Below are 144,179 nucleotides of genomic sequence, written 5' to 3'. Positions count from 1 at the left end.
CTCATCCGAGAAGCTTCTTCAGTTCTTCCTGTTGACAATGTCTGTGTGACTGGGGCCTTATTCACGTTATCCTGAATTGCCATATATCACATCATGGAGGACAAGTTAATGTCACATGGTTAGCTTTTTCTTTCTGTTAAGAACAGAAAGACTACAAAAAATCTTCCTGTGCTCTTTGCAAACTGTCCTGACAGTGTAAAAGGACTGCAAAGAATTGTGGCTTATTCATGTGTTACTAATGACCACAGTTTAATGGCATTATTTCTTTGCAGTAAATTATACACTAATAAATAATGAATCTCAAAAGGTGTAATATTTTCCCATAAAACTATAAAAGTACGGGTGGGAGTCTAACTCAGTGCATTGAGCAGGCGACCGCATGCCATGCCTTTCCTGTCCTCTCGTCACTGTGTCTATCAAATAAAAAGCTGAAAAAGGCCAAAAAAACTAAACTATAAACGCACACACAGAAAAACAGTTGCTTGAATAACCTGTAGTTACACTTTGCTAACAAAACTGCTTTGTCCATCTATGAGCTTTTGGTGTCCTTGTTTACATAGTTTATTAGTTTGCCTTTTTTTCACTACATGAATACATGAACGTGCAGAAGCTTGAGAAACTCCAAATGCGCAAACTCTGCAGCTGAATCTTGATCTACAACAGAGTTAACTTTAGACCTATCAGCAACAAAGTCAAACTAATCTATATTTTTTAAAAATGAAAGAAAAAGGAGATGGTTTCAATTCAATTCAATTTTATAGTGCCAAACCACAACAACACTCACCTCAAGGCACTTTATACTGTAGTGTAAAGAATAACAGTGGGAAGGAAAAACTTCCTTTTAACAGGAAGAAACCTCTGACAGAACCAGGCTCAGAGAGGGACAGCCATCTGCTACAGCCGGCTGTAGGTGAGTGGAAGGAGACAGGACAAAGAGACACCGTGGACAAGAGCCAGAGTTTAACTAATGATTCAATGCCAAATGGTGTATAAATACTGAGAGTTTTTAACCAAACTAGGAGAATAAGCAATAAATATTTAGATTAAGGGTCTTATTGTTCATTAATCACAGGTTTCAGTAAACACCACTTTCTGTTCACAGAAGTATTCTTGAGCACAAAAACCAACCACAGTTATGGCTTTCTGTTACCATAGTGATTAGATTTAGACTATGATGTACTCATTTACATAGAAGCCATCAGCCATGTAAGGCATTGCTGGGTAAAAGTACTTTGCACATGGAGACCAGAGGATAAAGCCTCTCTCTGCTGGGTTTAAAAATTTGCAGTGTATGTTGAAGCTCTGGACTAAATCCTGGATTATTGAGGCTAATAAGGAGAGGGAGCTAAACCCATCCGACTTGCTCGTGCACAAAAAAAACGATCAAGTCAAATTTGGTAAAAAAGCAAAGGAGAGTGGAGAACAATGATAAAAGGGGAAATAGAAGGGAAGGAAGAAATAGAGAATTATGTTTTCAGATAAAACTCCATTGAGAGTCCGATGCAGCTCAGCTAATCAGCGTCATGACTACAAAACAATAAGAGGTTCATGCCTGACATGCATCTCTCCGAGTTGGGGTGAAAAGATAATGAGTTTAAGGAGCATCTGGAGTGATGTGGATGCTGTACCGGTGTGTTGATGGCAAAGAGGAAGCTGAAGACGAAGGAGAGGCTGTCAATTTCCTGGTTGGCCTACACTCCTACCCTCATGGATGGATGGATGCATATGAAGATATCATTTTGAATCTTTTTTATGGTTATGCATTTTACAAATTCACAATGCTGCCAAAAACAGCTATAATTTGCAACTGTGTGACATTAACAATGTGTTTATTAATACACTGTATATGTTTATCCTTACACAAAATTATTAAACCAAAATGAATTCAGTTAAACAAAACAAAAAAATCCACCCCAATAATGGTAAACAGACACATTAATTATAGAAACTTGCTGGTTACATAAAAGGTCAGTTCAGGCAAAGGATGTCACTTCTCATTGATTTTCAGCTCTGAGCAGTGATGACATCCTATAATAAAACTGTCTGATCCTTGTCTCTTCATCAACATCTTTCACTTGCTTATAAAAGCAGAACTATAACACACATCATAAGATTTGTGTAGCATGTTTTGCAGGCATGTCAAGATAAAGATGGGGCATGATAAAATAGATAAACCAGTGGAATATAATAAATGAAATATAAGACAACAATTCATAAAATGTCAGATGCCAGGCTTTTAGTATATTTAATCAGAGATGGCAAACGAGATGAAAGCAGAACATAAAATGAAGAATAGAAAATAATACTTTATCTGGGGAAGCACAGTGCTGTAATCATTGTGTGGTGGCAAGAAGAATGTGAAACATTTTTATGAAACAAACTGCAAAACAATATAAAACTTCTCAAATTCCCAAAAAGTTAATAAAAACAGAATGAAATGATTTGTGAATATCATAAACATATTTCACAGTAAAAAGTAGAAGACATATCAAATGTTTAAACTGAGAAAATGTGCCATTATAAGAAAATCATTTTGAACTGACGACAGCATCACTCCCCAGAGAAGTTGGGACAGGGCGATGTTTACTACGGCGTAACATCCCCTCTGCTTTTACCATCAGTCTGTAGACGTCGGGGAACTGGGGAGGAGCTGCTGGACCTTTGGGAGTGAAATGTTCCCATTCTTGTCTGATATAGTATTCTAACTGCTCGGCAGTCCAGAGTCGTCTTTGTCATAATAAAATGCTTTTAATTGGTGAAAAGTCTGGACTGCAGGTCAGTCAGGTCAGCACCAACACATGAAGCCAGTATGCGGTTTAGCATGGCCAAATACTCAAGGTCTTCTCTGAAAAGGCCTTGAGTATGGATGGAAGCATATGTTGCTATAAAACTTTAAACCTTTGATCATTGATGGTGCCTTTCCAGATGTGCAAGCTGGCAATTCCATAGGCACCAATGGATCTCTATATCATCAGACAGGCATTTGAGCCAAGCTCCTTAATTCAAAGATTTGGCATCCATGTTTTTCAAAAGAATTCAGATTTCAATTTGTCTGAACACAGAGCAGTTTGCCACTTCACTTCAGTCTATTTTAAACGAGCTTTAGGCCAGAAAAGACAGTAGCATGTCTGGCTATATTCATTCATATATGGCTTCTTTTTTGCATGCTAGAGCTTTAACCTGCGTTTGTGGATGGCGCAGTCATCTGTTTTCACAACAGTGATTTGTGAAAGTGTTCCTGAGCCCATACAGTGATTTCCTGGACAGAATCATTTTTAATGCAGGGCCTCCTGAGGGCCCAAACATCACAGGTGTCCAATCTTGATTTCTGGCCTTGTCTCTTGCAGACAGAGATTTCTCCAGATTCTCAAATTCTTTCGATGATATTATGTAGTGTAAATTATAAGATCGTTATAAGAATTATAAGAATTATGAGATCGTTAAAGTTTTTGCAATTTTATGTAGGGAAACAGTATTCTGAAATTTTACACAGCATCTCAGATTTTTGGGGGGTTAGAAAGATAGAAGGAAAGTAATTGGAGAAATTAAATAACTCTTGGTAATACTTGGTTGAAAACTCTTTGCTGGCAATGACAGCCGAATTCTTGAACTTATGGAAATCACCAGATGCTTGATTTCCTCTTGTTTAATGTTATGCCAGGCCTTTACTGCAGCAGCATTCAGTTGTTGTTTATTTGCGGGCCTTGCTGTCCAAAAATGTGGCTTCAACAAGTGTAATGCTCAGTTGGGTTAAAATCAGGTGACTGACTTGGCCATTCAAGAATATTCCACTTCTTTGCTTTAATAAACTCATTGGTTGCTTTAGCTGTATGTTTTGGGTCGTTCTCCATCTGTATTATAAAACGCTGCCCAATCAATTTGACTGCATTTAGCTTGATTTGAGCAGACAGTATGTCTCTGAACACTGTGCTGTGTCACATCAGCAATAAACACCAGTGTCCCAGTGCTACTGGTGGCCATGCACACCCAAGTCATCCCACTGACCTCCGCCATGTTTTACAGATGATGTGGTATGCTTTGGATCATGAGCTGTTCCACGCCTTCACCATACTATTTTCCTGCCAGTCTGGTAGATGTGGATCTTGGTTTCATCTGTCCAAAGAAAGTTTTTCCAGAACTGTCCTGACTTCTTTGACTGACAAAGTTTGACTGACTTGAGCACAGCACCTTAATCCAACTCCAGGCTTTTAATCTTTAATTGATAATGACATAATAAAGGAATTGCCCAAACCTGCACATGAAATAGCCTTTGATTCAAATGTCCAATTACCTTTGGTCCCTTTAGGGTTGCACATTTTGTGGTCTCAAACTCTCAAACCCTTCATTCAACTTAAATGTGGACACCCTCAAATGAAAACTGTGAGTCTACACATTATGTCCATGTACATTATATAACTATAACTGGAATATGTTTTAGGAAACAAGTAAAACAAAGCTTTAGATGCAGGTGTTGCTGTCCAAATATATATGGACCTAACTGTATAACATTAGCTGTTCTCACACATTTAGTTCACGTTTTTTTATTCCTTGTTTATCTCAGACATGCCACATCTTAAGCCTCTTAAAATGGGAAACTAAATATTTTAAAAAATGGTTGTAACTCCTAAACATTTGATGCACAACTTGTACTTTCCCAGATCAGGTTTACACCAGGCAGCATGATGGTGGAGTCAACAATCTCGCCTTTCAGCAAAAAGCTTCCTGTTTCATATCTTCTGTGGAGTTTGCATGTAGCCCATGTGTCTGTGTGGGTTTCCTCCCACTTCCTTCCAGAGCTGAAAAACTTGCTTACTTAAAGTGTATAGAATAAAGTGCTGTATGAATGGACTGCTCAAATGTGACTTGTAGTCTAAAGCAGCGGTCCTCTGGACTGGTTTATGTCCGACAATATTTTTACGGACTGGCCTTTAAGGTGTCACGGATAAATACAACCAAATAAAACCAGTAGTGGTACCAAACAAAAGAAGATTTATTCATAACACACGGGAATAGACCCATGGAAACCGAGCTAACAATAAAAACGATTAAAAAATAACGCTAAAAACCGATAAAACCATGAATTTCACACCCGAGCCTGAACCCTCACGGCCCGGCACCAAACAACAACAGACCGGTACCGGTCCGTGGCCCGAGGGCTGGGGACCGCTGGTCTAAAGTCAGTAAGGCTGGAAAAGAGCTCTGTAAATGTGAGTATATTACATAGTTTAAAAAAGAAAAATAGACGAAAGTTGACGGTTCTCATAGTAAATTTGAAAAACAGTGGCACTGACATTGATTTACGGGCTTACTTTACATTAACATTACCTTTGCTGCTGTATCAGTTACTGTATGGACCACTTTGTGAATTCAACTGTTTTTTGTTTGTTTTTTTGCTTCCGTACTTCATCTCATCGCATCTTAAATTGTTGTCTCTTATTCTTCCTCTCATCGCAGTCTTTCTCAGCAGCAACCCTCTGTTTAAACATCAATAACATTAAAAGGAATTCCTAATGTTGACATTCAGCTTGATCAAAGCCTGAATGAATGCTGTTCATGGCAGTCTGGATCAATTAGTGAAATTCAACACTGTTTACTCCTTCCAATTACTTCCTGGGCCCTCAGAGAGCAGTATCTCAGGAGAAAGGGTAATTTGGATCACGGGAATGAACATTAGAGCTGCTTCCCTGCTGTTGAAATCTAGGTAAAACTGCTCAGTGCCTAAAACAGTCACTTGGAAAAGTTTTTATGGTGTGAAAAGAACATACAGGCAAAACCTTATGCTGTTTACTTGCAGAAAACATCCATATGTCCTGATTCAACATTTCCTTGGTGGATACAGTTTAGGCATTCAGCACTAATGTTTTTCCCTCTGGTTCAGGAAGCACTGAGAGTCATCTGAATCAATAGGACAGAACCTGTTACTCCCCATTAGCAATGCTGTGTATGTATGAGCACTAATTAGCCTCCATTACCTTGGATAAGAGCTGCACAGAGAGGAGAGCATCAAATTTTAATGAGCCTCTTGTAGCCGCACTGAATATTTGCTGTGTTTTAAGTGCAGCATCTACTGTAACTCTCTCTCTCCGTCTCTCTTTCTCGCTCTCTCACTCACACACTGCTGCTGCTTTCAGATAAATAAGCAAGTCAGTCGATACAAGTGATATTAGGTTAAGGGAAAACATGATGTCCACTTAAGTAGGCCTGTTTGTCTCTGGCTCTAAGCCACTTGTAAGATACACGTATAAAAACACTGGTTGAGTTTGAAACAATCGTGCTTGCTCTCTGGTGCTTTTCGTATTATAATCCACTAAATGAGGAACTGGATTGGAGTCAAAAAACACAGAAATTATTCTCACCGAGCCAATCCATTTTTGGATATCTTTGGCTAACCCATGTAACAAGTGTAGAAAAGCATAAATCCAACTGTTAAAGCTGAAGAAAGTTTTGGAAACATGTAAAAGCACCTAAAAGTTTAATCTATTATCTACTAGCGAGGAGAACTGGACATCACTAAGTGTTGTATCAGGCTGATGAGCCCCAAACGTTTACTGGATGAGTCACGTTTTTATATTTTCCTGATTTTGGTTCTTACCCCTCTTCCTCTATGATACAGATTAAGTGCAGAATTCTTGCTTTTTCTTTACTCAGTGTAATCTTTCATGCTGTCAGGTGGGGGACATTTGTGACAAGGGAAGTCAAAAACAATAAATTCTTGTCTTTGTAACTTTTCTGTAGCGAGATGGATTGAAATTGCCTTTCTTTCTATTTCATGCCTTGTTGAAACACAGAATAATATAAGCATCAGTTAACAAAGCTCCGTTTCAGTCTATTAATATCAGGGTGATTTCTGGTGCTAGTGCTCATGCACCAATAACTTCTCTCTCCTGCTTAAAAAAAACAATACCATAGTTCAACTGTGCAAGGAGTTTGTCACAACATGTAGCTCCCTATGAGAGAGTCAACTAAAGTGGTGCAATCATGGGACCTTTATGTCAGCATGGAGGAGTTCTGGGTGGATAGATGGGTTAACAAAAACCAGTAGAGTTCTTTTTTTCCCAGCATTGAAGAATGAGTCAGTGTTCACTTCTAACCATGACTGTCCACTAGTCTGTGTGTTGACGAGTCATTGGGAGACCTAAAAACGACTACTGATGTGATATCTTTGCCCTCTCTCACCTCAAGCTCTCATTTTAACCCAAAGAAAACTCACCAGTCCTGCTTTGCTGACTGTTTGATCTGCTAACCTGCAATAAAGCTGTTAAACTTATACCTTTCGTGGCCTGTGTTTGAGTAAAGACGCTGTCTGAGCCATAACAACGTGTTTCCTGTTTCAAGCCACAGTCAGCTTTTATTTTAACCTATGTCGTTTTATTTGAACTGTAACAATGACAACAAAGGACTTTAGTTTTAACCCACTGCTAATTTTATCCAAGTTGTTTCTGTGTTTAAGTCTATCTAAACTGAGACATAAATAAAATGCAATATCTAACTCAGAAAATACTCCTTGCTCCTCCTACCCGGCTTCCTGTTGCATTAAGCAAACAGAGTGCCATAGATTGTTTTCTTGTAATTGTCATGAGCACAATACATTTGCTAAAATTCACCAATGAGAGAAATGGTACTGTGCGATATAAGGCAGGCAGAGAATCAAGAGGCTTTAGTGGTTAAATCTAGCATGGAAAAAAAGGTTCTGCTGTTTGACAGAGTGCAAGAATCCAGGAAGCTGAATCCTTTTTAAAAAAAGAAAAAGAAAAAAGAGCCCAAGGCGACAGCTACAAATGTCATGTTTTGTCAGACTATCTAAAACAGACCAAAACACAAAGGCCATACGTGCACAATGATACAAAATAGAGAAGTCCTTGGATTTCCAAGTCAGAGATTCGGAGATCCCTTGGAGGGTTTACAGTCCCTGATAAATGATTCAGATTCTGGTGATCATTTCAGCACAGGGATAATAGTGTTTTCCTTTATTTTGCCTTTTAACCTAAAGGGAAAAGTAAATACCTCCTCATTTATGAAAAATGACTAGCATTGCAGATTTGCTGAAAATAAAAAATACTGAGCACATTTTATTTTCAGCTTTTTCAAATATCTGATTGCCCAGCCATTGAATTGTACCATCTTAACCCAATTTCTCTGATTATCAGAATGTATGTGATGCAGTTAAGACTGATCAACTAAAACTCAGTTTACTTTAACTAATCTCTATAATTCCCCATCTCTAACTCTATAAGACTTGTGATATTTGAGGCCTCTGCTATGGAGACTTCTGGAGTGTTTGATGAGGATCTGATGAACCCTCACACAGAGCCACACACACTTCAGACAGACAGAGCGTCTGCCTCTTGGGTCGCTAATGGACACAGAGAGCAGCAGAGATCAATACAGCCAGACGCGCTGCTGTCGGAGAGAGAGAGGAAGAGGAAGTGGTCTAACAGGAGCAGATTAATGAGTTCTGGTGGTGGCTTTAGTTAGTATTGTATGTTGTCTCCAAGCAGCAACGTCCGCAGCTAAAAAATTATGCTAATAAGAAAATACCAAGATATGCACCCATGGTATTGATTTGAAAATACTACATCACCTCATTCTTGAGTTATAGCATTCACAAACTGTGGTGTCCACGGTGCCCAACCTTTTACAAAACTCAAAAAATTAAGAGCCATCATTTTTGTCTACATAAAGATCAAAACTATTATCACTATTACCATTTTTGAAAACACCATTTTGATTTTATCTAATGTAGTACGATTCTATTCTTAGAAACTGCAACAGGTCATCCAACTAATGAGACTGTTTTTAAGGCAAGACTCTAATCTGTACCCACCTGAATTAAGGTTTGCGAATGTGAAAATGATCAACTACGTTTGCAAACAGCATATCAGGGGCTTACTAACCAAGCTTGCTAGCCAAGTGTGCTAGCTTGGACTGTGCTAAGATAGCTAGCACAGTCAGACAACTGTGCTAGCTAGCTTAGCCGTTAAAGAAAAACAAATACAATGGCCACAGGCAAAAATCCAAACTCAGTGCTATATAACAGGAGTTAACAAACAAACACCTACATCCATCCATTGAGTGAATTGAACATAACTAAAACTTTTTAATTCTTAACCTGTATCATTAGTAATCAAGGTATAAAAATCTCATTTCAGTTGTTAACCAAGACTACTTTTTGACTCCTGTAGGTTTCTTTTTCTTTTTTTAATTTATTTATTCATATGCCTTTAAAACATTTAATACTTAACCTACTGTCCTCCTTCAGTGCTTCCTCTTGTCATTTAGCTTTTTGCAATCAAGTAAAGTTCAACACTGCTTGTCTCTTAGAGGCCTGAAACTTGTTTTCAACATCCAATTCATCAGTGGGGGGAAAAAAGAGAGCGAGAACCTCCCAGATTAGCTTTTTAATAGCCTGCAAACCCCTTAATTTAATTTGTTTGTTGAGGAGACAGAAGCCCGTAGGAGGACTGAGGCTTTGAGCAGCAGTGACACGTACAGTTCAGCAGGAGATTTTGACCACCAAACAGTTTTCCGGGGGAACATTAATTATCTTCATATGCCAGTGCACCCTGCTTGTCTTATGTATGGCTATCAGAGAAAAAGATGAAAGTCATTACTCTGAATGATGAGTTTGTGTTCGCCTGGTTTACACAGGAGTTCAATTACAGCACATAGAGCTACTTTCAGCTAATGTTTTCTGAAGACAAACAAACCTCCAACTTAATGAGCAGCTCGCTAGAACAAATTTGAACTAAATTGAATTAGGCCTTGTGCTGATGCGGCCCGAGCTGAGCGTTGCACAGGCTCGGTCGTTCGTCAGTGCCACAGAAGTGATGACATTAACGTGACTTAAAAAACAAAACTCGCCGTGTAACAAGCTCAGGACCTAGTTATGAAATGCGCAATATAATTACGAGTCATTTTAAATCTCATGACAATTATTGTTAGCTATTATCAACCACACAAAGCAGCAGCCACTTTACAGATGGACTGGAGGCTACTTCCATTTGTCACTGTCACACACACACACAAAGAAAAACATATACACACACGCACACACACGCAAACAGACATCAATAGGCATGTACTCACAGCTAAAAGGATGTATAGTGTAATACACAAAACCTAATTTAGCGTTTTGTGTGGCAGGCTCATTTACTCTGAAGGCCAGCAACACAACAATCCTGGATTTGGAGGTGACGAAATTTTGGGAAAATTTTGGTTAAATAGTAGAAAGTTTCTTATTTTTAGGCTGGCGAAAACAAAGAATGGTAGAATTGTTGTTCTGGTCAATAATGAACTAAACAGTATTTATAGACAAGCAGAAGTCAACATAAGACCAACATTTTCATGCATACAGCAGTTTGACTGACAACCACATAAATGTAAATCTGCATGTAAAACATTTCTATTTATTTCTGATATTGTTGCGAGCCAAGCCGGCTAAACAACAGCATCTGATAATGGAGTCTGCAAAAGCTGAGTGCAGATTTGATAAAATTTGAAACTGGTTAAAAGGATACCCGTTTTTATTTTTAGTGATTCTTCTAACCATGACTGTAACAAAAGGTTTCAAACGAGGCCTTAAACCTGGTGTGTGTTCTCCTCAGTACTAGCCAATACATAAAAATGAGGCTTTCATGAAATCACTGAATAAACATGTATTTGAAAAAGAATGAATTTACAGTTCAGTATTGAATATTACATAAACTACATACATACATAAAAAGTTTAGTTGACTCTTTTTAAGGTATGCCCCAATAAATTTACTTTAGTAAGTTCATTATTTTAAGTCATAAATTGGTTTTTAAATGTTTTAAATGTAATGTTTCAAAAAGAAATAAAAGCATCAGAAAACAAACAAATAAAAAACACAATTTGTTAAATTTTGTGCACAATGTAAGTGCAAGAACAACCTGTCAGCAACTGATAAAAGACAAAGATAGTTTACTTTTTTTGTCTTTTCTTAGATTCTAAATCAGGCATTATGTCAGACTAAAGACGAATATCCTTAAAGTTGACTGCCATGTAACTGAAATAAATAAGTAAAATTAAATGATATTTTCTTAGAAGGACTTAATGTGCTATTTAAGTTAGTAGGGATGTTTTTAAATAATTAAGTTTACATTAATTAATTTATTTAATTAATTGAGTGTTTGGGTTTACAAAGAGGAAACATCTGGATAAGTGTGCCATTTGTATGGGCCTTATTTCTCCAGGGGTAGCAGGGGTGATTTTAATGTTACTGCCCTGGTCAGTCATTTTAACCAAGACTGGAGCACATATGGGTGTAAATGTCCACTTGGGAGTGATAATTAAAGCAAAGTCATAGTATTTGATCAATTTAGTCCTTTTAATTTCGTTTTTAGCCACCCTGTGTTCCTTTCTTTTTCTTAACATAATATAGTTTCCTCATGGTTGCTTTTAAGCCCACTCCAAACGAATTTGCAATTAGAGCATCTGCCTTGATTCTTTTTTTAAATGTGCAAAATGAATACAGAGAACTTGACTTTGCTAGTCCTCCTTTTATTTAAATACCATTAAGAGACGGTCTTGTTTTTTTTGGGGGGGGGGGGGGGTTGTAAGGCAAGAACATCCTCCTCTATTTTAGCAACCAGTGTAAAATTTGGCTTTTATGTGAACAGGAAACAGAGTTGTTCTTACCAGACCCATATAGGCTTATTTAAGGAACCAAAGAATACAACCCCCCCCCGACAAACTCATCAAACAGGCTTTTTTAATGTCCTTTGCAGGTAAATACCGTCCTCCCCTGGCCTTAACTGTTTTTCTGAAGTGCACAGGTCCCTATAACAAAGAAGAGATAAGATTTGTGGTGGAAATATTTCAAGCCCCAGCTACTACAGAGGATGCTCGGCACAACTAAACCAATTTTCAGGTTGTTGTTCAGAAAAATCTTCGCCCAAACTGAAAAACTGGAACAAAAGGAAAGCAGATAAATCTCTTCCTTTGAATCGTATTTGATCCGTCCGGTTAAGAAGCGGGACTCGCAGTCAAGTTCCTCTGTTGATGTCAGCTCCTTCTCTCCTTCACATTCCTGCTGCCTGTCACTGTGTTTTAAAGCAGCCGGGCTCGCTATTCAGTGGCTCTCATTTACACATTTTTATGTCTGCATTATCAGACAACTTGATGAGCGAAAAAACTGTGATTAAACACAGCTCATAAATTGTATGTGTTAACCAGTCAAACAGTAAACCCCGTTCTGCTGCAGTGATGAATCAGTCAAATTGCTGCTATCATCAGAAATCATCTGACGAATCGAACCTGCAGTAAAAGAGACTTTGCGCTGATCTCCGGGTGGTCTCTTTTGGCTCCAATAATGTCAAACCATTGCATTTTCCTCTGGTCTTCTGTGTACTCTCAGCCCTGATCTCTGTCTTCATATCTGCGTTTACCTGTGTCCTGTACATTTTTACCTGTGTCCTGTACATTTTTACCTGTGTCCTGTACATTACCTGTGTCTTATACATTTTGTACAGGACACAGGTAAACAGAATTTGTTTCATGCAGATCTTAACACAAGCTTGTCCTCTTTATTTTGAAACCACAAAGCAAACACACGCACACACAAAAAAAACCCTCACAGACATTTATAACTGCATCCATGGATACTGTCGACTAGGTAACAGGAAAAAAGCTTGATCACTGGTTTGTTCATTACAGAGGAGAGGCATAGAAATGCTTTAAGAAATAGCATTGAGGGTTGTTTAGTCCTATTAATGTAAATTCTGGTAGTTTATTTAATGTTCTTTTTTTCAGCCCCTCCAAAAACAACAAGACCCCAGAATACATTTTTAAATAAATGAAGAGCAATCATTTTTGAAGTGATCTCTCCATCACTGGGGGCTTCCTGCAGACATCCTGTGTGTGTAGGTGTGTGTTTTGTTGGTGGATACACTCACCTTCACCCATTTCCTTGACCCAGTTTCAGCGCTGTGTCTCTGCTGAACCTTTTTTAAAGCTGAAATCCCATTTAAATCCCCTCCAACCCCAGCCCCCCAACATCACTGACCTTCTCTATTGCTCCTTCCCACACACACACACACACACACACACACACAGAGAGAGAGGGAGAGAGAGGGGGGGAAACAGGCACTGCATGTTGTCCTCGTTCTGCCTGGCTTCACCAAAGAATTTGGACAGAACACTTGAATTATTCAGTATCACCCCTCCTTCACACACACACACACACACACACACACACACACACACACACAACGCTGCTCCATCTTCAGGTCTTCCATAGTTCTGAAGTAAATTAAACTCAGGGTAGAAAAAAATATGAATAACTCCACGGATTAAAGTGTTTTTGTCTGTTCACTTACATTTTTAAAAATCTTTTTACGCGTCCTCTTTCTCTCTCCGTTAAATGACAGAGTACATGCACGAGAGATTTTTGAGCTAAATTGTCGAGAATGTTATTTAGCTGCATTATATATGCAAAATTAGAAATATATATATGTGTGTAGCATTAAAATGCCTTCCACAGCTTGTAGAGACACAAAAATGAATGAATACATAATTCGACACAATAAAGATGCTCATTACATGCGTAATGGTGACAGTTATTTTGTAAGCCTAAAATAATGTCGAGCTGGCAGACCTTGGCAGAGAAGATATAAAACCACATGCTATGAATAACTATGAATTAACATAATTAGTCAACTGAAACTTTTTTGTTTTAGTACTTAAAGTTCCTTCTTTAGAAAGTGCTTCTCAGTTAATCAAGTATGCTTCTCCAGAGCTTTTTAAATACAGCAGCCACTCTTAAAGTGGCCCGCAGGTGCACGAGAAGATGACCTTGAAGGAGAGACGGGCCAGATTTAAATGAAACAAGCTCTTTGATTTCTTTGGACCGTTTCCCTTTAGATCACCTCCTTTGAAAAGGAGTTGAAAAAGTGCTTTGATATCTTTCTCTAAAGGAGATCACTGTTGTTCCTCCTTGATGCCCGTCCGGTTGTTTTGAACTGACATTGCTACAACAAAGAAAAAAATCCTTAAACAATCAACCTGCATGATGGCGCGTTGTGTAAGTTACAACAACTTGGTTTTCCCTGGAGTTGGAGGGGATGCTGTGAGCAGCATGTGGGGAAGGGGAACCGCGTAGCATTGAGCCTGTTTGCAAATTTGAAGATCATTGGTCGAGGCAGATGTTGGTGTGATTTATCTCTATAGGAATAGAATTGTATTGAATTAAATTCACTGTTCTATTTGTTACATCAGTGGATTCATCAGAGACAAATATAATGGAGCTAGCTGGTTAGTATGCTAACTTCACAATACGCTGAGGTCTTCAACATAAATGCAGAACTGTTCTTTCTTTAATCATTTTGGTTAAATTCTGAATGCTTACTGAAGAATCATAAAATTTGTTCTTAAACATATCGTCAGTTTTATGATTATAGATCTAGTTTATCAGCGTGTGTCACACTGCGGTCTGTTGATCGTTTGGTAGACCCCCAGAAAGATACCCTCGGAAACAAATATCACCAGTCACATAAGAAGATTCCTGTCATCCAGAGTCTGTTATTTAGCTTTTCTTGTGTGGTTAACATAGATCACACTGCTTTAAATCCCCATACTTTGAAACAACAGCGGACCCAAATGAACCAGAGAACAGGCTCTTAGTGTAGTTATTCATGGTAATCCATATTAGTGGACTAATTTTCATTTAAAGCCAAAGTGAAAATTTTGTCTTAATTTGGAAAAAAAAGGGAACATTCTCCAAGCACTTTGGGAGTTAGCTATACTCGTGCTGTTGTGCTGTCTTGTCATCTTTGTCCCTTGACATGTTTTTTTCTTTCTTTAGTGTAACTCTCTCTCTCTGTCTCTGGGTTGTTATTTTGGTTTGGTTTCTTCCCCTAGGCCAAGCTTATCAGACAGACCCTGAAGTATTGACGCCAAAATCCCAGTCTAGTTTCTATGCACTGCTCAGCAGGTGGCTACACACACACACACACACACACAACACACACAGAAACAGATTTCAATGGTGATGTCCTAAGGGACAACAGCAAAAGAAAAAAATATAAAAAAATAATACCACTGCAGCCTCGCTCATATGGAATTAAAGAGCTTTCCATCTTCTGTTTCAGATTCTTCTTTAACCTCCAGCTATCCTTCTAACAAGACAGATTTTATAGCCTGTGGTCCATCTTAACAGGCACACACACACACACACACACACACACACTCACAGATACCTATTAGATTAATGTTTTGCTGTGAAAAGCTGCACTTCACCCCTGGGCTGATGAACGTTCTGCCAGCTTATGGCTCAAATATAATTACATTTACTGTAGAATATAGGAGCAAATGTTTTTAATTCTTAACACAGAACAGCTCCAAGCTACAACAATAGTTGTGTTTCATGTCAGGCTCTTATACCTTCAGAGCTCTGACATAAGCAGGGTTGTGAGGGTTAGAAGGAGAGAGCAATGAGCCAAATGTGTAAAGAAAAATTTCATGTTTGAGATTTCTTTTTGTCCGGCTTCAAATTTTCTTTCCTTTAGTTGCGTGGCATTACTTCATTTATGTGGAGTTTTCTGTTGTACAGTCATGGTAGTGGCAGTTATGTTTTAGGACATGATAAAATAATTTTAAAATCAAGTAAATACAACCTTAAATGAGTAAGAACATGACTTAATTAATACTTAAATAATAAACATTAAATATTGCAACGTCTTCATCAATTAAAAATAAAATTGTCAAAATGTAACCATTGTTAGCAGCATTACTCCTAATTACTATGAAAGTAATAAGGGTGCACTTTTTCTGCATTTTGGTTTAGTTTTGATTAATACACGAGAAATTACTGATTAATACATGAGAAGTATTGCAATATGTCATATTTTGTTGTTCTTGTGAGGTTTTATGTACCTAATTTTGAAACCTGCTATGTGATCGTTTCTGCAAGTCAAAGACATATTAGTTGTTTTTCTTTGTTTTCTTGTTTTAATCATTTTTGCTGATTTATTCAAGTCCTGAATATTAGTCATTATACAAGAAAAGCAAGTAATGTTGCCAAGCCTGCATTCAGAAAATACAATGTGTTCATATGCATCTGAGAAGCAGATGGTTTTATATCCTGATAGTGTCTTTCTTAGAGCTGTGGCAGATATTCAGGCAAAGATACCAAAATAAAAGCTAACTACCTGTGGCATTTATTCAAATGAATTACAGATGGCACAGAGGAGATAAGAAATCTGTAGAGTCTGTCTGGTGTCCTCATCTAAACACAGCAGTGTTGGCGAACAGTTCAGAGGAGATGAACTGTTTGCTTTCAGTACTGCTACAAAGGATGGTGCAGGTATCGTAACTGTCAGTACAAATCAATAAAGATTCCATATGTTAGATTTTTCTTCTCGCTTTTCTTGAAATGACAATATCAATAATATATTGTTTTATTGTTTTGCAGAAAATGCAAGAGCCAATATAGCGTTAAGCTGAAAACATAGAAATAAATATATGTAATAAAATCAGCAGTTTAAGTGCCTGGTATAAAAACCACCCACAAGGCTCATTACTTTTAAATAGCCCCCCCTTTTTTTGGTCCATTATGCCGCTTTTTACCACCTCTACAGCTCTGCGCCAACAAACTGTTTGGAAAATAACAATGTTACCTCTTTTACACACAGTGCTTTAGTGCAAGTAGTTTTTTTTTGTTGTTTTTTACAATTGCTGGATAAATGAGATTTAGTTATCTGACACAGTATGAGGTAATATGCAGCAAATGGTTGGATGCATCTGTTGTTTCAAAGCAGGTACAGAGGAGCCACCAAACTTTATTACATTTAAGAACACCACTCATTAATTGCTCACTGGGTCTACTACGGTCTAAAATTTAAGGGGAGATCATCAATCATCTGTCTTCCTTTACCTCGATACTGATACACCGTATGCCGCAATCAGTGCTTTCTATATTTTCTATTCCCAAGAGAGACTTCCGTGCCAGGACCTCAAGCAGCAGAGGAATTAGTAAGAGAGGAGGACGATACATGAGATATGAACCGAAAGACGGATGAGAGGATGGAAGGATAGATGGAGATGGAGTACAGACAGGAGGTGAGGAGGCGGGAAGCAGTTTGGGAGCTTTCAGACTGCACAGCGAAGAGTTTCAGAGGGGCAAATAGGCATGTGTGTTCAAGTTGTGTCTATCCATGTGGGAAGCTCAACTGTGTGTGTGTGTAGGTGCGTGTGTCTACAGTATGTGAGTGGGTGGATACAGTATGTGCAGTAAGGTTTGTGGTTCACAGAAGTCTGGAGAAAAGCTGCAGAAACACAAAACCAGAGAAAATTATTTTAGAGTATTTGAAACAAAATTGTGTGTGTGTGTGTGTTTTTAAATACAACCACACATGCTTTGCTTTCAGGCTGGTTTCTGCTTGACATGACCTTCAGTGAAGAGGGAAGCAAAGTCTTCCGGTAACATGATGTCATCTCTGAATAAAACATGCCGAAGCAGAGCAATAGTTCTCCACTGGAAGAATGATCTCATCGTTTTAAAGCAAAAAAAAAAAAAAAAAAATCTTCTGCTTGGCACAAAAAGATTTTAACACCCCCGTCATCACACCGTATCACATCTTCAAATATACTGTGACTTCATTTAAAATGCATTTAAAATGCAATAGCAACTCGCACACACTTGGACCCATTATGCACACACATTGTAATTGCAGAATGACTCATAACCCATCATCAAAACTTAATGGTGCACTCGCTGACTGTGTCAGACATTTTTAAAGGGTTCAACAGCTGCACCCGATCTTTGAATGCATGCCCATGGGTGAAGTTAAAAAGCTAAAAATGCTGTTTCTAGTCTTCATGCTAAGCCAGACTTTTGTCCTGTATATCAATCAGACACACGTGAAACATCTGCTGGTATTATTGGAGACATGATGTTTAAATCTTGTCCACCTTCCTATCCTATACAAACAGTATTAGTTGTTTTCGCTGGCTGAATTTTGTTCGAAGGCAACTTTTTTTTCCAGTGAAACAGGCACAGATGGTGGTCGGGGTTGATGGTGGGCTTGCAAAGCCCTGAAGAGACTGGACTGCAGGTGAGTCCCTCCAGTGGTTCAGTGTTAAATAACCCATTCTGTCCCTCATTACGTCAATACATTTCTGTGAGCAGTTAAATACCATATTTTTTGGACCTTAAGGCGCACCAGATTATAAGGCGCACTGTCGATGAACGAGTCTGTTTTCATACATAAGGCGCACCGGATTATAAAGTGCATTAAGCGAAACAAAACAGTCAGATAAGTCAAACTTTACTCAACTCATTCGTCTTGCTTCCTCCACTTCCGTACCATTGATTGATTAATGTTGAATTCTCTCGCAGCTGCTCCATTCCCATGTTGTTGCAGTATATTAATGACTAACCTGGTATTGTGGATGGATTATCTCAGTTGTTCTCCTGACTGAAGTTTGGTCCGTTTACAGCATCCTGCCATGCGATTGCATTTGTCCCTAACCTTCGGGAACCCTCATGTTAACTTTTATCGAGTGGAAAAAAGTTAGCGTTCATCCTCCAGCTTCACTGTGTTTATGCTATGCTAACATAGCTGTGTCGCTAGCGATCACGTAGCACACCATTACCAGCTAGCCCAACTTCAGTAACCCTACAAACGTCACTGCTGTTTAGGTTTCTGTCTTCATTTATGTTGGAAGTGATAGCAGAGCTGTACGTTTTCATTTTTTCAGAAATCTCTCATTCAGAACATGCTATATCATGTTTAGGTGGAAACTAGCGAGCTAACTTCCTGCTAACTTCTAACTCCATTAAATTTAATAAATTCTATTTTCATGGATGCCTGGATGTTAAACTCAATTGTTACACCTGGTAAAGCAGCAACACTGATCATTTTATTAAAGATGAAAGAATTTAGACAGTTTTTAACTCTCAGTGATGCTGCAGTGTTCGCTTGACTTTGGGACCTGAAGAGGACGGCATTTTGGACCCAGATTACTCTGCGAGGCTCCTGACTACGCTAGCCGTAATGCTCCGACAATCCATCAAGCGGTGCGGCTTCGTAGCTTACCAAAGTCGAACTCAAACATTTTTTGACAGATTTATGAGCGCCATGTACCACATAAAATCGGTTCGAGGTCAGTAAGCACAACCAGAATTCATACATAAGGCACACTGGATTATAAGGTGCATTGTCGATTTTTGAGAAAATTGAAGGATTTTAAGTGCGCCTTATAGTGCGGAAAATATGGTAATTGAAGTCACTAATAATGTGGATAATGTGCTGTGCGTATTATAAAATAGAAAAAATACATGTTCACTTGATGTATTGCAGTGTGACGGTTAGCACTGTCACCTCATAGGTTTGAATTCGCAGGCTGACTGGTGCCTTTCTGTTGCGCTGGAGTTTATATCGTCTCCTTGTGCCTGCGTGGGATCTCCAGCTTTCTCCTATAGTCCAAAGACAAGTATGTTAGGTTAGCTGATGATTTGAAATTGGCTATAGGTGTGATCAGTTGCCCATGTTAGCCCTGCAATAGACTGGCAGTCTTTTCAGGTCTTACCCTGCATTTAAAACCTCTGACAGCAGGGATATCCTCCAGCCCCACGGTTGCCCTGACCCTAATCATAGGAAAATGAGTGGGTGGATATATTGTCGATATGCTTAGTGTGAAAGTGTTTATGACTCACCTTCTGAGTACTGGAAGTGTTTCTCATTATATAAAAAAATAACTCATGTTTGCATTTCCTTTCAATGTATTTGTTGTTCATGTTTATTTAGAAAGGGGTGACATGTGAACTGCAACTAATAAAGAACAATTTGCATGGCTTTGTTTGGGAGAATATTTGAAAGAACAGGGGAATTGCACACCAGTCCCTCTTTCTAGTACCACTCACACGCACACACAAAACCAGTAATGACCATGGAAGCATAATGTGCAGCCAGCTCGCTCATTCTTTCTGCAACAATGGCATCATAAAATTATCCATGAGTGATTTGAAATCATCCTCAAGCCCAAAACTGTGCAGGTGCAAACAGACTGAATGTTTACAGCACCACATCATAACAAATTTTAAGAAAGGGTGAAGAAAAATCATTTAAATTTTCCGAAAAAAAGTCATTTATGCTTGGAAAGTTGGCATCTACACCTTCTCAGTCATTTTCATCGCTGATCATTTTAATCAAACTAATGAGAGCAAAGAGGAGAAACTGAACATGCAGTAATTACAGGAGAACATCAAGACCTCCTGCGTGCACACCCCGAGCACAGGAAGTGACACGTGAGAGCAGGCAGTGGTTAATTACTATTGGTCCTCCATTGCTGTCCCACCGGGCGTCAGCCTCTGTCGCTCCCGATGCTAAAATAATTAATGCTGTCGCCGTCATACCCGGTCCCTGTAGCCATGGCAATGAGAAGATTTTCCCCCAGGAGCCCTCCCGGTTGTCAAGCAGCAGTTAGTCAATGAGGAGAGTCAGTGAGTGTCTGCATATACCGTTCAGCAGTGATTGTTCTGAGTGATTTGAGGAATGGCTTAAAGCTGCAGGTACCAGCTGGCTTCAGTGAAGTCAGGTTCTTTGTCTTTTAGAAGGCAATTTGAAAATTTGAAACAATCTACTGCATCTTATTAGCTAAGAATCATCTTGGGATGCAGAATGAGAGTCAAAGCAAAAGATCTTTCGACTCAACTCACTGAGTTTCCAACACTCAGCCGGATACTGATTGAAAACTGCTTTCAACAGTCTGTAACAGTCCTGAAATGAAATACTCCATGTAAGCACTGGATACTTTGGATTTTACTCCTGTGTTTTAGTTTTATTATGCTTCCATTATATTTACAGTGATAAAAGACAGCTTTCAGGCCAAACAGTGTAACTGTGAAACCTCCATTTAACCTGGCTTTTGACCAGCTTTGTTCTCCTTTGCTGATTAATAGTTTTTAAAGGACCTGAAATTAAAAAATTTTTGTGAGCTTTCAGTCCAAAACTTCACCACTGTGAAATATTATTGCGAAGTTAATTGGATTCTTTGTCAGTGCCAGACGAAAAGATTTTGTCTGGAAAATCTGGCCTGCATTGTTGACGATAGCTGAACACAAAGAGAAGTCTCATTCAGTGAAGTTTCTGCTAAAGTTTACAGGATCTTGTTCCTTCGCTACTGCAAATTAACACATCAGAAAGAGAAACCTTCAGGAGCAGGAACAACAGTTAGGTAAACCTAACTTTAGCTTGTTAGCTGTCTTACAGGAGCTACCCATTCATTTTCTTCTATTTATCCATTTTGGGGTTGTAGAGAGAAGGGTGGAGGGAGGGTGGGGAGCCTGTCCCAGCTATCACGGAACAGGAGGCAGGGTAGACCCTGGACAGCTTCCCAGACAAACAATGTTCACATCCACACATAGATAGATTTATATATTTTGCTTCACCTTTTATTCTTCCTCTTCATTGCACCTGGCTCAGTTCGGCTGTCTCAGTTTCCCCATTGGTGACTCTCTGTTAACCTCCTGAGCCCCAGCGCCTCCTCCTCTTCATTACAGGCTTACCCTGTAAGCAAAAAGGCTCCTTTATACTCTTTTATTTGTTGGAAATAAAACCTTGTTTGCCTGACTATTCTAGCCTTCTGTGTACCTTGTTAAGCTGTGACAATGGTGCCAGGGCGTCAGGCATAGGGAAACTACAGTAAAAGGAGGTGCAGTTATATATAGCTCCATGTTAATTGCACTCTTTTCTCATTGTGTCATGCATGTTATGGGCTTCTGCACACTACATCAAGATCACCCCACCATCAGTTACATATATATATCTGTGGTGCAACATATATATGCCGCTCAGTAGGTAAGAGATCCTGTTTCTGAACCATTACAAGATGTATTTAAACTGCTCATCTACTGTCTGCACTTGCTGTGTTACTGCCTCCAAAAGATTGTTATACGTCGTTGCTTCTGTGATCATTTTAGAGAAACTGAGCTTCTATCCTCTTAACACCACTGCCAAGACAAAGCCTTCCCACACCAAAAGTGGACAATGGTGCCCACACTGACCGAAGACACTGCAACATGTTCTCAAGAGAGCGTCTCCAGTCTGAGTCACATTAGCAGCTCTTGTTCCGTCTGTGATAATCTTGCACCATTTCAAGTCACATTGACTGTCATTCTTCTTCCCCACAGTAATCTCCTACAATCTTCCCATGATGTCCTCCATGTTGTCCTCTTCCTCCTCTGCTTTCATATCCGTCAACTGCATTAGCTTTTATGGATTGCACTGAAATGATTATACGGCCAAACAATTTGTGACAATGCACTTGAAAAAGATTATAGGATACATGACAAGCGCATGTGTGTGTGCGCATGTGCACGTGTGTGGATCAGAAGTTGTCCTGTGGTCCTCTGTTTTCTGCTGGACCCTCTAATCCTTTTAAATCGGCTTTGTTAATCCCACTTTCTTCTCACAGCGGCCGTGACTTCATGCAGGCACATACAAGCGTTCTCACTCCTGTGCATGCGAGCTGTGTTTTCTTCACGTTTCAAAACGACCTTTTTAGATTTGTTAGTTTATAAATAGAGAGTTCCCTCTTTTTATATAATATACATGAAAAGTACTTGATGGAAACTTGTACGTATGTTCAAGCACCAAAGGTTTTCCAGCAGAACATTGTATTATTTAAAAAAAAGAATTACATCATTCTAAAGCACAGATCAGTCAGTTATAACACTGAACAAAAGTTTTAGGTAGTTCACCTGAGGAGGATTCTAACATATCACACAATACCAACACAAAGAGATGGATTTTTAAAAAATCTTTTTAATTTCATTTTGAAGCATGACAATCCCAGAAGTGCTGTTAAAGTCTATCTTCAGCTACATAGAATTAGAGATCTGTCAGCAGATATTATCTAACTGTCATGGACAGGAGGAGAGAGGAAATGAGACAACCTAAATCCACTGGAAGAGCTGCTAAGTGCTCCTAAACGCTTAAACTCCCTACCTGCCAAAATCTTGAAAGACTGAGCAAAGACGCACCAAAGCTGATCTGTGCTGTTTTTAAAGGGTGGCATCGAATAATGGTAAACAATCATAATTTTGTAAAAACCATTCATACCTTTATGATTAACTTTTACAAACATAGTTAATTAATGTAGGTTCAGAAACAATATACTGATTGTTAATGACCACTAGTTAATAATAACACTCAATTATGGTTCAGTCACAGTGGAGTAAAAAATTAAGATGGCAGCCTCCCTGTGCCCATGACTGAACTGATCTTTTTGGGTTTGGCTACCAATTGTAATTATCTTTTAATTACAAGGTGACTCCACAGATCGGATTACCAATCACGAGTGATTACGATCACTTTTGGACAGACTGGCGAAAGGTTGGCAAATAACTGCCTAATCTAATATACAAATGCAGACTGCCAATAAAAGATAGATAGATAGATAGATAGATAGATAGATAGATAGATAGATAGATAGATAGATAAAATCAAGGTTGTTTGTGGAAGCATTTCTGTTCCAAACTTTACAAATCTGTTGCTGTTTACATTAAAATGACTTAATTTTCACCTATTTATCACAGTGAATTGAATTGCAAACAATGCACGTTATTGGCAACCCAATCAGTTGCAGACTGATTGGAGACTAATTCTGGCTTATTGCCCTTTTATCATCATCTTGATGCTCCAAAGTTACTTTTTAAAGACTGAGTGGTCGCAGACCTAGTCTACGAAGCAACCATATCAAAGGTAGTGAGATCGCAAGTTCATTGTATATGGTCACAGTAATTTTGGTCATGCTCTGCACTTCCTAGTGCATTTTGAAATAAGTTTTAATTTGTTATCTAAAATTATTCTTAGTAAGCTTATTTGCCACTGCAGCGATATCCTATACTTGATGTACTGCACCTATAAGATGATGCGATGTGATCACATGTCAGAGCCCATGTTTTTAGAGCTCTTGCCATAAAGACAAAGCATAAGAAAGAGAAGAGCAGCCATGTTTTAAGAGACAGAGAAACACTGTTTCTATGTGTGTGTGGCATCTTTTTAATTTAGAGTCTGTTAAAAGTGTTAAGACTTTGGAGGAAAGAAACTTTTTTTGGCATTGAATGTATGACATGGACTAAATGGACGCCATCACCAGCACTCACCAGAACATGCACTCACACGCCACACTTTTCCAGTGCCATGTTCAAAAGCATGCTTGAAAGTCATCCATGCAATTAGCCAGACATCTAGCCATTACGACATGTCATCAGGAGCAAGAAGAACAGCTTGTAATTATGAGCTTCTTAATATATATATATTTGCTTATTTCCCTTCTGTGAGACAGTTCTTGTGCTACCACGGGGATTTTTTACAATTTTATTTTAGTTTTTAAGTTTTGCAACTTTGCCCTGTTTCACCTTCACCAAATCACTCTCAAATATTCCCTGCAACTCACCCACCGCCCCCTTCCCAAAGATCTGTTTATGAAGGCAGAGTCTTTGAACCCCAGCAGTCTTTATAGTTCAGAGGCTGTGAGGTGGCAGCTGATAATGTCAGTGCTAATGATACTTCAACCTGGTAAACAGTCAAAACACTTCGGCACTGCCAGCTCACTGAGGCCAAGGTGGCGGCGCTACTGAATTCTAATTTCGGAGAAGTTAGGTGGGGTGAATGTTTGAAGATTGCAACGAAAGAAGGGGGTAGTGCTTTCAGAATCATAAATGTATTCATGGGAAAACAAAGATGAATCAGACAAACAGCCCAAAGTTGCGATGCTTTTGAGTTGCTGCAGAAGTGACTAGAGAGAGTGTAACCCCAGGGACAGAAACCACGGGAAGCTCCCTTTTTCCAACTCAAATCCTGAGGATTGAAATGAAGAGAGAAAGGAGATTATAATGAGAGCTGTGTTTTGGGGGGATTTCTTTGCATGCAGCTGTGTCCCGTCTCCGGCTCCTGCCCCTGTGAGGGTAGAAGCTCGCCCTTAAGGGCTGAAGGTCAGGGGGGGTGAACCTGCACGTCCCAAATTTTACAGTCTGTAGAGGATTCACTGTTATTGTCAGTTCATGCCTTGGGCCCTCTACACACAATCGGTAAAATGAGCAGTGTTCACCACAGGGTGTGTGGAGTCATTTTAGGTCACCATTGTGCGGGACTGACGCGGCGTAGTCATCCTTCAAAGATCATGTTATGAAACAAAGAAAAACCTGTTTTGTTCGTCCTGCATGACATGAACCCAGCGTCTCATTGACTGTGCATTAAAAGCTGTCTCAGATTCAGGTCAGAGGTGAAGATCACTGAACACTGAGTGCAGTGGTGAGGTGAACTTATTTGCATTGGAAAAAACAAAACAGCAGATGAACCATGAAGTAAACCTGATTCTGCACAGAGAGCATCTCAGTGAGATGTTAGATTTTTATTGGTGCTTCTTTGATTTTTTTGTAGCTAAAGCGCTGCTCAAACTTGTGACATATCCTGTATTCAGTCCTACTCCTCTTCCTCTCTGACTGCTTAGTTCAGGTTCTTTGTCTTTCGAAGGAATTCACCCTTTTCAGCTGCTTCCGTCGGTCTTCAGAGATGTCTTCCTACAGGCTGCTGCTGCGAAGCTGCTATCTAGTTATTTCAGGTTTCTGGATTCGCTGTGTGTATTTCTGCCTCATATTTATCTACAGTCAATTTATGCCACGATTTAACCTAGTTTTCTACTCCCATGTTAGTTCTACTGTTCTTCACAATTAGTGTTCAACACTAACTGGCTGTTAGTTAGCAATTAGCGTCCTCTCCCACAGTAAAACGCTCTGGTAATAACTGTTGGTGTCTTCCCTCTCTCCCATCTGAAAAAATACATAAATACATCAAAGCAATTCAATTAGATGCCCACGAAACACAAAAGAGAGATTATAAAATTAAGCAAATAAGGCTTCAGTAAATAGGCAAGTTCATCACAGGCTGGGTAATTCGGAGTATTTTTGAATGGATTTTGAATCCAACCCTCAAAGTGTTGCTGACTTGCTGCTGTCCTGCCATCCTGTTCTAAAAAATAATCAATTAAATAATACAGTGTAAATATTAAAATCCAATGTGTGATTTAAGTCATCCCTTATTTATTTTTAGGAGCATATTCAATAATGTAAAATAAGCTGTTGTTAAAGACTCAGTGTTTTATTCTTATTGGGTCTTTTGCACATTGTAAAGCAGGTTGCATGAACTCTCCAGCCTCAACCCTAAAGTGATTGTGCAGCTGTAAGGTCTACACCAGGTGTCCACATGAAGCTCTTTCCAAATGATTTTGAGCTCCATTTTTGTGAAATGTTATGTCTGTCATGTGAAAATGGTCAGACTGCAGCAGTTTCACATGCTTTCGTACTCAGATGGAGGAATTTTTCTTTGATTCCCATTTACAAAACTTAAATAGGCCGCACGCAATGCCGCCTTCAGACGGTGCTGCTTTTATGAGAGCTGCACTCATTACCCACAGACCCGATTAATAATGATTTATCTCCCGCTCCTGCTCGCAGGTTGAAGGATTCACTGTGTAGAAGAAATCTGAGAAAAGACAAATACATAAGGGCAAATAAATAACCTGCCAGAAACACACGAAACTGATAAGAGACACAGATTTAGTGTAAAAAAAGTTAAAGTTATGGGTAATAACGGTGCTTTCAGACTTTCAGAGAAGAAAATGTCAACATATTTGCAGCCTGGGGGCAAAAAACCCAGATCAAGAGCTACTGTCTTTTTATCTTCCAGTGCAAAATGCAAACACTGAAGCGGTTGGCAGTTATAGAGCAATTAGAGCGAGGATAAATCAATACCTCGCAGAATACGACACAGTGAAAAGGTTTCCTTTCACACAAGCCATGAAGTATTACGCTAGGTTAAGAAAAATATTTAGTGATGAGAGATGTGAACTGTAGGTTGGTAATTACGCTGGAGGGAGCTCACGATCAATAATCCCTGTCAGAACTGTTTATATAGCAGGAATACAAATATGTGCCAGTAACATGTTTAATGCAGAGTTCTGATCCTGGGTCAGGCCACGTGCTTATAATCAAATGCATTTGATTAACCGATCATCAGCGTGATCAGTTAATACCTGTGAGCAGCTCTGTAAAAACACAGGTTTTAGCAGTTTGCTGATCTGGAGCATTCAGGTGTGTGTTAACCAGTGTTGGGTAAGTTACTTTAAATTAGTAACTTAGTTACATTACTAGTTACTTCTCTAAAAAAGTAACTCAGTTACTTCAAGTTACTCGTTACTTTCAAAGTAACTAGTTACTAGGGAAAGTAACTTTGGTTTTACTCAGAATTCTCTTGTTAATGTGTTGCTTCCGTAACTGGATACCCAGCAAGATTGTCAGTCTTCTAGCTTGCTTACTTGCCACAAGTGCACTGTGCCACCTACCAATAGAAAGGAAAAAATAATGTGCACATTTCCACGAGAGAAATCCCACGCCTGGACCGTCGTTGACCGCCGCCATGATTCTAGCCTGCTTTTTACATCCAACACAAAAACTGCAGTCGTGGTGCTTTTGATTGTACTCAGAACTTGGAAATTCTGCCTTCTGAATAGGAAGATGTAGGTAACACCAGACTGCAGATGAGCTGCATACAGAGCTGGACTGGGACAAAAAAATCGTCCCGGGCATTTTGACTAGAGACCGGCCCATCATTATAGGAAAAATCATAAAGCCTTTGAATGAAAACAAACACTGCTGTGACAGTGATGTACACTGTTCTGATGGTATATATGTATCAATCTATCAATTGTTTGTTGTAAGACTCAGATAATTAATTTTTTAAAGCGAGACATTTTAAATGAGAATAATAAAGAAAAGTATTTCCTTGTCCCCCCCTTTCCCTGTTAATGCCCTACCTGGCCCCCTGGCAACACTTTGCTAGACCCGCCCCTGCACAGTTACCAGCTGTCAGCTACGTAGAAAAGGATCCTGGTGTTATTTGTCTCTCAGAAACAGCTCATAACTTCCCTTCAACTCATCCATGTCACCTAAAAGGTAAACCTGTTTCTCCATCACCTGTTCAGCTCTGATGATTCAGTAAGGACATCTCCTGGTTTCATCTTCATGTTTCCCTCTCACCAGATAACCAAACCGATATCATGACCAGCAGCTTTACAGCTGTGGCTCCAACAAACATCAGCTGATACTAGAAATTAATATTAAATAAATTCTAACAACAGCTGATCAAGCTTAAACGTGCTGCTGTTGTTTAACGCGACATCCGCTGGTTTCATCTTTCTGGCGCAAAGTGGGCGATAAATAAACAAGAGAGAAAAGCCGATCAGCTGATCATTGATCAGTTTCGTGATTGAAGTAGAAACGGGAGAGGAGAGAATGAGAGAAGAAGAGGCAGCTGTGCAGCTTCAGCTTTGTGTCTTTTTCATTGTAGCTGAAGTCCGGGACAAACTGTGTTCCTTTTCACCTCAGTACGAAACGCGTAATATTTTCTCTGAATACGAGACGATTCTGTTTTTTACTGGACGGTTGGCAACTCTAATAATTAACCGTATGAACAAAATAAAGTTCAACATCAGTAACATAGCACCCACCCAGCTGTATAGAAACTCCGTCATGCTAGCTAGCACGCAGTACGAAAATGTCAGCATACCGAAAATAAACTCCACCTAAACTTGGTTTATATCTGACCCAGATAGACTGCAGGTCATAACTTCTTACCTGAAGTTCAGTTCACCTGACACGCGGACCGGCGGCCGCTTCGGGTCTCTCCTCTTGCCTCCCTTTTCCTTCATCCACCTGCTGGCCTCCACCACTTGCTAATGTTATTGAATCTGTGGAAGCTCCGCGATATCCACCACACAAAGTAACGAGTAACGAGCCTATCTAAATCCCAGTAACGAGTAACGCGTTCCTGGTTTTGGCATAATAACTAGTTACCGTGCTCGTTACCACAATAATAACGTAGTTACTGTAACGCGTTACTTAATAACGCGTTAGTCCCAACACTGGTGTTAACACAAGGCCACCATCTTCCCACGAGCGGACATCCCAGCAAATACACCCCAAGGTCAGACCGTGCAACAATCAGAAAAACTACAAAACCAAATGAAAAGTCACAATATCTCAGACTCTACAGGCCTCAGGTAGCATGTTAAGTGTTAAAGTTCATGGCAGTACTGGTTTGTTTGGAAAAGTTTCCAAGAGGACGTCTCTTCTCTCTACTGAGAAGATGGCAGCACAGCTTGGGTTTGCAAAGTTGCATCTGGACATAACAACAAGACTTCTGCAACAAATGAAACCAAAGTGGAAAGTTTTTACAATTATTGCACAGTGCAAAAAACATACAGTCGTATAGAAAACCATTACTTCCAGTTATTGCTGCTAAAGCTGGTTATACAAGCTATTGAATCATGGGAAATACCTAGTCCTGTGACCACTGGGACTGCATAGATGATTGGTGCTCATAATGTCTTGTTTGGCAAGTGGTTACACCCACCAACCTAAAAAAAATAGATTACACCTTAATTGTTTGATTTAAAGAAGCAAAACTACAAAAATTGTGTCTTTGTTTGATAAATTATGGTCCCTAACTGTACATCAGCAGGAAACACAGTGGCACCATGTAAAAAAAATAGTAGATGGAAAAACAAGACTTCCCATTTTCAAAGAAAAAGTAAGTCTGCAGAAAGATTTTTCTTTTTTTCCACTTAGTTTTTGGACTCAGTATGAGTATAAAATGATAACGTGACCCTGCAGCCTTCACAGTGCAGCATGTTGGGGCTGGGAAATGGGGGGAGTTCTGTGGCATTTTGTTAAGTTGGTGATTGGCCACAGCGGGAGCTGATTGATTCAATTAAACCAACACCTGCTGTGACATATGAACTCCATTCTAGCTATTCCCAGCCAAATGGTAATTATGTTGCATGTGAGACACACACACACACACACACATTCCTTATACATCAAAATTATTTTGAGAACTTACAATATAATCTCTCTTTCATTGTTTGCACTGAAATAAATCAAGCTCATACACTCGAGTAATCCTTATAGTTGGTCCTTTTTAACCGGCTGCACTGTTTCTTTCGGTTGAATTAGTCTGACAGCACAGACAGAGAAATGTTACAGCTGACAAAATTTTGCTTTTTTTGCTTTTTATTGGTGCAATGCAAATGTTAACCTTTTCCAAGCACTTGATTTATTTAATGAAGAAACGTTTCCCGGCTGTACCTACTACAGTCAAATCTAAACACGTGTCTGTAGCAGGCTGATATTTCTCCCTACTTGCTTATAAAACAGGCAGTAATCATAAAGGATAAAGCCGGTATTATTTTTCTGCGTTTTCTTGCTTTTAACAGGAGCTCCTTTCATTCAAATATAATGCACCGGATGATATGTAACATTATTACGTGGATGCTAATCTGCTGCTAAAAACCCTATAGATTTTAATATTGCAATAACAGTTTATTAAAAACAGCCTATATTAGACATTAGGGCTATGTCAAACGTGGTGAGCGTGTTCTTATCCACTGCTGTGGGACTTATTCATTAGCTTGTAATGTGTTTGGGCAGTAGTTGAGCTCTGTGGCAGAATTGGGAATTAGCTATATGAGATAAGAGAAGATTACTGTATTGTCTCTGGTAGGAGAAAATCATCCTGCATTGGGCAACAAAATACACAGCAACAAATATCAAGACAAAAACTCCAAATGGGTACACTTTCATTAAAAACAGACCTTAGAATAAATAATTAATATCCAATAATTACCTTAAAGCCTCTTTACTTCTCTGTTGTTCAGTCACAGGCTGAACTCTGTTTCAGACTTTGGCTATGCAGGAAACACTCGATAACAAGATCATTGTTTAACTGTTATAAAGAGATTTGTTGATTAAAAGGGGTAGATTTCAAAATGAGTTAAAATATCACCCTGATAGCACTTGAATACTAAAAGTACTCCTTGCAATGCACATCTGGGTGTTGCTATTTTAAGCTTTAAGTGAAGTGAAGGTGGTACTTCCACCTCTGCAAATAATTTTCGCACACAGGTGAGGATTGCACCAAAGGTCTGAAAATAATGATCACCCTCTCAATATAGGCCACATTAGCATCACATTAACCTTTGGGAAGTGTGTGTGTGTGTGTGTGTGTGTGTGTGTGTGTGTGTGTGTGTGTGTGTGTGTGTGTTCAGAAAGAGTTTGAGGAGAAAGGGGTCAAATATTTTTCTCCTCCTCCTCTCTTTACATCTTCTTCTACACACATACCTTTATTACTTTCCTCTTTTCTAATTTATTTCTCTCCTCCTAATATTCCTCTTTTATATAAAGGTTGACTGAGTTAAGCCCACAGTAATGGCTGACTGACACTTCTGTGGTCAGTCATTGTGGAGCTTTGTAGAGATGAAGCTACGTAAAGTGGTTGATGAAGTTTCCAGCAGTCATGCTTTTTGGTGGTGATAATAAACTTTTGGTTCCTGGTGTTTTACATGTGATGCCATCCATGATCCAAATAAATAAACTTTTTTCCCTCCTCCTGACCCAGAAGGAAAAAAGTGTGTTTGTTTAGGTTTTTTTTTAAACATTTGTCCCTCAGGTTTTTGGACTCTCTCACACCCATTTATTACAACTATGATGATTATTGCTTATACTGAAGTAATGGCTGTTTCTCTCAATGACCCAGTCACGCACTGTGACATTAAAGTAGCTCTAATTTTCATGGTAGTTTCATTTTCAACTAAAAATCCAAAACAAACACATCACATAAAAGTTTTAAATTGATTTATATGTCAATATAAGGAAATAAGGATTTGATCCACAAGCAAAACCTGACTTGGTGGAGAGGAAAGTTTAAGCCTCATCTTAAAATCTCCTGGACCCAAATTGGGAGCCGATTCCAGCGGTTCCTCCCACTCTAGTTTTGAAAACTCTAGGAACTCCAAGTATCCCTATATCCAGATCCCATTGGGATAATATGATCCTTTGTAAGTGAGAAGAAGCATTTTTAATTCAATTGTGAATCTAACAGGAAGCCAGTGGGGGAAGAAAAAGCTATCATGGGGGAAATATGATCTCTTGTTCTAGGCTCTGTTAGTGCTCTCACTTCAGTGTTTTGAATCAACTGGAGGCATTTCAGGGAGCTTTTAGAACAGCCTGATAAATAAAAAAGAAATGCTACTGAACAACCTGAGAACAACACCTAGAAACTGTTATAGCAGTGTGTAAAATTGACTATTAATTAAAAGCAGAATATTGTACACTTCTTTAGGAAGCCTGGCATTCAGATGGGTAGATATTGCCGGTAGGCACCACAGAAGCAACATGTTTACCTCCCTGGATTTAATGAAAGCCATGCAGAGCCCTGTACCAGTCATCTTAAATGAACAACAATAACAAATAACGGCAATACCTGAAGATTTTATGTCGCAATTGTATTCATTACTTGTTTTGAAAGCTGACTAAATATAATTTGGATTCATAAAGTTTGAAGAAGCATGGCTCCACAGGTGTTCTTGATGTGTAAATACTGCTTATAATGTAAGAATCTGTTTCTCTATAGCTGTGCCAAGAAACATTATTGAAAGCAATAGTGAAAAATGTATTCCAATATCAAACCACTGTGTGTGAAAAAAGTGTCACTACTGTCAACTATTGGATCATGGCTACCAAAGCTTGTTTACTTTTGGTAGCCATGAACGACCGTGAACAACCTTCAGCCAAGAGAGGCTGAAGGTTGTTCAAACACACCATTTTTTAAGTGAAACTGTTTGCTGAATTTAAAAACACCTTTAAACCCAAATCTGAGTTTATTTTTCTTTGTTTTGTACAAAAAACTGAAAAGCTTGATTCTAAATATATCCTTGCTGCCATTTCTTTCTGGGTCTCACTTTTCTCTTCATGGAACATCTAGGGAGTGATTACACCTCCATCTCTCTCTGTCAAACTGAGACTCAAAGTCACACCCTAGTTTCACACACGCACGCATGCACACACACACACACACACACACACACACACACACACAGAGGGGGATGTCAGTATGTTTCTGGTGCAATGAACTGTCCTTGTGTGTCTGACTGACAGCTATCTCACTGTCAGTAAATATGGGATTTATGGAGTACAGTAACTGGCCTCGGGCGCCACATTAGACTATATTAATCCATCACACATTTATATGGCTGCAACTGACAAAATAAGGCAACGTGTAAAATTCTTTTTTTGCCCTCTGGCTTTAACTCAATCAATAAAATGTTCCTTTTTTGTGGAAATCGGTTTAAGGTTGATAGTTTGATTTAGAGAAAAAAAAGATTGAACATGAACTTCACACTGCAACAGCTGAACATGGTGTAACTTTGAAAAATCTCATCAGACAGTAGCATTAATCACAGTCGCATCAGTTTATCCAAGATGAGATGCGATGTGGAGTCATTTCATGTTTTTCTTTTTTTTTTTTCTTGTGAATTTCACTGTGTAAGTTTTTGAAAAATCGCTCATATCTACTCTAAAGTAGTGCTGTCAGCGTTAATCTTGTTAAAATGACGTTAACGCCATAACTGCATTAACGCAGTAAATCTCTGTGAGTGAGTTAGTACGGATCGTCCGGTGCGTGGGGCTGCACGGCGCTAGCATTAACGAGCTAACCGCGCTAACGCGTTGATGCGGTGCAGCCCCACGCACTGGGCAATCCACGCATACTCACTAACGGAGATTTGCCATGTTAATTTGGTTATGGCGTTAACATTATTTTAACGAGATTAATGCTGACAGCACTAGTCTAAAGTGATAGCAGACCTGAATGTCACCTTCAGATGGAAACTAGCGGGATAACTTCTTGCTAACTACAAACACCATTAAACTTCATAAATCCTCTTTTTTGTGGATGACTGGGTGTAAAACATTATTGCAACAGGAGCGCAGCCACACTGAACATTTGATTAGAGATGAAGGAATCTGGGCTATATTTAATTGTGATACCACAGTGTTTGCCTGATTGTGAGAACCGAAAAGAGTTTGCACCTGGAAATGGCTAAAAACGTCAGACTTCAGAGGTGGATTGGCCCCACCCACCACCCATATTGGCTATGTGAAAGAAAATGGATGGATAATTTTTATACCTTCTTTCACCTTTTAAACAAAGAAATATGCACATGAGAATCATAGCAGAATAATAAAGACGTATTTTATGGATGAAAGTATCAAAGTTAGAGCTCCTAATGCTTCAGTTCACGTGTTTTCTGTCCTGTTCCCAAATCCAAGTAGCCAGCCATGAAGTAAACCTTTACAAACATTTATGAAACAATGGATTGTTCTAAAGAGCCCATTTGAAAATTCTACTGTAATAGGATGCCAGTGTTGGGACAAGCCAGCAGGGGCGATTTTAGCCCATTTTTGGGGTGCTTCAGCACCCCCAAAATGAATCAAAGCACCCCCAAAGATTTCTTACTTTTTTTGGACAATATTTGCTGTCTGTGTGACACACTGCTAAAAATATAAAAACCATACAGTACTTGGTTGAAACATAACATTTTAACAACAAAAGTATAGATAACACCCCCCCTCCCAAAATGGTTTGTTCCAGCTCGGCTCTCCCTTACTCTGGCTCTAGCTCTGTTGCTGCCAGAGCGGCAGCAGACGCAGCGGAGCGGAGGTGTAAGTGCCTGGCTTAAAACAGGACATATTAGCTGCATTTAACCTTCAGTTACTCTTTATATAGTTAGGTAGCAGTCAGGCCATGTTTCTTTTTAGCTGAAAAACATTACACCAGGTAACCTGCAGTGTTGAAAACATGTTTTCCGACAATGTTTGCTGCCCTACAGTCCGTCCTACTCTGTAGTAAAATCAGCGACATTTGACCGTCCTGTTGCTCCCATTGAAATTTATATAGCATATTTAAAATCTAAAACTAAAAATTGTCCGTAGCCTACTGTTGTTACCACTGTCCTGTTTGAAATGGATACTAACTAGCTAACTGACTGGATGCCCATTAACCTTAAAACTACGGTTGTGTGTGTGTGTGTATGTGTTTGTGTACAGAGAGACAGCCAGGTTCATAAGGGATATAAGGAAGTTTTTTCAAAAAAAGGAGCAACATTCAGGTAAAAGTGTAAAAACAAATGATCCATCAATAAAGGATAATGTTGGATCAGTGTTTCAATATTTATATCTTTTATTAGATGTTCATGTGGTTTGGTTATTTGCCTTTTGGTTGAAAGTACACTGAGAGAGGACTTTTTGTTAGTGATCTTAATAGTATTTTTTCATATTAATGTAATTTTTCATCTAATTGAATCCAATCTATTTGTGTATGATTGTCAGTCCAAAGAGGGAGAGAGGAAAGAGGGAACGTCAGGAGAAAGTACAAGGTCAGGAAGAAGCAGGTAAGAAAACAGACAGGGAACAGTGACAGGCAAAACAGAAACTATTAAACTGACAAAGAGAAAAAACCTGATTTTACTCACACAGTCAGGAAGTTGTGTCCTCCCTATATTAAAGCTGCTATACAGAAGCTGCAAAACAAACTGGGTTGAAACATTTTTGACCCTCTTTAACAACATTCCAACATTATCATTGATTGGGGAGATTAAAATTAATGATATATTTTTATGTGGTTCAGCCACAACTCTACTAAAACCTCAGCCAGTAATAGGTGGGCCAACTTTTGGACTGTCCAGTTGTCTGTATGACTGTCGCAGTACAGTATCAGAAAGTGCCAAACAGCCCTGGTGGAGTGAGGAGCTGTAAAGAGAAGCAGAGTGCTCTGTTTATATTCTAAAAGTGTTTTAAGCTTGTTTCAAAGATTCTGTACAGCAGCTTTAAATGTTTTCCAAAAGCACACATACACTTATCAGTGTTTCTCAAACTTTTTACAGTGTGTACCACCTGAGAAAAATGTCAAGCTCTCCCAAGTACCACTATGAAAGCATGAAACTCATAAATCTTACAACACAAAATTAGTATTATTAAATTAGTAAAATTAGTATCTGCAGTAAAGATTTTTATTTGTAATAATTTATTCTGTTTTGGGAGTGTTTTTTATGTATCTGTATTATATTATACACACACATTAAAAGTGAATCTCTGTCCAAATGCACTCAGTTTACTTCTTACTCACTATGAGCATCATTCATTATTCTCCCCCAGTAATTAAGGTTAGGATATGTTTTTTTTATTCCAATCCATTCTTCTTTTGCAGCATTTAAATAACCTTGATCAGATTTGATGGTTTTGTTACAGACTTTTCAAAAAAAGTGTTTTGCCTTTCTTTCTCAAATGTGGGATTAAATTGTGTTAAAATGTACAAAACAGTGATGTCATGTTTTGTGATGAGGACCCAGGCACAGAGAGACTTGTTGAATTTAAGAATCTTATGATTTAAGAAAGAAATTTGCAGACTTGCACAGAGATGGTAAATTATGATGACTGATAACGGAGATGAAGACAACAGACGATGAGGACAGGGAGGAACAGGGGTTTAAATGCACCAAGGAGACAGTCAGAGAGAACTTGGGACAACTGGAGACATTTAAGGATGCAGGGACTGACAGAGACAGGGAAGAAGTCTCATTGTGACGTGTAAAGTTTATCTTGCCTGGCTGGGCAGCTCTCTGGGTGCTCAGCACCCCCAAAGCTCTAATCCTAGAATCGCCCCTGCAAGCCAGAAATGTATTCCCTTCTAGAGATTCCACGATCGACTGTAAGTGGTAGTATTGCAAAGTGGTAACATATAGCAACTATAACTCAGCCACAAATTTACAGAGTGTTGAGGCACATAGTGCATAAAAGTCGCCAACGCTCTGTTGACTCAGACCTCTGGCATTAACATCAGCACAAACACTGCGCCCCAAGAGCTTCACGGCATGGCTTTCCATGGCCGAGCAGCTCCTGGAGGTGTAATGTGTAGGTGGCCCAGTACTTTGTCCATGTAGTGTATCTTGAATGCTCATGCTGCTATTACATTTAAAAACTGCCATTCATTCATGTGTCTGTGTGCACGTCTGTGTATGTGTGTGTGTGTGTGTGTGTGTGTCCATCTTCCCTCCTCTCTTCTCCCTCACAGTTTTAAGCCAGTGCTGAGCCACTAATGGAGGACAAGCCTGTTAGAGCAACACGCCATGCTATACTGACAACACACAAGGGATACACACACACACACACACACACAGAAAAAAAGATATCGCAGAAAAATCCCCCCAAATACGGAGGACATATAAATGCAGACAGCAACTATTTACTTCTACAAGAGCTGCACACAAACCCGACTACACAGCCTCACACGCATCCCAGCAGAGTACACCACCATGGCAACAGCCTCCAAAGAGTTAATCTATTCAGCGATGCAGCAACCACCTCTCAGTGCGAGCAGTGCGCCCAATTCTACCTTCATTTGTTTGTCAGTCCTCCTGAAGGTGACGAGAAACCAGCAGAACAGACGTTTCATATGTTGTTCGAACAGCAGCATCATACAGCACAGTTTTATTCTGAGGAACAAAGTTCTTCACACCACAGGAAGATGGGCACCGTTATAAATGCTGCTGAAGAAATTCACGATGTGTAGCAGCAGTGTGAAAATATACATGTAGGCTTTGAGACACTGTTGCAATCCTTTAACACACATCACACATGAACATATATGCGCATTTAATGCAAGTACTACAATGAGAAAAATTGATTTCACACTACCTTTTTTTATTTTTATGTTTTGCCATGTCATGTGTATGTTTCCATGGACACCAGGACAAACATTTACCTCCAGATCATCAGTTATTTGTTAAAGGTCATTTTCTAATTTTAACTTGAAATGCCAAATTCAATATCTGACTTCCACAGTAATGAAAAACTCAGTCATCATCAGAATGACTCATCAATGCATTCTCGCTTTTGTCCTATAAAGTGTCTGTTTACCTTTGTGACAGTCATAGCTTACTCAAATATAACTGGTCAATATATGATAGTGGACTATAAACGGAAACCAGGATGTTTACGGCTCTGTTGTCAACCGGTTCTGCATTTTAATATGCAGACATCACCGTATAGCAATTATCATCATCTGGAAAACAGGAACTTTGCTTCAGTTACTTCCATGTACACACACTAATTCTACGATGGAGACGGAAAGTTTGGATGATGTCTTCCCTCTTTAATGCTCACAGCTCCAGGGAGGGAAATGTGGGCTTTCTTTGAGGTGAGAAACAATAAGTTGCTCTTTCTATTCTTTTCACAAGCCTGGCCAAAATTTATTTCTGCCCATCTGACACTAGTTAGGACCTCAGGGTTTCAGTACACTTTTATCTCTGAGATGTGGGATGCTAGACAGTTAAAAAAAGGGGGGGTAGTGACAGAAGAGGGGGGAGGAGGGGGGAGGCGAGTAGGAGAGAAAGAAGAGAGGATGTGAAAAAGGAAGGAGGGTTTCAGACACAGCAGTGTGTTAACGGGAGCCAAGCATGGCAAATTGGACTGAATTTTCCGCCCGTGTGATTTCAATACACAAACCCAGGCGTACATAACCATGTTTAATAAGCGCCGCGCTAATGCATTGTATAATCTTCTCTAAATTAATATGTTAGACACAATTGCCTGGTAATTAATTTCTGTCACAGCATATCCAAATGAGAAGATTTATTCAGATCTGTCAATCATAATCTCCGGGGCCTGAGGCAGATTATTGCCCAGTGCAATGTGCTTTTGCAAGGATGATGATACGGTTATATGTGGTGGTATATGTCCAGTATGTATAAACATCCATTACCGGGGGTTTTAAAGAGCCCGTGAAGTGGGCTGGTCATCAAATGAAGGTCATTGTGGTGACGGGATGAAGGGAAAGGCAGCAGCCTTTTGTTTTATGGCTTCATAAAGAACATAATGTCTCTATGGGCTCCTTAGCCATCCAACATCCACCCACCATTCAGTTTCATGGCTTTTCCTTTCCCACACTTGTGTTTCTTCCTCATTGTTTCCTAAGATTCCCTTCAGATAAAAACGGCAGCTACAGTCCACAAAGAGATAAGCTTCAACACTCACATATTTTCATTTCTGCAAATGAAGTCTTAAGTCTTTCTGCCCTAAAGCAGTAACTAGTGAATAATAACAGAGGGTGAAGGAAACTTACATATTCACTTTATTGTTAAGTTTTGTGAGATTTGGGAGGATTTCTAATCCGCCTAAGTGCTGTTTTGGATTATATTGTGTGGTAATTTCTCAAAAGACAATTTTTAACTTGGCCTCTTTCCTCAATATTTTATATATATTGAGTGATAGGAAATCATACTTAATTGAGCTTTCTATAGGTATTAAACAAGAGGCACTCCAAGAGTGCAAACCACCGCTAAGGCATCTCACTTTCTGAGCAGGATTTTCTTACTACTACGACACTTACTATACTGTGTGTAATACTCAGTGTTGGTCAAGTTACTTGCAAATAGTAACTTGACTATTTGCAAGTAATAGTCAAGTTACTATTTGTCTTCACAGACAAATAGTAATTAGTTACTAATTACTGATTACTTCACCAAGAAAGTAATCCTGTTACTTTACTGATTACTTATTTTCAAAAGCACGATACACAACCTGAATAGGTTATAAAGCAATGGACCTTTCAGCCCAATTCTATTTTTTCTGTATAATCCATCATATAAAATTGAATCAAATTAAAATTTTAATTTTAAAATTTTAAAATTGTTTTATTAGTTTTAATCTTTTACCTTTATGCATCAAGCAAAAATTAACTTTGACTTGAAGAAATTTGTTTAACATTTAAACCTATTTTCTACATATTCCAGCATATAAAATAAAATTTTTTTGGTTTACACTCACTCTTTCAAATAGATGCAAGTAAAACAGTAAAAAAATAAATAAAATAAAAGATTCAGTCCTGTTGCTCTTAAATCTATTGTCACCTGTTTAGCAGAAGTGGGCCCGGTGGAGTTTTGCCACAGCAGTCATGTCAGTGGGGGGATCTGGGGGTTTCTCTGTGAATTTCACATTCCCGTGGCAGCGTGCTAGGTGCTTGCTCAGATTTGAAGTTTAATTTTTCACCGCAGAAAGAAGTTTTCTTCCCACACAGAGTGTACAACAGACGCTAATGTTTTTGTCACTTTTTACAGACTCAAACTCAAAGTAATGTGAGTACTTCCACGCTTTAAACGCTGCATGGTCGTACTCTCTCCCGCATATCCACACGTGTGTTGCTGCCACGGACGTCATCGTCATGAGACACTCTCACAAACAAAACCACAGTTTCGTAACGCAGTAATGCAGCATGCTTACGCAAAGTAACAGTAATCTAATTACCTTTTTTGCGATAGTAATCCTTTACTCATTACTTGAAAAAAGTAATCGGATTACAGTATCACGTCACTTTTAACGCGTTACTGCCCATCTCTGGTAAGACTGTATTTTGTATGTTTTCATTCTGTTTTCTTTGTTCTTTTTAAAAATACCTTGAGAAGTTTGTAGTGCAGTAAAAATCAGATAAGTGTAGCATGACTGATGTTTACCTTGATTACACAAAAATTATGTAGGAGAATGTAATGTAGGTATTGATTTATAAAACTGGGCATGAATAACGAGCTTATTATGTAACATTTTACTGCAGTATATTTCTAACTAAATATAGCAGCTCATTGTCTTTGTTTTGACCATACTTTCGTATTGATGCAACACATTTTGGGGTCAACTTGTCAACTCATAAGGCACACGTGAAATAGAAAGCTGAAGTCAGAGGTCAAATGTGACATGATGCCCAGATGTAAACTATAATTAAATATTTAGAATCCCCATATACCAGGATCATTTCCCAAATGTTGACAGTACAAACAAAGGTAGTAAGACTTTTAAGCATAATTTTGAAGATAAAAGACATTTTATGAAAGTTTGATTGTATTTGACCCCAAAGAAGAGGTCAGAGGTCAAATGTAACGTGATATTTTCAATCTTTATCCAGTAGAATCATAGTTTCTAAGTTGTTTCTAAGTTTTAAGACTTTCTTGTCAAGTTTTGACCAATAAAACATTAAGTTGACCTTGCAGACCTTGGTGGATATAAGCCAAATTTGAATGAACTGTAACTATGACCTCACTCTACACCCCAACAAAGTTTTATCAGAATTCATTTAAAACGTTTTGAGCTATTGTGTTTACAGACAGAATACTGCGCATGCATGCAAACACTATAAAAAGAAATGTTCGTCTTCGTGGAACTATTTAATATATTACAACCAGACTACAGAAATGACCTTGAACTTTTACTCCCTGCATGCTCCAAATGTTCAGTTATAACCAATTCAGGCTGAAGGCTAATCCAGAATTTATGCTAAACTCTCTGTTCGCCTTTCTGTCTTTCCCTGTTTTTCCGCATGCTCAGCTACATTACCAGCAGTTGTCTCACTGCTTTACCTATGAGTTGTTTTTTTTCTCTTTTTTTTTTAGCAAACATTAAGTCACTAATAATCGCAGTGTTAAGGGCAATTTCTCTCACCAAGGCAGCCAATCATGTCTGAGAGTAAACATTCTGCAGAGACAAGGACTAAACTCGCTCATTTAACTTTAATCACTGTGCCATTATTTGTTATGCTGGAATGATTATAATTTTAATTGTCTAATATAATTGATCAATTAATCACTTGGGTTAATCACCGAGTGAATCTAATTGTGCTGCTTCTGTAGATGTGAGAATTTTCTTTCTTTTTTTTTTATATGTTTTTTTTTTTCATTAATGCAATATACGTTTAATCCACTGGGGATTGAAATAAGACCAAAACGTGTTTGGGGTGGGATTTATTGACTAAATCACTGCCTGCCTGGTTTTAAACCCTCTAATTGGTAATGAATGCATGGTCATGGTCCCCTCGTGCACCCGGGGCCATCTTGCTTTCCTTTTTTTCTCCCCCTCCCTCCTGGTGTTGCTACTCACCACTTCCTGCTGGATTCCTGGTTGGCACAACTGCTCATCATCATCTAATCAGCTACCTGCACTATGTGAGGACTTTTCTTCCACCCACTCTCTGCCTAATCGTTGTGGAAATCGTCACCGGCAGCAACTTTTAGAGTCGCCTCATGTTTACTTTCGAATGTGAATAAAACATTTTTAAGTCTAGCAGTTCTGGCTCAAAACCTTAACAGCCCTATTTAATAGTAACTAAGCTGAAAATAGGCAACAGACAACTGTTCCCCAATTGCTAGAAAATGATAGTCATTGCTCCTGCTGTGCATAATACTCTCACACACACATAGCCAAACAATATATCACTTTTTAACTGTTTCCACATCCCTGGCGCTTGCATACACACACATACACGCGTGCACACACAAACATGCACGTACACACAAGCCTGCAGGCATGTGGTTTTTCTTTATTAAAAACCAGAAAGCACAATTAGCTGCAGAATATGCTTAACCCTGTATCGCTCCCTCAGCTCGAGGATATATTGCTTCTTCTTCTCCATTATTAAAAAAATAACAGATGAGCGGAGGAGGGGAGCAGACAGGAAATATCACAGTTTCATGTTTAGCAAGTGGAGGCTGGGAAATGTGTTGTGGTGGAAAGACTGCACGTGTCCATATAGTATAAGGCGCAGGCATTACATGTGAAATATGACAATGAAGACAGTTATTGCTCGACCGTAGAGGTCCGTGAGCTACGGCGGTGTCTGCCCCTCACTGACTGACATGGAAATGTGTATGTGTGACAGTCTCATGGCAGTTTTTCAACCTGATGTCGTATCCCTGAAACTGCAACCATTAAAATGGTGTCATTTCTGCTTCCACTGGCCTGCTTTCCGCACTTATACTGTATTGTGCATCTTTTTTTTTTTGCATAATCAGAGAAACTGCATTTTGTTTTATTAATTATTAGAAATTAGACATTGAAAATTTGTTTTTTTCATAAACAAAATACAGCAAAGTGCATAAAAACGCTTCTTCCACAGTGAGTTTCCGTCCTGTCTCCCTCCCCTTCCCCTCACCCACAGCCAGTCGCAGCAGGTGGCTGCCTCTCCCTGACAAATTTCTATCTGTTAAAGGGGAGTTTTTCCTTCCCACTGTTGCCATGTGCTTACCCATAGGGGGTCGTCTGGTTGTTGGGTTTATCCTGCAATATAAAAGGCCTTGAAGCAGCTGTTGTTGTCGAGGTTCTGCTGCATGGCAGATAGGATATGGACGCAGGACTCGGAAAACAGTAGGTAAACTCAAAAAGCAGCTTTAATGACGAGTACTTTCAAACAATACAAATCAAAAGCACAGCTGGAGTAAGGGATCCAAAACTAGGAAACTTAGGGGAAGCACAGAACAAAGGACCACACAGCCTAGATGGATGATGTGACAATGAACAGAGGGGGAATATAAACACACCAGATAACGAGGGAAATGGGGAACAGGTGAAAACATGGCTCAAGACAATTAACCTAATGAGCCAGATGGGAAGTAAACATAGACACGAGACTTAGAAAACAACCACTGTCAAAATAAACCAGGAAGTAACAAATATGGAGTAGGAACACACAGCACAATGCCAGTATACACAAAAGGAAACACTGGTGAGAACTGGGAGCTCCAGCCAAAAACATGGCAATAATTAACAAAACAGCTCTAAATAATCCTCAAAAATTCTAATAAAAAAAACAAAACCACAGAACTACAGAGACCCTGGGACCATGTCAGCTGTTGTGTTTTGGCACTATGTGAATAAAATTGAATTAAACTGAATTCAAATAGAGACAAAACTTTACTTCCCTAGATTAATACATAAAAAATACACAAATTCCACGTTTCTGTCACATTTACTCCATAACTTTGTCTAGAACTCTCTTAATTATGCAGTCACATTCTGCATACTTCTTTTGCCTTTAATTTAGTGGCACCCAAAAGGAAATTTAGCACCACAATCTGTTCATCTTAGTGTGCCCAATTTATAATATTGACAGCAGTGGAAAGAAAAAAAAAGCATTTTTAATAGATGATAGATCTGCTGGAAATTCTGGAGAAAATTCTCTCTGCATTTGACTGAAAAGATAATTACACACACACAAACCCACTGCCCTAAGTTTGGTAAGTAGTTAAGAAAATTGATGAGTGGATGGATTATAAGAGTAAAAACATATGAAGTCAAATGTTTTTGAATTAAAGAGTCATTTTTGGTTTCTTTTGCTGTTCACTAGGCAAAGGCGCTCATGGCTTGTTTTGAAGCCTTCAGACCACCTTGTTGCTCACGGTTCACAGCTTGTGGTTTCACCCCAGGTTCTCTCTGGTGCACAGAAATGTTCTGCTGCATCGTGATGTTTGGTTCAGTGATCCAGCTGTGACTCTCACAGCAGAACATGGTGTCTGTGTCGCCTCCTTCTGCCAGAGCCATACAGACAGCCATGTTTGTGCGCTATTTGGTGTGTAGTCCACCTTGAATCGGGGAGTTTTTTGAGATGCACTCCACTCTGCGGGGAGGAGGACTGTGTGTGTGTGAGGAGTATCCCAGGAGAGAGAAGAGCACCGAGACCTCAGGCCCACCCCAGGGTTATACAAAAATCTGTTGCTCTAGTTTTTCATTCTTAACTTTTTCAGGCATGCTCTGATTTTTTAGATTTCTTTTGGCCATTTCCCAACTTTGCCAAGATAAAATTATACAATAAGATTAGTTGAAAGAAGATAATTGTTGATCTTCTCATTTATTTGCTGCCGGTTTCTTGAAGTTTCTTTAAAAAGACTGGCATTACTTCTGGCAAGCTAAGCTCACAACCAGCTCACATTAAATGGTGGCAGGTTAAATATCTCCCATAGGGAACACCATTTAAGCTACTTTAGCCTATAGATGATGGACGTCTGAAAGATACTTTGCAACCCACCTACATCCTAATCAGTGTGATATCTGCTGTCATTCATGCCTGCTCTTTGACATATTTAGGTCTTAGTATTTGATTCCCTGTCTCTGTCTCTTCCTCTGGAATAGGGAGGTCCTACAGCCGATCTATACTGCTAAATATAAATTACTGCTGGTGGAAATAACAATCCTCTTTTCACTATAGTGTGACTGAAATGACATCACAAATACAGACAGATCGTATTGTATCATTTAAAAGGTAAGACACTGTGCTGATGTGGTCAACTACAGGATATGTTGGCTCTCAGTTTTTCTTCTGTATCTTCCTAAATGGGCTTAGAATAGAAAAATGCTTTTCACGAATCCTGAGCGTAAATGTCAGTGTAATTTTGGACATTTAGTGTTTTCTTTGAAATGTTTGTTTCCAGGATGGAACGATTGTACAGGATACATCTTTAATGACTTTACAAATCAAAACTTGGGTAGACAAGTTTGAATTTATTTTAGATTTTCTATCATTTACACAGGATTAAAATTATACATGCAGGCTCTAATGTAACACCTCCACTAATATTTGGTTCAATGCTAATTTGAGGTGAAGCTGAAGTATTTGGAGGGAGCCATCTTTGTCTGACAATAAAACTTTTCTTCATGTGAGCAGCTGCAAATTTTAGTCGTGTTGATTTTGAAGCAGAGTCTTCTTTCTTGGGCTGCACTCGCTTAGTCCATGGTGACATAAATGGTAAATGGACTGATTCTTATATGGCATTTTTCTACTCTACCTGAGCACCCAAAGCACTTTGAACAACATGCCCCTTCACCCACTCACACCTACTCATACAGGCACTGTTTTTACATGTGTAACTGCTTTCTATCAAGCATTCTCACACATTTATACTCCGATGGATGCATCGCAGAGCAAGCTGGGCTACAGCCACCCCATATAAATATAAAACTCACTTTACAGTGGTGAGTGACGGTGGTTCTCCAGCAGTTTCCAATTGATGGCAGGCTTGAGGCTTGGTGGTTTCTGGGTTGTTCCTGAGCATCCTAACCAATTTCCTCTCATTTGAGGGAGACAGTTTGGGTCTTTTTCCAGACTCAAACTGTCAAATATGTTGAACTAATGATCGCAGAGTTGTTTAGAAACAGCTTCCAGAGACCTTCCTAACTTGTGTAAATCTACAGTTCTTTTTCTTAGATCTTTCTTGGACTTTCCTTTTTTTTTGCAATTTATGCAAAGTAAACTAGACTTTGGCCCTCTCACCACAGTGTTAGATATGTAAATATACCTTCTTAAAGCATGGGGCTTTACACCAGCCAGCAGTAGGCTCTTGGATGAGTGATGAAATGTCAATAAAGAAAATTAAAAGGTTCTTGTTGCCTCAGTGCAGATCCTGCAGCAGCCACCAATCAAAACCCTGGATCAAATTTTTACCTTCCTCACTGACATCTTGATTATTTCTGCTTCTTCTTTTTACAAATGCACTCTGAGCTTTCAGAGCTTACCCGACAGCGGTGGTGTGAGAGCACAAAAGTTGATTTGCACCATTGTGACAATAGTGCAGGTACCAGTCTACTGAATTTACAACTACCAAGTGGTCAGTGCGCGTCCTGCCTCCTGCACGCTCCACCCAGATGGCACTCTAGCCTAAACCAAAAGGAATCCTCCCAGTAGTGAGAAGTTGAATGACAGGAAATGTCTTTTCCTGTGCGATACATTTTAGAACAAGAAACTTTGGACAATGACGGTTCTCCTGACATTTACCAGTGAAAACACAAGTAACTACCAGCATGGAGGCTTTTCTGAGTTTCTAAAGGTATAAAATGAATGTGAAGTCAACATAAATGTCTAATGCAAAATCTTAAAATGTTTATTTTTTTAGACTTACTCTTCCTCTGATAGTTTTGTAGTTCTGTATTTTTTAATCATTTAAGTCTGGTAATGATTACAAATGTCATCCTTGAAAGCATGAAGTTCCAGTGCAGTGAAACAATCCTTTTTTCCTCCTTCCCCTCCCATTACAATGCTTTTTGCCAAAACAACACAATAATAAGATTACAACACTGAGTGTGTGTGGAACTAGGAAGCAATGCCCAGATTTTAAAAGGCTGTGCGTAGGCAAAAATGCAGCCCACACACACACACACACACACACACACTTTCTCTCTGTTTTTTCCTTTGTTTTCTCCTCTTATGGAGCTTGGTAATTTTAGCCAGAAACTGAAAACATGAAATGTAACCACTTAGATTCATCTCGCCACTAAATGATTTCTCTCTCTTTTCTATTTTCTTTTTCTTTTTTATTCTTATTATTTTCCATTTCTTTGATTTTCCTGTTTTCTGTTGTTCTCCATCCTTTTTACAACAACAGAAGAAGAAAGCAAAGTGCAGCTGTAACTTTAATGGTAACAGTACAGGCAGCAGATGTGGTGAAAGCAGCATTGAGTTGAAGTGATTCAAAGTAAACATGGTAATGATTCTTTTATTCTGTTGTTTAATTGCATGCAAATCTTCTGAGGGCATCTTATAGAGGGTCAGTAGTATATTGATCCATACTCCTCCACCCCCAGCCCCCTGCTCTCTGACTCCTGCTCCTTCCTCCCTTCCTTCAGTGGCAGGCAGAGCTGTGAAAATCAATCGGGAAAGTGTCCTGAAACAGCTGATCTAGAAGCCATCTGGCCCTCGTATTCCTCCGAGACGAGCCGCGGGTCTCCAGAGATGAGACACGCCGAGAAGAAGCGGGGAGAGAGCAAGAAGACGCACAAGCGCACAAAGCAAGTGTTAACTGGATGCCACGTAAATCCTCACTATGTGGCTGTTACATAAGAAAGAGAACAGGTGGAAGCAATCTAAGCTTATTTCAGGAACATTTGATCTGGCCCTTCACTCATTTAGCTGTGGGATGAGCATGAAATCGATTTAGTGGAAAATAACCTGCTCTACTGGGATTTCGATTTTGCACTATTCTGTCTTACCATGACTTAGATGAACACGTTCAAGTAATTTTGCATGATGTTCTTGTTTCAGCACACTGTCCGTCAGTTTCAGATCATTCCTGACTCCTTCTTTATCAGAGCCAATCTTTACATCCATGTTTGGATTTCAAATTTCTGACCTTTAGTGACCTCAGTGTTATTTATTAAGGCTGATTATCAATCTGTCACATTTACATGCAGTCAGGGGTGAATCTACAGGGGGGCAAGGGGGGGCAACTGCCCCTCCAGTAAAGCCCCCTCTTTACAAGGTAAAATACTTGTAAAAACTAATTGCTTGTTTGTCCAAAAGCCTCTTATAGTTTTCTTTTTCTTAGAAGAGATAATGATACAATAAATAATTTTAAAATGTTTTTGTGGATATTTTGTTGCCTCCATTTACATATAGGGGATTTTTACATACTTCTCTGAAGTGGTATGTGCCACCCTCCCTAGACATCTTGGCTCTCCTTTGCACCACATTTTCTAGATCCGCCACTGCCAGCAGTTACTGTCATTTGTCACAGTAGCTAGAGAAGAAGGAAAATGGAAGAGAAGTGGAGGAACTGACAGGAGGTAAGTGATGGAAAAACAAAGAAAGAAATTAAACAGAGAAGAGAGGAAGAATGTGACAAAAGATCCAATCATCCTGTGAGAAAAACTGCCCATAGTGGTTTTATAAAACGGTGCTCCCCATCAAACACTTTCAGAGCGTGGAAATTATTTCTGCCATCTGATCCTTTAAAAGCTTATAACAAGTCAAGCGGATCTCGTCTGTCGGATCCTGAAGCCTGAAGACAGACAGTTACTTCAGTTTTCAATAGTAATAATAAAAAAAGTCAGTCATATCAAATAGATCACAATGAACATTAGACACAGAAACAGTAAAACACCATTTATATTTGATTATGGGTTTTTTTTTCTCTCTCTAAGCTCTTAAATTTACAAAATGATGCTTTCAGAGCCTTCACGACTCATTTTTATAAATATTACGTTTATTTTATTTTATTTATCAAATTTGGTTTGATTTCTCTAAATCTATCTATCCACAGGGTACTGCGTGCTCCAGCATATTGTTTCAGAAGTGATTTACATATAATTTGCACTATTCATACCCAACTAGAACAAGTTGCTGGAGGAGTGGCCTAAGGTTCACCTGAAGCCAATCAGAATACTGCATACTGAATAATATTTAAAGCAAGCAATGGCTGCAGCTGGGTGAAGAGGTTTGCATAGTGGTTTTATGGAGTCTCGTCCAGTCTTATGTTCAGGACCTGATGCTGCACAGGTGAGACTTATAGAGGAGGTATGGATGCACCATGTGTTTCAAAAGCTGCATACTCTCCTGTAAACACTCAATCAAAAATATCTTAGGAAGGGAAACTGAAGTGTAGAGTGCAGGCAAAGTGTTTTTGAAGAAGTGCGTGTTAAACTGTGAAGGTTATATTCATTGTGTGGAAAAAAAGTGTAAAATGTAGCTTTATTTTAACTAAAAAAAACAACAACATGTAAACTGATCAGGTGGGTGGATGGCGCTGAGCTCTCCCCTCTGCATCAGTGCTCTCTGTGTAGACGTCGCCACATGAAAACCACATGGAAGCTTCTCTGCGGTGAAGCTGTCACACCACCAAAGAAAATACAAACACACACACATTTTTATTTTCACACCTCATCCCATTACTCATGCTAGTTCCACTTCTTTCTGCAGTTTCATAGGGCGGCTTACATCATGTTGTCACTGTTTCCTCGCAGCGGCGGTGGCAGCAGCACTCGTGGTTTCTCTACTCTCAGCTTGTGCAGTCTGTAATGACTGAGAGTGGAATGCTGGCGCTTTTATATAGGCCTCTAAAAATAACTCACCCCTCACTTCCATCTACAGCCGGACTGACAGCCCGCTCCAGCCAATAGCGACTCTGAATCCCCTGAATGCTCCGCCCCTCTCGCGCTTTCTCCTCGCCTCCTTAATTGGACGCCAGTGACATCATCAACCCTATTTACCTTATAAGGTCACGCATGAAATTGACTGACAGGTGGCTCCTCCTCTGCTCCCCTCCCCTCTCGCACCGGTCGCTTGGAATTGCAGCGGGGTCCAGTCTGCTGCTGGAGGAGCAAACCTGGCAACCTGGCAGCTTGTACTGAGACCGATTGGCAATCTGGCAATGCGGAAATAGATCTGGCACCCCCCAAGCCAGGACTGAGGAGAGAGGCGTGACAGAGCGAGCGGAGAGGAGACGGGATAGCACTGACAGAGATCAAATTAGCAACTCTTCTTTCCCTCTCAGCTTTTTGTTTTTCTTTTTTTCATTAAAGTGCTCAGGTGCGCTCATCCGCACCAGTTTTGGGCTTTTTTAAATTTTTTGTTTTGTTTTTGGGGGTTTTTGTTTTCTAAAATTTGTTTCTTTAATCTGTCAAGTGTGAGGAGAAGAAAGAAGAAGTGCGTTTCTATCGTTTGGATTCTGGACTTCTTTACTGACTTCTTCTTTTTTTTCTTTTTTTTTTCGAGCATGGATGTGTTGGCGAATTACAGTATTTTCCAGGAACTCCAACTCGTCCACGACACTGGTTATTTCTCTGCGATGCCTTCCCTGGAGGAGAACTGGCAGCAGGTCAGAGACGATGCGTGTTTCTCTTCTTTTCCGGGAAACTGACGGGCTTAGAAACTGGGATGCGTGCGCTGGGTTGCTGTTTTCCGCGTGTGCCTGTAGTGTTTTGCACCAGCGGAGCGCTCATGAGCGCCAGCGAGAGCCCCGTGTAGTTGCGTCTTTTTTTTTCTCTTTGCTCACATGGAGCACGGCGAGGTTCGTTGACAGGAGAAAACACGCACACGCATGGGAAACAGGCGCGGGTGGGGGGAATAAGCATGGAGCTTTACGCACTAATAGCACTAATAGCCAAACAGTATCCCCCCCCAAAAATGCGTAAAAACCCTCTAGTCATACCAATGATCCCTTCCATTCTCTTTAACCACACTTTCGGCTTCATTAAAGCATCTTATTAACCATTTAAAAGCAGAAGCATGACGCTATTGCTCCGTGAAATCCACCGCTATGATTTTGAACTTAAATGTGAGAAACATGTGGCCACATCCTGGGTATGCATAGTGCCAACGTTTGAATGCTGTGGATGAAACTCTGAAAGTGAAAAATGTCGCTTCCGTCTAATTTTTGCTTGTAGTTGTGATGATGATGGCTTTTTTCCACGAGGCAGAGAGAAAGGGATCGACATTCAGTTTGTCAGATGAGAAGCAGATGAGGATGCTTTACCCTTTTAAAGTTACTCCAGTGTTGTTTTTAACGCTAGACTGAAACGTCTGAGCGCTCTTATGTAGTTTTAAAATTGACTTTTTTTTGGTAACTATACTGGGAAACCTTGATTGATCTGCGCTGTTGTAGACTGTGGGCAAAATTGTAGGCTGTCACTGATGTAACTGACAGGGTCAGACGCGAAGTGAAGGTGAAAGTGAAATTTGTGTCTTTGCAGTCTGAGCCCATGATGGAACATTTAGGTGTCTGAATCCGAGAGCGTGATGCCGCTTTAGTGTGGCTGACGTGATCGATGGATCAGATATGTTTGGACTAACACGCACACGCGCACACACACACACACACTGGAGGAGAGTGGGGAGCTGTGGAAAATGGACACATGCTTAATAGCAAGTGACTTGTTCTTAAATAATATATCCACATCTGCCACTGTTTGTTTGCAGATAATCCTGTTGAATTATGCATTATGCACGTCACCCTCTATAGAACATACAGTGGACCCTTCATGCGAGCCCGCAGACTATTTTATAACATTTTTATTCAAACGTAAAACCTTCATTTTCATAGCATGAAACAGATAAAACGCGATTTTCTCTGCGCGGAGTACGTACAGCCACGCGAGTTTTGTGGTCTGTGGGTCCACCAAAAAAATGAAACATGTACCACATCTTTCATTTTTTTCTGTTTCACACACAGAGGCGATGTTTAAAAGGCTAAGCAACACAGTATATTGTATGGGTCATGTTTTATGATTTGCTAACCAATCACAGGGTGATATTTTCACTTAAGTTTTCCCTGCTTGAACTTGAGAAATGGAAATTTCTGTTAATTGGAATCCACCTTACAGCCTCTTGTAAGTGTGTGGAGTGCCTTTATATGAAATCTAATGTTCAGTAAATCAGTCCATCAAAAATGCCCCAGTGGACCCCTGCATGGCACAGTCTACTCCGACAACGCTGGTTTGCTCTGTTTCATGTATTTGAGTAGGGCTGAACCATGATGATTCCCACGGTGCTGAATGAAGCCCAAACTGCGGTTCTCCTCTATGACTGTCTTACTGACACAAATTCACAATGTCTCATCCTATTTTTAGTGCAAACAGCACACACTTCCAGCCACAGTAACCTATTTTTTCTGTCTGTTATATCGTTAATTGATTAAGAGTGTTGAGGAGGAAAACTAATTAGGACTAGTCTGGTGAGTTGGAGCAGTCTTTATTCCTGTTTGCTGGCCAGGCCAACGTGTCTTGGACACCTGAGTTATTGATTTGCTTGCAAATATTTGCTTGGATATCTGGGGCAAAAATAAAAAATAAAGGTTAATACATACATAAAACACACACACACACAGCAACAAAAGCAATACCATCTAGGGTAAATAAAATAGTTGCCACACAAAAAGAGCTGACGCTGCCCTCTGCTGAGCAGTTTTACCCCCTCCCAATGTACTTCACACTGGGGTAAAATTTGTACTGTTTGTTGTTTTTCTTTGCCATTGAAGTATATGTGGTGTCTTCATACCAAGAATCATAGTTACATGTTCATTCTTGTGTTAAAAACTGAGCATATGAAAGTCCTTAACTGTACGTGCAAGGTAATGCACACAGTAATCAGGTTAATTAGGGTGATCAAGAGATTTTTTTTTAAAGCTTTTCCAAGACAGAAGCGCTAACTTGATGCTAAATGCAACAGAAATGTAGTCTTTCATTACTTAGCTTACAAGACTTCATATCTACAGTATTACTGAGCCAGTCTAAAGCAGACTCTTCTAATTAGCTCGCTCCTGTTATGACTAGTTAGCTTTGAGCAACTTCCTGCCAATCAGCAGGACTGGTTAGTAATAACATATAAATTAATCAGTAGGGTTTTTTGCAGTGATTGTTCCAAACATGCTTAGCCTAGCCTATCACCAATACTTAAGGCAAAGTTGCCTTCCAAGTTATCAAAGTTATAACATGTACATGTCTCATTAGCTTTAAATACTGAAGTCTCTTGTAGTTAATGAGCAAATAGCAAGCTACGTAGCTTAGAGCTACTTTTTGACGTACAAAGCAGTTGCTGTTGTTTTCTTAGCAGGAACATTTTAAATGAAAAGAAGGCTAACTTCAAGCTTTTTCTTTTGGTGGAAGCTAGCAGTTTTCACCTGCTCACAGTGTTTGTGCTAAGCTATGCTAGCAACCTCCCTGACCTCTCTCTACACAGAACACACAGAAACAATTGCAAATACTATTTTATGCCTCCAGGTAAGACATTCAAACAGCATCCAAAATATTAAGAATTTATTTACTTACCCTGCGGCTGTGTAGCCGTACAAACAGCTATGTGAGAGTTCATATTCATCAAAGGGAGCGTTTTTGATTGAAAACTCGGTTTTCATTGTGGAAAGCGCTGGGTGATTATGGATGGAAGGCCAAAGCTTCGAAAGAGGGAGGAAAGAAAATGTAAATGTGTTTTTGTCGAATTTATCTGCACAAGTGGCGACGCAGAGGGGAGAAAGACAAACATACACACACATAAAGCAGGCACACCCACGTTTTTTTTTTCCACTCTTGTTCCTTCTGTCTTCTTCTATCCCCTTATTCACTCCATCACACACACACACACACACACACACATACACACGCTTGGCTGGCATGCACTAATGGAAAGCTGTGGTCTGGCAGGACTCATCCCGCCACTTTCGACAGTAATTGGCCGTTTTCTGTCAGATGGACGGAACAACACACACGCACAGACACACACTCAGGCAAACAACACACACAAGGAAGCAGATTTGTGGATGTCATTTATCTTTCCTGACTGTCCCTGTTCCTGGTCTTTGTTTCCTCATACAGGCCTCTTTTATCAGGCTCTTTGCATCATGGCTAAACATGTGGAAAACACACTCTCGCTCTCTCTCTCCTGCCTATCCGCCTTAGTGCCTCTGACAGTATTGAGCCCATGGTCTGTGTGTAATTGCTGCATCTTTGCAGGTTTGGGATGATGTGATGGGCTTTAGGGATTTGTGAGTGTGTGCCGAGTGGCTCAAGGATCAAATAGCAAATGCAGGCTCCCCAATTAGATGTAATCCATTTATTTCAAAGCAAGGCTACGCCAAAATCTGATGAATGAGGGGGAAAATGGACACAGTGAGAAAAGAAGGACGACGAAAGTGAACCCTGGAGCAGACGCTTAGGTTTCATGTGGTTACTGTAAATCTGCGTTTACAGTCTAATACGCTATGTCGACAATCTTTGCAGGTGTCAAGCCTATTCCAACGCCCAACGGTGCTTTTAACTGGCCGACTCGCACGGTCTCTTTCCCATCTCATCCCTTAGTTTACATGCTCTGTGTGTCCATAATTCCTTTCAGGCTGATTGATTTATTTGCTGTGGTACCATTACAGCACTATGCTGGCCCAGCAAGCTCAGTGTCACTGAGATACAGTGTCTCCATTAGGCCAGTCTACAACCCGGTATCTTTTTCAGGGATGCTGTCTGCCAGTGTTGCGCCTGTGTGTGTAGATTTAACCATGAAACATAGCTTTGTCCAATCAGTCGCTGCCTTTTCAAAATGAATCCTCAGAAATCTAACCTTTGCTTGCCTTAATATGAAATAATAAAATTCAGAAGCAGAGATTCAAATCATAAAATGTATTAGCAATACTCGTGAACATCAAAAATCACGTCAGTAATAACTGACCGAGTCGGCTCGAAAACTTGTCTTTCTTCTCATCTTCTCGGTAACCTGTTAACCTACTGCATGGACCATTACATGAACCCCTTTTTCTGTCTATGTCTCTTTCTCACTCCCATCTTTGTCTCTCTGTGTCTGCCTGTGGCTTGGGGCAGGCCCGGGGAAGTTTGACAAGATAATGAATTGCCATGCATGCTGCAGTTTTTCACATTTCACAGCCCAGTAACTCTGTATGTGGCGGTGGAGGAAAGAATGGAGGGGACGGAGAGGCAGCGAGACACAGAGTGAGAGGAAAGGATGAGAGAGACACCAGAAGACAGATAAAGTGCATAAAGGCAGATGAAAGTTAGTCAGAGAGAAGAGAAGATGTTTGTCCATCGCCTTTCTGCTCTCATCTTCTTTTTGTCTGTGTCATTTCCCGGCGTGTGTTAATGCAGATACACACACACACACACACACACACAGTTATGTAATTGTATGTGGAACACAGCTGCTTCCTCATAGTCGCAAAAAGAAGATGAGTGAGAAAAAAAAACAAAGGAATGAAGAGAAAAAGACAGAGACAACAGAACAGAGAAATTTAGCTGTGGCTTGTGTAATGCCTGATTCAAATGTCGGAAAATCTACTTTAAAAAAAAAAGCCACTTAAAATGGAATTCATAAGTTCTATTCAATTCAGTTTTATTTATATAGCGACAAATGACAAGAACAGTCACCTCAAGATGCTTTATATTGTAAGATAAAGACATTAGAATAATACAGATACATTGATGAGCCCCGATGAGTAAGCACTTGGTGACAGTGGGAAGGAAGAACTCCCGTTTAACAGGAAGAAGCCTCTAGGAGAACCAGTTTCAGGGAGAGACAGTTATCTCTAATAACCGGCTGGGGGAGTTAGAGGAGGGAGACGCACTGTGGAAGAGAGCCAGAGATGAAGAATAAAAATTGTGATATTTTGGTTACAGCTTTTAATGCATAACATTAGTTAATGTTCTTTTGTCCTTACAGTTCATCCCTTTCACCTCTTTTTCTCTTTTTAGGCTAAGCTTACTTATTAACACATCTTAACCCGACAGTGTTTTGCTGTTCATCCAGCATCCATCCTTTAGTCTAGAGGGAAACAGATCAGGCATTATGATCACGTGCCTAACATTGTGTTAGTCCCCCTTTTTGCTGCCAAAACACCTCAGACTCCGCAAGGCATGGACTCCACTAGACCAGTGAAGGTGTGCCAAGATGTTAGCAACAGATCCTTTAAGCCCTGTAAGTTGTGAGGTGGAGGCTCCGTGAATCGGACTAGTTTGTCCAGCACATCCTACAGATGCTCGATTGGATTGAAATCTGGGGATTTTGAATGCCAAGTCAATACCTCAAAGTCATTCCTAAAACATTTCTGCTTTGTGGCAAGGTTCATTATCCAGGTACATTATCATTAGCTTTCCACAGTACTCTTCATGGAATGAAAGGGGTACATGGTCTGCAGAAATGCTTAGGTAGGTGGTACATGTCAAAATAACACCCACATGGATGGCAGGACCCAAGGATTCCCAGCAGAATATTGCCCATAGTATCACACTGCCTCTGCTTCCTTGCCTTCTTTCTATAGTGTGTCCTGGTCCCAGGTAAGAAACACACTTGCTCTCGGCAGTCCATATGATGCAAAAGAAAACATGATTCATCAGATCAGGCCACCTTTTTTCATTGCTCCGTGGTCCAGTGTTGATGCTCAAGTGCCCAATGTTGGTGTTTTCAGTGGCCAGCTTGGGCATCATGACTGCTCTGTGACTATGCAACCCCATAAGCAACAAACTGTGATCCACTGTGTATTCTGACACCTTTCTATCAGAACCAGCATCACCTTTTTTGACAGCTTGAGCTACAGTAGCTCATCTTTTGAATCGGTCGGTACAGCCTTCACTCCTCACATGCGCCAGTGAGCCTTGTGTCACCAGTAGGTCCTGGTGTACACTCTTCCAGTTCCAGTGGACCAGACCAGAATTCTCCTGTGATGGAAGATTGTGTTACTGGAAATTAAACCAAAAGCAGCTGTGACTTCCACGATATATAAAACGTGATCGCTCCAGCTGAATTGTGTTAGTGCTTCTGTCAATTTTCATACGTCTCTTACACTTCTTTTTTTGACACCTTTGCTGATATTGTAGCTGTCAGAAATATTTCACATCTGCAGCTACAACTTTTAGAAGCACCAGACTTCATCGTGTTAATGCGAGTGTTTCCATTCCTAACTGAAACTTGCCATGCTCAGACTGATTGGCAGAAGCCCTGTTTGACTTCATTTTTCATCCTGGCGACTAGTCGAGGCTGACCTACTATTAGCCCTCTGCATGCTGGGATGGACTACCCGGGAATTTTATGGTACAGCGGCTGTGTCTGTTTGCGTAGGTATTTGCCTATGCAGAAGAGTTGTTTGCAGTCCTCCAAAAAACCAACAGTGCGTAGCTCGGCATAGATGATGCTGTGCGTTTGGGTGAAATGCTGATTGGGTGAAAAAGTGACACTTTTCGTTGTTCTTAACACTCCGTTTCACTTCAGCTCTTCTCCTCAGCTGGCTGAAGGACCAAAACCATCACAGCACAGTTGTTTGTGACAATACGCTGGTGTTCTGCAAAGAGTGGAAGGCAAACATGTAAAATTTGAAAGCAGATGATTAAAAGGAACACCGCTATGAAAGTCTGACACAGTCACAGTTAGGAAGTACTTGCAGATATTACAATCCAGTGACCGGCACAAATCAGAGAAGCATTTAAGGCTGTAACAGTAAACAGAGGCATTGAGACACAAGCACACTGCTCCACTTCTTACAGTGTGGAAGCTGGTGCCAATTCTGCCTTCAATATGAGCCGCTCTAATCACTGCATTCATTCACTTTCGTTTTTATCGTGCTCCAAACACACACAGTTATTGTCTTTTCCTCATAATTTGAAATCACTCGAGTCAAACACACACACACACACACAGGCACTTGCCTGGGAACCCATAATTCAGTAAGTGAATAAGGCATTCAGTCTACGGTGGCAGAGATTAGATAAGAAAGTGAGCAGTCAGACTGCCGCGGCAGGAAAGCAGAACAAATGAACTGCACTCGTGATGGAGAGAGCTTATACTGTGAAAGCCATAGCCCTGATCTTTCAAGATGAGTGGTTTTCTATGGAGGGCAACTCTCCAGCAGTATTCACCATGGAGCGCGATTACTACAGTTTACAAGGAGATTTACCCATTCATATCTCCATGCTTCAAGCACACAGTGGGAATGTGCTATTGTGTAGTGAATCATCCTATTATATGTCATGTGTTGCATATATATCGATTTCCCACTTGCTTTTTTGTGGTATTTTAGGATCGGTTCTTGTCTGCTGCACTACCTGCCTTCAGATCTGAAGAGCTATCGGTTTCCTGTGGCTCTGGTGGAGAGAGCACTGGAAGCAGTGGGAGACTGGGTGCTAAGATGCTAAGTTAACAACACGCTTTGCAGCACTGAAGGTGCTAAGATGGTACGCCTGAGAACAGCCTGCAATTTATAACCATTTAAATTGTATATAATTGTGTTGTGTAGGACATCAGAACTAAGAAAACAAAAGCTGATTATTTAAATAGACCCCATCAAATTAACTGTACTGATGTTGTGTCTGGTTCCCATTGCCTTCTCTTACAATTTCTCCTGTGAATCGTGAGCTTACATCTATCATCATTTAATTATAGCTTGATCTGACACCTGAAAACTTTATGACTCCATCCTCAGTAACTGATAGCGCTGTTATCTTTCAATAAGCAGATTTTTACATTAGAAAAATATGTCAGTTTATTTGCAAAGCAGCTCTTTCTGTCAGATGCTTAAATGGATTACAGGATACAGTGTATCGCAATAATTACAATAAGCAGGTCTGTTTTTTTAGCTTCTTTCCTTTCTGCTTTTAGAATGGAGTTTGCAGATAAATGCACTTGTATTCAGGACGTTATTTGAAAATAGAAAAAACCCAGGAGGGTCTGATTTTATCCGCTTTTATTAAGAGAAGTCCTCGTGGTGATCACAGGCTGAGCTCGGGTGAGAGGCACTCTCACACGCACACACACACACACACACACAGGTGTGTTGTATTGTGTATATGTTTGTGTCTCCACATCCTGCTGAGCTAGTGTTTGCAGACCAATTGGCTCAGGGATAAAGACTTGTGACCTGGCATCCATCCAGGCCTCTTATTCTCTACTCAGCCATCTCTCCTTCTCTCTCTCTGCCTACCCCCCCCCCCCCCCCTCTTCCAGACGCCTCTTTGTTTATGCACATTTTGAATTTGCACATTTAAAATGGAAGTGCAATGCTAGGATTTCGAGGAAATGCCTCACTTTTGCGAAAAGGGTTTTTCCGCTGGACCGAGGTGGAAAAGTTGATAAAGTTGTCATATAAAGGCAGACATAAACCTATTTTTCCAAATAAACAATGACACTCTAGGGCCAGCTTCCTCTTCCCCCTTTGTTCTTCTGTTTTTTTCTCCTTTATTACTACAAAAGTGGAACGTTGGTAGAAATCCCAAAAAGAGCAGCTAACAAAAACATGCCGTGTTTGGCCAGAGGAAGTAAAACATGTTTTGCGCACTGAAAGCAGCAGCACTGAAATGTCATGATCTTCCAGAAGTGCCGCTGCAGCTCTTTTATAATGTGATTTTCTGGGAGTCTCCCTTTTATTTTAGCCAATAAATGCACAAAATTTCATATTTTACTTTTGACTGTATGGCACTATTTTCCAGATTTCTTTTTAGTTTCTAGCCTTTAGTTTGTACTCAGCCTCCTGGGTGCTCACATGCAGTGAGTGTGTGTTTGTGTGTGTGCGTTTGGGCAATGACATCATTCCTAGTGTGCAGAGGATGTTGACAGTGGCTGAGGAAATGAGTGTATGTGTGTGCTAGCTTGCCAAGGCCAACAGCTGGCAGTACACCATCCAGGAAGGACTTACACATGCATGCATCGCCATTGATTTCACAAAGATTTCATATAATAGAGTGAAGACTTACACCAAAATATGTCTTTCAAATGTGCCAATAGATTTTTTTATTAAATTGTAACTCAGTCTGTTAGTTAAAAAAACCCAACAATTTATGAAGTTATGTAAGAAAACAATTCTCACTTTGGGCCCAGAATGTTCCAAAAAAATATCCCTCAACAGATGAGACCAGCAACACTAGCCTGAACCATTGATGCACGACAGGATGGATCCATTCTTTCAAGGCTCGTCAGAGAAAACACTGGTTTTGCCCAGTTTTTGTTCTTAAGTTCTTAAGAATCGTAACCTCAGTTTCCTGTTTTTAACAGGAGTGGGACCTGGTGTGGTCTTTTGCTGCTATAGTCCATCTTCTTCAAAGTTTGACATGTTAAGTGTTGGTTGTAACAAGTTGTTATTTGAGTCGCTGTTGCCTTCCAAGCAGCTCGAAGAACTCTGGCATTGACAAGACGTTTTTTCTCCAGAAAACTGCTGCTCACTGTATATTTTTTTTTTTGACTTTATAAACCCGAGAGATGGTTATGTGGGAAAATCTCAGCAGATCAGCAGTTTTGGAAGTACTCTGAATACTGAAATACAAGCATGCTACGTTGAAAGTCACTTAAATTGAATAGTCTTCCCCATTTTGCTTGAATATAGTCAGATTTACCCTGATTTATATTAAATCGATTATACGCACTTTCAGTTACTCAAAAGATCATCACAGGTGGCCGTTTGGCTCCAGCTTTGAATATGTGGACTCCAGCACGTTGAATTATTTTATCTGACACTGAGGCATGAAACAGCTGGAACAATGGAGGAGCAATAACAGAAGAAGAAATAAGAGTGTGCAGTCTTTTTATTTTACACAGAGACCACGAATTGGTGTTATTCCTATTGATTTTACTTCACTTCTCTGCAAACCCCAAATCCCACCTACACCGGCGCATTGGAGTGACTACACATCAGTGTCAACTTATGGACTATATCTACACTTGTTCGCTTCTTTTCACAAGTGGACAGCTGCGATCCATGGCCATTTACGCCTTTGTCAGTCACGTGTCTTTAAAGTACCCAGCTGACCACTTATGTTCAAGGTCAAAGGGCACCATCCTCAGTTACTGTATGTTGTTGTGCCACCAATCAAGCTCAGAGACGGCCTGGCAAAAACTAAATGTTTGAGACTAATGTACATGTGCAGGTTCATCCAGCTGTTGAAGGAAAGTCCTTTGCAACAACCACCTCGGTTGGTTAATGACAGATTATTCCCGACATCTTCTTGTTCGGGTTTCACCAGAGCACATTAGAGTTCATCACATATCTCTGCCATCTGACATTTGTTTGTTGCATATGAGGGTGGCTGGCAAAAATCTATTAGCATGATTTCACTAAAATAGTATATGAATGGCACATTTATAGCAGGGCAATTTTTAGTCCAGATTAACAACATATATTTGAACATAATCTGAATAGAACTGTTTTTTAGAAACTTTGTAGATAAAAAAATAAAACTAAAATATTAAATAGTTAGCAAACCCCACTTAAAGCCACTGTTAAAATGTGTCCGTATGAAGTTTTTATTAGGGATTTCAGGCCATAATAAAGTATACCAGCACAGCTCTGTGTGTGTGTGTGTGTGTGTGTGTGTGTGTGTGTGTGTGTAGGTATGACTGTGATGTCTGTGTTGAGGCTGAGACAGAGTTGAAGTGGGGACGGATCGTGCGAGGGTTTCGGTGCGCCTTTATGCATGCATGATTGGTGTGTGAGTGAGTGCGCAGAGCGGGACAGTAAATGGGTCAGATGCAGTGGAGGGGGATGACCTTGGGAATTTGTCTTGTTTTTCTTCACGACTGTACTCTTTGTCTTGGGTTAGGGCTGGGGGGGTTGGGGGGTGTGGTGGGAGGTAAGACAACTCAGAAACAATAGATGCACCAGAGCTACGCAAAGCTGACTGAACTGTTTCCACAAAGCTGGAAACATGTCGACTGTGTAGAACTGTGTGTTGTAGCATTGAGATTTCCTTTAACTTTGAGTACAGTGAAGAAGAGACGCAGACCATCGTTTCACAAACTGAAGATGGGGTTTCACATCTCAGCAGTCTTGTTGTGCTGAAGTAAATCTAAACCCGGTCTCATTCTCCCTCTACCTGCTTTTACTTTAAATTACAGCTAAATAAAACTAAATAAAAAAAACTATGAGTACATGATTTCAATTTCATTTTAAAACAGCCGTGTTGGCTTTTTTTATTTCACGTTTGCATCTTCTCAAATAACTACTAAACATGAACAAAAATCCAGAGCCATCAATGTAAAATTTCTGAGTCATTAAGTTGACTTCTTGTCGTTACCATGTAATCATGTTTTGAATGATAATGTTTCAGTTTGGGACTGAAATATAACTGACTGGTTCATTTAGCAAAGCTTAATCATAGACTATCATAGACTGCATATAAATGATGGGCAAAGACTCGGTGATGTCACCCCATTTGTTTGTGAACTTTGTGTATTAACAACAAATGGAAGCATGCTTGAGTAACAAGGCACATCCATAGACTGAATGGATGCATTGTCTGATCTGCTAATTAGTGCTAACGTATAAATAATGCTAGAAGAGCAAAAAATTAAACATTTGCACATTTAACTCAAATTAGCAGCTTGCTAGCAACCAAAGCAATCAAGAAGAGGGTTGCTTTTTCATGCAGCACTGTAAACCTCTAACTAGTTTCATGCTAGTAACTGCTAGCAACCTCCAGTGTGGAGTGCTAGCACACTCCACACTGGAGTTACCAAGGTGTTACAGACCAGTCTCCACGTCTGTGTCTTTAAGGCCTAAATCTCTACGTACCAGCCAATGTGGGTTAAGCAAATATCAAAAGTAAATCTATTCATAATAGTGTTCGAGCAACACCATTTTTCAGTGTTCGTTAAAAATAGCAGGCGTTGAATCGGGCCAGCTGTGCTGCTGTAAGTGGACAAATACTTGTGTTGTCTGGTGAAACACTGCAATGCTTGCTATAAGGGGATATGTGGGTCGCCAGCTATTTTAATCCACAATGTTGCCAGGAATACCTGGGGGAATAGACAAGTGCTGCAGTGTGTGTGTGTGTGTGTGTGTGAGTACATGTGTACCCAATCCATATATACATGTGCATGTAGACGGCCAAGGACAGAGAAGAGACAGGCAGTTTATGTCTGAGAAAACGTGTGGAATTAGAGGAAAGTCTCTTCATTTCTTCATTTTTAAAATGTGTCAAATAAGTTTACAGATGTTTTAATGATGTGCGTACATCCAGTGGTAAGGTTTTGGAAAATGGGCTTATTTTTGCTGTTTTATGTTCTTATAAGCTTTTCAGTTTGGGGCTGTTGGTCTGGTTAATATGGAAGAGGATTAGGGGCACTGGGAAAAAAAAAACTGGGAACGTCTTTTTGTTTTCTTCTTTTCCAGAATCCTGAGAAAAAAGTCAGAATTCTGAGAAAAAAAGTCAAAATTCTGAGATTAAAGTCAGAATTCTGAGAAAAAAAGTCAGAATTCTAAAAACAAAAGGTCAGAATCCTGAGAAAAAAGTCAAAATTCTGAGAAAAAAAAAGTCAAACTTCTGAGATTAAAGTCAGAATTCTGAGAAAAAAAGTCAGAATTCTAAAAAAAAAAAAGGTCAGAATCCTGAGAAAAAAGTCAGAATTCTGAGAAAAAAAGTCAAAATTCTGAGATTAAAGTCAGAATTCTGAGGAAAAAAAGTCAGAATTCTAAAAACAAAAGGTCAGAATCCTGAGAAAAAAGTCAGAATTCTGGGAAAAAAAAAATCAAAATTCTGAGATTAAAGTCAGAATTCTGAGAAAAAAAGTCAGAATTCTAAAAAAAAAAAGGTCAGAATCCTGAGAAAAAAGTCAGAATTCTGAGAAAAAAAGTCAAAATTCTGAGGTTAAACTCAGAATTCTGACTTTAATCTCAGAATTTTGACTTTTTTTCCCCAGAATTCTGTAGAAGAAAAAAAAGACGTGCCCACGTTTTTTTCTTCCAGTGGCCTTAATCCACCTCCATAGATTAATCATCACTGAAAGTTAGAAAATAAAAGCATACTTTCTTTTTTTTTGCTTTTTTATCTATAGATCAGTTAATCAGTGAATATAATCATTAAATCAATCAGTCCTATTTTAAAAGAGTCTTACCAGTGTAGACCAATGTAGCAGTACTACAAGGTGTTACAGCGAAAACAGCTTGGAGCCAAAATTATGACCCAAGATGGATTTTCTGATTCATACATGACCTCTGTTTCCATCCAGATCAAAGGAAAATTAACTTTGATGCCAACTGAAGACATGATGTGTGTGTGTCTGAGTGCAAGTGAGGGAAAGAGGGAAGACATCTGAATTATTCAGGGATGAACTGCAGGACACAGGAAAGTGGAGAAACAGAGTGTTTCTCTTTTACCCCCAAGACTTTGTAATATAGAGAGGATTTTATCAGCCTGGTCTGTAAACCACACAGACACACACACACACACAGACACACACACACAGGCATGTATGAGTCATGCGTACACCCGCCTGGCTTTTCCAGCAAGGCCAATGAGATCACTGACTACCTCAAAATACAAAAACCTCTGGAGGTAAAAAACAGAGACAGAGACCCCAGCGAAGAAAAGAAAAAGTGTGATGACAGTAGCAGCTTCCCTGGAGTCATAAATGCACACACACACTCACAATCTCATACATGTATCCTCCCTGATGGCTTTCTAGTGAAAAACTTTCCTCTAACATTAAACCTGTAGCAATAACTTTTATTGTTAAAGTAGCTGCCATGTAAAAGAGAGAAACATGAAACCAGTGCAGTATGGATAGACTACTTTAAGGTGTTTTTATTATCATTAATAATCAGCAAAACAGTATTAATGTTCATTTTTAATGCCTTGATCTCATCTGTGTTAAAAGGCAAACACCCATGGGTAAATGCAAAATGCAAAATCTTAACAGGTGCTGAATGAACAAAAACCAATCTATCAGCGCTCCAGCACTCCCAGTTACATATAAAATGTATTTAATATACTTTGGCAATAAGAAAAGATGTATGCGTTTCCTCAGAAAGCCCATGGCTGAATTTACATGGACACATCTGTAGCAGGGATGCAAGTATTAGCATTAAGAAGGCTCTTCATTCTCCCAGGATGAGGTTTGAAATATCTTTTTCATGTGTTGAGATCCTGCTGGTACTAGTATCAGTGCAGAAAAGAAGCTTTCTCGTACACAGTACCTGAACACAGAGAGTAACGGGGGAAAACTAAAAGCTGAGCGAAGAACCCTAACAAACCCCCGTGGGCACCAGGGCTCCCTGAATCGTTTGGGAAAATAATGTGAGTCACGATCTCAAAGGAACTCACCACCTGTGCCCTCCACACCCATCATTAAAACGCTTAATATGGAGTTGGTGTTTATGACACTAAATATCTGTGCTTTTGTTTTATTCAAAACCCGTCCCAAAGCAAGAATATTCAAGTTACAGCCAACGAGCAGAAGGCTGATACTGAAAACAACCCGAAAAGAGCTGAAAACAGTCGTTCGCTATAACTGGTGCATTTAAAAAACGAAAGTAAAAATAGGAAAATGAAAAGTTTCCTCCGCCTGTCAGCGCAGTGAAAGCAGAATGGAAACACGCTGGATGTCTCGGCGTGGTAGGTGGTGGTTGCTCCGCTGTTGCAGCACTTTGGTGATTTTGGTTAATTTATGCGCTCTGGGATGAGATTCTGATAAAAATCTGTTTGGAGCTTCTTGAAGTCGTAACAGTGTTATAAATGATTCAGTGCGATAAGATGTATTGTTTTTGAAGCTCGTGGTGTTTTTAATCTATCCAGTCTGTTACCCACCCCCACCCCTGCTCACAGTTTGTGCTGTAATAAAGCAAAAACAACATCATGCTTTATGAAATTGTCTGACATCATGTTAGTGATTACATATTCAGGTTCAGACCAACTCAGCTGCTAATCCTGATATCCTAAGCACTCTCTTTGATATATTTACATTTAGCGCAGACAATGAAATGAAACAAGCAGAAAATAAAGGAAGGGATCAGCTGCTGTTGCGTCTTAATGGATTGACCCTTTCTGTGTATGAGGGTGTGTGTGTGTGTGTATGAGGGTGTGTGTGTGTGTATGAGGGTGTGTGTGTGTGTGTGTGAGGGTGTGTGTGTGATGGGATGGGATGGAGGAGGGATGATGTGGGGGATGAGGTCATAGTGAAGTGTGAGCATGCGTGACTCTTTGTGTGTGTGAAATAAAGGCGGCTGAAAGTGAGTGTGTGTGTATAAATGATGACTTCATTCGTTATGCATTTATTTATGATCAGTGTTAGGTGTGTGTGTGTGTGTGTGTGTGTGCGTGCGTGAGGGCGTGTGTGTGTTTACCACTTTGAAGGCTAAGAAAAAAAAGAACAAAGAGAATTTTCTAGTCTTATCGCAGCGATTTTGGACGCTGAGGTCATAACTTACATCTTTATTTCATAAACAAAAAGTCACTTTATCACATTTTTATTTTACTCTGCTCATATCAGATACGGTTGCTTAGGACACTTCTCACAAAACTTCAAAACACAAGGAAGCTACTGCATGATTCCTCGTCCAATAATATGATGCATTACCTGTTTCTGTTGTTTGCTGTTAAATAAAGGAAGTCACGATCACACGTCACTTATGATGCTTATTGTGAATTTGACATCTATGTGCCTGAAAGAAAAAGAGCTTTTTTCAGTTTTGCTTGAGCTTCTGTGTGTGAATAAAGACGTGTGAAGGCCCAAAACTGCAGTGCTGCGTGTCCAGATTTAGTGCCACGTGGCAAAAGTTTATTGATTATGATCAGCTGTTCACCGTTCACATTTCTATAAACTCATTTCAAGCTCAGATGAATCTGATAAATTGGGGATTTTGATATTTTCATGTTGTGAGTGATGCAAATCTAATTGGAACGATCTAGATAGTGGAACTAGTTTCTCAATTGTTTTACATCCTGAAGGATGTGTTCACTTTGAATGGACCATACATGCTTATATAATCCTTTTATGGTTTTTTTTCATGTTGCAGCGAGCCTTGTCTGTATCATTTCCTATTTGATTGACTTTATGCTCGTTTTTTAATTTGTTGGCAGCAGTGCCACTATTAAAGTTTGCTTTTTCCATCAACAGTCCAAGATGTGAAAGCTAAGTGGAAACTCTGTTTTCCTCTGTTATCGAGCGTGAAGCGGCAGCATGTGTTTGCCAGGTGATGTCTGAGTCAGAGCACAGATGTGAACCCAGATGTGCTTTGCTTTATGAAAAGGACAGAAAGACAGTTTTGGATGAAAGACTTAACATTTTCGCAAACTGGAGGAGCGGTTGGAGGCGTGCTTAGGCTTCTATAACTTTGGTTCTCAGAGTTTGGCTCTTGTTTTTCGATCAGACTGTGCCGAAATCAGGGTAGCGGCTTATGTCGAGATGGAGCGCTGCGTTACAAATACGCGCGCTCGGATTTTCCAGACGGTTCGAGTGTTGACTTAAAGCTTCTCGCTCTCCTCCTCTTTGATCTGTAAACAGTTCAAACAGCATCATCGGCAGGTCAGCGGTGTTGTTGACTCGCTGGCGCTGATAGACATCAGCAATTCCTCTGCGCACTCGCCCTGTTAGCCTTGCTTTTATAAGTGCAAGGAAATGTGTGTCTAAGTAAACAGGGGAGGGGGTCTGTCTTCTCTACTTGTAGCAGTACATTTAAACAGAACCCTCCTCCCTTCTTCCAGCAGATTAATTATAAAGGTTATAAAAGGACAAACAACAATCAGTCAGTCCTTCGAGATGATTGGCTCTTGGTGTCCAGCTCGGCCAGTCGATTAGTGGCCACACAGAACAATTTTCTCTTATCCAGCTTGCCTGCAAATAGATGCTTCCCGGCAGATGACTTTCAGCTGTGATTCCTGTAGATTTGTTTACAATGCAAACTACTGTTGGAGTGCAGCTCCCACTGAGGTGAGAGCACAGCACTAACGCACACGTCAGCAACTGTGGAACAAGCACAAGTTTTACCCATGTAACCATAGCTACATGAAACTGATATGAATACTGCTGAACTGTTTGTAAGATGGTTACCTATTTGTGTGTGTGCGTGTGTGTGTGTGTGTGTGTGTCTGAGGAATAAGCAGTCCTGTTAGGATCAAAGACTTGCTGTGAGGAGTGAGTTTAAAACTGTTCTTTTATAAGATGAAGACATGTTCAGTAGTGCAGGCATGAAGTAACAAAGTTATAAGTTCTAATTCAGACATTGCAGAGCTGTTGATGTGACCTGGCTGAGTGCATCCAACTAATTTTCTGTGTGTGTGTGTGTGTGTGTGTGTTTTCTTTTGTTCTGCTCCCTCTCCTCCCATCTCTCGTCACGTCTTTGTTTCACTGATGTTCACCCTGCCGGCTGCTATTCGTTGGCCTTCACATCGCTCTGAGCAATGAAGATTAGCTTGACACATGGGACATGGACACACACACACACACACACACACGATCGAGGGTCTTATAACAAGCTGTTAACCCCCATTTATAAGTGTGGCCTGCAAATCAGCTCAGTGAAAGGGAGTGTAATCCCTGCCGGACGATTTAATGGTAATCTCCATATCCTGAATAGATTACGTACACACACACACACACACACACACACACACACACACACACACACACACACACACACGCACGTTTGCAACGAGATACCTCCTTTTCATCCCGCACTTCTGTACTTTATTTACTCTACCCCTTGCTCGTCTCTGTCTGTGTTTCGGGTTATTAAGAGTTTAGGATGTTTCTTTCTTCTTCCCGGCTGCTTGTCGTTGTGACGGTGTTCATAGAGTTTCAAACAGCTCTGATGTCTTTTTATAGAACTTTTGCCTTTTTGTGTTTTGGTAACCAACAGTACAGAAATGACAAGAAGCATGCAAAGTCTTTGCTGTCACCAGTCATGCGGAGGGCATCGATGACTTTTATGTATTTGATTGATTCAGCTTTATTTTTAGAATGATTACCATCTGCAAACTGTGACACAGTTTACACGATCTCTCCAAACGCGGGATGACGCCTAAATTATAGTTTCCACTTTTACACGAGGGGCCATAAGTGCCCGAATCAGTGCTCCAGATACACAACTGTGGTACCTTATGTGTCATCAACCGTGTGAACTCGTGAGTGTATGCAAACTCGTGTATAAACAGAACAGTGTTTATGCACTAGAAGACTTCCAACATCTCTGTGTATTTAGGCTGAAATCAGGTCAACAAAAGACCCCCAAGAAAGAAGATCAAATGCAGCCTCTTATTGCGTTGGCACACTGGCTGGACTAACGGGGTTTGCTAGAATTACACGTCTATAGGCAAGCACAGGGTCCTGGAAATAGATAACTTTGTGATGTTTCCTTTTATATATTCAGTTGTCTGTTAAGATGAAGGATGTACTAATGCTGTGATACTGTAGTAATTTAATAGATTACCGATCGTATCAGACAACTGTGCAGGATTTTACCATCTTATTAGCATGCAAGCCTACAAGCTCATAGATGTGTTAGTTAAAGTGAACTGAACAACTCTCTCGTTCTACACTTTAATGCAGACTTTTGGCTAACAGATGCCTCAAATATCTTTAAATATTATCTTAACTACTCAAAGTTAGAAGTGCTTTTATGAATAATTCCTAATTTATGTCATGTGATGTAATATAAAGGCTGCCAGACATACACACAGTCAAACTTCCATTACTTGAAAATATAATTGTTTAAATGGCTCCAGAAGCAAAATCCAAAATGTTAATTACAGAGTTCTTGGTGTTAGATCCTTCAGTTTAGTTTACTCCATCTTTTTCGGTCCGATTTCTGTGCTCTGACCTTCAGACGTGCGGTTCTGTCAGCAGTTAGGAGGCTGTTGTTGGCACTGCTGATACACACATACACATACAGTATACACCCAGCAATCATTAAAGGAATGTATTCCTCAGACTGCAGGCTGTCAGCAATATACCAGGAATACATCAGGGGTAAAAGTCAGCATGTGTGCCTTAGTATATATGTGTGTGTAAGGACACACGCAAATACACGTGCACACCCACACACACCCACAGCACCACAATGCTGACATCATATATAAACACCATCATCATGAAGAACATCATTTAACAGCTTGTGGTGTGTGAGAGTGATGTGTGGGTGATAAAATCAGGCTTGTTGTTCAGAGTAGCAGCCATTTGAACTAAATGAGCATCAGCAACAATAACCTCATTTAACTGAGTGAGAAATGGGTGATGAGCGACAGCTCACCAAATAACTGCAGGGTGAGCTAATGAGCTCTCTGCCAGTGTGGCGTTTTTAAAAAGAAAGTTGGAGCTGCAGCTGGAAAAGAATGGATTTATAATTTTCTGTTTTATTTATGCATTAGTTTATAGCTCGCTCACTCCAGGGTGGGGATACAGTCGCGTCGCTGGTTTGTGCGAGCGCAGGGCCACGTCTGCTTGTTCACATTAATAAACTGAAGAATTAGCAAGAGAAAAATAATAATCGGGAACTGAAACTGTCTTGGAGCGGATTAACCTTTCTGTGAGTGCTTTTAATCGCTTCTCCAACTATAGGTAACGTGAAGGGTCTTTTGTATAATATTAGCTGACTGTCTTTGCAATCACTTTCACATACTTAATTTTGTGTCTTTTTAAAGTGTCAGAAGGTTCAATAAACACACCAGTTTAAATATTTCTGGCAGTTATTTCATGGTTCAGGCTTTACAGGGTTAATCAGTGTCTTCATTAAAGATACAAAGATTAAAGTGGCAGTCGTCACTCTACAGTAACAGTACTTGAAGACACTCTGTTGTGGCTCATTTCTTTCATTTTGAAGCTGTTCCTGCTGCTTGTGTAAAGTCACTTGTCCTTGGGAAAACAAGTACTATAACCTCTCACCTCTCCAAATCCCTCAGCTTAGGGAACACTAAGGTGGTATGGTCTCGGATAGGTTTGTAGTCTTAGGCTTTGTTACATGTAACACTGGCCCTGCCCTTTGACAGCATCTGCAGGACTCAGGTGGCTCAGCCCGACGCTTTCGCTCCTTTTTCGTGACACCGACACGGCATAAAAAATGTCCGTGAACTCGGTCACGCAATGCAGATCGCCCTCCAGGACCCTCCTCAGTGGGACAGGAAAGTAAAGGGCACGCTCAGCACAGCTTGACTGACCTTAAACAGGCGTGTAGTTCACACACACACACACATACTCAGTTATAGATGGGTTGTCATATTGTCACACACCGTAGAAAATGCGGCAGTAATATCAGCATTTTCCAAAGCAGGGCTCAAAGCAGTGCTACCTGCTGACAGCAGCTGATAATGGACTCAAACTCACCGCAATCTACAAAGCACAAGTATAAAAGTTTCACATATAATTTGCATACTTATCATGATTGGGCCAGCTGCCATTCACATATTGCAGTGTGTTTTTCACGCGCCTTAATAAACCTGCTGTAGATGGCTGTAGAAGATATAATGTGCGAGTGTGTGTGGGTTGTTTTTTTTCCTTTTTTACTCATAGAGTCACATGCATGCAGTCTCGTCCCGAGCTAGTTGGCAGGAATTCAGGCTCATACGTCAGCATTACTGCTCCACTCCGGAGGGTTCATTGGGTTCGTTGCAGCGTAGTTCAGCAAAGCTGGCGGATACACAAACGATCTTTGTGGGCCGCAGCTTCATTTTTTCATTGATTGTGATTCAGATTTTCTTTTATTTGATGGATCTATAGTATATACGGTAATAATGAGGAGTTCTTTTGAAAAAATATATAATCATATGCATATATATGCAAAGGAGAGTCTCTTATAAAGAACTTTCATATATCATTCTGTACTGAAGGTTTTATGCAATTTCAACCTCTTAGACGCCATTTATTAAGCCACATTTTATACACTTTGATGCAGGCATTGTGTACGTGCTTTATATTTACAGTACACAAACTGTATGTACTGTATTACAAAAGTTCAGTCAGTGGTGCTACAGTCAAGGGAAGATTGTGCAGTAATTCATATATCGAGGTATGTCTTTTCTCAGGTTTTAACACGTCCATGGAAACCATGAGGCGTGGAAATTACACATTCCTGTTCTTCTATGTGCATTTATGAAAAGTCAGTGGTGGTTAGGTGGCATTGAGACCCTGGCACAGAGCAGAGGAGGCTACAATCACAATAATTATGACACTGATTGAGTTGGAGCTGGGGTGGAGGCAGGCTGCAAAGCAGGGTGCATGTTTGCAGATGCGCAGTGACTGCGGGCAGGCTAAAGTGACTTAAACAGTGGTGCTTATATAAGATTTGCCAATTAGCTGCATAGAAGGCTCTCAGATGAGCCATCGGCTGATATGGGCCACCTGTTGCCATGCTCAAATTTTAAGGCTGTACTGCACACATCACACATTAAAGCATAATTGTACACATAACTGAGCCCACATAATTGTCCATAATTTCTTCTAAAGTGCTCTGAATTTAAGAAAAAAAGTACTAGAACACATCAAGTCTGACTGCAGGTAATTTTTCCTTTTGGTTGATAAAAACATGAAAAGTTCTACCTGAATAGGCTTATTCAGTCACCATCACCGACATTATGCACGCACAAAATGCACTTGTGTGAAAATTAGTCCAGTATGTTTTTTTTACACAGTTTCATAGATGTAATATTCATTTGAAACCAGATGACATCAGTGATTAAAAATGGCATAAATCCTTTTCTTTCTTTAATTATCCTCAATTCATCTTAAAAAAACAGGCAACATCACACAAAAAAATGTCTCTTTTAATATTTCTCTCACCAGTATTCATCTGTGTAACATCTCCCAACTCGATACAGTTAAATCCTTTCACAAACAGCGGCATAGCACCAATTGATTCGGACCAGAGAAGAGCCAGGGGGCAGATTTCCGACCTGGTCCCAGAGTGTCTCAGCCTTGACAGACAGGGGAGGGGACAAATGAGACAGTGTCAATATTGAAACAGGCTAATGGGCTAATGAATGTGGAGAGTTCTGCCTAATGTTCCCAACAGAGCTTCTAGCAAAACCATTAAAGCACTTTTATATGAGTAGACAGGCACAATGCAGTAACTCGATTTATGGGGTACTTTCATGGTCAATTAGGATTGGAGAGAGAGGAGAAAGGCCTGATAGGGGAGGTTAGTGTGCGAGCGTGTGTGCGTGTGTTCTTGTGTGCGATATGAGCTTATTAGCTTTAGACAGGGTTACGCCTGTTTTTGTCAATATTTTCCTGAGCTGCACTACTTGTGATTGTGCCAGTGCGGTCATGCTGTTCACAAATGTGATCAGCAGATAGACTGAACACCCGCACAATAAATTTTCTGACAATCAAAGGTCATAATCCCTGTCATATAAAAGGTAGTCATGTGACGGGGCAGTTTTAAGGATTAATATCAGTGAAAATAGTCACCGGGAAATACTGCAGACCTCAGTATGTCGGACTGGATAATAAAGCCTGACATTATTTTTATGAAATCTGATCTCCCCGTGGAACCGTCTTATCACCTTCTTTATTACTTCTTGCACAGCTGGCTGCAGGTGTGACCAAATGTCCTTTAATCTTCAAATATGTCCGGATGATTCGGCCCTCGGGGGTCGTATATAAAATTTTAAAGATCTGACCTGGAGAGATGAGATGGCCGATTAAATCTCAGCGCCAGTAAAAACAAAAACGTGATTATGGATCTAAAAGAAAATGTGTTCTTTGCTTAAAAGTAATCCAGTGCAAGGAGAATAAGTAACAGATCCTATAAAATGCACTTAACAGAAACCATGACAACTGGTTTATAAATTTTCTTAGGGCCGTCGCTTTCAGATGAAAACAGCAGTGAGGTCTTTCAGAGGAAGCTGCCTCAGCATTATGAAAAAAAAAGAAAACAAAGATTTGGGACAGTTCATTTGTGGTGGAAACCTGACCTAAATCTGACCCAACTAAACCTAAACAGCTGCTGTTGGCAAGTGCTAACGTTATGCAGAGGAGCAAAATTAGTTGCCACCAGCTAGCCAGAGAAGTTTGGTAATCATGGACTAGAAGCAACAAAGTATAAATTTGGACAAATAGGACCTTCTGTAGGACCTTATTCCTCTTAGATTGCCCAAGGCACGGTGAACCAAGTTAACATTCTCAAACAGAAACAGAAAGCAGAGGAAGTCAGCAGATCAGAGCAAATAAAATGCAGTTTAAAAAAGAACTGCCTGAAATACTGAAATGCTTTGTGACCAAAGCTTGAAAAAAGAAAGTACTCAAATAGATGTGGTGGTAGCTCAGTGACATGCTGACTGTGTGTGCCCTCAGGTGCTTACGGGACATTAGGTTAATGTAGTTGACTCACTGGAAGTACGCTTTTTGGAGTAGGGCATGGCGGGGCTTACCTAAAACCGGTGATAGTGAGACAGCTCAACAGTTTGTGGCTGGTCGCAAAAGCGAACTTGTCACAGCTCATGTCAAAACAAATCTCCCTGCAGCACGAGAGCCCCGCAGTTGAACAGATTTTGAAAGAACACATTACAGCATAGGGCAGTTCTATATTAAGAATGGATGTGGTTTAGTACTGCGATTGCTTCCATTAGACTAGGAAACAATAGTTGCTCATGTTAATGCTCCACAGAATTCTGCAGGCAACGTCAAGGTGGCTGTGGCACTTGAGGTAACGCTGGTACTAACTGGAAGGTTGGTGGTTCAATCATGGCTGCTCCAGTCTGCATGCCAAGGTGATATTGGGCAAGTTTGTGAAGCCAAGGTTGGTCCTGATACATTACCTGATTGTCAATACCTGGGGTACCAGAGCCCAAATCAAGCGTCAACAAAAACAGTAAGATCTTTGTCAAGTTTTCGTGAGTGCAACCCACATACTCAACTTGCTGCTCAACTCACAAATGCATTTTCCTTACAGATGTGGCACCATTTATTGACAAGTAATCGACCAAACTCATATTTCCTTACTTCTTGTGTTAAGTTTAGTTTCTGTGTACACAGTTGGAATCACAGACTGATTTAGCATATGCAAAACCAAAATTACAAGATCTTAAAATTGACGATTGTATGTATTTTTTGTTAGTAATAGTGACAGCTTCCATCCCTAAATGTAAATGTATCATCACCATCAGCCCTGACAAATTATGGGAATGGCCAATTCATTAAACCTGAGTACATGTGCACACGTCTTTCGGTATTCTGAGTCATGCACATGCTGCTCTCTGTTTCACGCGCACACAAAGAAACTCTCAACCTATGCATCATTTCTCTGTTGTGTTACTGCAGTTTTCCTGAGAGAGTTGTTGCAGCAGGCAGAGTCAGCGGAGGATATATTTAGTTTGCTGAAAAAGAATCGAGTTGTACAGTTTCCCCCCGCCACCCTCTCTCGCCTTCTCACAATACATTCACAGAAAAAACGTTTGAATGAAACGGTTCATTGGTTTTAACAGCAGCTTAATGGGAAGCCCTAATGACTCAATGAACCCTGCAGGGTGAATCACAACATAGACCTCGGCAGGGGGTTATCGCTGTTCATGTGCTCATTTCAATTTAAAAGTTCATCAAATACAAGATAAACAACTGTCTGTATTATTAACGTAAATAATATAATATCGCAAGAAATCTTTGCTATCTCGCCATGTCTTGCTGTTGCAGTCACATGCAACTCTGGATGTTAACAAGATGTCCTGTCTTGTAGCAAACACCAATTAATTGTAGGATATGGACAGAAAAACATGGCGCTGTTGTTAGCTTTTCAGAAAGGCTGATGAAATCCTTTTTCAGGCTAACAGCAAACATGCTAATGATGAAGCTTTACTGCACAGCCAGCACTGAACACATTACCATTGATTTAGGGTCATGTTTATATCCATATGATTAATTATTGTCCAATATTCATTGCCCTTAAGGTCTGTATATCTTCATTTTCTTAATTACCAGTTGCCGGACCTTCCTTCGATTAGCTATCCAGAATCATCCGTCATTTCATGCTAGGCAGTTAGCGTACAGTTAGCATGTACAGTAAGCTGTATTACCTTTCAGTTAACTTCAGAGATTTCCTTTGTGTGGGCTCATAGGTTTGGGCCCATGATGTTTTTGTATCAAATCTCAGCAGCTGCAAGCTAATTTTTCTGGAATAATTTGTCGAGTTCAGAAAAGATTTTAATGCCATGATGAGAAAAGTAGCTAACTCTTTCACTGACAAAGCTAATTTTCTCAGTTGCTGTTAATTTGCAATGTAAATTTACACTAATTTACATTGATGTAAATTGGTGTAAGAAGTGGGGTAAAAGTCAGCAGCTTAAATGTAAATGAATACATTTGTGATGTCCAAACCATAAAGTATTTAATCTAACCTTAAACATTATGTTCTTTATATTCACATCATTGTTTGTTCTCCACCGGGAGCTGCGTGAAGCTTCTATCAAAGCTCTTGGCATAAGTGACTCTTTAGCTATCACATTTACTCTTTTTAAAGTTCTGGAGTCAATGGCTTTCCTAAAGTCAAGTGTTGCACAATCACTTTCAGGGTGTGGCTCTCAAGCTGTAGTGTTAATCAAAGAGAACGAAGGCCCTCAGAGAGAAAAACCACTCAGTGCTTCAAGTATCTCAGTTACTGTTTGGCTAATAAAAAGGGTATTTACATGAGAAAAAACATGGGTAAGCTTTATTCAGTGCTTTATTCTCAAATTAAATAGGAGCAGGCTTTAATGATCCCTGTGGGGGAAATCGAGTCACTGTGGCAGAATACTGGAATGAGATGCAGCAAAGACAATAGAATATAAATAAGAATGTCGTTAATGGGGGATTCAGATATAAATATCTTTCAGTACACGTGCATAACAGAAAAGAGAAAATACTTATTTGGGGGGGGGGACTTCAGATACAAAACACTGAAAGAAACGCGTGGGTTCTTTCAGCTTTTCCCCAAAAAGCTGAAAGAACCCACACCACTTAAAGGTTACACGGCTGTCTCGGTGTGCATTTTATCTGTGTGTATATGCATGCATGTGTGCGAATGTAACGTGTGGACAGCTACCCCATAATTTTTCCAGCCTGGACAAATGCCTCATGGTGGAGGACAGGCCGCCCGACATGAGTAATGACCTGCAGACACAGAGAGAGAGAGAGAGAGCAGCTTCATTAACAGAAAGCACAACAGACAGAGGAACAGATGATTCTGCCACAGATTTCAATCCCTCCATCTTAGCCAATTAATGAAATAGCTAGAACACACACATGCACACACACACACACACACACACACACACACACACTGTCATATACAGACTGAGGGAGACAAAGGGAGACAAAGGCCATAAGCCTGGTTAAGCATTATTAAATTATTCCTCAAATTAAAAGGCTGTACCTGCCCTGTCCTTTTAGAGCTCCCTCTCTCCCTTTTTCCTCTCTCTTTCTGTGTGTGTGTGTACGTGTGTGTGTGTGTGTGTGTGTGTGTGTGTGTGTGTGAGATTAAGCTGTTAATTAATTTTATGTCCTTGTATTTAATTACCACGGGCAGTGAAAATGGCGCGTGTGTGAGTGTGTGTGTATTTATTTGAAAGACAACGAGATGATGAGTGTGTTCTGGTGAGCGTCTGTTATGACAGTTTGGAGTGCAAAAATCCCACACATACATACATACACATATACACACACACACACTGTATTCTGAGGGCTTTAACTGTTTAACTTGTGTGTCCACGGCATCATTTTGAAGTGCGTCACAGCTCAGGTGATACTGGTTACTGTTGTGAGTTAAACTGAAGGTTAAGGTGTTTTTTGCTTCTCCTGTAAATAAGTGTAGCAATTGTGTAGCAGTGATATCAATGGTGGGATATATTTGTTACTCTTAGTGTCATGATGTGGAGCAGTGTGCACATCTAGACTTAATAACTCAGAGATAACAGCGAGCAGACCACAGCCTAAAGTTACAGTCTTTAAATTGGAGTTGATTGGATATACGATCTGTTTTGGGGGGTTTTTTGACACCTTCACTGCAGTAAAGCCCATAAATCTCTATAATTTTTTATTTAACTTCTATACAAAACTCCATAAAAGGCTTTTGGCTGTTTTGTTTTTTATTTATTTGTGGCTCTGCAGCCAGAGTGCATATGGAAAAACTCAAAAAAAGCAATCATACTTAATAATTATCAGTTAAAGTTGAAGGCAGGATTTGCTTTAATGCTTGTAAGTTAAAAAAAAAAAGAAGTAGAAGAAGAATGAGATTCTTCAAATGTTAAGAAATAGGCAGAGGGAGACATAAAGCGGGGGCGAGAACGAGAAACCGGAGAGGCTGAGACGGCTAAAGAGAAGTGGAAGACAAGTGGAGCAGGTGACCTTTGCTTTGTGAATGAGAAAGGAAGGAGTGAAATGTGCGCGATGAAGAGAGAGCGAGGGAGAGAGAACGAGGGAGTTTATAGAGGTGAGAGGGAGGAGAGGGAGGAGGGACGGGCTGCTCAAAGGCATGAAAAGATGGAGAGAATAGAGGGAAGATGGAATTAGAGGGAGAGAGAGCAGTTACACAGCAGGAGAGTCTGAGTGCTCTCTTCCATCAGAGACCGTTGATTAAAATTTCATTGGCTGAGGCTGGAGGTCAGAGGTGATGCGGTGTGTGTGTGCGTGTGTGCATCTGTGTGTGAGTGCTAAAAGCTTAGAGCCTCCCGCCTTCATGCACTCGCTCACTCCGGCGCTCTCTCTCGCTCTCATTGGCTAATTACATTTCTTTGTCTCGTTCTTTGGAGCTCACTGCTTTTTAATTTCCTCTCAGCTGTTCGAGTCATCTCTTTCGATCTGTCTTATGTTAGATTAAACATGGCCGTTTGCGTTACTTGTTTTTGCCACTAGTGACTAGCCCAACCCAAGAATTTATAGTATATATCTGCATAAACAACAACAGTTTGAATGCTATAATTTAAACTCTGGCAATACAGAAATAATTTTTTTAAGCATATTTCAAATTCTGCTCTAGTGGGGTTGTTGCAAATTTACAACTAAACAATTAAAACCAAAAAAAGACAATATACATTTGTAGCAATCCCTGACTGGCTGAGCCGTGTTTTTCTACCTTAACCTTCGCCCAGACTTTGATCCGAGCGATTTTCACTCATGTCGCCTTGTTCTTCCGTCGGGTCTCGTCTCTATTAACCTCTTTTGTTGAAGCCTCCTCCTGCTTTTCAAATCAGACCCCACAGGACTCTCTGTTTATCGTGCTGCGTTTTCAATCAAGGCGGAGTGAGAGGATAGCTGAATGCACTAACACCACACACAGGTGTTCGCACAAACACAGTCGGCTCTGTCACTGTAGCAGTATTGAGTGGTGTCTTTTTTTTTCTTTGCTCATTAGTGTGTGTGTGTGTGTGTGTGTGTGTGTGTGTGCTTGGTAGGATGAACCTGAACCCTCTTTTGGACTTACTGCCAGTAATCAGTGGTGTTTGTGGATTTGATGGTGTCTTAAGATGTGAGAGCTGTGTGGGAGGAGCCTCGATCCTCAAGCAGAAAAAAGCATTTTTATACACAGTTCCTAGGCAACTATGCTGCATTAGTATTACAAATTGTGAGATTGGTTATTAATTGATTTATGTGTTATGATTCTAATAAATATATGCAATAAATAAATAAGTTATATACATAAAGATTCAAGTTGTGCTACCAGAATGAAAGTCTCCATCCTTCAGCTTTCCCTTTACCAGTAAAGGTAAAGGCTTCCTGCTGCTTCAGTTAAGTAAAAGTGTATGAAATCCCACCCACTGATATTAAAATAAAGAAATGAATTGAGGTTTTTGTAAGACTTCTTAAAAGTCAGATGGCTTTTGCGTTCTAATATTTTACCTCTGCGACACACATGAGATACGTCAGAACGGCGACCCGGTCAGAGAGGCTTCACTGCTATTGGAAACAGTTGCAGTGTTGTTATTGGAAGCAGAGGCATGTGGGGATGGTCACCATCCAGCAGTTTTGGCTCATTACTGCAGCTGGCCAGTGCAGCGCAGGCATGAGGAAACTGGTGTCTCCAAAATGGCAGCTGTCTGTGTGCATGCTGAGGTGCAGACTGCATTATTTATACTGCTGTGTTACACTTCATAGCGCAATGGTTTGGACCACGTCTGCTCATATAGATTTAGTCTGGGATTATTATTTTAGTTTTTCTTTTTAGGAAATTATCAAATCGAACAGTACAAAGTGGCATGCCAGAAGATGTTGTGCTATCCTGACCTCAGCTACATCTGTGACACTGACTGTGAGCCAGGCCTTATCTCAGCATCAGTGTTGGACCTCGCTAATGCTCTTGTAACTGAACGGGATCAAATTTGCAGAGCCAGGCTCAGAAATCATGTGGCAGGAGTGAACCTAGAAGAGTTTTGGCTGTTACAGCAGCACGTGAATATGCATGGCATTGAAATTACATCTATGACCACTTATGTGGGATGTTCAGGTGTCCACATATTTTATTTACTTATTTATTTGGAGACTGTATTAGCTGCATGATTAGCATAAAAATAACCAAAACCAGTCACGGCAGATGGCTAACCTCTGGGCCTGATTCTGCCTGAGGTTTCTTCCTGTTAAAGAGGAGTTTTTCGTTCCCATTGTCACCAAGAGCTTGCTTGCTATGCTTGTTGGGAGTTTCGCCGTAGGATCTTTACAAAGGACCTTGAGCTGACCGGTGTTGTGATTTGGCGCTATATAAATAAAATAAAATAGCTGTTTTAGGTGTTCAGATGAAAAGTCAAGCTGTTCCATCCCTCACCATTCTCACCCTCACCCGGTTAGTAATGCTCCTCGTTCAACAATCTTAGACTCTTGTCCAAGTTTCACATTTTTAAGATTGAAGATTTACTAAATTGCCACACTAAATTAAAAGAAATGATTCTGGAAGGTTGTCGAAGGATCTTTTTTTGGCCGCATCACCACCATCGCCGAGTTATAAACCGTAACTCCGTGCAGACACGGCTGGAATAAGCATCGCATCGCACAAGCTCGGCTTCAGTCTCCAACGAAACGTCAAGCACGCATCTACTCTGCCGACACTGAAGCTTTGATATTGCGCGCAAGCACTCTCGAGCACGAGGCGTCTCATATTCACACACATCAGTTAAAAGTCATTATGCTCTTCTCACTCTCACAAACATGCACATCCTCTGTGTACACAGTCACATCAGCAAATTAACTGAATAAAGAGCCTCTTTTTGCCTTTTCTTTTGAGTGGCTAATTAGCCATCAGAGCCCGCTGCGTGGAGAGACCGAGATCCATCAAGAGGTAGCGCTTCAAAGAGCAGTTTATGGGAGCCAAAGCACTTTAATTAGGACCTCTTTGTATGAGAAAGTAAAGAGAAAAACATAAATTGAAGCCAAAAGCTGTATAATGTGGAGGGGAATAAACATATTGGAATACACGCGCAGATAAAGAGAGACAGGAACCAACTGGAAGGATCAGACCGGAGAAAGTGTTTTACAGCAACATGAGAGGAAACTGATTCCACAATCCGGAGCGGCAGTAACAGTCTGCGGGGAGGTTTACACGAGAGTAGCTGTCGCACCACTATATTTATGGTGACTAATGTGAGGAAGCACAGAAAACACTGGGCTTTACTGAGACTGAGGCGAGAACAATCATGCAAACCCTGGGTTCTTTTAAACCAGAAGCATTAGAAAAAGAAAAAGCAGCAAACTTTAAAATGATCACATCACCCAGGTGGTTGCTTTGCATTCACGTACCTGAAGCAGACATTTGGAGTGGATATATTGGCTATACCCAACATGTTTTATATCATTGTGTTTATCTGGGAATTTGTGTGTAAGGATGTAAGAGCTACAAGCAAATACAAGAACCAGGTTTCACTGGTGAATCCATCAGGTATGGACACGGTGCAGGAGCTGGAATGTGGACAACTAATATGGCTACTCAGCTTATCACAAGAAATAATGCCTCTCTTTGACAAAAAGGCTGTTTTTTGTTGTTGTTTTTTAAAATTTTTTACCTAACCTCCACATTTGCATCATGTGATTCGCAGCATGTTTATCCCCTGCTGACTGAGCTGCTGCTCTGCATTCTGTCTGTCATTAGACAGATGTCTTTACCCTCGCAATGGGACCAAACAATAAATAAATAAATACAAGGGTTTTTTTAAGAGTTCGACTTTAAGGAGACTTTGTGTTTTTAGTGCCCCTGATTTGCTTGTTCATTCTATTAAGAGGTTTTAACTGAGATTCCTGGTATAACGTGTGTGTGTGTGTGTGTGTGTGTGTGTGTGTCGCCTGCTGACATCCGTGATAATAATGGTCACATCATGCCCTCTTTGCTCTCTACTGCTCCATCAAAAAATTTGTTTGGAAAATAAACCGGGCAGATTTGAGAATTTGCAAAACGATGCTTCATTTGACTCGACTAATCGATGACAGAGTGTGTAAAAGATTGTGTGGTGGTGTCACCCGCCAACTAGTCAGTGCCTGGTTGTTGCATGTTGTGTATCTTAATCAGTTTCAGTGCTTTGTGAAATCTAAAGCCTCGTAGGGCAAAGAGCCTTTCGTATTTGTCGTGGCGTTCAGTCAGCCATTGACCACATGCGAGGCAGATCGTTGTTGGAAGTATCACTTTACAGAATAACATAAATGGCTGCATTTCACCATTGTCCTAATGGAAATGTTGGTAATAGTCAGATAACCGTGCGCGTGTAAACACAGACGGAGCATCTCCTGCTGAATCCACTTTAGTCTGTTTGTTGAGCTGCGTCCTCGATGATCCTTTGTCTGTCAAAAGCTCTTAGCGCTTCCATCCAAAGCCCTCTGCTTTCTGCATTCATTATTAATGGACCTCAGCAGGCTGAGGACACACACACAGAGGCAGGACCTGCATATTAGTGCTAGCTTTTTTAGAAGAGATGTTAAATCAGGCACTCAGCTACAAAGGGAAAATAGAGGATTCAAGGGGGACAAAGATTGAATTTTTTTTTTCCGATTGTTTTTGTTTCATTCGATCACGTGGAGCACATCCACTCGCTGATCTCACTCCAATGCGCTGCAGTTGATTTTACAGATAAATAAATTGTAGAATCTCGGAACGGCTTTCAAATAAATTGGTCCGTGCTCACGGCAGCGGCGCCCCCCATATTTGCCCCTAACCTCGTTTGACTTGACTACTTTGAATCTTACTTCATTTACTTCAATGAAGGAACACTACAAAAAGCTAAATGAACAGTGTGTCCAGCAGAGCTGCTGCTTCTGGAAGTATTTCTTCCAAATTCACAGAAACACCTGACAATCTGAATCATTCAACACTGTTTGTAAATTATTGAGGCTCCTTTGCTAATGATAAGAAGCCAATCTGTAGCTCTACCGTCGCATTAGCACATTTACAGTGACATTTATTACCTGTCGTACTTGTTCGCAAAGCCCAGCTGTATTTAAGTAAATAGCTGCTGATCAGAAACTCCATCCTGCAGTGAGTTTTTTGGCTTTGTCCTGCAAAGGTTTTAACTTTTGTTAAGAGATTTTCTTCTGCTCTGTGTTTCATTGTTTGCACTGATGATTCAACAAGGAGAGTTTCGTTGTAAAATCCACGCTGAGCATGTGTGTGTCTATGTGTGTGTGTGTGTGTTTGTATGTGTTATTCGATGTGACCTTTCTCCATATGGTGTGGGACTAAGCAGGGAAACAGGAGGTGAGCCCTGCACATGCTATCAGTCTGAGCTGTTAGCCAGCATCCACAGTCACACACACACACACACACACACACACACACACACACACACTATGCTGCAGGCCCAACATGTCATTGTTACCTGATATTCATGGTGTGTAGGAGAGACAGATGAAGGAGAAGGTCATGTGTGTGATGTCAGAGGCGGCGCGTTCAATGCTGGCCGTGGGTTTGATTGCCGCTCGCTCTTCTTGCACAGCCTCGGGCTCCCTCTACCCTCTGTCCTCCCCACCCACCTCCCACTATCGTCAGCATCGGTCCAGCCCCCACCAGGAGACACGCAGACCTTTCTATTTTTGATTTCTAGTCCAAGATAAAACAATAGTACAGCATGCTCTCAGAAATCACTGACAGAGGCTGTATTTACAGTATCAAAGCAAGCTAATATTAACGGCTCGGCGGCTGTGTTCGAGGATGATGAATTATGTATGTAACACATACAGTACAGCAGCCAAACTTTATTCTGCTGAGACCTGGAAAGGATAACAGTGTTTTACTGAAAATCTTGCAAAACTTTTCTTTTTATCTCTAGTAATACTTTGCATGTACTCTGCAAGCTTTAAGAGCCTAATCCCTCAGGATGAAGGCATAATCTCCAGTAATATTAACAAACACACAAACAAAGAAGCCCATAAATTCAGAGCTACTCATTTAGATGACCTTTACGACTAGATATCGTCTTAAGCCCGTTGAGTTATAAAATGTTAATAAAATCAACTCAGACAGACTCGATTTTTTTAATAAAGAAGCAAAAGCACAGAAAAAAAAAAGGTTAAAAAGTAGGGCCTGTCATGAGAATATGAAAATATTGTCTCTCCATTCAGTTTTCATCAAACGTTGTGTTGTCACATTTGTCAAATCCATGTGGAGATGGAGGAAAAAGGTTTTTTTAAGCATTTCCAAACTCATTTCATACTGTTAATAATAAGTAATTGTTTCTCCCAGTCGCTCATGCTGGGGGTGTCATTAGGATTAAACCAGGATTGCACCAAGCTCTCCAGCATCTGCCAGATTCTGCTGTAAAACTTAAAATCTCAGCAACTAAACTCAGAAGCCGTTCTTAATGTCCAGTCAGAACAACAAAAATCAAGAACGGTAAATTAAGTTTAAATTACCACATTTATTGGTTTGGTTTATTTAGAAATTAAAAAATTAAATGCTTTCTCTAAGATCCAAAGCCATCTCAAATAACCTCTTTCATTAACTTTCAAATCGTTGAAGGTGACTAATGTGTCATTTCATTATTTTTTCTTGTAGAGCTTCCTGTTGTTGTAATCATTATTCCAATATCCAGGCATGAGGCTCTTTTATCTCACCATAAAACAGTTGGCAGCCTGAGTTTCCATTTGCTTCCTGATCCATTAGCGGTACCTAATCTTTAAACGGAGATATAACAGACCCTTTAGCATGCCCTGCTCTGTTGTGTTGCACACAGCAATGAATGAGTTGAACACAAATGCTAACAAAACAAAGCAACTGTCTGGACAAAAGGCGAACAAGAAGGTTTTTTCCTCGCAGCACTAGTAGCTTTGCAAAAGTCATTGTTGCAAGATGTCGGTACAAACATGCTTATCATTTTCAAGTTTCTTTATGGAAGCCCCCCCAACCCCACCCCCGAAGAAATATCTTTGATTTTTATTCAAATGCAAATGTGCATCCTTAGGGGGGAAAGGGCATTCTTTTAAACAGAAGGGGAAAAAGGGAAAAGAAAGACGGAGAGGAAGTTCAGCTTATCACCACTCAACAGATGTTGTGACTAAATGTGTTGGTTTGTCTCATCACTCAGGCTGAGCGAAGTAAAGCTCCAGAGCCGGCCCGTCTGAATGGACGGAGTCAACCAGCTGCAGCTAAAACACACACACACACACACACACACATTTATCTAGTAGCTGTAATTTGCTTCAATGACAGAGGTGGAAGGAGCCAGAGGATCAGGATGAGAACTTTGAGGCTGCCAAAGGCCGTTGGCCAAACGCAGGAAATTCATTTTCCAAGAGGAGACATTAAATGCATCATGCAGCGGGACAGACAGTGCCACAGCCAGGTAGCTTTCAGAAAGTGCTGAGTGGACAGAGTGGGGCACTTTTGACAGAAAGAAAAAAGATCAAAACATTGTTTAGTTCCTGTGACACCGAACAGCAATATACCAGTGTCCAGGCATCCAGTGTTTACTGTTTCCCAGTTAAGCATCCCATTTTGTGGATGGTGTTCATAAACTTTTCACCTTTCTGAGGAAAATAATTCCAATAGAAGTTAAAGAATAGAGACAAAGGTGGAAAGACTAAAAGAAAAGCAAACTCATGCCATAGAAATGTTCTTTATAGTTCTTTATAGAGAGTAAACGTCCTCAGTGCCCCCAAAATTATGCACATTAATTTAATTTAGTTAATTTACTGCTTGTTACCGCAGTATGATTGAGTTCGATGAGAGACTGAGCTGAAGGGAAGCTACAATTGAGTCCAAATTAGCTTCTGTTGTTTAAAGTTGTGTATTGAAAGATGTGTCACCAATATGAAAAAGTAAACTACAGAGAGCAAAAACATTTGCTCATGAAAACAGGATCAGATTTGACTTTGAGCTGTCACGAAATCCGTCCTTAAGTATTTTCAGGATTAAATTTCCAAACCAAAAGTGCCTTATTATTGTAAACATGAAAGACTGTGATAAGACATCATAAAAATGCAGCTGCTGCTTTGAGCTCCTATGGTCTGACATCTGGTTTGTATCCGTTTCTGTATTCAGTAATATGTACTTATCAGTGTTTCTCCTTTTACCCTCTTTTTACTCTTTAATGAAGGCTGTTTTTTTAGCTAACCCCCATATTAGCACGTGTGTGAGCTTTACTTGTATCTCTTTGGATCATGCTCCTCTATAGGTGGTACACATGTCTTCTTTTTCATGCCTGAACATGCAGGCCGGATTTCGGCAGTAACCTGTGTTGCAGGTCGGAACATTCAAAGCAACAACAAGATCAATCGAACAGCTTCTCTGAGACCTGAAAAGTGCAGTTGGTAGTTTTTTAGCAGAGACCAAACAAGAATCGCAGAAACCATAAAAGTTTTCAGAGGAGAAGTGCAGCCTCGCAGTAGTAAAAGTAGGTTAGTGACTGGAAGGTTTTTGGCTCAGATCCCTTGAGATAATGTGGCAGGTGCCCTTGACCGAGGCACCGAAGGCTGGCAGACCAACAACTGTGGTGATGGTGCTCTGCTGCCAACAGCAAGTGAACAGTGGTTTTAAAAAAAGTGCAGATGTCTCTGTTGTTGCTTGATAAATAAAGAATTTTAGGATCACTCGCTTATTTTTCCTTATTTTTTCCCCTCCTCGTCTCCATTATTTCCTCTGTTTCTTTCTTGGACTTGTCCTCTTGTCATCTGACTTCCCTTCTTTTCCCTGTCTTGCGATATAACGTCCATGGTTGGTTGATTTGGGTGAGCGGGGGTGGGAACAGGAAAGGCTTCCACAGTTCAGGGCTCCAGAGAGCTTGGCCGGGCAGCAGCAATCAATCACAGGCTAAATCCCTCCTCTCTCAGGACCGCCGTGTGCCAGGTAACATGGTCAACAGCTGCAGAGAAATATTAAGCCTACAGCAGGTACCTGAACTTAAATAGACTGGTAAACAAGGTCTCTGAAATGTCTACAGTTTGGAGAAACGTACTGAGTATAGCAATGTGCAAAAAAACAAGCAAAAAAATCACGCCAGGCAGTGCATTGGCTGTTTGTTCAAATATTTGACGCCAAACTTTTTCATGCACGAAAATAATAACTGTCCTTACTTTATGTCAGCAGTAAAAGCACCAGGATAGGCAAAAATCTCAAGGTGGTCAGTTGTGGACACGAGAAAATTTACTTTTTTAAACTCTTTATCACACAAGTGTCATAGAGGTCAGCAGGACTTATTTAGGATTTTTCATCTTTAGAAAAGCATTTGAATTTCTCTCTTGCCCAAAGTGACTGAGGAGTTACAGTCATGTGAAGTGCACCGGAGGGGCTGATTTTTCTGTGTGCTTGTGAATGCCTTGTGTTGCTTTGGTACACCGTAAACCTCCGTAAAGCTTGTCCTCTCTTCTTTCCAAAACCCTTTGAGTTTTAGCACTAACGGTAACAGTTACAGTCGTTTAAACAGCGTTCATAAAATGGGAAACTTGTGTTATAATCCTGGATAAACTGTGATAACCAACTGTTTTTTTAAAGGTATACAAATATTGACCCTCGGTTTGTGCTTCTCTTGCAGACGTGTCTAGAGTTGGAGCGGTATCTACAGACCGAGCCCAAGCGACTCTCAGAGCTCTTTGACGATGAGCTGGACTGTCTCTTAACGCCGGCGTTTATGCAGGGGGGTGACAGCGATGAAGACCTGATGGACCCCCTCCTTCCCAGCCTCCCTGACCAGCCCAGTCCACCTTCGCTACTTGTGACCCTCCCGAAGGTGCAGGCCAAAATTCTACACGTTCCCAATCCCAACAAGAGCCAGACAGCAGCTGGGGCTGAAACCCTCACAGGCAAGGAGCAAGTTCTCGGAGGAGTCAGTGCCGCTCAGCTTAGTGCCGCTGTCACTTCCCTAACACCGCCATCATCACCGGAGCTTGGCCGACACCTTATTAAGCCCACACAGACGCTCACTGCAACAGCAGACGGTACATTAACGCTCAAACTGGTGGCAAAGAAGGTGGGATTAGGGGCGGCTAAGCTGGTAGCAGCGCGAGCGTTACCATCCCCACCAGGCCGAGGAGGAGCGCTCAGTGACAGCGAGCAGGGAGGGGTGGGAAGTCTGGCAGGAGACGTACCAGAGAACAAGAAGAGAGTCCACCGGTGCCAGTTTAATGGCTGCAGGAAGGTTTACACCAAGAGCTCCCACCTGAAGGCACATCAGAGGACCCACACAGGTAAAACCTTAATTGCATTCCCAGGAATTCAATTCACGATGCCACTGGTGTTTCTGATGAACTTTAAGTTTTCCACGTGGCGTCTTTTCCTGCAGTTTGAAAGCATGCAAGAACTTGTAAAACACGACACTGAAAACATTTTGATCAGTGCACAGAGTGGGCTCAAAGTTGTCACTGTGAAATGCTCCCCATGATTTTAGTACAGTGCAGTACAGAGACGTGGAAAACTAAGAAGTTTCGGACAAACGTCGGCTTATGCCTGACAGTTTAACTGACCTCGGTTAGTGAAGCAGAAGAAAAGTACAAGTCTGACTGGCAAGGGAGGGAAGAGGTGTTGTCTGATGGTGTCTGTGGGTTAGAAGCTTCTGATTTTGAATTAAAGACTCTAGCCTGGAGCTGGAAGCTTTGAGTAAGGCTTAGCGTGCTGTTTTATGATGTTTCACACTATGATTTGGTTGAGTTTCCGCAGAAATCTGCAAAGAAAACATCTGATGCATTTTTAAAAGAGATTAAAAGCTCTTTTCTTCTTCTTGTGCTTCTCAGATGATCCTCCAGAATTATTCATTTGCTTCTTGATATCACCTCAGTGCCAGAAAGGCCCTGCCTCAGTAATTGCCTGATGATTGATAGACTGGTAGTAAATTACTTTGCGAATTCAGCCGTGTCCAACTGGGTCTGACGTGCAGCTTTAGCTGCTTACTGCAGCTGCCCCATCTGTGACCCTCAAACAGAACACACGCCGGCTAATGCGACCAGGAAGGGGCAGGGAGCTGCGAGTTTTCTGTAGTGAAAGCATGAGGAGACAGGCTTTGGCTTGTTGAAGTAGACTCATAATCAAAGATGGATTTGACTGATGTAGCCTAAGATGAATAAACTTTATATTTCTTGTATTTTACTCTGTAATAATCCATCTGTATAGGTCACAAAGTACATTATGACAGAGAAGCAGATCCATGTTTCTGAAGGTTATTCAGATTTAACAGATTTTGCATTTTACCAAGACATTTATCATTAGTCATAACAAATAATAGATAAATAACAGAAATATGGTATTTACGGCTTATAAATACCTGACTCATCCCTGGATCATTTAGCTCCAGGGTAGAAACCCATTCCACAAAACTCTCTGCACCTCAGCATCCACTAACCCCACTCTGTGATTTTACGTGGCCAAACACTTCATGGCTGAGTTGCTGTTGCTCCTGAGAGCCCCCCATTCTTTCAGAAATGTTTGGAAAAGCGGTCTGCACGCCTAGTTGCTTGATTTTATACACCTCCGGTCAGGGAAGTAATTGGAACAGATGAATTCAATGATTTGGGTGGGTGAGTGAATACTTTTGGCAGCATAGTGTATCTCTAGTTTTACTGACAGGAACCAGTGCATGGTGGATTTTCACAACAAATCCACTCATCAGTTTCGAGGTAACAAAAAAAAGCCTCCTGGATTTAAAAACTTCTGCCTGAGTGACTCGGGCTGAACCCATCATTTATCTGCAGCACAGGGGATGTGCAGATTTGTACCACCTGAAGGTAGCATTATTCAACTTTAGCTTTAACCACACCATCATTTACTGTAGCGGTTTATGTCCTCCGGTTGTCATCATACAGTGTTAGCAGTTTCACCAGGATCACAGTACGTAGCCTGAAGCCTTCGTCTGTATTAATACCGGCAACTTTGGCATCATAAATCCAGCGTGTTACAGGCTTATATGATCCTCAGCAACCATTGCATGGCTTTAAGTATAGCATTACATTCCAGGGCAGCACCTGGCATAGCTGGGGGAACCCACCACTGTAGCTTTATTGTAGCTAATCCAGAGTGGAGCCGCTAGTTTTCTGGTGCCCTGACCGCGAGCTCGGGTATCTTTAATCTTCTGATTATTCCACAGACGAGTCATGCTAACCAACGATGAGCTTTTAAAGGCAGAATCATTCACTGTGGGAAAAAAAAGACGAAGAGGACACCCTGAAGACACAGTAGCTTCCACACTCTGTACGTGTGTGTGCGCGCGTGTGTGTGGCATAAATGTGGGGGTGGTGTATTCCCTCCCGATGTGTTCATTACAAGCGCAGTGCTGTGGTTTAATTAGCTTAATCCTCTTTTTGGGTTATTATAACCATAAATCATTGAACATACATGTAGGGAGGGATTAGCATAGCAGAAACTACAGGGAGGAGCAGCAGTAGAAAGCCTGCACAGTGTCAATACACTTACTGTCACATAGTGCACACCAGAGGCCATTAGAAACATCATTATATTGAGGTCTGTCAGCGGCTATGCTGCACGTGTGCTTCATTTCCTTTTTTTTTATAGAAAACGTATTAAAGCGTTCATACTGAAAACAATTTCTCCCTTTTTTCCCTTTCTTATATGGAAATGTTCAATTAGGGGTGAGCAGAAACATTAATAGATGCAACAGATAGACGCAAATGAATTCACTTAATCTGTAAAGTGCCCAGCCGGCGCTGATCTGAGTCGCAGCCAGGGTTTTTCTAGTTCTCCACTGTTTTACTTTTCAGTTTCTTGGATGTGGTTGGATCTTTAAAAGCAGTGCACAGCTAATTGTATCACTTTGCACTTCAACATAATATACTTAACTACATATTTGGCAGCCAAGTTAGCAGGATAGTTGGCCAGTTTTGGAAAGAGGCTTTGTCTTTCAAAAGTCTTTGCTGCACATTTTTGAAGGAGCACGAGCTCAGTGTGGAGGAGTTTTGTTCTACAGCCAAAAAAGTAAATGAATAAATACATAAGAGCAATAAAATATGTGGATTTGCATGCATTACTTTGCAGCTCGCTGGAATGCGGATTGTCATTATCATCTTATGCCTAGCTTCTGCAAGGCAATCAGTCAAAATCCTTCCTAACTTAATTTAGTTACAATTATTAATGCATTGTTTGATTAAACAAAGTAATAAAAGATACATTGGCTGAACCAGTGTAAGCATATATCACTGGTGTCTTTTTTTTGTATAAAATAGAGAAGCAAACAGCAGTGAGTCAATCAGACCAACGTCAAACTGCAGAAACGCCCGTTTGTCAGCCACAGGCTACATAAGCTCAGCAAGAGAAGAAGAGAAAAGAAAATGGTAGTTAAAGTGAAAATGAATTTCTCAGCAGTCTCCAGCACCTCACTCAGTGTAACAGCAGCCTAACCAAACCTGTGTGAGTGATTTAGTGCAAGTTAGCAGGTATGTTGCGCTAACTGAATCTTTCACGGTATCCGAGCGATGCGGCTGCAGCAACAGAAATAGTTAATGAAGCGAATGAATAGCAGCCTTGTTACAGCCGTAAAGTGTACAGATAAACTCAGTGTGCAATAAAGTAGCTCCTGGAAGTATTTTTACTGAGGAGGAGAGGAGAACGACAAAAAAAGTCAGTATGTAACCTTAAACGGGGGGAGTATATAACCAACTGACGTATTATAGAATGGTAAATAAATTATGAATTATATAAATTGCATTATACCTTTTCTATTATACCTGTGTAACCAGAGCACAGAATGTCACTGCCAACCAACCACCAGGTACAATGTGCAACAAATACCTTTATAAGTGAGCTGTATCAATAGTGGTGATCCTGAACTGTTTACAATATTAGAATTTGTGCGTTTTTACCAAGATAACATTTTTCATTTTGAAGTAGTACAGTTATAATACAGTTTGAAATAGTACAGAAATAGTACAATAGTATAGTTCATATCAGAATGTCGTAAGATTCGGTAAGCATGTAGTTACCTGTGTTTGCCTGTCGTTTGTAGAATTAGTTCTTTCTTGGAAACATTAAGCAATAGAATTGTTTAAATAAAATAAAAATTCACCTCCATCAGTTTTTTTTTTTACAAAACAAAATTAACCAGGGTGACACTTCGGCTGGCCACGTTTCACCCAGACTGGGTCCTGAACTTGTCAACATTTTCAAGTTCATCACAGGCGGGTGTAGGTGACAGTGTGTAAATGCAGAGTCAGACACTCCTTAACAGTCCCATCAGACATGCAGCAGTTCCTCAACAACAAATCAGTAGGTTACAGTTTCATGTAGTTAAGGAGAGGCGTTATTTTCCACTCGGGTCTGTGTGGTACGGAAACTTCTTTAGCATACTGCTGTAGCTTGCTTGAGTCACAGCATTCGAGAGCAGTGGGACCGCATTAACATTTGTGAAGCTTTCCATGGAAATGAGGTGCATGTTCAATAAAATCTGCAAAACCTCATAATGATGATGCTTGTATTGTGCGACTCAATATTACGTGATGTGAGGTGTATTCTGTCTGTGTTCTGTCATGCAGGTTAAAACACTGGTCACTCCGGTTTAAGTCGAGACCTCCACTCCCCCCCCCCCACCTCCACCCCCACCCAATATAGGTGACACCACAACCTCATGTGGAGTCAGGAGAAACCCTGCTGCAACCTCTCGACATCCCCATAGAATCAAAACTCCAACCTGTCTCTCTCTCTCTCACTCTCTCTCCCTTTTGCTTATTCAGTTTGGGTTGCCAAGCAACTGCATCACACTCTTCCATAATTGGTTGGTGGCTGGTGGATTGTCCATGCCTGTTAATCTCTCTCCGAGTCTCTCTCTCACTCTCTCTTTCTCTCTCTCTCTCTCTCTCTCCCTCTCTCTCTCTTTCTTTCTCACACACACACACACACACACACACACCACTACCCCCCCTTCTCTCTTCTCTCTTTCTCTCAGTTGCTAGGTGACTTTATCATGCATCCTTGCCTTGCCGTGCTATAATTGGCTGGCGTCATGGTTGCTGTGGCGTCAGGCCCAAGCTGGCCTTGCTTCATTCCTCTAACACTGTGTGTGTGCTATGGTGTGTGTGTGTGTGTGTGTGTGTGTGTGTATGTGTGTGTGTGTGTGTGTGTGTGTGTGTATTTGAGGGGGGTCCTATTGAAGGAAGACGAGGGGCTCGGGCCAATTACAGAAAACGAGTGTGAAACGGCAGCCTGTCTGGCACCTGCGGCCCGCACTCATACCCCGTATCACACACACACTCTCAAGCACATACATGTAGGTTGAGATTGTAACATTTCTTCAACAGGCCTAGAGGATAAGCTGCCAAGTGCTTTTCTATTCTATGTAGAAAATATTGGTCCCATAGTCAGACCACAGAGGACTCTGAGTAGTGAAGTAGAAGGATTCACACATCCAGATACTGCTGCTGAACATGGGTGGTATTTTGGTTCTTTGCAGAGCTTGAAGTAATCTGCTGTAGAATCACATGTACTCACATTTTTTACAGCTGTGCCAGAGCTGTAACAAAGACTTATGAACCCCTGAGGGAAATAGAAATATTTACTGGTAAAAGGTATATATATATATATATATATATGTGTGTGTGTGTGTATATATGGACACAGTGCGATGCAAAAACACTGAGAAACCCATTATTTCTTTATTATTTGCTAGGAAACTGTATTGAAATGTATTTAAACCTGTTAACACATATATTATAGAAATACAGCATATAACAGAAAAACAGAGTTTGTACACTTCTAACATTAAATATGATTGTTTATGACCACCGTTACTCTTCAACAAAGCATGAACTCTCTTTGGCAGCTTTCTTGTAATTTCTGTAATTAGTCTTCAGGAATATGTTGGGTTTTTTTGTTCTGTTCTCTGTCAAGATGATCCCACACTCCTTCAATAATGTTGAGATCAATCGACTTCTGGTGGAGTGAAGAATGGAGTAGGCGCATATATCGTGCTTTTCCGCACTGACCTGAAAACCATCGCTTTTTTCCGTCCCAGACTTGATCGGTTTCTTATTCAAATGAACAGTATTTCTTTGAAAAGCTCCATGGCCTCTGGAACCAGGCTGACAAAATAAAAAGACAACAAAAGAAATGACTCGCCTTCCTCAGCTAGCCAGATGAGCATGCCCGCCTTGGCCAGCTTACTGGAGAAGCACCAACAGTCCATATCAACGACCGTGTCCTCCATCATTAAAGCAGCGCTTGCCTCTCTTAAAGCTAATCTGGACACGGACAAGCTACACTGACTGACCTGAAGACCAAAGCCAGCTTGACAGAAGAACGCATCCAGGCCTCGAAGCATCATGTGCCACCATATTTCAAGCTTGTGCTAAACTCAAGAACAAGAATATTGACTTAGATGAACGTAGTTGCCGGAACAACATCAGGATTATTGGCCTGTCAGAGTTCATCAAGAGACCCCGACCCTCAACTTTTTTCTCTAAAGTCCCGATAAAGATATTTGGGGACCAAGTGCTGCAGACTACACCAGAGCTGAATCGTGCCCAGTGCACCCTCGTTCCCAAACCATGACAGGGGGACTAGACCGGGCCCGTGATCATGTTTAATCGACACCAAACTAAAGAGTTGGCCTGTAAATGGAGGAATGACTTGAAGTACAGAGTCAGTGTTGGGTTGAGGAGCAGAATGAGAGAGTTGGTTTATCCAGTCATTATTTCCAGAGATCCAGAGAGAAGCGGCGGGCAGAAGGGCAGGCAGGTGAGGTGAACGCGGCCAAAGCATGTAGCCTGAATGGATGAGTGGTGACGGACAACCAGTGAAGGTTATGGAGCCTGAGCAGGTGAGTAGTGGCAGATGACCACCGAAGCGAACTGCAGGTGAGTTAAATATTGTTCCAGGAATGGCAAAAACAAAGTAGAGACACAAGGAAACAGGAGTTAGAATACGAAGAGGCAAATAACAACAAGAGAGAGAAGAGCTGAGTTACCACGATAGGAGTAGCTGACGGACTGGCAATGAGTGGAAGGCTGCGGTGACCTGCTGACTGCCACTGATGGAATTGCAGACGGGTGATGCAGGTCTGGAAACAAGCCAACACGAAAAAACATACCAAAACAGCAGACACTCCCTCAGAACACGACACATCTACCATAGATTTCTTTCTTCTTTCTTTTTTTTGTAGTTCCGCCACTTCTTCTTTTGTCCTACACTTGTCCAGCTCCCTCAAATCTTTCAAGAACACACTGCACACCATGGCAAGATGTGCCATGTTTTCAGCTAATAGCCCTTTGATTTTTACCTTGTTGGTCCAAAGTCTTTTTTAAGTGTTGTTCACATATTTTAAAGTACCTGTCCAGTTTAGGTGGCATTTTGAATTAGATAGTCAAACGCTCTAAATCTATTCAAAACTAGTCTGATCCAGTCCAAGTGCCTGGTTTTACTTTTGGCATCTGACATAATTGGTCTGGAAATGTTCAGGGTGTTTTTGTTTCATCACAGCTCATGGGCTGCTGTCCTGTGATATATGCACTTATGCATTTATTCAAGTGGCCTCGTGAGAGTTTAATTTACAAGGAGTGAAATGCAGTAGCTTGTATTTTAAATGAGCTGTTTTTTAGTCAAACCTCCTTCTACTATCTATGCTACCTTCAGTCATTGCCAATTCTCAGACTAAATGAATAAATGCATTTTACACCAAAGCCATCAGCATAATTTCTAAATCAGAAACTGCACTGATTCATTCATAAAACGCCTTTAAATCTTCATATAGTCCAGTTATAGCAGTACCATTGGTAGATGTGCTATGTGAACCCTACTAGGTCCAGCCAACAAGATGTACTGTCTCAAGACACGTGGTGTCACTTATGGAAACAAACTCCTGCATTATAGTGAACTCCTAATGATAAAACACAATGAAATACAGATGGCAGCTGCAGAAGTTTGGAGAGATGAGATTACCCTGCTCTGAGCCCCCCGAGACACTCTGTCCACAGTGATCCACAACACATCAGAAACTGCGGTGGTTAAGAAGAGCTGTCGCTAAAAATTTACAGCAGAGAGACGGGAACGAAACCCAGATCCCTGTTGTGGGAATCTGCGTCAGGCTGCATGAGATTTGACTGGAGAATTTGAATATGCAAATCCTGGAGAGCAGAGCTCGTGATCTGGAATTAATTTAGTCCAACTGAAACTGCAGTCATGTTGTGTCTACGGAGAAAAGACGCCGCCGATCAAAGAGACGCGCTAACTGTGGGGAAATAAAGGGGAAGAAGGGCATCATTCACAGTCGGATGTTCCTGTAGCACATCATCTTTTACTTCTCGTTGCATCACCTTGCTGTCAGAGCGGCTCGCCACCTCACATCCTGGTCCGCGTGAAGGTGTACTTTCTTGTAGTTGTACTATACTGCAGCAATGATTCAAGGTGATGAATTGAGACAATTAAAGTTCATGAAAAAATTATAAGACAGAGACGTTATGGCCTGCAGTAAGACTGGGGACATAAAAAGCAAAAAAAGATAAATAACCTGAGAGAAAGGAAGGAAGCTGTATATGTAAAAATGTCTGAAATTTTAATGTTTCTTTCAACTACTCAGATTTAATTTTCAAACCAGATTGCCATTTCAACTCACGCAGTTCTTTGCTAGGCACCTAAAATGGTACCTTAGTGGGCAACCTGGTAAACAAACCATTTAGTCGTCTTTCATGCTGCCCGCATTCTTCACTCCTCAGCCCGTCAGAAGCGAGCAACTTAGCGTCTCACCAACATCATTTCAGTTAAGGCAGAATCTGTCGTTCCTCCAGCAGTTACTTTGTCTCAATCTTGCTCAAGCTTTTCATCATTTTTTTCTGGCTCTGACACAAGAGGATGATGATGATTAAAGTGAACCCCGCCAACAAAATTCTGATTGGTTTTATTTTATTTTTTTATTTTTTTTTGCAATTACAGAGACAGTACCAGCGAGCGTAACATCAGACTTATTTGAATCACTGACAAAGCCAAGTTGTGGGTGGGTCTGGCACCAGGTTTTTTTTCTTTTTCTTTTACATATATGCATGAGACTAGTTTCTCCATCTTGGCTTTGTGTATTTCTAGTCTGATTTTCCAGGTTGAAAATTTTAAATTTTGATGGCAGTGACAGCTGAGTTTCAGGTCCATGTTGTGTACCACTCGGGCTTCACGTTAGTTCCACTTAGCTCTGAATTGGTGCGTGTTTGTGTTTGTCTCCTTAAGAAGATTGGTGTGTGCTGTGATGAGAGTAGAGGGGCTGCAGGGACATCTGGCTAACTGACTGTAAGCTGCTGTATTACTTCCCATTAAGAGTCATTAAGACCCCAATTATAGTTACCACCCCACAGTTCACACGCACACACACCGGGGGTCTGCAATTACATTCAGACAGTCTTTTTTTCCCTCTTCCGCACAGGGTGCAGTGGAGAAAACCCAGTTTTGGTTTATGTTTAAAAGCATTGTCTTTAAATACTGGACTGAAGCAGGAGGAGCGCTGAAACAAAAATAAAAGTTCAAGGTCATCTGCAAAAATAATGAGCCTCCCTGAGCTTTTATCACAAGCCGAAATCCTTCAACAAAACACAGCATATGGACATTAGATAACTAGTAAGCAGCTATCAAACTACTTTAGTTTTTAAACCAGCACCGCTACAAGTCCAAGGCACTGATGAAATGAAAGAGCAATCCACGCTAACTGAACTCTTGGGTTATGCCAGAAGAAAACTTCTGAGTTCAGCCTGCCTAATGTACAGAACAGAGACACAAAGACACTAAAGCAACATTTACTTTATCCAGAAACGATCTTTAGCACTGATGCTATTAGGAGCCTAAGTATGAATTCATGTCCGAAGGAGATAAACAAAGCAGTTGTTCATGTACACTTCTGAAACTCTGTTTTAACATAGCTAAATACTCATTTTATTTATTTATTTATTTATTTTTGTGGAAGTTTGCAGGGGGATTTTGTTAGAAGGCCCAGATTCGCTGCTTTATCTGCTCATCCCGCATAGACGCACGGAGAGAGAGAAATCTCATACAAGCATGTACGCAGTCGGACATCTTCAGGTCCCATCTGAAGGCAGTCTGCTCCTGCACACCACACACACACACACCTCTCAGCGTAATACACACACGCACAGCTGGAAGGCTTTCTATCATGGAGAGATAACTACAGGCTGAGAACAATAGACCATCTCTTCTCCCATCTGGTGAACCGGGGGATGAAACTTCATTTACATTTCAGACCCACCCCAACCCACCTCAGGGCGTGCATATGTGTTCATGTATGTGTGTGTGTGTGTGTGTGTATGGTGGGATGGAGGTGGTGGGTTTGTGGGGTAATAGAGGGAACAAAACGAGATTCATTTCAGGGTGAATTTGGGATTATGAATTAACACGCCGCTGTGCTGAAAGACTTCATTTACAGCTAATTGAGTGTGTTGGCTCATTGAAATGGCTGTTGTGTTAAAACTTGTCTGCCTGGCTGGCCTCTGGGCTGTCTGGGTGTGTGTGTGTGTGTGTGTGTGTGTGTGTGTGTGTGTGTGTTTGGAAAAAGCCAGGGGTGGTAACCTGTACATTAGCGAACAGCTGTAGTTTAGACGTGTGAAATTAGATGTAAAAATGATTATAAAATGTGACACCTTCTCCCTCTCTCTTCCTCTCTGTCTCTCCTTTGCAGGTGAAAAGCCCTACAAGTGCTCATGGGAGGGCTGCGAATGGCGCTTTGCCCGTAGTGACGAGTTGACACGACACTACCGCAAACACACCGGAGCGAAGCCATTCAAGTGCAACCACTGCGACAGGTAAACGGATAGGCGGCACAAACACAGCAAACACACAGTGCAGTTTACATTTGGAGGACTCTGATGTCCTATATCTGGCCGGGATAAAAAATAGTTTTTAATATACAAGTCAAAGAGTTGTGTATCTGTAAGGTTTTGTTTGCAACTAATTATTTCCAGTTTGTTTTTGGTCATTGTGACACATTTCTATGTATAACTTAGCACTAATTAGCAGGTATCTCTTCCTGTGCGAACCACCCATACAGTCAGTTGATGCACCCTGCAAAACAAATTAGCTTCCTTAGTTGACTGCACACTACTGTCTTATCCAAATATGGTCTCTTCTGCCTTCATAAAGCCAAAACAGAGATGTTATTCCATGGAGCTGATTCAGTGTTTCAGTGTAACCCATGACATGACCAATGTCATGGTTTCTGGCATTCTTGAAGGCTTCTTCTGTCAAGTCAAGATGCCTAGTGAAAAAAATGACTGTTTCCCTCGTTAGGTTCCACCAAAAACCTCTAAATCCATTGATTGTTAGTCGTATTTTCACTTACTTAGAACTTCCTCCTACGCTGAGCGGCGCATCGGGGAGCTAATGATCTCCATCGTCGGTCAGCATTGACTGCTTCGGCTTAATCCTTGGCGATGTCGACAGTTTTCAGATCATCAATAAACGTTCGACGCCATGTGATCTTTGGTCAGCCTCGCTTTCGCTTGCCAGTGCGCGGGAACCATGTAATGGCAATCTTAGCCGGGCGATAAGGGGGTAGACGTAGAATATGGGCCGCAAAGCGGAAGTGCCTTTTTGCAACAACATCGGCTAAAGGGCGGGTGCCTCCTCTTCGTAAGACCTCTTCGTTCGTTATCCGGTCCCGGTAGGAAGGTCTCAGGATTCGCCGCAGGCCGCGTTGTACGTTCAAGCAGTCCAAAACTTAGATGAAGACCTATTCATTTGTCTTCAAGTTGAAGCACAGCTTTATCAGTTTGAGTCAGAGCCATCTAGTACACATCCATCAACATTGGGAAAATGGCACTATAAACCTTCTCACAGAAGAGGTGAGATCACTGATGTAAGTGTATCAAAACTAAGATAACGTATTAGTCTTTCACTAGTAGGTTAACAGTTTAGTACTAATACTATACTAAGCGAGGCTTGGACCTTGACTCTTGAGATCCATTTCCCCAGCCTCAACAGTTTGCTAGCCAACCATATTTGCAACAGCTGGTACCTAAGGGCACGTTTAAGGTCTGAGCATTAGCCTGTGATGGAACCATTTATATTAGTTCTTCCTATCAGCTTTTGTTGTTGTTGTTGTTGGTTTGTTTTTTTAATTGCTATAGTTTCCAAAAAAGATGTTTCCAGTGTGTAAAGTCATGATTATACTCCATTTTGGGCACAGACACAGATAGTTGGAGATATGACAGCGGAGCAGTCATTCCTGTTATACTTCTGTGAAGTTCGCTTTAAATCCTCCACCTGGGGCGGATGAGTACTTGGTGCATTGTATATATAAAAAACAGACCCTCACGCTCACGTCTGATGATGAAATATAAATCATTTGGACATGAGTGGACCCCGGTGGATTCACGTATTTGAAAAGTGTAACTGAGACCATTTAGCACATTGAGTGTAGGCTAAATATATCACAGAGATATATTATCAGAATCACTGAAAATGATCAAAGTGGCATTTGGTAAGACAAGAGCTGCTAATGAGTTTTCTACTTTTCATGCTCACTGTCAAATGCAGGAAAAGTTGGCTACAATATCACAGTGCTTTACTAAAATGACCTCTGAACATTGCTGGCTGTCAGCTGATCTCAGGCAAATTTTAAAAGTTAAAAAATAAATAACATATTTTTCCTGCAATTACTGTAGATCCAAACTTTAACAAATTTTACCTTCTTTTATTACAAACAAGGGGGTAATAAGCACAAATATTAAATGCCGAGAAGAGATTTTAAAGAACGTGAGCAGCTGTGTGCAAGAGGAGTTCAAGTGACAACAGGATAAAGTGTCAGAATGAAGATTCACAACTTTATTTTATAGCATCGTTAATTTAATGGTAAAATATGATGTATTGCTAAATTAAGTCAGTTCCCAGTGGAATACATGTTAGTACTAACTTGTAGGTCATGTTATGTATTAAATTGTATTTTTTGTGTGTGTGTTGATCCTGCTTTACCAACTCATGTCTGATGTGGACAGAGGAAAACAAAAGAGAAGCAGATGAAGGGGCGTACGCTCTCCTGCTAGAAAACAACCAGGGATGTGTTTGTGAGTCTGTTGAGAGTCATCTTGTCACTGTTTTGTGTTTGCTTCTTAGAGGAGAGAGAGAGTGTGTGTGTTTGAAAGTGTGTGTGCTTACTCATGCTTCTGTGCTGGCAGTTAAATGGATTCTGGCTATTGGCAAGCAGGCTACAGCTAATTGAGTGGCACCAGATGCCAGCTCCACTTTAACATTCACTCTCTCTGAATGTGTATGCGCCTGTAATACCTTTCGAATGAAAGAAACACACGCACACACGCAAACTTTTGCCCTAGAGACAGTGTAATTGGCTGTTGTGGGTTCTCTCTAGTTAGGATTTTAGACATAAACCCCCCCAGAAACCTGCTGGAAAGCTTCCTAATCCAGACTGAGAGCTGGGACTGTATTAGCTCTTTTCTGGCACATGCATAAATGCACAAACACAGTATGCAGACACCTCACACTCGCATGCATATTGAGCGCAAAGATGTTTAGATGCAAAGTCATATCGACTTGCATGAATATTTAAATGTCCGGGCATATAAACGCAACACTTTTGACACACAATGGCGCAGACGTAAGCCGATTCAGTCGGAAGCACAGCTGAGGCTCTACCTGAAGTGAGGGCTTTCAGTGCGCGAGGTAAGGGCGCCGTTCATCCGCACTGACGCAGATGTTTGCTGAGGCTCTCCAAAGTGAGTCATCAATGCAAAGCATGAACGGCCACATCGAAAAAATAGCAGCTGCTTTGATTAAAAGTCCTTGCCTTTAAATATAACTACAGACATGGATTCAGACTCTTTGTGCAGCAGGCGCTGTGCATGTTTTCCATCTTTAGGTAACAGTTTGAATTTGTCCAACACTTCCTTTTTTCTTTTTCTTTTTGTTAATCTTAAACAACGTCACTGCTTTTCAGAGCAACTCGTCTTACTCGTGTTTTCACGTCTTCCTTTTTGGCTTTTTAGTGTTCAAATTACAAGGTTAACATAGCGAGCACCCTGATCTGTACAGTAGTGGACAAACGCACACACAGACACACACATCTGTGGTGGGTGGAGCCAGCCAAATATTACCATGAGAATGGCAAGAAGTGGCAGGCATGGAGAAGTTAACATTAGCTAGAATGTTCAATCTGACACAATTTCTCCTGGGGAAACAGACACACATACACACGGCGGTCTGTTATTAATCCCGCCTAATCAAGCGGGGACCCCCCGATGTTTCCTTGGAGCTGGACAGAGGAGGTGGGGGGGAAAAAAGAGGAGGAGAAAGGGAGAAAGGAGAGTTTTGAGGAGGAAACAAGGGAGTGGGGGGTTACCAGCTGGTCCTGAGACTCCACCCCCCCAACATTGACAAAGTAACTTACATGGCCATCTGTCCAGCCACACGCAGACACACACACACACACACACACACACACAGACTGGTGCAGGTGTACAGTAGGTACCACACGGCGAGCTTAGAGCTGAGGGGAAACACTAGACCACAAAGCAACAAGGAGCAAAGTTCGGCTGCACCCTCACTCCGCGCTAGATTTTAGGTGAATTAACAGCTGGTCCACGATACAGAAAACCTACAGCAAAGACAGCAAAAAACCAAAGAAAAGAAAAAAATACAAGAAGAAGTCTTCTTCTGGCATGAGTTTAAAAGCTGACTTTTCTGTTTTTTTTTAGACGTACACATTTTGTTTCAACAGCATCCAGCAACCTTGACTAAATGCGTAGTAGTGCGTTGGTAAAGTCTGCAAGCAAAATTGAATCCTGTGGACTGAAAGGCCAAAACTAGAGAGAGAGAGAGAAAATGACTTTTATTAAAATCAACTTAGAAGGATCTCACACAGGAGCAGAGATGAAAAAGCAAAAGTGGCTGACAGATGGTGTGACTCAAAACAATCGTCAGAGGGATTTAATGACACCCAGTAGGAAGCGGCAGGTTTACGATTCTAGCGAATGCGGTTGGCATCTTATCCTAGTCAACCTGTTGTTGGCGTCTCTCTGCATCAAACACTGTTGCTTCATGGAACAGTGTTTCTCTTATTTTCTAATTTTTTGTTGTTTTTACTGTCAAACCTTGAAGTAGAGATTATTATTTTATTAGAGCTGGGGAGCAGAGGGTTGTATGAGAAAACAGCAATATACGTAGAATGTATCAGAGCCCATCACTCGCCCCTTGGTGAAAGTGTCTGATCACTTATTTTGCTTTGAGCTGATTGGCTTTCAGTTCATATTGGGATCTTCTTTTTTTGCTATTTTCATCTGGCTTTCTAGCAGCTTACCCAGCTCAAGGCAGCACACAACTTAGCGTCCTTCAAATGAGGTTTGCTGAAGAATCTAAAGGCTGAAATTCAGAGAATAAATCTCAGCAGAAGCAGGTCGTGCTGGAGTTTAACGATTTGGGTGTTTGGCTGTGTCTGGTTGTCTCTATCTGGAACGAACAACAACCTACCTATACACACAACACACACGTGCACACGCTCGCACAAAGAATAGGCTTGACTAATTAATAATGAATAAAGCCTCTGGCAAATTGAATTTTTAATTTTCTCATTTAAGTCTCGCCCACATTTTGTTTTGCCTTTCCTTTAGTCATATCGTTTGTGATTTGTTTTATACTGGATGTTCAACTTTAATGTCCTCGCAATTAATAAAGTACCGGCAATAAAATGAAAATACTTGTGACGCTGTCAGTTTAATATTATGTATCGACAGCACCTGGTTTTGTGTCCCTCTCTCGCATCAGGTGCAGCCAGTATTAAGTTAAATGGTCCGGCATCAGAAAGCACTGCCAGCCTGTCTGCATTAGTGTCCATGTTCACGGTGCATATCTAATTAGTTTCTACAGTACTGTTTTACTCTGAGCTGGAGGACTGACTTCAGCTTCAGAGGTCTGGCTGTGATTTATGGCGGTGTTTGAGTCACATTTAGGAAATCACTGAGGCTGGCTCGGCCTCTATTCATCTTTACATCACGGTTTCACTGGTGTGACCCGGTGAAGCGAGAGCACTTAAATTCACCGTGGTGTTGAAATGAAGTACTGTGCTTCTCTACTTCTAGATTTGTGGTTAAGTAGTAATCTAGCTCTCTTTCTTCTTCTCTTAGTCTGTCTCTGTCTGGATGCATGTTGAAATCTTACTCTTACCTCTAATTCAGATGCGACTCTCTACAAAGAGCTTTTGGAGTTGTCAAAACCATGTTTAAGAAAGTATCTATTTGAATTTATCCTATAGACTGCAAAATGAATCGTTTGAAATTCAGTGTTTGGAACTGTACATGAAACCAATATTCATTCATTCATTTCTTTACCACTTATCCAGTTCAGGGTCATTGGGACTGTGGCCTGTTCCAAAGGTAATTCCCTCTTGGGTACATGTTTCTCCATCACCTTAAACAGACTTGGATAAACTGCAATAATACTGGTTAAATGCTAACATTTGGTAAAGAAAAGAAAAGAAAAAATTATTACCTATATGTCGGAGAAATCTGATGCTGATTTGTTGTTGAAAAAAAAGAAAAGGTTGAGAATTTTACAACTTAGAATAACGGAAAATTCCCGTATTTTGAAATAACAATTTTGCGTGATCATCAAAGTTGTTCTACTGATAAAATTATTTCCATCAGTGGTGGAACACTGATAACTAATTCCATTGCTATTGTATATTCATACATCTGAAAAAGTGCTGCAGGCCTGGCTAGTCATAGTGATAAAGATAACTTGGTACTTTGCATCATTGGTCACGTAGGACTGAAGTTCTAATACTGCAGAGAAAGTGTTGCTTTCAGTAGAGAAACACAGGATAACACAGTAGAGGCTGGGTAGTTCTGTGACTTTAGGTTTCAAGTATTCCTTGTAAATACACAGAAAAGTATTTTAGTGGACTTTGAGGTCTGTAGACTTGATGCTTTTCATTTGACGTCCTCGCATCCCCTCTGCCATCATTGAAGAAACTTCCAAACTCTTAAATGCATCTCATGGAGACAAGCAGCACAGAGGCTTCTTACAGCACAGAAATAAGTGTGTTCTTCCTCCCCCCTCTCTCTCTCCCCTCCTTATCCTTTCTGGGAGAAGCTGTAACCTAAGGAGGAGAAACTAGCAGAGACATTAGCATAGTGGGGGTTATCATCAGGGTGCGAAAAGTGTGGAGATTTTCCAGCAAGTACACATTGCCGGTGGGAAGTTCAAGGAGCCTGTGATTATAGGGATTTTCCAAAAATTACACAGAGCCAGTGGGTATTTCAGGGGCCTGGGACTGTGGCTTATTCTCAGATAATAAACAGAGCCGGTGGCATCAATTAGCAACACTTGCCAACCTGATGCATTGTGGTTATTTTAGTGCGAATATACAACGAAAGAGGGCTAATTGAGCCTTTGCACAGCTGCACATTTGTCATTTATATAACTCGTTTTTTTTTATTCATTTTTAAAAATTCATCTTCTGCTTTGCCCAAGCTCTCATTTCACATGCATATTTCATGCTTTTCTTTGGATATTAAAAGGAACATTTCTATGTTTCTCCGCAGGTGTTTCTCTAGGTCGGATCACCTGGCCTTGCACATGAAGAGGCACATCTGAAGGACAAGAAGAAAAGAAAAGGAGCAGGAGGAGCACGAGGAGGAAGAGGAGGAGCAGAAGGAGAAATAGGAGGAGAGATAGGAGGACAGAAGGATGGGCAGCCATGCTATCGGCTGCCCGTGTCATATCCCCCCCCGCCCCTCCCCCAATCCAAACACCAGTAGGCTCAAACAGCCATCGGGGGGAAAGTTGGGCAGGAGGAAAAAACGAGGAGTAGCTAGATTGTTGTTTTTCTTTAAAATTACACACTCACGTTTGCAATAGTAAACACTTCACACACACACCCGTCTTTGAAAGCATCACCCCGGTGAACCCCGGACACTCTCATGCAGCTCTGGGGGCTTGGACACTGCCAGACCAACATGTACTCAACTTGCTTGACAAAACATTATACCGCCTTCTTTCTTTTTTTTCTTTTTTTTGAGACTTTCTCCGTAGTCAGTGTGTTAAACTTATCGAGTCACTTGAGCAGAAACTTTTAAATATCCATGTAGTCAGCTGTTAGTGCTTTACCGGCTTTTGAAATCAGATATTCGACTGTTTTTCTTTTTCAGCTCTTTTGCTCTTTTCTTATCGACGTTTCTCATACACGGAACACACGGAACCATCACCTGCCGCAGTCAGCTCCAGTACTCATTGTGAAGAAAACAACAATGCCAAATCTGCAGGAGAGAGACTGTACGGATCGACTCCCAGCACGGCTGACAATCGAACCCAGGGCCCGGGACACCGCTGGTGCGCCCACGGGGCCTCGGTCAGCGGGTGCCGCTGCAGCTCTCAGGCTCTCCTCCAGTGGGTGTTTTGCATCTCTCACCTTCACCGAGATGCCTGCCGCCTCCGCAGGCCATCTGACAGAAATGCGCAGCGACACTTTCTTCCCTTTTTTTCTACTTAGAGGACGATAATTCTTCTTCTTATTGTTATTTAAAAAAAAAAAAAGAATGACACTTTTTTTTCTCTCTGTGAGGAAAAAAATGTCCTAAAACTCACAGCAATGTGTTTGAGAAGAAAAAACTAAAAAAAAAAAAAAAAAACTAAAAAAAAAATCTAAGATGACTTTAACAGAATGTGTGGGATGAGAAGGAGAGCGTTGTTGGTCTTTATAATCCCCATGTGCACCGACTCTGCATCTGCAGACTGCAAGAAATCAGTGGATGAACAAACAACAGAATCACACAGACTCTCAGAAAAGGGGTTTGTGCGTGTGCTTTTTTTTTTTTTGGACTAAAATAAAAAGCAGAAAGCAGAGAGGTCTTCATTTGTGTGCTGCTCTTTCTGCCCTGTGACTCCCTGCAGCTGAAAAACAAAACCTTGTTATGACCTCTGTGGTCTCGTACTCTACAGCAGCCGGGCAGAGGATTGCTTAAAAACTGGAAATATGTTTCTTGGTTATTTGTTTTTCTTTTGTGTTTTTTTTTTTTTCTTTTTCATTCTGATTCCGAAAGTCATCCTCGAGCGCTTTCACAGACTCTGAGATCTCATCTCCCTGGCAGCACTGCGGGGCGAGAATGGAAGCTCAAGAGCTGCTTTTTGGTTATTCACGTGGAACTAAAGATGCCAGCCGACCTTTGTGTGGTGGCTCTGAATAGACACGGTCACATCGACCCGTCAAATTTTGCCTGTTTCATATCCACTGACTGCACTGACTTTTTTTTTAAATTCTTTCCAATGTTATCTGTGCTTTTTCCTTTTTCTATGGCGAAAAAATAAGGATAAAAGGAACACAAAGGAAAAAAAAATCATAAAAGACTTGGAAAAAAAACAACACAAAAACAATTCTGTCTCACTCTACACGCTGCATACAGAACAAGCACACATGCTCCGTCAACACACACACACACACACTTACACTGCAGTTCTTACGCTCACGGCTCCTCTTGAGATAAGACTAATAAGATTTAGGAAAATAATTATTAAACTAATGAACAGAGTTGGGGGAAACAACACACACTGCATGGCAGGCTTTGTTGCAAACGCACACACTAGCTCATGAACACACATGCACGCACGCACGCACACTCTTCCTGGAATTATATGTTCTGCTCCCAAATCTTTTTTCACAGTAGGAATTTAGCAACTGTTGTTTAGCAGAAGAGTATCTTAGCTCTCGGCTGGAGGTAACAAATGATTCCAAATCCTTTGAAGTGAGAAATCAGCTTGTTCTCAGTTCCAACAATCACCCACATATCCCTCACTACAGCTTGTGCCTCTCATTTAATCAGCGTTTTTTCTGGTTTTTGGTCGTTTTTTTTTTTTAACTTCAGAGACTTTGGTTACGTTGTTGGTTACAGTTGAGTCAGTTCGGTCAATGTTTTCATCGGAAATAATCGTAAGAAAGCAGCTGCTGCAGATCTTAAACATTAAACCAGCAGCAGGCGTGTAGTATTATTATTAAAGATGGTTTATGCTCGTGGGAAAAAGTGCTTCAAGATGACAAAATTGCCTGAAGCGTTCAGGATAACCCCTGATGTAGCCTGAAAATTGAAGCTGTTAGCTAGACTGTTAGGGGATATCAAAGCTTACGGTGCAGAAATTCCAGCTCTGGTTTTGATCTGGCAAATCAAATTTATTTTCCAACTTGATGGTACTGTGTAAAAACTGTGTTATTTTTGTCAAAATACTCAGCACCCACAACCATATACATGTGTCCGTTTCATGCTATTTGGCTGATTTAACACACGCAGTAAGGTTTGAATCACCTGAGGTTCATAATGTGCGATGAAAACACTGACTTTTATCTGTGCAATGAAAGTAATCACCAACAATTTAAATGTAAAAAAAACAGAAAAGAAAAAAAGATGGATCTTAGAAAACTGAGGTAAACGCGTATCCACAATGCCTGCTTCCTTTGCTCAATAGTTGACGGTAAAAAAAAAATTAAATAAAAAAAAAAATGCACTCGCCTTGCAATCGGGGCACTCGGCACCGACAGACGCTACCGCTGCATCCGCCCACCACCACCCACTGTATATGCCCCGCAGCTCGTGCAAACAGTCCATTATTCACTGCTACTGACTGGGTGCAGTTGGGGTGAGGGTGCAGGTTCCTAAAGCTGGCAGGAGGTTTTCACATCCCAGTGTACCCAGTCATCGTGCCAGTTGGTTTTGCCAGCCTTCATTAGGTGAAACAGCGAAAACATTCCCTTCCGATGGGGAATGTGGGGGGGTTTATGGTGCAGCTTCGAACAATCGATACCAAAAACCTCCAGCGTGGAACTGCCCTTCAGCCACGGGCAGAGTCTCACCGCTCAGGAGAGATCAGTGGGAGACCGCCTCCGTATGAATTCTGTGTATCTAGCGGCAGCTTTCGCTATTAACTCTCTCTCTTTCTAAATATGATAAAGCAGCTCGTGTTGGAGGCGAATCCGGTGTTTCACTTTTGATTTCATTTGCCCCGTTTGCTGGTTTCCGTTACAGAAGCTGTGTCGATGGTCGTGTTCATCGTTCTTGGATAATGCAAAGTCATGCCGTCGGCGTCGAGGCATGCAAAGAGGCCCTCCCATACAACGTACAATCATAGAGGGATCAGAATTGTAGCACTTTTGTGAGGCTTTTGATGGCATGAATGTGTTTATGTGTGCATGTATGTGTCCCTGTTAGGCATACTGTGATGGGAAGCAGTCATTCAGCAAAGAGGTTTATAACTGACTTTTTAAACTGCTAAACAAGTGTGCAGCTGTGTGAGGGAAGAACTGGTCGATGCATTTGCTGTTGGATTTTTTTCTTTGGTCAAAGCAATGGCTGACAATGTGTTTATTAGGGTTTTTTTCTTTTTCTTTCCTTTTGACCCTTCAATTATTCATTCATCCACGCATACAAGTCATTGAGCTTGATGACTTGCATCGCATTAAAGAGATGCTAAGTCATGCCTTGCACTACGCAGGTTTATCTTAAACCATGTAAAATCAGCCTGCCTGACAGATTAGTTGGCATTCGGTTCAAATTATTTGGAAGACGGCTGTCGTTTATATGTTTAACTATAAAAAAAAATCAATTAGTCGTTTTTGTGCTTATCTATAAAAATAGGAAGCAGCATTTTGCATTCACGCTAATTTAAACTTGACTTAAATTGATCTTTTACAAACTTTGAATTAAAAATGCTAAAAAGCAAAAACATTGAGCTTAAAGGATTCTCTAAGAGGATTTGCCGCTTTGAGCACATTCCTGTGTTGGTTTTGAGCAGTTGTGCCACTCGCCACACAGGCAAAAAAGCTAAATTGTTTGTTACAAAAACAAAATTAAAGATTGTAGTGCTTGCCAGCATGAAGCGATTGCAACTCACAGTTCATCTCCTCGTAAATCATAACCCCTCCTGACATTCGACAGATCACAAAGTCACTTCAGATACAAATTCACATTTCATTCCCTTCATGTCTGAGCCTGTCAAAGCAGGTTTTCTGTCACAGTGTTGCCCGGGTCTCCTGTCGTCTCTCAGGCTCCTCCAGGCCCGGCTAGCTGCCGTCCCACAGCTCTGATTAGCATTAACTCTCGGGTCCTCTTCTCAAGTTGCAGTTCAGCTAATGAGATAGCTCTGGGTCACAGGGAAATTTAGTGGTCTGGAGAAAGAGAAAAAAAAAACCAACAACAGGGACCTTGAGCCCGACTTGCACCCAGTGGACACATTTGATGTACAACAAACAGAAAGTCCTGTTAGCGCAAAGAAATATCAGGAGATGGTGAGATACTCACTGAAGAGGCTGAACTTTCATGGAAAAAAACGGATTTAAAAAAAATCATTTACCTACATGAATATCCAGATCATTAAATCAGCCATTGCATTTTATCTCATGGATTACAGATAAAATAAATTACCATTATCTGCAAAGTCCCAACAGATATTTAATCCACTCCACGTCCCCCGGTCCTCCCCCGTGGTTCACAGTTAGTGCCATTCTAATTTCCCTCTCTCCCTCCATCCTCACCCCATCTCTCCCTTTCTGTCCACAGCAGTTGTCCATGCACTATCAGCTGCGGGAATGCTGAATGCACACTTTACACGTTTTGCCCAAAGATTTGCATATCTGCAAGTTAACTGCTGTGAATGTAGTAGATGTAGTGGAAAGAGCTGAGATGCAGAGGTGCAGAAAAGGAGTGATGGATGGACGGTGGGAGGAGAGGGACTGTTGATCTTACATAACTGTTCCTGTTAAAGCTTAATTACCGGTATGCTCCAATGCTTCATGCTTCATAACATTCTCGGTCCTCTCGTCTACTGTCAGCTGGAGCCGAACTCATTGTTCACAAATGTAAAATAACGTCTTCATGGTCTTATAGGGTGCCTGGTATAGTGGCGCTAGCAGCTTAAGCAGGAGTGAAGTAGCTTTAGTTTAAGTTAGCTTCTTAGCACACTGCAGATAGCACTGTCAAGTCTCATTTAAAAGTCAAGGTGGGCTTGAGTCTTTGGGAATGTTTAACCATTATATAAGCAACTTCAGACAGGTTTTCCATTCCCTTTCATTAAATGGATAGAGTTTAGGGAGAATCGGGAGAATTTGCTGAAGGTGGTTTCACACTGGAAGAAGAGTCTGAATCTTGTTAGCTCTCTAAAAGCCTTGGTTATGTTAATGGGAATAAACCTTTTCTCAGACAAAGAAAAGTTACTAATTCTAAATTTAGTGACCTGAAATTCAGTTTTAGATGATTAGCCTGTTAATGCTGTTTAAATTAAGCGTAAGCTTTGTCAATAAGAGAGCAATAGCTATGTATATAGCTAGTATTCGCTGGCTAAATAGCTAGCTAGCACTAGCTATGTATAATGCTAGTGGTTTTATACCAAAAAGCACTAGCTATATAAAAACATATGTAGCTAGAGAACTAGCTTGCGAGCACTGATTATGTACAAGTGTAAAAGCATAAAAGCAGACCAGTAGAGTTAGAAAAAGGCATCAAAACCAGTGTAAAAACAACCTTCAGACATTCTCTGTAGCCACAGTTAGTTGTTTAGACACAGTCCTTTGAGGGATAAGGCTTCAGTTTTCACAGTTTTCCACCATATCGTCCTGATGAAGGATTGTCACTTCTGGCAGCTTTTGTAAATAGCGTGAGATCTTTCATGCAGACCGCTCTGTCTGTAATTAACCATATGTGGCGAACAGCATCGCTCAGACATTTCAGCGTTTCTATAGATCTGCTTTAGTTCTTGCAAACATTGCACTACATGATCATACTTAGCTATTGCACTCATGTGCGCGCACTGCTAGCATAGTCTGTTGGAGCACTCTGTCAAATATCCACTTAACATTTGTTACATGACCAGGATGCACATGGCCACCAAGAACTATTTTCCACAGGTCACCTTGCAGCAGATCAGACTGACATATCTGCTTAAAACTCCAGTTAAATGCCTTTTTCATCACTCTATCTCTGGAGGAATATGTCGTACTCTGAAAACACTCAGTCATGCTGTGACTTGGTTGAACTTTCTTGGTATCAGTGGCATCCCAGAGTGACGCTGTCTGTAACTACTGTGTTTGTCCATGCTTGATGTGTCAGTATATAAGAGATTCACAGATCTTAACCCTTCTCCTTGTGTCTGTATGTTTCACTTCACCTACACCAAACCCTCTCTACCAAAACCACAACCATCAGAGCCCTCTGGGACCCAACACGCTCATAGATATCCAGCTGTTCTGAGAAGTATTCTCAAGAGCTATGCAGCTTGGGATCCCCAAGCAGTTCTTTGGTGAGACTGCAATAACTTTTCAACTTTACCAGCTTAATGTCCTCACTGGGTACAGTTTTGTTTTTTTGTTTTTTTCAAAGGACCCATCCTTGTAGGTGCTTTCCACACTCTGTCAGTTCATCTGCTTAGTTGGCCTGATGCCTGATGCTTTTAGTTAACAGACTCCTTCTTGGAGTCTGTCCTGTTCTGTCAGTATGTATGTGGCAAAAGGATTGGTACCAAAGAATTAGGTTTCTCTGCTATATTGTTATGGGAAATAGTGCCCTGTCACATCCAAGGTAATATTTGTTTCACTGACTAACAAGTTTGCATTGAAATATTTGATTTTTGGCACATTATTTTTTTAGGGTATCAAATGTTTAGTCCAGAATGGCTACTGTCTGTTTAAAATGTTTTAAAAATGTGATTATATGACAGTTTTATGCAATCAGATGCAACCTATACAATCTTTATTTTAGTTACAGTCACTTATGAAGACTTCCCATCAACATTTTCAGTCTACAAAAGTCTATAGCTTTAGCAGTCTGTCACCCCCTGCCTCAACCCTTCCTTAGAGATTACATTTCTGAAATAGTACAGCAAAATGATTTTGAAGGAAATATAACGTAATTGTTAAAATGATGCAATCATGCTGCCAGGCAACCTAAAATCTTTCTTAGATCAAGTGCCAGACAGAAACCTTAGCTTTCAGAAAAGATCTCACTTGTTCAAAGTGACTGTGTATTTATATCCCTTTGTTGTAAGTAACATGGTAGAAATGACATGCACTTTCCAAGTATTGCCGTCCACGCTAACAGAAAGCTTATTTGGTTCCAATCCTTATGCCACATATCGTGTGGCCAATCTAATATTTGTATTAACTTTAAGTGGTATTTCAGCACCTTTGTATGACCCACTGTGTGTACTCAAACCACAGCTGTTGAGGGATCCCACTTATATATTTTCTGGGATGAATGGACATGTAGAAAAGTGAATTAAGACAAGCAGATGTGTTTTCACCATCACGACATCCTTCTCACCTGCCCTGCAAGGGCTCTGTAACTCCGTTCATATCAACCTTGGATCCATGACCCTTCACTCCACCCCGCCCTCCTCTCTTCTCTCACTGTCACCTCTGTTGAGTTGAGTTTCTTTTCAGTTCTCTTGTTTTACTTACGATTTTTTGCTGTACAAAGTGTTTAAAATATTATTTGTATTATATGATGTTAGTATGGTAATGTTCTTTATTAAGGAAGAAGAAAATTTATTTTTGTTACTGGTCTGTTTCATAATTCTTTTCTAAATTGGTATTGTAAGATATCTATGCAAGAACTGTTAAGTGGAGCATTTTTATTTAAGAATGTAATATGTGTAATAAATGGTAGAATCTGCTTTTGGCTCGTTTCGGTTTTCTTCAGTCAAACCTCACATAAGTGTTTAACATTCATGAAGATATTCAAAGCAAAAAGTGATCCCATCTGGTGAAGTTCAACATTAAAATGAAAAATACGGCACCGAAAATTCATCACGTTATTTGCATGCTGTTACCAATGCCTGGAAATGTTTGGTCATCTCCCAACACGCCTGGTTAAGAAACAAACACAGTGATACTTGATGCAGGATTCAGCATGAATGCACATTAATGTTGCTGTTTAATTACAGTAGTAATTATTGCTGTAATGACAAATATACTGAACAATGAAATAGCTTTTATCTTTTCTTTAATATTCTTTTGGTTATTCCTATTACAAGCTGAACATTGTGACCCAAACTGAATCACCAATGACATCAACATAAAATAAAATAAAGTTTTTTATTTAGTTATTTATTTTGCGCAATCTGATACTGATATGCTACTGGAAACAGGAATGCATTTATGTGCTGAAGGACTACAACAGATGGTGTTATGAGCTGATAATTCAGTCCTAACTCCTAGAATAAAAAGTTTGTTTTACAACTTTTTATTTCTAAGTAATTAATGCCACGATTAAATTCGTTGAATAAATTGGTTGGGTGACCAAACAAAAAAGTAGTGGGGGGTTCTCTGATGGCCTTTTTACTCCTTACAGAGGCTAAATGGTTTAGGTTAACCCACACTCTGTGAAAACAGCCCGAGGGCTGATGAAATACAATCAAAAATGAAAGGAAAGAAAGGGCAAGAAGGGAAAGTAAACTGAGGGAAGCCAAATGTTAACAACAACTTAACACCATGAAATGCCTTAATTTCAGTAACAGCCAGAGAGAGCTAGCACCAGCAGGTGATGTGCCAGGAGGCTCAGTTCACTTCACTTTAATTTGTATAACACCAAATCACAATAGCAGTCGCCTCAAGACACTTTATATTACAAGGTATAATATTGAGTTGTTGGTTCAATTATTTGTTCAAAACCCGTCTAACAATGTGTGAGAGGTCAAGAAAGGAAGGGTGCCCGCAGAGACTGCTTATGTATGGGGCCCCGAATTCTGTACTGTGCCCCTGTACCTGCGTATAACGCACACGTTTGGCTTGCTGCGGGTGTCAAAATGACATTTTTACTGTGCACTTTGTGATTCACACACACAAAAAGGGATTTATGTCAGGCTAGTGTAGCTGAGGGAAGAAGAAAAAGCAAAGAAAAGATTTGTCTCGACAACAAACAGCAGATATAAGAAAAAACTATTGTTTGTTTACATTACAGATTTATCTTCCGATTTCATTTTAGGATCCATCAAATAGGAGAAAACAAAAAAATATTTCATCACAGTTTTTCTAAAAACTCGGTATGATGTCTTTAAACCTCGTTTTTCCCGATCAGTTGAAGGAAAATCCAACACAATGTACCACAGTGCAGAAAAGCTGTTCCTTGATAATGTCAGAAACGTTTGTGAATAATAATTTTTCTCTCTGGAAACTCTTTCAGTCTGTGACTGCTCAGCAGCAGATTCTAACGAACCGACCGAGGAAACAACAGCCATCCATCCATCCTTAAGAGAATCAAACAGACGTTTCTTATTTAATTTTAGCTTGCAGGAAAAATAAAATCCCCTGGTACAGGATGCCCCTGGGCCGCTCTGGGTCTGTTGGATTTCAGTCACCTTTTTTCATAGTCTGAATCTGGCTTTCACATTTGCAGTGCAGGTGTGGGATGATTTCCTTTTACTTTGAAATAAACATCATTTCTCCAATATAACTCTTGAGATTTCCATATTATGTACCCCATAAAGCTCAATGCAGATGTAAAAACCAGCGAAATCCTCTTCTGTTAAAGGGTTCGGTTCCAGAGCACTTTGACAAGGCAGGCAAAAAAGAAAAAATTTTCTACAAAATGACTGAAATCACCCCGGTGTGGCCAGCCAGATGTAATTATGAGTAACATGGTAGCACATTACTCCTGCGTAATGGTCATTTAAGGCAGATGGACACATCCTGTCAGGCCGCAGGCGAGAGCACAGACGTATGGAGGAACAATGGCACGTAGCTGCGACAGAACAGCTCATAGTCTCAACACTGGTGATAATTTCGCTCTTTATTACAAATTAAAACAATCTCATGAATATCTATTGCGCCCCTCCTGGTAAATGGCTTCATGGTTTTTAATTAGAGCTAACTTGTCAGTGACTGAGCTGACACAAACTGATGTCATGCGGACTAAATGAGGTAATCAAATAATTAATGGCTAACTAGGGATCAATTAAGCAGAAGATACGGTGCTCATAGAAAGCATATCTGCTCTGTTAGTTTGTCCTCTTACATAGAAATTGCCAGTTAACTAATTAAAAGGGACCAAAGTGTGATTGTATTTTCCTGGCAGGACAGACTTGACGCTCATTCCTTGGATTTAAATCATCTTAACAGGTCTTTTACTGTAAATACAGACTTGGCACTTTTACATTTGCCCATGTTTTCTTTGCTTACAGAGCACTGACGATGAAGACATCTCAGCGGAGCCAACACGGAGGATTATTATCATTTCTCAGCAGTGGGCTGTGTTGGCTGAAAATGGGAATTCACAATGCTGATTAGTGTGGGCATTTTGAAGTTTTGCAAGCTTATTCACTTCTTGTCAGAGGTGGGGAAGGGAGGCGAGCGAGCTGTTTATAATCTTATTCAGCAGCATTAGCCCGTGTAGTGGTGGTGTAGTGTTTACAGAAACAGCAACCATCAGCCTTTCTTAACAGCAGAAATAAACAGAAATGTGGTGAATTGCCCCATAGCACGCTCTATACTTATCTCCCAGAAGGACCGTGTCAGCTCATTTAAGTGACTCTTAGACCCAACTGCCCACCAGCAGCCACCCAGTATAATGCTGCTTTGTACTAAAAGAGGAAATCATCACAACAGCTGTGCACAGAACAACAGCAGCAGATTTAAAATTATTCATGATGGTGGAAAACAAGCTGAAATAGTATGAATGCAAGTGCATTTTTAATTTTAAAAAAAAGCATGCTGAGTTTAAGTAACTCATCATGCTTAGGAACGTCACTCAGTATTGCACAATTATCCAAAACCTTTAGTTTACTTTCAATGTTATGTTTCACTGCTGCTCAAATGCTAGCTTTATACGCTGTCTAGTACTGACAGACCAGCAATTGCTGTCCAACCTCTGGCCACTTTAGTGCAGCAGAAAGAAGATCTGGCAAGCAACACTGCTATGTAAGTATTTAGATTGAAAATGAGAGGTTCAGCAACAAGGAGTAGCTGTTATTACTGTTATACTGTGAGGACGAGGCAACGGAAACACTTCACAGAATGTGGAAGAAACACTGCCCGAGATCGCCACACCCTTCTTTTTAGCTCCCACTTCAAGTAAAACCAGTGTGTCATCAATTCCTGTAATGACACAGAACTTAAATCATAACAGGCAGAAAAATCTGATGTGTATGTGTTTTTTTGTTCTTTATATAAAGAGCCAGTGTAATTAGACCAGGTCTCACCCTGTTCTAAAACATGTTAAATCTGCGATATTACGCCAGGTTGTATAAAAGCACTGCCTACTGACCTGCCAGGGTTTTGCTGTTTGTTTGGTTGTTTGATTTTTTTGGAAAAAGGCGGCATAATTCACAAAGATCCAAGGATTTTGGTGTACAAAGCTACACACACACCTTTGGCTTTACTTCACAACTAACTGTAGGCAGTATGAGATCTAGATTCTAATCTTTATAAGCAAGCAACATTTCAAAGCACGTTTTGAACTTTGAACATACATTTTTTTTCCTTACTTACCAGTGTGAATCACTATTTTTTATTTACTTTTACCTACTTTTACTTGATTTACTGTTTATTACTCATAGACCGATGAATGTTGCCTGGCTTGCAAGTGAAAGTATGAACTGTCTCACTGTCAACAAACAGACTTGTAATTATGATGATAATGTTATGAACTACTCTGTATACATAGTATTTATTTATTGTCATTTGCTTGCATTTTTGAGCACCGATGTGGGACAATACCCCAGCTTCATTGTACTGATGTACAAAGTGTGACCGTGCAATGACAGTAAAGAATGAAGAGAGATGAAGCATGTATGCTTGTCAGCCTTTATGATTGGTCATATAGACCCAATGGCTTTTTTTTTACATGATTTAGAAACCCTTCATTTTCCTAATGAGTTGGTAAAGACCGCCATGACACCACTTAGAGTGATTGCAGTTGTTCGGATTAGTGAAGTTAGGTAATGAAAAGATACGAGTCAACTGAACTTGCACAACGCTCTTAGTCAACCTCAAAATGTGCCGTCTTCTTGCCCCTCATATCTGCTCCATTCCAACTAAGCAATGACTGAGATGCAGGGAATACACAAGTTTTTTTGTTTTTATTTCAATAATATTAATATAATAAAGTTCTATTTTACTTTGTAGCCATGGTCAAAACTGTGTCTCGAAGACTGTGGCTGTGATTTCAAAGATGTTCATACAGGTAATGCTTGCAAATTGAGTTAGTTATGAACTTTTAGCGACAGACAGTAGTTACAGTTCTCTACCACGCTGCATGCTTGTCTCCTTAAATAATATGTTAGCACTGAAGCTTTGCAGCGTTTCTCAGCTCTTTGTCTCAGAGCTGGAGTCTAATAGAAAGGAGTCAGCCTGGTGTGAAATTTGCCAGAGTAAGTGTGTTGATGCATATTATGGGAGCTGCAGTAAGAAGCATGACATTCGTTTTCATTTGTTTATACAGAAACCGGCCTTGGTGACACGAGAAAGTGAATTCTGATTGCTCAACAAAAAGGAAACACGCTGTAAATTTTTGAAGTAAGCGTTTCCTACGTGGTCAGAGTTTGATGAAAATATATTAGCACAAATGTCATTTCTGTGTGCTCGGCTGACAGGTCCGAGACTTGTTAGCCTAGCTTGTAGCATAAAAAGAAAGCACACAAAGAGACTGCTATAATGAATGTACCCTCAACCGATCATCTTTTTTTCACATGGCATGTCAGGGCACTGCCTATGCCAGAAACTATAGCGCAAATGACATAAGTCTGTCAGGCAAAGCTAGTCAGTCCATATTGAACTTCATATTATAAAGCATGTTTACAACCTGGTTTAAAAACAGGGGTTATTTTTTTTGGGGGGGGGGGTTATAGCTCATCCATCTGAAAACTGGAGTTAGAGGTGTGGTTGACTTGATTGGAAGGTGTCCCGACACATTCAGCTGTAGCCTGTTGGCGTCTACTAGACCCCACTTCCACTAATTGGAGTCTCTGAAGCTGTTTGTGCTGTCGGTGCCTTTGGAGCATTTTAATAGGATTATCTGACAAATACTGGGGCTTATTTCAAGGTACCATCAGCCCAAGAAGTTTCTGCTGCAGTTCGAAAGATCTTTGGTGTGAGAAGAAGACACAAATGTCTTGGGGCTTTAGTGTAAATCAAATATGCAAAGCTGCCCGTGTTAGCGACTCCTTGTAAATAAGGGATCAGCCGAAAATAGCTTTGTGTTTTTGTATTGTACTTGTATAACTTATAAACAATCGATAATGAATTGGCTGATAACTTATCGCCCACCCTCTCGTGGAAATATGATCACCTCTGGCTGAAAAATGTATGAAACCAGTGGGTGATGTCACAGTGGCTAAATCTGATCTTTGTAACATGTGGATGTTGTTTAGGATCAGGAATCAGTGCATCCTGCCACTGTGTCCAGCTGCATTCAGTAAACAAATACCACCAATCCTATTAGTAGGACTGATGCAAGAGGATCATACATGTGTTGTACAGATATTGTACAATATGGACGGGACAAAAGACACACTGTGGAAGAGAGCCAGAGATTAATAATAACTAATGATTCAATGCATTAAACATGTAGACAGCAAAAACAACTGAGTGGAGAGAACACAAGTAAAATACTTTTAAATATCCCGGGAACCACAAGTAAGAGACTGTACTACAAAGCACGTTTGACATAGCCAGGGTTTCCCTGCATTAAGCTTGACAAAACCTAAAAGCCCATTTCGAGATATTTGGTCTCAGAACTGTGGTTATCAGCTTTCTTTGCTAAACCACAGAAATCAGACAAGTGGTCTTCTTGCCTAGAGAAACAATGATGTGTGAAGTACCAGTGACAGGACGCTGTCTGCTGTGGAAGCTGCCATTTAGCTATTAAACCTCAAACATCACTTGTACCAGGTAAAGCTTGATTAGTAATTTTCATCCATACACTGAGGTGCATCACACAGAAACAGGTGGTAGCAACACAAAATACAGATAAAATACTAGAACTATATTCACCAGAACTAAAGCACAAACATGTTGGGCCAGCTGTGGAACACTGCTAACCATGATATTTATCAGGTACTCTCGTTTATAATGTTCTGAAAGTCATCGACATCTTAAAAATCTGACTGTTTTTTCTACTTGTGCATCGGAATGACGTCAAAGGAAGTGGCCCTAATCACTGGAACACAACTCTGCCTGTGAGCACAGCAGACCCGCCCACCTGCTCTTCAAACCTTCTGTTTAGGAGGGGCAACCAATCCAAAGACAGCTTAACTTAGCATAACTTAGCTTAACTTAAGGAGAAACCCTTGAAGCCCTCGAGTGCTTTCTGTCACATTTCAAGCCTGCTTATAGAACCAAATGACTGAGTGTGCATCAGAAGTTAGTGATGGTGGACTGTGCTTATGCAGCTACATCTGCAAAAACCAGAAACTATTCTGATGGTTATTAAACCACATCTTTGGTGATATATACTGAGGTGTCAAAACATATCAATTCGGGTACAGGGGAGGTTGTCATATGTTGTCTTTATGGGGCATGAAATGCAAAGGATGAACTGACCACAACTTTTTAAATAGTGCTTAAGTTTCTGTGGGCTCTACCTTTTTCTTCAGGACTGTTGGAAACACGTGATGATACTAACTCTTCATAGATTAACAACTGGCGAGCAGATGGAATTAACTGCAGAAAAAAACAGCTGGGTTGTGGGCAGTAATAGGCAGTGAGCGATATCAGTCCATTTACAGTTTTAAAAGTTAATAGTTAAAAATAATGTGAAACATTAGTAAAAGTCTTTTGACCAGATGCTCTGTAGCTTGAAGGTCAGTTTGACCTTTAAACTTTAGAGGTCGATTCCACCCAACTTTTTCTAAGCTATACTAACAGTTTGTTTAATAAAATACTCCTTTGGCCTGCGGAGGAGTATCTTGCCCTTGTAAAGTGTTTGCAGTCAATAAATGAACCCGGAGCTCCCACTGTGTTGCCCTTGGACAGGTGTGTTTCTCTGCTATTGGTCTCCTGGTGCTCTGGTTCATCTCTCGCTGCCAGACTCAATACAGCGCCTGCCAGCTTCTGAAGGTGGGAACTCTGATTAGCTGTGACTCTGTCTTCCTAAGTTTTAAACACAAGCTTGGTGAAGGAGTCAAGGTTGACAGCATCTAACTGCTCGTCTCTTGGTTTGAGTTTTGCCCAGTCATTATATTCTGATACAAAAGTGTTCTCTAGATTTTTGCAACACCATTTATTCCTTTCATACATATGGAAGCGTGCCTGTATAATAAGGATGCTAACAGTGGGAGGAAAAAAGGGTCAAACAACTTCTCTGAGACTTTAGCGGCTAACTATGCAGAGGCCAAAGGTCAGGAGTGTGTACTCCCATGGGCCACTGGAGCAGAGAGAAGTGGTCTGTGTAAATTCTGTCTTTACATGTTCAGATAGATGAACTAATTACAGTGAGTGTCTGCAGAGGTCTACAGGCAATCAAGTCTTTACCTTATCTGCTGCTTACAGCCACTCAGGAGGTCAAACACACATTAGCCTGCTATCACTGCTAATCTCTGTCTCCCTGTCAGTCTCTTCTTCCTCCTCACTCCACTTCAATAGCTCTCTCACACTCTCTTGCAGAGACACACACCTAAACACACGCACATACATGGTGCGTGAATGTCATTCGAAAGGCCAGGTTGTCTTTGGTTTCCTGCAAAATGATCTTTTTTTTTTAGCTAATTTCTGATTTCTTTTAGTTAAATTTACAGGTTTTCTGTTAATGCAAGCAGCTTTCAACCGGAGGATTTTTCACATGCACGGTAAAGGGGCCTAAATTTTATCTGAAACTTAAAGGTTTCCACAGTAAAATACTTTTAATAAGAAAAAAAAGGATAACCTGTGGGCTCTTTCACTGCAGAGCGTCTGCTCTCACCGGAGCATCAGTCTGAAAGGGTCTCAGTCTTCTGTGCAGGAAACATACGAACCACATTAGTTAAAAATTATAGTCATCATCAGTGAAAGCAAAAAAATTCTTCCTACATTTAATCCCAAGGTAATTTTGTGTCCTCATCTTTCTTTTTTCTTTAAATTTTTAAAAATGAATTAAAAATATAAAGATTTCATTTTTAATTTTTGTATTTGCACAGTATTGTTATACTCTTCTCCTTCCACCTTGCACAGGACGAACAGCCAGAAGCTGAACACACAGCTCAAATAAGGCTCCCGCGAATGACAAGGTAAAATTGAGATTTGATATGGTGCCATTACAGGTTTATCTAGAACAGTAATCTTGGAAATTGTCCTCTTTGTGCAGACGATGAGCGCGACATGTTCTGCTTATCACAGAGAGTCAAATATCGAGCAGTGATGTTTCTACCTCCATTTCTCTGTCTCAGTCAGAGCTGCTGCTGTTTGGTTGACTTTATCACCGGCTGTACTGTAAAGCTTTAAATTATTCAGTGCATGCCAAGATCCAGAGAGAGAGAGAGAGAGAGACAGAGGGAGAGAGAGGGAAGAGGGCGAGGTGCTGTCTTCAACAACAGCCTCTATTTTCTCCTCTTCCGTCTCGCTGCACATCAGTTCAGACAGTGTTTACCAGAATAAACCCTGTCCTCCTTCCTCTTCTCTCCTGTCTTCTGGGTGGTTTCTTATTCCTTGTTTTTCTGTGGAGATGAATCCATAGCCAGCAGAAGTGGTAACTTTACTCAGCAGCTGTGGATTATCTACATATACGCTTATCAGAACTTAAATGACTGTAATGCAATTCATAATGCTTTCTCATGGACTGGCATTGAGATCTGGAGGTCAAAACATCATTGCAACCTACCAATGGACATAGCAATGGACACTACATGGAACGGCAGTGCATGCCTGAGAAAACTTAATTTCCTCAGGGATTATTAAAGTGTTCTGATTCCTATTTTCCAAGTGTTTCAAACCATCGACATTTAGACCACTGCAGACATATAAACTGCAGTAACACATAACAACCATTGGAAATTAAAAGCACAGTAAACATTCAATTCAATTCAGTTTTATTTATAAAATTGCCTCGAGGCACTTTATATTGTAAGGTAAGACCCCACAATAATACAAAGAAAACAGAGAAAACCACACCGATCATATGACCCCTTTAAGGCAAGCACTTTGGTGTCAATGAGAAGGAAAAACTCCCTTTTAAGAAGAAATGTCAAGAACCAGGCTCAAGGAGGGGCAACCATCTGTCGGGAGCAGTTGGAGTGAGGAGAGGATGATAATATGAAGATATGCCTTATTACTTAATTGCCAGCTTATTGTCAAAAAACAGCTAAATCATAACTAATAATGTGTACTAGCTAGTTTATAACTGAGTTGTAAACCATCTATAACGATTAACTGGATATAAATAGATAAAAACTGTAACATTATTATTGTTATTAGTTATAATTGCTAATATATAGTGTTCTTTAGCAATTTTTGGTACACTCTGTCCAGCCCTTGATTTCATCACAGGGCTGACGTGGACAAACGGGCTTACATTCACTCCTGCTGCTAATTCATAGCCACCAATTTACTTAACGTGCACGTTCATGTGGAGCAAACACTGTGTTCAGCTAAGATTTGGTGTAAACATAGACGTCATTGCACAGCAGATCAGCTAAAACATGTGAAAATGTGAAATTTGTCTACAAACAAATTTGCTTGAAAAAGCAAAAACAAGCTAAACTTACAAGGTACTGCCCGTTCTGCTATAAGCACCAAACTGTATTTGAGAAACTTACAAACTATATTCTAAAGTGTTCTGTGCCCTGTGGTACTTTCGGCTGAATCGATAACTGTATTTGAGCAGAAGCTTGTGGTCCATCATGGAAATGAAACTCTCTCACTCTGTAGCCACAGTGTGCACAACACTGGACATCACTTTAATGATGGTGGGGCTTTGAAGGGAAGAGTCTTCTTCACCAAGGCCAGGATTTCTTTAAGACTTGTCGATTCTCAGCTTGCTTTACTTTCCCTAATGGACTCGGTGCTAGCGCTGTTGCAGAGGTTAGAGCCTGTAGGTTCTAAAGAAACACGGGAATTTTCCTTTAATCAAAAAGGTAATGATTCTCATCAGACTCTAGCCTTTGATAAAAGACCTGAAAGAGCACTGTGAATTCCTCCTGTCTGTGCAGTTAAAAGCCTCGAGCTCTTTGTGTCTCTTCTGTCAGTCTGTAATCATCAAACTTGAAACAGTGTAAAAAAAAAAGAGGAAACCAAAGAGCTACTGAAGGACCCGTTTCTCCTCACAGGAAGATGGTTGAAGGGAAACAGGCATTTCTTTCTAGACAGAGTTGGTTTCACAAGCTTGAGCTTTAGAAGCTCATCATGCCAACATTTTCTAGCTGCAGAGGATAACATGTGCCAAAGGGCAGTTAGCAAAGTGGACTCAAAAGCAAAATGCAAAGCAGACCAAGTCAAGGTTCAGAGGATTTATTAACAACAGCAACAGGACAACAGGATTCCAGAGGACAGTTTGGTTTACGGGGACTGGTGTTACTGACAGAGAGAAGTTAAGGTAATCTAAGTGAGTCCACAGACAAGAATGTTCCAGATTTTGTGTGTCGTGTCTGAGGCATGTGTGATTGCTTAATTGATCGATCGGAGGACTCTTACAAGGGACCGCTGGTCTGATTGAGTCTGGTGAACAGAGTCGTAGGAGGGCGAGCAGGCAGGTGAGTCGGTGTGGCGAGATCTCAGATAAAGGACTCAACAGAGGGAGGACCAGCTCGGCGGGGGGACAGGTGGGACAGGTATGTTAATCTGGAGAAGGAGCCGCTCTTTGGTCTAACAGGGAAACTCAAGGAAGACAAACCGTTTGACAATTTGTTCAGATTTTAAACACTGTGTGTGTGTGTGTGTGTGTGTGTGTGTGTGTGTGTGTGTGTGTGTGTGTGTGTGTGTGTGTGTGTACGTGTGTGTGTGTGTGAGAGAGAGAGAGAGAGAGAGAGAGCAAGAGCGAGTCCATTTGTCTGTTTTCTGCACCTGGTGCTTCCTGTGTGTTGGCCCTCACTGAAGAGGAAAAGGAAGAGGAAGCATGCTCTACCACACACAAACACACAGAGCGATTCGGTTCATATGCATACATGATCCTCTGCTTCTGAGTCAGGGTCTCCGGTCTCAGGTCAGCATTGGAGGATCTGCTCTGATAGAACTGGAACAAAGAGCACAACAACACAAATCTCCACAACACAACTGTTTTCCATCAGAATAATCAAGGCTGATGCAAGGTACTGAAAAAAGTGAAATCTTAAAGAACCCTCTTTAGCTGGACTAACTCAACAAATGAGTTCTTTTTTATTTTGCTAGACTGTTATTTCAGCAAAATACTGTGTACGGTCTGCTCAAGAGACAAACAGGAAGAGATTAGTCCTACTAATATGACATATAAGTTGAGCACACAAGTAATTTTCAAGACTTCAAGAAAGAAGAGAAGTATTATCAGAGTTTATAATGCCAATAACTTGTATACAGTTCTGAATTCCTGCTTCCTCGATCACTTACAGTAACAAAATAAGGAGACCCAAATACAAAAATGTGCACAAATCTTAATTTTGCTTTGTGCAAATGATTTTTGAACTACTAAACATACACTGGGCAATACATACAAAATGCATATTCAGATGTAAAGAAATGGAACTTCATTCATATTTCAAAACATAACAAATATCAGTGTGGCCCTTTAACTCTCTAAAGTTGACTCAGGATTTAAAAGCAAAGACTGTCAGGCTTCTGACCTCGTGCGACCTCAGAGCAGAGAATTCATGAGAAACTACAAGAACAGAGCGACACAACTTTAAAGGGAAAACGTTTAAACATCATTTCCTTTTTAAGGTCAGCATTTCAGGAACTGAAAGCTAACCATCTTGATTCATCTCTGGCCTGTGAACCAGAGATACAGCTTTGCAGCAAGGCTTTCAGTTCCAAGACATTTATTTGATTTGCATATTGTGTTTTAGTTTTGTTTTTTTTAACAAAATTAGTTTAACGGAGTTTCAACAGTAATAAACACATATCGGTTTAATTGTCCGGTCAGTGTGTGAGCTGTTGGTGCATGTGTGTGCCGTCCGTCTGTCCTTGCTGTGTCCAGCGGTGACAGCAGAAGCTTTGGTCCTGTCACTGCTCATAGTTGCTTCACATCCACAGCGCTCACAACGTGTCAGCGTTTCTTTTCCACATGGAGGCCAGTGGGGCATCATTACCATCTGGCTATAAGGCTATACCGATGTCAAATATAGGCCAGTGAACACACATACACACACACGCACACGTGCACACACTTACACACCGATCATCCAGACAGTTTGCTGTTAGCGCTTGGAGAGCAACAGGGAGAAGGAGGCAATGTGGAAGAGAAGCGGGCCTCTGTGACAGTCCGTCCAAAGCTGACCGCCAGCACTCTGGTGGCAGTTGGCCTGGTTCCTTCTCAGTGCTCTGTGACATTCCCTCAATCAGCACTGCAACACACACACACACACACACACACACACACACACAAATGGAGCTTCCAGCGGGCCTCATTGTCTCACTAGACGATCCATATGAGTCACACTGCCCCTACAGCTCCCAGAAAAAAACACACACACTAATTTGTCCCTTATTTTCACTAACAATAAAGATCAACACTTGTAGTCAAAATAAGCTCTTTACAGGCTACATACAAGGGCATGATTTCCCCTTGCAGTGGGTATTTCCTCCTCACTTGTCAAAATCCGCTTTTTGTCTGCTTCCCTTTCCACAGTTTCTGTGAGACTGGTCCCTCTTACTGCCAGAAACAACAGTATTATGAGACTAGAAAATATGATAGCCATCGTGTTTGTGGCTCATTGCTTTACGATTTTGATGAAGAACACTACTTGCTCAAAGGTGACTCCTGTGAATGTCAGACAGTTCAAAAAGAGAAAACACACAGGGACACTAGCAATATGAAGATGTTAGTGTAGCTCGTATAAACCTTTCAGAAACTCCAAAGTTGTCTCCTTAATAGAAACTCACCAGTCATTTTGTCTGGTATGAATGTTCAACTGCTCGTCAGTGCAATTAAGCATGTAGACAACCTGCTGGTGTTCAAACCAAGCATTGGGATGAGGAAGAAAGATCTGAGAATGTCAGAAATTGCTGTTCTACTCAGATTTTCCTGCCCATCTCCAGGATTTACATAGAAGTGGACAAAAAAGAGAAACTATCCAATGAGCAGCAGTTCTGTTGGCTGATGCCAGAGGTCAGAAAAGGACGATCAGACTGTTTTAATCTAACAGAAAAGAAATAGTAACTAATTTAAGCACTTAGAACAAACCAGATATGCTGAAGAGCATCTCTGAATGCACAACAAATCAACCCCTGAAGCAGAAGGAATACAGCACCACCACTGTCAGGACACTGATGCTATAGTTTGCACTGACTCACACTGGACCACAGAAGTTTGGAAAAACGTTGCCTGGTCTGATAAGCCTCAATTTCTACTCAAACATTTGGATGGCAGGGTCAGAACTGGGTGTAAACAGCATGAAAGCATGAATCCATAATGCCTTGTATCAGTGGCTCGGGCTGATGCTGGTAGGGTGATTGCGTGGGGGCAAGCTTTGGGCCCCTTTGTACAAACTGAGCATTGTTTTCACAGCCTACTTGAGTATTGTTGGTAGGCTGACTATGACCATTCCTTTACAACCACAGTGCACCCATCTGCTTTCAACAGGATAACGCAGCATGTCACTGCTCTCAGATCATGTCAAACTGGGTTCTAGGACATGACAATGAGTTTACTGTAGATGTCCTCCAAAGTCACCACATCTCAATCCAGTATAAATAAATTGTCTGGTGAGTGAATTTCAATATGTCATTTGGATTAGATTTTTTAAGCAGAAAGATTATAAAATGACTCATTTGAAGTTTTGTTAGTGAAGTCTGGCCGGAAAATATTTATAATCAGTGTAGCCTTTAAATGAAGGTTTATCTCAATTCAGTGTTACTTACAGAGTGTCAGTACCGAACAAAACCTCCAGGGGGCACTCCCTGATGTGCGCTAATCACTATCATGTTATAAACAATCTGACAAGCAACAAAAATAACAACTATGAAAATATTACTCTATAAATGGCAGAGGCCATGTTTAATTTGGTGGCCGTAGGTGGCCGCCCCTGCCTGAGCCTGGTTCTCCTGGAGGTTTCTTCCTGTTTAAAGGGGAGCTTTTCCTTCCCACTGTTGCCAAGTAGTTGCTTATATGGGGTTGTCTGATTGTTGGGGATTTCTCTGTATTATTGTAGAGTCTTTACCTTACAATATGAAGCACACTGAGGCAGCTGTTGTTGCAATTTGGCACTTGAATTGAATTGAATTATAACACCCAACACCAAGTTGGCTGGTTATGAAGTGTTAATACTGTAGCTAGCTAGCTGGTTGAGTGTTGGTGCCCCAACTCTGACTCTCAATCAGTCATGGTCAGAAGAGCTGGACACATTATCTGAGTTAACTAATGCTAAACAAACAAAGGAATTAGTTTATTCAAGTTCAACTTTATCCAAGTGTCTCTGTCACAGTTAAGGTTGGACTAAAAGCATTTAGTATTGTATTTAGTTGTTATTATCTGCTCCACTCACCACTATCTTGCTTTTTCCCTGTCCTCTGTTTTTTTCTCCTCTTGCTTTTCTCACTACCCATTTTATGAGGTAATAACTGCCCACTGAGCCTGCTGGTTGGTGGACGATATGGCGGTATGTACACGAATGCTATGGCCATTCAATAGGCTTTTATTTGTTTGTTTGTTTGGCGCTGGACAGAAAGTAGTGGGCTTAACAGAGCTTGTTTGCTGAAAAGAGTTGCCTGCTGTTGCCGTAAACAATGTTGACGAGCGTTATGAGACTGAAGCAGTAAATGTGTCATAAAACCTAAAGCACTCGCCAAAAAAGGCCCGAACAGCTACACTGAGCTGTGGGATTATCTGATCGCCACTTTTGCTCAATTCACTGAAAAATATTGATTAGTGGAGCTTTTAAGTAACGGTGCATTTGCATATTTTTTCATGTGAAATTCTCATATTTCTTCGCTCAGCCAGTAATCTCGTTGTATTTTAGCTCGCCGCTTCTCTGGGATCAAACCAAGCGGAATGATTAAATGTCGCATATATTTAGCAGAAAACCAGGTGATGTGCGTGGCTATCATATATAAATTATTTTTCGTATAACTGGTAGAAAACAGATGAATCCACAGCACTTGTTATCCCTGGTGAGTTTCACCTTGCCCAGCAGTCTTCTGAGAGCTGTTGGTCTCATTAATCTCGTTTTCTCTCCCCTGCCTGCTTTCCACTCTTTTTTTTCCCTTTTTTTCCTCCCTCATCCCTCGCTCCTCCTCTCTCCTTTGCAGACAATGATCCAATTAGCTGCTAGCTGCCATGGCACCAGTTGCCTGCAGATGTCGGATGTCTGTGTGTGTGTGTGTGTGTGTCTGAATGCGTGTGTATTTGTGTAGCTGCCTCAGTAATTACCAGTCTGATGCTCCTGCAGCTCAGTAACCTTGTTCTGCATTCTGACTCCATGCCTTCCACTGCTGGGTGAGGACTGTGGTTTGAAAGGTACATATAAAGCTGTGAAGCATTCCTATAGCTTTAATCGAGTACTGAAGTCACGGATGAGCACCCACATTAATTCAGAGTAGAGCAACAAGTGCAAACACCATGTCAACTGTTGTTACATTTAAAAGCAGACTGGTCATTGGGGCACAGACTGGTGGCCTGACAAGCTGTTTGGCCTCAAGTGTCGGGCTGAAAGATATGAGTAAATTAAAGGGAAATAGATACAGGTCAGCTGAAGCCACTCACACGAGTTCACTGCTATACAAAACTAAAATGTGCAAAAGTCTTGAGCTACACCTCGTTTCTTTACATTTTCCTTGGAAAATGGGAAATAGGTGTAGGATTGTATTAAAATATGTGCTATAATAAAGTATATAAGACAATTTATACAATTTATACACTTTATACAATTCTAACGAGCTTGAAAGTCAATATTTCTTCAAGTAGTTTTCACAAAATAGTACTCTGGGCCTCTTGGGGGACACTCTGTACTGTTCTCTGTCAAGAAGATCCCACAATAATGCTAAGGTTCAGACTGTGGGGAGGCCAATCCACGACTTATAGCACTCCATATGGTTGATCGGGGAACAATGAAGAATGTGCCATGCCTGTCAGTCAAAAAAGCAACATTAAATGGCCCTAAAATCACATAATCTGATGCAGTAACCATGGTAGCAGAGAAAAATGTTATGTAATCTGATAGGGACATAGGAGAGACAGAGGTGCAGTGGTTAGCACTGCTGGCAAAACGTTTCAGAGTGCAAGTCAGCTGAGCTAGGCTCCAGCTCCAGTATAGCCCTGTGTTGGATGAGAGGCTAAGAAGAGATGAAGAAACTTCTCTCTTTAAACTGCTCCATTAAAGTTTGCTGTACCATCAGAGCTACAAGGGCTTTCAACCAAAGCTTGTAGGATGTTCATGCATTTTTATATTTTGTTTCTTAAGAGTCACAGTTTTTGGCTAAAATCAACAAAGATTTATGCATGTTTGTGTTTTTCTTATTTAAGAATATAAAGCACTACAGCAGGAAATCTGGACACTAAAATCAATTACTTTAATATCATTTAGACTGCATTATTATATTGTGCCTCTCCTTATTGGAGCTGTGCATTCATGTCTCTGCTCCACTGTTGTCAGCTCTGTTTTATGGAAATTACATCTCTGTGCTCTTAGTTTGCAAGAAGTGATGATGCTGCCTGAACTGTTTTTTTATATAATCAATATAATGAGAAAATGTGCAAAGTTTCAAAATCTTCATAGCAACATATCCGTAAATGCTGACGGACAATATACAGTATGCCATTTATATTCCATAGAATATTTGTTTCTGGCAGCTAAAGCATGATTAATGCCAGTCACTTTACTCGGTTAAGTTTTAAGGCATGGATGATGCAGATTGATGCCGGTATCACTCACTTACATGTGGTGGAGCTGCTCTAACGTTGGAGACTTTTAGCAGAAAATCCTTCTCTGACAGTCTGGAGAGGCCTCCTCTCACAGATGCTTTGGTGTTAGCATTTCAGACATGCAGCTGTCGAAAAAGCAGCGTAGCATGATGTTCTTTTGTTACGAGAAGACTAATTTTAATCAGCTGGAAATAGAAATTCTCCATCCCGTCCACACTTTATGTCTTTCTTCCAAACGTATGATGTCAAATCCACATTTCCTTCACTTCCAGTAATAAGAGTTTTATAGAGACAAGTTTGATATGATCAGATCAATGCTTATCCTTGTATCTTTGAATGAGGAGCAAACCTATTACTCGTGTTTTGCCCTTGTAGAAAATGGTCCAGATAACAAACAGATAAAATACTTCCTTATGGGTCGGCCCTGCACGGCCGACTGTTGTCCCAGCTCAAAGTTTGATTCCAGTCTAGGATTAGTCTTCTCCCAACACTGACTTGTATTTCAATAACCTGCTGGTAGATACTTTTCATGACTGGAGAATACCTGCTGCCAGAAGTTGTCATGGTGTAACCAGACACATATTCCATTCTCCACCTGTCCAGCAGATGTCCTCAGTGTGTCTCCACCTTTCTCTGTAACTTATGTTTCCCCGCACATCTGCTGCATATATAACTGTTGGTCTGCTCCAGAGTACGATTGATTTATCCCTGCCTCTCAGTATCCTGTTACCAATGGTTACTTGTAACCGTACTGAGGCACAAGGACATGTTTGCTCCTTTATATTCAGTTTTCTGTCAAGATGCTGCCACACTGCTTCAATAATGTTGAGGTTCAGGCTCTGTGGAGGCCAATCCGTGACTGATCGTGTTCCATTGTGTGTTTTTTTTACTAATAAGGAAAGCTCTTACCTGCATTGTCACTGTGTTTGCCATTGTCAAGCTGAAAAATGGCACCTCTATTGTGTTTTACAGATGGCTGTAGGCACAGTACTGCAAATATATATTAAAAACTTATTAAACCCTATTCAGTTTTTGCTTTGTACTTTATAATCCACTCCTCTCATGTGATATGAACATGCATTAAAAAACACTGTTTTGGTCTCCATTGAGAGGCAGGGTACATCTGTTCAAGAGGAGCGTTTTTGAAAAGCTCGGGTACCTTCTGCACACTGAGCGATGATTGGAGGCCTAACTGGAGAGAAAATGATCATTTTAAAGCGCATCTGTGTTATTGTGTACATGATCACAATGTTTTATGTTTTTTTGTGTTTGAACACGCATTGCTGATTTATTATCAGTCACTCCTCTCTGCCCTCTCCGTGCTTTGTTGTCCCCCTTTTGGTCTCCATCCTCTGGGCCTTTTCATCAGGGTCCCCGGGTCGAAGGGAGCAGCAGCTGCACGAGGCTGTTTAGCATCCTGAGGGTTTGACCTCTGACCTTTATGTTACAGCACTCAATTTAACACGGCAAAATGAGTGAAGACACCGCACAGAAGAGCTGGCAGGATCAATGAGGGAACATGTCTGGAATTTAGCTGCAGTGCTTCATCTTCATACAGAAAGCATGGTGAGCTTTTATAGTCACATAACAATTTTGTATTTGGTGATGAAGCTTTCAGTACTGATAAATATTATTTAGTGCTTTGTTTCATTGTTAAACAAAGCCATGTGTCTGACAGACAGCTTAAGCCAATATTTATATGAATAGTGAGGGAAAAATTTCTAAGTGCTAAACTTTGCACAGACAAACAGGAGATGAAAGGACATGAAAAGTTCAACTTTAATTTGTTTTCTCTTTTTTTACATAATGCAAAGGGAAGGTTTTGCAGGGCACACTTACATACAGAGTCTGCATTGAGGTGATTTGACAAGAATTTAGACCACACAACACAAATAGAGGGGAATCCACATTTGCACGAGTTAAAATATATTAGCTCTGGTGAAAAATTTATTGTGACTGTGCTTCTCACACAGACTGTAGATTCTTGTGATACCACAGATAATCAGGACTGAAGGCCGAGCTTACTGATGCAGTTTTAATGCAAGACAAAAAATAGAGGGGTTGCAGAAATGTGAGCAAGCATTTAATTGTGAAGGCCTTTACACAGCAAAAGAGTAACATCCGTGCAAATATTATGTTCATTAAAAATATTTTGGGGACTGACCTAGTCTTAATGCAGGCATCCACACCGACCGAGTAATTTTGCAAGATGAATTTTCAACATTTATTTTTCGAATCAAGCTCGTTTTGTCAGATTTTTCGCATTCAAATAATTAGATCTGAACAATCAGACCACTGCATTTGCCAACAAGTGTGCTCATAGCACAAAATCCACACCGCAATTAAAGCAGCATATGTTAGGTAATAAGACTCATATAAAGTGTAGTTCTTTTTCTAGATTTGCTAGCTCTGTGTTTGCCTGTATTTTGCTAAGGTGATGCTTTCAGATAAATTCTAATGTCAGCAAGCTAACATGCTATCAGTGGCTACAGATTTATAGCTGAGAGTTTAGCTGCAGCATTAAGAGTCATTCCTTTTCGTTTAATTTTTTTCTTCGTAGCAATATTAGTATTATTATTATTAGTTCAACCAAAGATGACTCTTTATTTTTCAAATGGTTAAATAATTCATTTAATCATAAAATGAATCAGAAGACAAATATATTCTAAGAAAGAAATTGGAGTGCAGAACCATTTTTCTTTTGTCTCTGCTTTTTATGCAATTCACGAAACCTTTGGATTCATCTCACAGTCCTACAGAGGCCCACACTTGAAACCCCTCTCTCAAGTATATACGCCTGAGGCCTTAGTTTATATTGGCGACGTCACACACCTCATCAGTGGCCAAGTGTTCTTTAAATATCTCTCTGCCTTGCCTTAAGATGTTCAAATTTTAAACAGCTACTAAGAAATGTGTTCAGAAGGAAAACCTGATACTTTTCTGGAGTTTTGATAAACCTAGAGAATTAAAACCACGATTCAGTATACTGTAGAAATGAGGCCACACTTTAGTAATGGTGAAAGGGTAAATATTTTTGTTAGGCATATCAAGTTCACTAAATGCAGCTCGGCCTTGTTTGACTTGATTCCACTCAAGCTTTCAGAGAACTGGACCATGTAGGTGATGCGAGATTTTGTGTGCAAGCAAAATCTCACATGAAATATTGGAAATGTAACGTAAAACAGAGAAAATCCTGATTTTAGTGAGCGTGCACATCTATGTTCGACATGTCTTTGTTTCCTTATGCATGCAGGTGAACGTGTGTGTGTGAGAGAGAGAGGGGTTTAGTGTTTACCAGGTGTGGATCCTGCAGAGACACAACAAATGCACAGATGGCCAGAGTCTCCAGAGTCTCCAGAGTCTTTCATATGCACATGTGTAAACAGCATCATGCAGCAGGCATGCGAACTGTCTGCCATATTTTTATTATTTTTCAAAAAAATTTTTAAAAATCTGCCTTAATTGAAAAAGTTTTAGATGACAAAAGAAGTTTATGTGAAAACAACAGTTAGATGTTCTGAGGGAAGGTTTCCAAAACTCTCATTTTTAATCTGAATCGGTTTCTGAAAACACACATTGGTTTAAAAGTCTTTTGTTTGGGAGGGAATTTGGAAAACTGAGATTTGTCAGATCTGGTGGTTTTAACTTCATGATGTTGCAGTTTTCTGTAGCAGTTGTTAGCTCTATGCAGATATATTTCTGCATATTTTATATATATGTCAATAACTTCTTTGGCATTCAGTGAATATCAGTAAAATATATTTCCATTAGGATGATGTTTTCAATAAATTCCTCTACAATACACTGAACCTGACAGGCCACGGACATAACCAGGTTTAAACTGAACACCCATGATTATCAGGGTATTAAAAATACCTCAATTTAACTTTCAGTCAAATATTAAGAAAAAAACCATTTATGCCAAGGTTATGGTCACATTGGTCATTCCATGCACAAAGTCATGTCTTCACAGTGCCAGTAACCATTTACACTCGCACCTGGGCTCTGCCTCTCTGCGGTCTTCTAACCACAGATGTTGCTGCCCAGAAAAAGAAAAAAAAAAAACTTCACAGGTGGAACAGAAGAAGTGAAAACTGGAAACAAAGCGATCACAGAGGGGTTTGTAAAGGGTTTATTTGCAGAAGGTTTTTGCCTCTTGCAGCAGCTTCCATCTGTCCATCTCTGTCCTCCTGCACTGATCATGGGTGCCTATAGAGACCTCAACCCCAGGCTACAAAAATCAGGACGTTGCCAACAAGGCGAAACAACACCAAAGCACCCCACGCGCCCAAAGTTGTGACCTCATTTTTGGCACACCCGATCAAGCGCAAGGATAACACCAGCAAAAATAATTTGCCTGTTAATAACTAGGCATAAGCTTTATTACAGCACTGCAGGACTTTATATATGTAATCTTTGTTTCTCCACTTCTTTATTGTTTCTATAAGAAACAACAAGGAAAAAAATACCTGTGAATGCCGACACAGATGATTGTTGCTAACTAAGGAAAGAAGAATCAGCTGAGGGAAACATCAGGTTAAGTCACACCTGATCAACAGTCAGACTCGACTTCATCGTATACAACTCATCGTACAACAGACGTGTTACTCTGGACTATGGGAAATGATTAGCTCTCACTGCTGTGCTCTAAAGTCTTTAATTAACATGTCTGTGTGACAGCGGAGCATGCGTGTGTGTGTGTGTGTGTGTGTGTGTGTGTGTGTGTGTGTGTGTGTGTGTGTGTGTGTGTGTCTATGTGTGTCTTTGTGTGCGTGCGTGCTGGCAAAGAAGTGTGAAATTCGCTAATTAACATGACCACCCTTTGATCCGGGGAGAACACACATATGACATCTGAGTTGGGGTGAGCTGGAAGGATGGGAGGATTCCTGGAAATTTGTGTGCATATATGTGTGTGTGTGGCTGCGTGTGTGGCTTATTGCTGGATGAGTTCAAGGTTAATTCTCACTTTCATAAGCTGTTATGTAAACCTAAAGGTTACCCAAAGCAAAGCACATAAAAGCAGCAAAAGTGCTCATTTGTGTGCAAACACTGGTTTCGATCCACCTGCTTAACGCCCTAGTGATGATTATAATAACTGCCAAGATGATAGCGCACAGAGATGCCTTTCATCTTCCCCAAAGTGATGGTTCATGTTGCGATTGTTTCTAATGGCACAAAGTGTAACACCTACAGTGACCAGGATCATGTTCTTACCCAAAAAGCTCTTTGATCAAAGTCTTAACAGTGATTCGTAAACAGTTTTGGTGTTACATCAGTTTAAGAATGTCTTTTTCCATTTCTGGTAAAAAATAAAAATAAAAATATCCAACGGTGAAGAAACACTGAATAACAGGAAACAATGAATCAGCTGCTCTGTAGCTGCTTAGCTGTACCAGATGGAGCGAGTTAAACAGAAGACAGATGGACAATGAACTGCTTCATCACACCAGTATGCAGGAACCATATTCACTACTGCAATGTGTTTCTTTTACCAAAGATGTTTTAGAGTTTAACGACGGTAACATCCAGAGAAAACACTATTAAATCTAGATTAGTGTCACATCATCTTATTAGAGCGCACTAACCAACCATGGTCAGACTCGTAGACAAAGGAGATTTCTAGTTTATTTTAATCTGGTCTAGGTCCCATTAATTGGGCTATTGTATAGCAGAGACTTGGAGAAACACAAAGAAAAACAATGTATATGTTTGGATAACAAGCCCCTGGCTGCATCATACTGCATCAGGGTTGAAAATTCCCTCCACATTGTGCACAAATGAAGTCCCAAGATGCAAATGGGTGTGTGGATCTGGACTAGTTTGTGAGAAAACAGCCCCTAGTTTTTGTTTTTCATTATTTATTTATTTCCATTTGCTTTGAATCTGTTTAAAGAGCAAATGTTAGATTTTGCAATTGTAAAGAATGCTTCCAAAAATTCCTGGATCCAGATCCGGATACAGAATGACTCCAAAGTTTAATCACTTCTATGTGGGATTAAGCTCCACCTCAGGCACATTTTTCATGTCGTAACTTTTTTGAGTAATCCTGCTAGCAGCCAGACAAACAAACCAAATCAATCACAGAACCGTTGTAGTGGAGGTAAAAATGTGATTTTTACATAAATCATGTTAAAAATGTTTATTTTAGAGTCAGATGAAAAGTAAACAGCGAAATTAGATTCGCTAACTTTGTTAGCAGGCTCCATTCCAGGATACTTTCAGTTTGAATGAATCATCCTGCAGATTCAAGTCAAAAAACACAACACAAGTGTTTTGGGGAGACAATAATGTGACGCAGCAGTTGCAGAGATGACAAGCTAACAGCAAATGGCTAATAGCAAACAGTATTATATGAATCATGCAATTAAAACACACACTACCTGCATCTTTTTTCTCCCTCACAACACCGATGAATGCACTTCTTTTAAGTGTGTTGCATGTTTTGGTTTTGCTGATGTTCTGTCACATTATTATATCCCCAAAAACATTTGCTATCTGTTTAGCTAGAAAAGATTAAAATGCTTCTAAAGATTCCTGTGTTTTGTGAGTTTCTGGTTTTTCTACCTACACTCTGTTTTGTTTAACCTCTTTTGTGTTTTCTGTGCTTTTGCAGCGTTTTTTCTATTTGCATTTGACCTCTCAGGGCCACCGTAAATTAACGCAATTAATCAGTGACTTAATCACGAATAGAAGTACCCTGACCAATATTTGAATATCCGTTTATTTTCTTCCTATCATACTCATTTGCAGCTTATCTTAGTTTCACATCCTTTGTTCTCAGTCTGTTTGAACGCTGGTGATTTTATTGCTCTGGTTATATTTTTCACTTAAACAGACTGTTGGGCCTCTTTATATATTTGAGTCCTTCTCTCCTCACCATTCCTTTCTGATCTATCCTTTCCCTCACAATCCACATCTCAGTCTGTCCATCCTCATCACGTCTCTCTGTCTCTGCCACATCAGCTCAGCTCTGCAGTCTCTCAACGTCTCTATCTGCTTTTTTTCACCTGCGACTCTGTCACATTGAGTTCTCTGCTCTTTCTGTCTCTTTTCTTTTTCTGTTTATCTCTCCTCTTTCTTCCTTCTTCCACCTCCTCCATTTTTTCTCCCCGTTCCACCTTCCCTCCCCCTTCTTCCTCCTCCCTCCTCATATCTCTCTCTCTCACTCTGTTCCCCTCTATCACCTCCTGGGTAATGACAGGGGGGACAGGTGGAGACCAGACCATCTCTACCACCAGTCTGTGTGTGATTGTGTGTGTGTATGTGTGTGTCATTTACACACACATACACACACAGATGGTGGACAGGGGTCCCTGCCGGCCAGCCTGTCTGTCTGGTGATGGGGTGTTGTTGTTGTTGAGTGCACTCAGCCACACATGATTAGCTAGACAAACACACACATGCAGACACACACGCATATGTAGTCCTTTCTACGTGGCACATATGGGGCTCAGCACCAAAACAAGTCACCTGCTATTCCAGTCACACATACACAGACCCACACACACACACACACAGGACTGAACAAGAATCAGAGGGCTGTGGAATTGTCAGTACTGATTATGGATAATTGTGTGTGTGTGTGTGTGTGTGTGTGTGTGTGTGTGTGTGTGTGTGTGTGTGTGTGTGTGTGTCTTTGCTTTACGTAACATTATCACTACGCAATTAATTTTCTTACATGTTATCCTCAGACTGTGGCCTTATTCTAATTTATGCAGTGGACTAATTAACCATTAATGCTGTTTATGCTGTTTTTGGCACAATATAATGAAACTTGGTTAAAGGACTGGAAGTGTGAATAAAGATGGAATTTAATGGGATTGATAAAGTTTATGTAAATCAGTGAATTTATATGCACCAGGTTAGAGTGAAGTTGAACAAACTTTAACGCAGTGGGAATAAAAAGGGCGATTAGAGATGATTGGTCAAAATGTATATCTCCTTAAGATTTCTTTCGTTTAAATGAAGAAAATATACTATTAATTTTTGAAACTGAGAAATCCAAAATGATGTAGAACACAAGAGAATAACAAGGCAATTAAAACAAATAATACATTTCTGTTCCCTGCATTGTAGACAGGTAACTTTGCTTTCACACCTAAACAGAAAAATGAGTATAATAGGGGTTAGAGTGGAATATGGCAGGTGGGGGAAACCCTAAGACTGATTACATTGGTGCAGTGTTGGGAAAAGAATTGCTTAGAAATAAGTCACAATTATTGCTCTTGTGTGCTCTAGTGTTTCCTTGTGTACAGGCAGTGATCAGCTGACCTGTGCTGCTGTTTACAGATTTAGCTGACATTGCCAACCTGTTAAACTAGCTGTCCCCAACCTTTTTTACGCCACGGACCAGTTTAATGTCAGACAATATTTTCACGGACTGGCCATTAAGGTGCTGCGGATAAATACAACAAAATAAAATGATACGACCAAGACAAAAACTGTAGTATTTTGTAAATATAATAATAAAGGCAAATTCACTGTGTAATTGTGTAACTTGGTTCAAAATAAGACACACAACTACAACACGGGAAATGACCCAGGGAAACCGAGTTAACGATAAAAACCCTGAAAACCATAAATTTCACACCCAAGCCTCAATTCTCATGGCCCAGTACCAAACGACCCGCGGACCGGACCGCTGTGTTAAACAGTAATGCTAGTATCACCATGGAATTCACTGAGTAAATCTAATCAGCATCATCACTTTATATTCAGACTGATGTCTGATACCCTTCATGTAAGCTAACATTGACCATGAACACCACAGCCACTCTGCACCAGTACAACATAGTGCATCAGTGGAAACTCACCACAGTACTGCAAACTAACCTGTTTAGCCCACACAAAACTGCCCAGTATTTTTTCATTTGACCTTTAAATACACAAACACAAAGTTTGCATATTTGTTTGTTTAGCAAAATACTGAAAAGACATAACTTCACATCATGTACAGATCAGTTTGAAATATATATATACACACACATATATTGGTTTGGGCATGCTGCTTTAATAGGTTCCACTCTTTTTGTTTCAAGCTTTCCACCAGATTTGTGAAACTGGTTGTACAGATTTGCTCTCACTGGCTACAACAAAATTACTGAGCTCCTACACCGATGTTGGGCAATAAGGCTTGGCTCAAAGCTCAAGCTCATCCCAAAGGCACTGGGGGTCAAGCCTGTGCAAGCCAGTTTGGTTGTCTTTAAGCCAGACTGGGAAAGATACTTTGTGGGCTGAATTTTGTGCACAGAGAATGTAGAATGTTGAAAAAGGATACAAATAGTTACTCAAGTTGCATTTTTTTTGTTACTATGACAACCAACCAGAACCAGCTGGTAATTTATCACAGAAAATAAATAGTATAATGTAGATGAGGAAAGTGTATTTTATGCACTTTTATATGAAACTATGGAGACGAAAACAAGTCTCATCAGCTTGTCACCTTCATACAGCGGCAGAGGAAAAGTGGCCTGAAATGAAGGAATACCTCGATACATGCCTTTTTGATGATCGCTCCATTGCATTTTTCCAGCTCAGTAACAATGACACTGAGCAGGTGCAGCACAGGTGCCTGATACCCAACAACATGTGTCACCTTGACATCAAACTGTTGTCACGTGTCACACTGTATTTCTCCCAGCGGTACCTCAATGGTTGTAGAGGTAACAGTGCCTTTGAGCAATGCAGTGCATTCCCAAAGTGGGAGTAAACAGGAAAGCTTGAACTCTAGATGTAATAAGTAAAGCATTTTTCTTAGTACTTCTATAAAATTTGCCATGTGAGGATCGCCAAAAAACCTCTTCCCCTGTCAGTACTTCACCAAGAAGGGCACACTGGGAATAGTCATTAAGATGACCTCCCTTTGATCCGGGGAAAGCAAACATATCTGATTTGTGGAGAGCCGGAGAGATTGGAGGATTCCTGGAAATTGCGTGTGTGTGTGAGAGAGAGACAGAGAGAGAGCTCTCCATTTATATATTTCTTTGATTCTTAGATGTTTCTCTTGGCTTATTTATGCTTCATATATTTCATATACATGGGTTTATCTCTGTTCTTATCTGCACTCACATCATATCCTCGTGTCTTTGCATCACTGACTTGCAGACACTGTGTTTGGTCATACAAGCCTATTATTAAAATGGATGAGTGACCTTCACAGGGTCATGTCGCACACAGTAAAACCCCTCTGTGCTGTTGCTGTGCACAGTTTTCAGCCCTCCTCTCCCTCTTTCAGACTGGCATGAAGGCTGTGTTTCCTCACAATGGAGCTTCAAGCATAGCAGCAGTTTTATTTTACACACAACTCTTACAAAGACACCGAGGTTCAGCGATGGGCCAGTAGAGCTATAATAGGATCTGCTGGTTTATTTGACGTGAAGATATCACATTTACACCAGGATGCCTTAAAAAATAAACAGAGGCAGAGAATTGGTGTGTTTTATAGGAAATTTACTGAGGAAATTAACTGACTGATAAACTATCATGTAAAACCCAATAAACTCATTAATGAGGCTGAATTGTTTTACAAACTGCTTTTATATAACAACTGAAGAGCTGCATTGTTAATTAGTGAGCTTTGGATTCACAAGTATGATGATTTTGTTGCCTTTCTTCCTTTTTTCACTCTTCATGCAAAGCTAAGCCTGTGAATGACTTGCTTTGGTAACAGTTTGGAAACTGTTGGTAGCATCCAACTATAATGTGAGAAGACAGAATAAAACTGATGTGTAAACGTATCAAAGAAGAGAAAGCAGTAACTGTTTTCAGTTAGTTGTGGGATTCGGGTCTCGGGTCTTTTTGCTCAAGCTGGTCGGTAATGCACAAAAGTCTTGAGCCAGCCTCTCATTTCTTTATATTTGATAGGAAATTAGAAAATAGCTGCAGCAATTTATTGAAGCATGTGCAGTTTGTATGATTCTAACAAGTTTGAAATTCAGTATTTTGTATCATCATCTTTATTCTTCAACACAACCTGAATTGTCTTAGCCAACCACCTTCTTTAAGTAATCCCCAGGAATAGCTCTCCAGGCTTCTTGAAGAACTTCTTGAAAATGGTATTACATTGCAGATCAAAATCTGAGCTTAGTTTTCTGCATTCAGAACTCAACTGGTCTTGACAAGATCCTGCACACCACTGGCTTAAATGCAGTTCTAAACCAGCTGCTTTAGATACCTGTTGTACCTCTTTTCTGACCTCCTCTGTACATACTAGCGAACAAAATTTGAACCAAAAATTTTACATTTGAAATCATCACATCATCAGACCTGTTTTTCAGGTTTTTAGTCCAGTTCTCTCCGTCTCCTTTCCAGCATTTCCTCCCATTGAGACCATTTCTGATGAGGCTTCAGTGAACAGTAGATGGATCAATTGAATGGTCTGATGCATCTCTCAGGTTGTGTGTCAGGTCTTTGCTGGATTTCACTTGACCTTCAACTACTGCTGGTCTGCTGTAGATAGTTTCTAGCCCTACCACTTCTTTTGCCCTCTGTTTGTCCAGTTTCCTTAATTTTTTTAAGGACACACTGCACACTGTGCTAAGATATGCCAAGTTTTCACCTAATAGCTCTTTGGAAATCACTCTGTTAATCCGAAAATACAATTTTATGCCTTTTGAACTATGTTATCTTTGACAGATTTGTCCAACTCATAATACCAACACCAATAAATATTAACATAAACAGTTTCCTAGCATAATATTTGAATTTAAACATATTGATATTCACTGTAGGTTTTTCCTTGATTTTTCAGTGTGAACTGCAAATGCCATCAATGACTATCACCATGCAGTTTTCACATTTTCAGTGTTTACATCACCAGCATTGTACTCCTGATGTGACCTCCCACTCACCAGTCCACATAGAGAGTTAGGGAGTTATGAAGTTATTTTAGATCATAATAGAACTTTTCATTAACATTAACATCATTTGCAGCTGTGGTGACACTATGCTGGGCCACCTGTCCCTTCACCTCCTCCACTCACCTCAGCTCCCCTCCGTTCGACCCTGGGACCTGCGCTGACGGAGCAGCAGCGTCCTGCAGAGACACGGAAGACAGAGAGGCGGAGACTGAGGAAGAGACAGGGTGGAGATAAACAGAGAGAGAGAGTGTAATCTATCTGCAGACGGACAGGGTGCTGCTGCAGTAACATCCTTAATCTGACTGGCAAGGCCTGATGCTGATCTGACAGCTCCCGCTGATGTACTGTGGAGGGAAGAGATAGGAGCAGCACACATGAACGCATGCACACACACATCCATTGCAAGGCTTTTTGGTGGCTACACTCGAATCCTTTATACTATATTAAAATATTACACTGAAATATGTGATTAACAGCGATATTTCATAGTTTTATTGTTATTGCTGCTATATAATACTATTACCAAATTTAAGAGCTAATAAAACTTGTGCCACACAACTAATAGTAGGTGTAGTAAAGAAAAGTGTGTTCGGTATTTTGAAGTAGCGATTAAACTAAAAAAATCTTATCAAATATTTTACTTAGATTCCTCTGATACATCTTTTGCAACTAGAATATTGATTTTGTGACAGGTTTAGTAATTTTAGTGATTTTCATTAATGGCATCAGCTACTCATTAAAGATTGAGAAAACTGTCAGGAAACAGATAATATCTGTGATAAAGATAATGAGGTCTGAAAGTTTAGCTTTCACTCTTCTCAAAGTCTCAGGTGAACACGTGTTGTGAGACACTAAAACGGCTTTGAAATCAGTGGTGTCAAACATGTGGCCCAGGGCCCAAACACAGCCCACCAAAGGGTCCAGTGCAGCCCACTGGATGCCTTTGTAAAATGCTAAAGACTGAAGAGTCAGTGATTACTCCAGATTTTCAACAAATGTCCTGCTTTTCCTTTTATGGTGATGCCAAACTTACTACACAGGACTGAGTTTTTATCACACTAGGCAGGATTTTTTATTTATCGCAATAATCAAAACATAAAAACATAAAAACAACCAAAAACAGTCTAGATGTGAAGGATTTGTGCCATTTCTTACTGTATATTGTAATATTAATGTAAGTAATAAATGAAGGTGGTAATACAGAGAAATTATTTTTAAAATTATTTTTTTCTTAAAGGTACTTATCGGAAATTACATTTTTATGTTGTTATTATTATTATTATTATCATTATTATTATTACCCTTCTTTTTTTAACTTAAAAACATTTCAGAAATATCCAAAACAGACTAAAGCATGTAAAGAAACAAAACGTTTATAATTCCTGCCAGCAATGTCAACAAAAGCTGAACTAAGGCCAGT

General features: G+C 40.4%; 1 protein-coding gene and 1 long non-coding RNA gene across 2 annotated transcripts; one reads left to right on the top strand and one right to left on the bottom strand.

Annotated features, from left to right (window-relative positions):
* Positions 1-48,767: 48,767 nt before the first annotated feature.
* On the bottom strand, positions 48,768-49,559 carry LOC106099010 (uncharacterized). The gene is made up of 2 exons (XR_001225321.3): positions 49,437-49,559; positions 48,768-49,326 (listed from the first exon to the last, which is right to left on the bottom strand). It is a non-coding gene; the product is annotated as an uncharacterized LOC106099010 (long non-coding RNA).
* A 218-nt stretch (positions 49,560-49,777) lies between these two features.
* Positions 49,778-113,624, top strand: klf7b (Kruppel like factor 7b). Its single transcript, XM_003454908.5, has 4 exons — positions 49,778-50,316; positions 87,584-88,235; positions 98,651-98,774; positions 105,522-113,624. The coding sequence occupies exons 1-4, from the start codon at positions 50,215-50,217 to the stop codon at positions 105,571-105,573; spliced, it is 930 nt and encodes a 309-aa protein (XP_003454956.1). The 5' UTR covers positions 49,778-50,214; the 3' UTR covers positions 105,574-113,624.
* The last annotated feature ends 30,555 nt before the right edge of the window (positions 113,625-144,179 follow it).

Source organism: Oreochromis niloticus, linkage group LG16 (genome assembly GCF_001858045.2).
Source record: "Oreochromis niloticus isolate F11D_XX linkage group LG16, O_niloticus_UMD_NMBU, whole genome shotgun sequence".
Classification (NCBI taxonomy): domain Eukaryota; kingdom Metazoa; phylum Chordata; class Actinopteri; order Cichliformes; family Cichlidae; genus Oreochromis; species Oreochromis niloticus.
This window is presented reverse-complemented; position numbering and strand designations above follow the sequence as displayed.

What these genes read in the sequence shown, in the direction of transcription:
- klf7b (XM_003454908.5), top strand. Translation starts at nt 50,215, where the DNA reads ATGGATGTGTTGGCGAATTACAGTATTTTCCAGGAACTCCAACTCGTC. An exon ending in TGGAGGAGAACTGGCAGCAG is followed by an intron (nt 50,317 to 87,583) that starts GTCAGAGACGAT and finishes CTTCTCTTGCAG; the next exon opens with ACGTGTCTAGAGTTGGAGCG. An exon ending in ACATCAGAGGACCCACACAG is followed by an intron (nt 88,236 to 98,650) that starts GTAAAACCTTAA and finishes TCTCCTTTGCAG; the next exon opens with GTGAAAAGCCCTACAAGTGC.